Consider the following 114370-nt stretch of genomic DNA (forward strand, 5'->3'; position numbering starts at 1 on the left):
TTCTGAGGGACAGGACAACCTCTGAGGGTTGTCGCTCGCTCTTCATAAGTCCTGGCCCCACCTAGTCCCCTGGCTCTACCTTGAACCTCAAAACCATCTTCCCAGACTGAACTGCCTCAAGCCTATCTCTTACCTTGGAGATCAGAACTCCTGGGGTTCACAGTCTGGCCTCTTCCCCCCTCCATCCCACAGCTGAGCCCTGCTTCTCACTTGAAGTCCTTCCCGCCTGTGGACTGGTAGAACAAGAACAAAGCACAGAGGCCAAAATAAATGAGGTGCCAGAATTTGGTTTATTGGCTCATCCAGTGCGAAAGGTCCATTGGGCACCCTCTTTCCATGGATTTGGGAGCCCCCTGGCTCCTAAGATCTTTTTCTTCTTCATACATTCCTCCTAGCCCTGACTGAAGCCACGGCAGAAGCTGGGGCAAAGTGTGGGGCAAAGGCTGGGCTCTGACGGGGGTCTGCTTACACGGGGCCTAGTCTGCTTGGCGTAAGACGAGGACCCTAGGGCGAAGGAAGATGGGCCCCCAGGTGAGGAGGAAAGGAACCAGCTCAGCAAGGGCCTCTACTGAGGGCTCTGAGGGGTGGAGCCAATCCAAGGGCAGGGCAGGAATGGGAGGAGGCAAAGGGGAGAGGATCAAGGGCAGAGGAGGAGGTGAGAGGCCCCTCAGAGCCCTACTCTCTCATGGGCTGGGGTCCTCTGAGGCTCAGAGAGTAGGAGGGAGGGCTGAGGGTGGGGGGAGGTTACTGCTAGAGGGAATGTCCTTTACTCAAAACCCCCCAGCTCTAGACCCAGAAAGATGCACACACACGTACACTCTCACACGCACACCCCTGGAGCCCCAGCTCTTTTCAGTGGGCGCATGTAGCACACAGTCCTACCCAAGGCCCTCAGCTGCAGCTCTGGCCTGGCCCTCCTGGTCATTTGAGTGCACACTAGGCCCATGTCCTCTATTCACAGCTTCAGGCCCAGAGCCCCTGCCCAGGTTCTCCGAGGCCTTCCCCACTCCCTCCCTCTCTCCCAGGGCCTTCAGGCCTGTCTCTGGTCATTCTGGGCTGTGACTGGCCCCCGACCCCGACCCAGGGAGAGCGGTGGGACCATGTCAGGACTTCAGACGAGGGAATGGCCATGGTCTTCAGCAAGGCACTGGGTGGGCGGGGGCAGGGCTGGAGCGGGGAGAAGAGCGCTCAGGCTCTGAGGAGCCCACACCTCCTCGAGTGGCTCAGTCCTCAGCTCCTGGTCCAGCCTCTACCCTCAGCCCCCACAGCAGGGCCTCCCTCCTCTTTTCCAAGCCCTTCTGGGGGAGGGGCCACTGGGCAGGCACCAGAACCAGCCATCTGAGAGGCCCCAGGGCCTGAGAATGAGGGCTGCTGGCACAGTGTGGAGCTGGGGCTCTGCAGCCTGGGGCGGGGGGTGCGTGCTGGGGCCTCAAGCGGAGTCACCCCCCGCGGAGATCTTCTTCTTGGGCCGGGTCTTCAGCGTCTTGGAAGCCAGTGGCTGTGGGAAGGAGACAGGAAGACAGAAGGCTCAGCCTGGAGTTGCAACCCCTCGCCATTTCCCCAAGCTCTGGCCCAGCTCTCACCTCAGCTTTGGGCACTTTTTTGATGGATTTGGCCCTCTTAGGGGCCTTGTCTCCCGTGTCATCCTCAGAGATCTCTGTCCGGGGATCTGCCTGGTTCGTGCCTGACCTTAAACTCACGGCAGGGTCATCTCCTGGTTCGGGGAGGAAAGGAGAACAGTGGTCTGGCCTTTCTCCCACCTGGCCTCCTTGCCCCTGTGCCCCATGCCCAGCCCTGGGCCTGGTCTGTACCTAAGTCCTCAATGGTGTCCAGGAGGCTGCCAGGGCTGGGTCTGAGGCGGCCGTCGGGCCCCTGCAGGGGCAGCGCATCCTCGTCCCGGATCAGGGTCAGGTCCTGCATGCTGAAGCTTCGGAGCTTCTCTGACAGCACCCCCTGGCCCTAGGGTCACCACCACGCACCGGGAGAACCGGAGGAAGGGGCGGGGTGGAGATAGAGGTCACCGTGGGGCACTGGGCAGCCACTGGGCTCAGTGCTCTCCCCGCAGTGTCCTCACCCCGTCCTATGGCAGCACTGACAGGCTGGGGCCATGCTTTCCCTTTGGACAGATGAGGAAACTGGCCCGTTGAGTGGAAGTTCCTTAGCTGGAGGGTGTTAGAGGCAGGACTGGAACCCTAAGCTGCACAAGACCCCAAACCTTCACACACCTGAGGACCTGGTGGATGCAAAGGGGCTTGGCCAGGGGGATGAGATGAGCAAAGTGGGGCCCTGGGAGCTGGGTCTGCCCCCATCTCACCTTGGCAGCAGCCGTGACCGCGGCATTAGCGGCCAGGTTCAGACCCCTCTTGCCCACCCTCATCATGGTCTCATAGCTCTTGTCTCGGGCCTGTGTGATGTACTCGTCGATCTCCTGAGGGGTCGGAGGGGAAGCAGGAAGAGGTGAGGGGTGGGCCCTGCTGGCCAGGCCCTGCCCTGCCCTTGTTCACACCTGGACAAAGGCACTGCTTGCCCCAGGAGGCCAGGGCCCTGCCAGATCACCCATAGGGAGAGCCACGAATGCACGTGGTTACAGGCACTGGGCTGCCTTGACCTGGGGCAGATGGGAAGGGAGCTTCCCTCGTCCCAACAGACCTTCTCCTTGTTGGACAGTGTTGGGTGCACGAACTTGCGGTAGAGCACGCTGGAGCCTTTGGTATAAGGGGACAGCAGCCATATCACAAAGGCAATCTTGAGCTCAAAGTAGAATGGAAACCTGTTGGGTGGAGAGAGGCAAGCGGCGGAGCCTGGGGCAGGGAGTCAGGAGGTGCGCCGACTCTCTGCATGACCCTGGCTGGCCCCCCACCCCTTAGTGCACTGAGGTCCCCATGTGGCTCAGGAGACTGGTCAAGGCGAGGCTCAACTGAGACCCCAAGTGGGAAGGTGAGAGGTGATCCCGCAGGAATTCCCCGCAGCAGTGGCTCTCCTCACCCTCTTCTGACAGAAGACTACCCACTCCTCTGTCCTGGGGTCAACACCACGGCGAGATCCCTGAACTTCCAGGTGCACTCTTGGGTCCTCACCCCATTCTCTTCCTGCCCTTCCTCCCATGAAGAAGCCGGGCTTCTCCAGCTGTGCTCTGGATCCACCCCTTGATGCCATGGCATGGCCCCTGCTTTTAAGGATCGTTCTCCATGCCCCAAGGCTCTTTCCCAGGCCACACACTCCTTCAGGTCTCCTCCATCCTCATCAAAGCTCCCTCCTTTGCTTGTGTCAAGAGGCACCTACACTCACTGTTCTCAAGTTTTAACCCATTACTCTTTCCTAATTTGACCCCATTCAACTTCCTCTTCTAAAACTGTTTTTCTCAAAGGCCATAGGCCCTTGAAATCTACAAATGCAAGGATGTTTTGTCCTCTGCCTCTGTAAAACTCTTTTCTTTGGACTTCCAGTGTACCGTGCTACATTAGTCCTCTCTTCCAAGAGGCATTTGCTCATTCAGTAAACATTTTTGAGCTCCTGCTGTGAATATACAGATGATTAGGGCATCCCGTGTCCTCAAAGGACATATACATGGTCTAGTAGTGCCTAGAAAAAGCCTTTGAAATACAAGCATCCAACGTTTATAAGAATGAGTCATACGCCTATTTTACAAATAGGGAAACTGAGGCCTAGGAAACTGTGACCTGCCAAGGTCACGGCAAGTTTGGCAGAAGCAGGTTTCCTGAATTCTATTGTGGTGATTTGGCTACCACCAGAAAGAAATGTGAGGGTTATATCTGTTCTTATTCTGCTGATCAAGCCAGGCCTGGATGGGGATTGGGGGGAGGGGACACCCAGGACCCCATGGAACTGTTGGGGGATCCCACCCTGGGTCTCAGTCTTCTGTTTGACTGGCTGTGTAGAAAAAGTCAGAGGCCCTGGTCCCTGAGGATGCAGGGAGGGGACACTAGATCTCACCAGGAGAGCACAATATCTGTGAGTGTCTCGGCAGTGGTGAAGAAGGCAAAGACGATCCAGTACATCATCCATTTCACCTGAAGGTACAGAGGGTGGTGTTGGCTGGGGCCTTGGGGGAACACCCAGGACCCCACCTTTGCCTGCCAATCATGCTGGAGGTGCTGTGGGGGACGCTCAGGACCTCAACTTTGCCTGCGTATCACACCAGGCCTGGAGGAGAGGAACACACTGGAACCTCCCCTGAACCAGGTCTCATTAGTGCTGACAGCATTAGTACAAAGTCATCCCCACCTGTCATGTGACCCAGTGTCCTCCCTGATCTCTGCCACGTGGGTTGGGTGGGAGATAAAGGGTCATACACTCACATATTCCTTCACGTTTTTTGTCTTCACGGCCTTGTAGGAAGAATAGGCTGGGTACAGGGTGCCAAAGATGAGCCTAGGGAGGCAGGCATGGTTACTGGGCCCCTCGGCCAAGAGCAGTAGCCTCTCCCTCCCAGCTCTGCATCAGTCCCTGGGTAGGTAAGGGGAGAATGGACAGAACTCCAGAGTGCCACATCAGCTGGACTGATGAACTCAGGTCAGGGGTTTAGGTCAAAGCAGGCAAGCCTGAGGTGATACACAAGCATGGAAGCCCCAGCCAGCTAGGGTGATGCCTCATAACACCCCCCCTGCCCCTTTTTGTTTTGGCTGTGCAGCACAGCGTGTGGGATCTTAGTTCCCCAACCAGAGATCAAACCTGGGCCCCTGGCAGTGAGGGTACCGAGCCCTAACCACTGGACGCCAGGGAATTCCTCTGTAACCCTTTATTCAGTTTTTCTCCAGCCCCCGAGGCACAGAAAGACCCAGAGGCCAGAGGGTCTGCTGTGGCCTCTTCAGCCCTGATCCTTGTTTTTGCATAAGCATATCAGGGGTGGGGGTCTGGTCACTGCCACAGGGTTGTCTTCCTTCTTGACACCACTCCCATTCATACCCATCTGCCCTTACCCTCTACCTCCCTGTTGCAGAGCCAAGCTGGGTAGGGCCACCTAACAGGGCACTCTACCTGTCAGTCAGAGGTACCACTGTAGCCCTTGGGGCCTGGGGAGCAGAGGGCACAGGGGCAGGAGGCCCTGAGAGAGGTTTATTCCCCCATGTAAACACTTTTGGGAACAGGCTCAGGGTAGCGTGCTGGGCTGGAGGTCCTGGCTAGAGTGGAGTCCAGTGTTGATCCCATCAGAGATCACATACAGGACACAGGTGAGGAAAGGAGAGGACCGATGCCGCTCAGCGAGCTCATTCACACGAGAGAAGCAGACACTGGGAAGGTCACAGGGAGGTCTGAGGCCCCTGGATTCCCTCTGGGGTGGGATGCGGGAGAGGCAGGAGGGAGACTCTGGTGGGTCTAGAGGAAGCCAGAACACAAGCACTCAGCAGGGAGGGGATTCTGGGGTGTCAGTCCCCCAAGGTAGAGGCTTAGGGGCAGGGACCTGAGCTGGGGCAGGGAGGGGTTGGCTGAGGCCCATGTGGAGCCCCTGCCAGGCCCAGCCCCTTGACAATGTGTGGTACTGCCTGTTCCCCCATGGACTTGCCTCACTGAGGCAGGACACTTCTGAGAAATAGGCTTTGGAGATGGGGTGGGGGGCGGAATCCTCAAGGACAAAGTCCCCAGTTGTGGGAGAGGGTGACCTCCTGCAGCCTGGGGGAGGTGGGAGGGACGTAGCTGGCAGCCTGAAATGAAGGCCACCTAACACCCTCCCCTCCGCGGCTTTCACAATTCCAGGCTGGCCACACACATCCTCTCCCAGTTACCTCCCACACTTTGTCCTCCAAGCATCTCTGCTTCCCATATCCCGTCCTCCCTGGGGGGGTCTTCAGAGCATGTGCCCTCACCCCCCAGTCTCCTGACAGTCAGTGGAAGAGGCAGGAGAAACCCGGCCCTTTGGGGAGGCCAAGGCTGCCACGGCCCTAAGCTATGGAATGAGGAGGCCCTGCCTTGCTCCCCGGGCTCTTCCATTAGCCCTCTCCCCAAGGGAGATGAGGGCCCAGGTTTGAGGAGCTCCTCCAGTCAGATCTGCGACGTGGGGGAGGGGACAAGCCGCCTCCCCTGATAAATCAAGCCGTGCTGCCCAGCCCCTGGGGTGAGGGAGGGCGAAGAAACAGGGAAATTAAAAATAAAAGGGGTGGGAAGCCAGGTCTGCCATGCTCCTCTAACAGTTCCCCCTCCTCCAGGTCCCACACCTCCACGTCTCTGGGGACCCCAAATAGGGACGATGTGCCTTTAGGTGACTCTGCTGTATGAAGCCACGGAGTGGTCCATCCCGGGCTTCAATACCCCTCACCTCCCATCCCTAGCCCCCATCCCCCTCCCAACCGGCCGCGCCCCGCCGCCGCCGCCGCCGCACTCACACCACCAGGCGAGAGATGATCCAGGACACCATGGCGGGGCCGGGCGGGGCGCAGGGCGGGAACCCGGCCGGGGCCGAGGATGCAGCTGCTGGAGGCCGAGCAGCGGCGGCAGCAGGAGCCGCACTAGCAGCAGCACCCGCAGCAGCAGCCGCCGCGGGGGCCGCGGAGCGCCGAGCCGCCGCCGTTAAAGGGGAGGTCCTTGCCGCAGCGGCGTGCCGTGGGCGGTGGCGGCTCTTAAAGGGGAGGCCGCGGCGGCGGCGCGCCCCCTGCACCTGCTGTCGCCGGGCATGCGCCTTTGACCTGCCTTCTTCTAATCGCTTGTTCACCTTTCTTGGGTTCCAAGCCCTGGGCTGAGGTCCTCAGAGGCCTTCATGGTTCCATCCTGACATCCTAGCCCTCCTCCTGCCCTGCCCACAACAGTCTGAAAGAACATCCCACGAGGAATAATAGCTATGACTTATTGAGTGCTTACTGTGTGCCAGGCCCGTGCTAAGAGCTTCACATGCATTATTTCAGTGACCATCCTGTAAGGTAGAGGTTATAGTTATTCTCATTTTGAAGATAAGAAAATGGGAAGCTTTAGGGAGGTTCAATAACTTGCCAAGGGTCACAGAACCACAAAGTCATGCTGCTAAGATAGGAGCTCAGGAAGTCTACTAAATGGGCTACTTCTCCCAACTGCTGACTATCAAACCCTCCTCCCCCATCACAGGCCGTCAAGACACCCACCCAGCAAGTCCTGAAGTCAAAGGTACAGGGGCATCTGCCCACCCCACCATCACCAATCACTCCAGTTGGAAAAGGACCTAACCCCGTTCCCAATCTGATCTGCTTTTTCAGTTTTGTAAGGGAACTGAGCCCTGTGCTCTCAAGGTGGATACCCTGGGGCAGGGGAGTGCCTCTTGGTAAACAGAGGCTGGTAGAGAGGCCTGGGGTCCAGGTAGGAGATGAATCCAGGGGCTCCAATTCCATCCCCATCAGCAAGCACTGGCGGCAGTGGATGCCCTAATTCTGAAGACATTTATATCCAGAATGTAGGCTAGCCTGCCTCCTGATTTTCACCAAAGCAACAAAGCTCCAGCAACCTCTGCAACCCCCCTTCCCCCACTGCTTTCCTTTCCTGTGCCATTTCAAAGCTTCTGCATTCTTTATGTCGAGGTGTAATCCTCTGATGACCATAGCATCAACCCATGCCCATCCAGGCTGAAAGGACATGCTCAGAACTCTGTATTTCATTTATGGTCCTATTCAAGCTCAGTATCCTTGAACCACACAATGGTCTATTTCTACCCGGATAATTGTATTTCCAGGCTGAAACACTTCGGAAGACGTTTTTCCAACAGGATCCAGAGAAGCAGCTTCTGATGATCCCTCTTGCTATTCTTTACAACTTCCTCTTCAAAAGGCCTTTTCTAATTGGAACGTAGTCTGTCCTCACCCTTCAAGCCACTTTAATTTCATACATGGACAGCCAGGCCTCTTGTTTTGATGAACTTTTGTCACTGATTGCCAAAAACCTTGCTCTGGCCACTTCCCATGTCCTTTTCCCCCCAGACTGTTCAGGAAGGTAGGAACCCAGCTTTCCCATAGAGCATAAACTATGGAAAGCCCATCTTTGCTCCTACCCTCTAACTCATGTAGCACCTTCCCTTCATCCCCAAGCCCTCAAACCACAATGACCTGGCACTTCCCTCTCCCAATTGGACACATTCGGGAAGGAAAGAGTAATAATCGGATGCAACAATGTAATGATGATATGAAAATTAACCATCCTCCACCTCCAACCCCATCCTCAACCTGGCCCTGCTTTTTAGAATGGCTGGCACAGGAAGAATTTAGTCCACTACAAACAGATTTGTTAGATTTTTAATAAGAACATGGAAATCCCAATCAGCCCTTCAACAAAATTAAAATACAGAAAGTGAAATTAAAAGTATTCTACAGTAAATGACTTTTATTAAAAAAAAAAAAAATGTAACTGTGAACATATAAACAAGCCTGCAGGGCACTACAGTACAGCCAGGAAGATAGATACATTTTCCAATGTACCTATGGGCCAATGAATTCCATCATTTTCAAATAAATTCTTAATAAAACTCCACTGAGTTGGAAAGTTTTGCTGAAAATATTTCCGGACAAAAAAACCCCCAAAACAAAAAGCCTCATGTAGGAAAGCAAACTTTCCTTCGCATTTGGAACTGTAAGAGGAGTCCCAAGGGAACGCTGGTAATAGATGGAAATGGGTCCTGGAGTCACCAGTGTGTGTATGCGTGGAACACACCAACAGCACAGACATGACAAAGTTCTTTCTCAAGATGGCTGTTCCCTCAAGATAGGACTGAGATGGGATGGGGAGAAACTAAAAGAATCCTACAAAGCCAATTCTTTAAAATTCTGCTTTGGCTGATTTTTGTGCTATAATGGGCCGTTGATTTCTAAAAATCTTATTTCTTCAAAGAGTTTTATCGAAAGGAAGACTAAACATAATGTGCCTTTCCTCATAATCCAGGAAAACAACTGTGGTATTTCAAAAGTTCTAAAAATATCTACTTTCATGAAATAGTAACTATTTCACTACAAACCTATTTTTCACTAAATACACACATTTCCTAATCCTGGAGCCCCTTGGGAAAAGCAGTGGATTCCCCCTGGGTCCTTCAAGACTCCACTGTTTACAGGAGAGATGGTGGGGAAAGGCTTCACCCGGCTCCCGGGATGGGGTGTGTCAGAGGTCATGTGCAGAGACACCATCAGGCTTCCACCAGGCGTGTTTAAGCAATTAGCCCCCACTTGTACCAGTTACGTGATTCCCCCTACCTCCAAACACATTCCCACTTAACTAGGCACAAGAGAAAAAGAAAAGAAAGGTGTGCCCACATTCCTGGTTTCCACGAATCTCAAATCATGAGAATGTGCAGGAAAGCCCAGCGATATTCAGGCAATTCAGAGTCCCAAAAGGCCACAGAATGGGGATGTGGCACCCTTGGCTTGGAGTCTGAAACTGTGTGTGTGAACAGTGCGACTTTCCTGTGTCAACCTTCAGTGTTGAGGCAGCAAAGAGTGGCTGGAGAGTTTGTAATACTGACCACACTGGCTCCAAGTGAAGGACCTCTGCTCCAGCAGAGAACCCTGCTGTTCCCTGTATGTGTTGTGAGTGAAAGACCTGCTTCACAGGCGAGTTTGGAATTTCTCCACGCCTAAGACCTTGCCAGCTTGGATTCATGAGCCTTGAGGGTGCCAACAGCATCTTTCACTGCGTGATAAATGATGTTCTTCACCTGGAGAGAGCAATCAGCACAATCAGTTTATGGCAGCCAGACTGTGTTCTGCAAATGAAAATGTTATGTCCTACACTGACTAAAAGCCTTCTGATTAGTGATGAAAGCCCTCAACCAGGACTGCATGCTTCCTAAATCAATCCCAAAAGATGATTTACAAGTCAGACAAGATATATAGTCTATATTCAAAAAAGAATGATTTCATCATTTGAAAGGCTATGTAATCACCATCCTCTATATGCTGGGAACTACTGTTAAGCTCTTTATGTGGACTTTCATTTAATCCTTACCATAATACTATGAGGCAGATTCTATTATTATCCCCATTTTACAGATGAGAACTGAGGTTCCATGGTTAAGAATCTTACCTGAGGTCCTGTAGCTAATAAGAATGCACTAAAACAATAGTGGGCAGGTAGGATTTATTGGGTATTTTTCCCTTTTGTGCTTATACATATTTTCTAATTTGTCAAAAAGGAACACACATGTGAAGTAAAAGTTATTAAAATAAAGTGAACAGGATAAAGACGGTTTTAAACCAACACTGTGATTATTTCTGAGGAGGTAGAATGGGAAAGAGTACATGGAGGCTTCAATAATGTAGTTGTTGAATATGTATATATTGTGTATGTGGTACGTATATGATGCTGTATTTCTTAAGCTGAGTTATGGGCACAAAAGCCCCCTTTGCTGTTCTCTATTACATTTTTTGTATTAACTCAATAAATATTTACTGAGTACCTACTATGTGCTAGGGAAAAGCAGTGAATAAAACAGTAAAATCCCTGCCTTCATGGAGTTTAAACAGCTTATGTCCTAGTAGGGATAGAAACAAACATAAAATACATAGTATGTTAGATGGTGAAAAATACTACAGAAGAAAATAAAGCAGTGACAGAGGATTGGGAGGTGACATGTAACAAGTAGAGACCTAATGGAGGTGGGGTCTGAAATATGTATGCCTGAATACTTGCATTATATAGCTATAATATCAATGTTATCTATTTATCAATGTGATGGTACTTTGTATAAGAACTTTATGGTTGAAATATTCCATAATTTTGAAAAAGGAACAGCAAAACAGATCAAGTTCAGGGTTAAAGGTGATTAAATCTACCAGCAACCAAGAAAAATCTACAACCTCATGGGACACTGACCAAAGAAAATACACCTGAGTCACAGGCACGATGGAGGAAAACAGGTCATATGTGAGAGGCTGGAAGAACGCCTATTCAGATGCTGAAGTTCTGCCTGGGAAATCTTGCTTCCTTACATTCTTTTTCTTTTTTAATGTTATTAAAGCATCCAAGTATATTAACAATGAAATTCTGCCCTTCAAGTTCCAATCCATTTCTGAGCAGAGGAAAACCTAATCTGATTGTCCAGCTTAGATCTACAAGTGGGAAACAACTCTTAGGGACATGGATTACAGTCCCTAGCAGGGCTCTAAGGAATTGAGTTTGCACAGAAATTTGCTGTGAGAAGAAGCTTTGGGGAAAGAGGTTTGGAACACATTGCCACAGTGCTTTTCCCACCTGACCGAGGAAGTCAGTCTAGTCAGTTACTAACACGGATACACTGTATCTTCCAGGGGCAGAGAAATAGAAGATTGTAACACTGGAAGTGACTAGGTTAAAAGATTCATATTCTCTAAAAGCAAACCTGAAGAGGACTGATTAAATACTTCCTGGAGGGAGGACTCCATACCCCAGACATGGGTCCCTTAATCATCTCTCTGCAGTTATACTGCCCAGGTAATATCCTCAGAAAGCAGAATGTGCCTCCTGTGTATGTAGCCTAGTAGGAGATGAGAAGACAGCGTTGGGGTGGAGGAGGAGTTCTTTACCTGCAGTTTATCCTCATGGTTTGTATGAGTGTTAGAGAGATGCCTGAATTCCTGAGTCAGGCGGAAACAGTGCTTTACATGCTCTGGAGATACAAAGTCTTCTGCTACTTTTATGCAACTGTATAGATTGTGCACCTGGGAGAGGAAAAGTACAGAGGCAAACATCAGGCACTAGAGAGTCAGCAACAGGTGGAAACTGTCCATCATATCGTTTAAAAAAACACTTTAGAAATACTTATGATATTCCATTTTCATAAAGACAACAAATGCAGAAAGACTGTAAGTATACATTTATAGATGAAAACGTTAGTATTTGCACAGAAAAGGATCTGGAAAAATACACACCAAACTGTTAACAGTAGGCTACTTTCTGGAGAAGGCAGGACAAGGGGACTGAAAAGGGATACGGCATAGGTAGCTGAACAGAGACTCACCTTTTCTTTAATAGTCTCCCTTATTTAAAAATCTTTAAATAAGCATTTAAAATTACATGGAAGGGGGACTTCCCTGGTGGCGCAGTGGTTAAGAATCCATCTGCCAAGGCAGAGGACAGGGATTCGAGCCCTGGTCTGGGAGCATCTCACACGCGGCAGAACAACTGGGCCCGTGAGCCATAACTTCTGAGCCCGCAGGCCACAACTACTGAAGCCCGCGTGCCTAGAGCCAGTGCTCCGCAACAAGAGAAGCGCCGCAATGAGAAGCTTGTGCACCGCAACGAAGAGTAGCCCTTGCTCACCACAACTAGAGAAAGCCCGTGCGCAGCAACAAAAACGCAACGCAGCCAATAAATAAATTAATTAAAAAAAAATAAAATATAAAAAATAAAATTACATGGAAGAAAATTAAAAATCAAAAAATAAGTTGCACTTGAAGAGCAATCAGTCTAACCCAGCCGTTTATATCTATTGCCAGATTAGCAAGAAACACAGATATAAGGAAACTATGGGAATTGTGGAGCCAGCCCTACCCCCCCATGTTGGAACATACCTGGTGTGGGGCTCCAGCAGGTATGAAGACGGCATCTCCCAGGAACTGAACAATGGCCCAGCCTTGCACACCATATTCCTCATAGAGTCGCTTACGTAGGGTCTGGTCCAAGTACCAACTTTGGTCATGAATTGGATCATGATCAGGGGGATTCTCTTGGCCTTGCTCTTCTCCAACCTGATCATGAAACCATGATCAAAACCCAAAGATGGAAAAATCAATAAATACATAAAGATTATTAACAGGATAAATCCAACTTGCTGCAGTAACATGACTGGTGGGCCAAAGTTTCTACTTTATTCAATATCCTCTAAGTGTGGATTCAGCCCTATGGGGCATTTTGACAGAGGGCACAGGTCTTTAATGCCAAGGGACTCCGCGTGAGAAACCCTAGGCAGGCTGTCTCAGCATCCCCAGACCCTTTGTCTGTGAGCTGGGAGCCCACCCAGGGACACACCTTTCGGAGCAGCTCCCGGATCTTCTCCGCATCCTTGGCTGCATAGATGTGCCACAAAGCACCAGGTTTCTCCTTTCCATCATGAATCCTTTGCTTTGTCACCTCATCAGCATCTCCCTCATCAATTGTCTTGAGCACCTCTGAAAAGAGCAAAGTGGCACTTTTCAACGTAACCAGCCATTTCAGTACCTCTGAGTGAAGCAAAATGTCCAATTCAAACAAGTTTAGTCTCTACTATTCTCTATCTCTCTGGAGTGATATAAGGTAGAATCAAAGAATCAAAACTCACATTGGTCTAAGCTTCCTACACATGGGAAGAGCGACCCTAATCTTCCATACTTAACAGAGACTCAGCATTTTTTGGAGATATAGTGTCCCTTTAAAACATATTTCCTGCTCAAACTGTGTAGCCATATTTTATGTTCAAATTGCAGGTTATTTCCTGCTGTAAGTAGGTGGACTGTATACTTTCTCAAGACCTCTTCAAACTCTAGGATTCTGTGGATTTAAGGCCATGAAGAGTAAAGCTTCTCTGGCAAATTAAGAGGCTTGGCTTCTAATCCTTGTCTGTTATGATGCTTTAAATGACAGCCTAATGGAAAGATGTGCAGATGTGTAGCATCAAAAGCAAATGTGTGGCAGGAAATATACCAAAGTAATGATATTGATTATCCCTGAACTTTGAGATTTTGAGTTTTCTTCTTTAAAATTTTGTTTTCTAAAACTTCCGTAATTAACACACATTAATTCTACACTGAGATAGCGGAGAGTGCAATGCAGCAAAATATCACTTTTATGCTTCATCTCTGTGCAAATGACCTGGCTTTATCACCTATTACCCCACAGCTGAACTGCGTGATGGACCAAGTAGGCCAGTTTGAACTTTCTTCTTTTTTTTTGTTTTTGTTTTTGTTTTGTGTGGTATGTGGGTCTCTCACTGTTGTGGCCTCTCCTCTTGCGGAGCTCAGGCTCCGGACGCACAGGCTCAGCGGCCATGGCTCACGGGCCCAGCCGCTCTGCAGCATGTGGGATCTTCCCGGACCGGGGCACGAACCCGTGTCCCCTTCATCGGCAGGCGGCCTCTCAACCACTGCGCCACCAGGGAAGCCCTGTCCTTTCTTCTTTACTCCTCTTTGTGATGCTACATACTCAGTATTAAAGGGCAGCATTCCCAGAGAGGGAATAACTCTGGTCAAAGATACACAAGTACCACTCTTCTCTGCTGCAATCACCCCTTTGTCTGGGCACCTACTATGCATCATGCCTGGCAGAGATTTAAGAAAAACCCACTGGCCCTGACTGAGGAGAAAGACACACCATTTTACTCCTGAGGCTAAACCTCACCCTGCTGAAGCACTGGGTTCTAGAAATCATACCTTCATCATGAGCACCCTCCCCGATGGGGATCCCAACATACACCATCACATTAACTGCATCGGACACATCTAAGTGAAGATTTGTTGTGCCAACTCTTCTGTCTTCTGCTGTTATCAAGCCTGAAGGTAAAAGGAAGATATGCAAGGTGAAAGGGCAATATTATGTTGTTTTTTTTTCTTTTTTGGCTGCCCCGCAAGGCTTGTAGGATCTTAGCTCCCCGACCAGAGATTGAACCTGCGCCCTCGGCAGTGAAAGTGTGGAGTCCTAACCACTGGACAGCCAGGGAATTCCTGAAAGGGCAATATTCTGAAGAATCCATATAGACCCTACAAGTGAAAACATACTCGAAGATATTCTTAAATGTGTAACATTGGGAGAATGACGTATATCTATTTATCAATAAATAATTCTCCTCGTCTCTTTTCTAGTGTTTTAAAACTGATTTCAAGCTCAGTTGACACTATCATTAGCTTTGGCCATTGATCCAATTCCACCCTCCTAAACGATCTCTCCCCTTCAGAAGCAAAACAGATATGGGCATTATGGACACTCAAATGAAGCTTGGCTTTCACAGTGATTTAGGACATTATTGTGACTTCACAAAGAGCTGGTTGGGTAGCATGGTACTCAGACGTCTTCACTCTTATCTTGTCAAGTCTCTTAAAAGCTAAGGATCTTTGGTTGTGCCGTGCGGCATGCGGGATCTTAGTTCCCTGACCAGGGATAGAATCCTCACCCCCTGCAGTGGAAACACAGTGTCTTAACCACTGGACCACCAGGGAAGTCTCTTGGATGGAACCTTTGAGAGGAAACTTTCTAACTACTGTGTGTGTGTATATATATATATACACACATACATACATATACAGTACTGGGCCCAAAGGGCTATTATGCAAATCAGTGGCAAAAGCAAACATATTCTAAACCATCCTGGATACTGTCAACTTCTTCAGCTCCTGTCACTTTGCCCTCTACACATGATCTTGATTACAAATCTCCCTCTATAGGTGAAATGGCAACAGTAGTATCCAGAAAGGTCAATTATGGCCTCTCCCTCATACCGTAGGCATTGTACATCTTGGGGCCCAAATCGGGCCTTACAAAGTAGCTGGGTAGCCTAGAGGCTAGATTGAGTCTGCCATCTCGTTTGGTATATTCTGGCAGAGGAAGGTTCTCCATCAGATCTTCAAACCTATAAAAAAAAAAAAGCATGAAAGATGACTTAGCTTGTTATAGGGGAAAAAGGAAAAGAGGTGGAGTTCACTTTTCTGTGATTACTTTGTGACAGCTTTAGCAAAGCACAAGTCTCTCAAGACGGCTCACTGTAGTTCACTAACCTTGTTGGCATCATGTCCCGAAAATCTTCCCCAGGAGGCCAGTCCTTGAGTTTGAGCACCATTGGCTGCCCATCTTCTGACCTTAATCGCTCTGGAAGACAGAAAGCACTCCTACAAATATCTGCTGGGTTGGCTGCTGCCTGATTCTCCAGTGACTAAAAGGTTTAGAAGACTAAACTCTTATTTTCAGACTTGTAAACCCCCATAATGGATAAGGTGGGCTTTGTTTTCCTTAGCCACTGCTTTAGTACATGATAAATTTTTCCATCTCAAAGTGAAAGTGCTCCACACATCCCATGTGATCATGTGCTTAAGTCCAGGTATGCTCTGGGAGCCATGTGATTGCCATGAGAGCTACCTGGTTGGCACCAGGATAGAATGTTCCTCCTGTTAAGAGGATGTAATTTGTTATTTCAGCGGTAGGGCTGGGCATATAGATGCTTACTTTGCAGTCTGCTTTTACTGAACCAGATATCAAAGCTACTTACTGCATATGATCTCGAAGCCATCCCAGAAATCCCGAACTTTCACATCGGAAATTATAGCACAGTTCCTGCAGTTCACCAAGTCCACATCCTGGTCTCCAAATTCCTGGCTAAAGGCTTCTGGCTTCCAGAGTTCAGACTTGAGTTTTTTATGTACCCCTGATACCAGCACTGGCTGTGGAAACAAAAGTATCTCAATCAGAGTCACTTAGGAAATACTTAGCTCAGGGCTAAGGGACAGAATAGGAGGGTTTCCTGGGGACAACCTCTTCTCCACAATGATTTATTATTCCCTCCCAGTTTCACAATCTGTGGATTTCAACAATGTCAGCTACAGAAAATGAAAACACTTCTACTCTGTTATTACACTTGATTCTCACTGCGGGGGGTGGGGTGGGGGGCACATTCCACAAAAATCACTTCTGCTGCCCTGGTATCTACCACTATTTTGAGGTGAGAGGATGAAAAGCTGACAAATGCAAATTCTGAGAATACGTCCTCACATCTCGAATGAAAAACTCTCCAGACAATTCTACAACCTCCCCCCCCTTCCTCACACCTGCTAATGTATAAAAATCAGAAAGTGTTATCACACTATCACACAGACTTGTATGGTCTTGAAACATTTACCTAGAAGAGTACCACCCACTTCCACCCATTTTCGCCTCACCCCATATCACACTTACGGATTTTCCTCTAAAGGTGTCATTAATGCCAGATCACAACCTCACAGGAATTTCAACTGCCCTTTTAAGAACACAGAGCTACACAGCTGAGAAATAAAAAGATCCACAATGTATTTTTAGGAATCTTCTGACTTTTAAAAATCCAAGAAAACTCGAAGTAGCAAGGCTGTCTATAACAAACTTAGTATATGTCTAAATCTCCTTAGCAAAGTGTCTCCCAGAGAGAATTGAAACTATCCTGGTAGCTATAGTGGGCAGGCAGACAGCCGACCCTGGGATCTGCTTATTCTTGCTTACCTGGCCTTGCTTCCAACACTCCCGGAAGATCTTCCAATTGTTTTTGTTGCTGGGGTCATGGAGACACAGAAGTCTTCCATCACAGAGCCAGGAGTGAGAGGTATGGGGGTCCAGCACATTTAACCCCATCACCATCTCCTTCACTTCCTTTTGGGTGTCAGTCAAGTTACAGGCCCGCTTTGCAGCATCTGAGGTTTTCTTATTTTCTACCACTGAGGCAATGATGTGGTCAAGGAAGTTGGGGAGGCTGGCCTTGTTCTTCACTCCCTGCCAGACACAAACCCATCAGGTTAGTATGACTGAGGCACCATCAGTAGAGTATTCAAAAACAGTCTCACAGTTATATTCACACGGAGTTCTGATCTACCTGATTAAATTTCATAAAAGTTAATTGTAAAGTCTTTTGTAGTTGGAGGGGGGAGCCTATTAAGTCACTATCTTACATTTCCCTAGCCTTCATATTTTGCTTTATATTTATGAAAAAAAAGTACAGAAAGGTCCCCTCTACTGCAGGAGATTTGAGACTTAAGAAATATCTTTGGCATTCAGCCCCGTTTTAAGCATATGCACGTAGACTGCAGGGATCACAAAATGCTGTAACTGAGTGAGAAAGATCATTTATTTTGAGGGTTACACATTTTTTTTGGCCAGCATGCCCAAGGGATATACTTCAATTAAGTAACTGAGGTGACTTATCAAGGCAGTGATTTTTTTTACCAGGGAGTGTACCCCAATAAACAGTTGTACCAGAGTACCCAAGATAACTGTATATTCTGAAAGCAGTCTCCTACTCCCCAATCCGTCCCCTACCAAGAATCTCTCATTTGTTTCAGCTGGTGGGAAAGCTCAGGCCCAGAGATGAAAGTGACATACCTAAGGTCATAGAAGTGAAGGAAGGGGAGGGCTTTTGTAAACTTGATAACACAATGTCTGAAGTATCACTAATCATGATCTCTACAGAGTACATGTAATCATATAACATCCTGGGAAAATTTAAAAAGAAAAAGGAGAACTGGGAGTTGGAGCAGTACAAATAAGACAGAGCTCAAAGTAATTTTTTTGGTCATTTATCCAAAAGAGAAACAAATAACCCACATTGTACAAGGCTCAACCACCCACAGTTCATCAAATTTCAGTCATTAGTCATAAAATAGAATGAGAAACATATTTGTGTACTTGTTTGAAATGCTCTCTGGAATATATAAACTGAAAATACAAAAGCAATGTATAAAAACATTTGTGTAAAAAGGGGGGGAACTATATACATATTTTAATATCACTGAAAGGGCAATCATGAAACAATGGTCACCTACAGAAAGGGAGGCAACAGTGGGAAGGAGACTTTTCACTGTATTTTTAAAATTTAAATTTTGTACGTTTTGAATTAATTAGTTCAGTAAATGCTTACTAAATACTTATGTATCAAACATTGTGGCACTAGGGATATAGTAGTGAATAAAACAGACAAAAATGGGGAATTCCCTGGCAGTCTAGTGGTTAGGACTCTGCTTCCACTGCTGGGGACCTGGGTTCAATCCCTGGTTGGGGAACTAAGATCCTGAAAGCTGTGCAGCACAAAAAACCCAAAAAACCCAAAAAACAAAAAACAGACAAAAATGCCTTTAAGTGGAGGTAAGGCAGAAAATAAATAAAACACAGCAAGTCAGACGGTAGTAAGTGTTATGGAAAAAGTGCAGGGCTTCCCTGGTGGCTCACCGGTTAAGAATCTGCCTGCCAATGCAGGGGACACGGATTCGAGCGCTGGTCCGGGAAGATCCCACATGCCACGGAGCAACTAAGCCCGTGTGCCATACTACTGAGCCTGCGCTCTAGAGCCCGTGAGCCGCAACTACTGAGCTCAGGTGCCACAACTACTGAAGCCCGTGCACCTAGAGCCCGTGCTCCGCAACGAGAAGCCACTGCAATGAGAAGCCTACGCACCGCAAGGAAGAGTAGCCCCCACTTGCCACAACTAGAGAAAGCCCGCGTGCAGCAACGAAGACCCAATGCAGCCAAAAATAAATAAATAAATAAAATTTTTAAAAAAAGTGCAGGGGAAACAGACATGAGTGGAGGATGGGAGTAAAATGGACTTTTAAAAAGGGTGATCTAAGAAGAAGGCTTACTGAAGAGGTGACATTTCAGGAGGGAGGAGAGGAAGTTGATTAAGAAGCAGGCCATGTTGTGACATGGGAAAGAGAGTTCTCGGTGGAGAAAAGGACAAGTGCAAAGGCTCTGAAGAAAGAGCATGCCTGGCCATGTTCAAGAAACAGCAAGAAGGTGGGTGTGGCCAGAGCAGAGTGAACAAGAGGGAGAGTGGTAGTTGAAGTCAGGGAAGTGAGGGGAAGATAGGGCTGGAACGTTATAGTCCACTGAAAGGACTCTGCTTTTATTATGAAATTGGAAGCCCTTGAAAGACTTTAGGCAGAGGTGATATAATGTGACATATCTTAAAAGGACCACTCTAGCTGCTCTGTGTAGAAAGGGAAGAAATACAGAGGACCTCTAAGGAGTTTACTACAAAAATTCAGGCAAGAGAGGATGTTGACTCAGACTAGAGAGGAAGCAGCGGAGCTGATGAGAAATGGGTGCACTCTGAATACATTCTGATGATCAAACTGAAAGGTTATGCTAACAGATTAGATACGAAATGTGAGAGGGGAGTCCCAAAAGACTCCAAGATTTTTCGCCGAGCAATTGGAAGCCACTGACCAAGAGAAGCAAAAAATAAAGGAGATGCAGGCTCACAGGCAGAAGAACAGGAGTGTGGTTTTAGAGGTGTTAGGTTTGAGGCGTCTATTAGATACCCAAGAGAGTACAATATGAATGTACTGCCTACGTTTAAAAAAAATTTAATGTCTGTTATTGTCAAGAAAATAAAGTGATTTCTGCTGATGATTGAAAAACTTCAGTCTCAGTTTCTACTGACTTCCTAACATGGCACAAAAGGTTTACTACTTAAAAGGATCTCAAACATTCCCAAAATTTAATATAAAGAAAGATCTTGTCAGCTGGACTGATAATGTGGAGGACACAAGTCAGTCATATACCCTCTAACCCAGTTATCAGATCTCTGATGGTTCTTTCATGGAAAAGCAGCAAAGGCTAGAGTTGTAGAGAGGACACTTACTGCTGAGGATGTAGAGAAGACCGGGGGGAAGGGTATGCCTGTGTCCAAGGGGGTTTGAGGAAGCTTTCCGGGCCCGGAGTGGAGGAGGTCTCGAAGGCTAGAGCCTTCAGTTTTGTTGTTGGAGGCAGTGGGACCCAGTAACAGACTGTTAAAAAGCTTTGGAGTCAACGGAGAGACCTTTGCAGTGGAGTTGAATGAGTCCAGCCCAAAGGGTGAATGAGACTCTTTATTGAGCACCGACCTCAGGGACCCTGCTTCTGTAAGAACATAACCAGGAATAGCATTAGGCACAAGGAATACCCAGCAGGCAACTGACTCCTAAAAATCAGCCAAGTGGGAAAGATGAAAGACTTTCCCCTCCCCTGCCCCCCAAACTACGTACGGTTTGTCTGGGCCAAGCCTGACGAGCTATGACTATGGCAGGTCTCATGGCCAAGGAGAAGCTCTCCTACTTCTTCCTTTCTTTTCCAGATCTGGATTTCAAATTTCCTTTTGTTCCCATCCATCTTTCGTCTCCCTCACTTTCTAAGACAGTGTTGCTTCAAGTGGGTCTCCAGAATACTTGTATTAGAATCACCTGGAGTGCTTGTTAAAAATGGAGATTCTCGGTCTTACTCCAAGAGATTTTCACTTAATAGTTCTGGTGGGGCACAGGAATCTGCATTTTTAACGATTCCCCAGGTGATTTTGTGCCCACTGAAAACCAAGTGTAGCCCTCCTGGCTAGTAATACTGGCTATCAGGGCCATTTGGGAAGCTTGTTAAAAATCTTATATTGATTCTGACTAAAGAGGTTTGGGGTAGAACCCAGGCATGTGCCTTTTTTAGAAAGCTCCACTTCTAGAAAGAAGTGGAAAGAGATTCCCTCATTTTACATGATCAGCCAGAGAAAGCAAGTGGCATGTTTCAAAAATGTGGATGGTAATGTGTGAGTTTGAAGAATCCCAGAATAACTCAAGTGTTCCACCCACAGGCAGGGCAGAGGCTTGTGTTAATCTCACCTTTTGTTTCTTCCTTAGCCTTCTGAGTTGCTAAATCCGCCAACCAGTGCAGGGCAGAGGAAGGTGGGCCTGTGTCAGGGCAAGGGGGCCTGATGGCTTTTAGCTCACTATTGCTATTTGACGCCGAACTGTCTGCTTTCAGAGGCTCGTCAGATCTGATGTCAGTACTGTCGACTTTGGCAACATGGTCAGTCTCTGGTTGTGTTACCGATGCAGTTCCTCCTCCACCTGAGAAGGTGGTTTCATTTCCAGAAGAGGCACTAGGGTTTATGCTAGGAAGCTATAGCACAGAACGCCAACATGGTTAAAGTGTTGTCCTTGTGTAGAAAAAACACAATGCAAATAGTAATGACAGCTGACACTAAACAGGTCTGGGAAAGCAACTGTCCCATAAACTGCTATTTCACTCATTCATTAATTTAACATATATTTGTTGAGTCCTACAATGTGACAGAAACTATGCTAGGTTCTGTGGAAAGAGCAGTGAACAAGACTTGAAAATAAAACAGTGTTTTTGTTTGGCATGCCTGAGGCTCAAATTCTGCACTGGCAAATTGGTGATTAGAACTTGACCGCATAGAGCTGTTCTGAGGATTAAATGAGATAGTACTGATATATGCAAAGAGCTCAGAATAGTGTCTGGCACACATACATGCTCAATAAAATGGTTATTATTCTATTATTGAATTTTCCAGATGATTTGCTCTAATATGTCAACTCTACTGAAAAGATATTTTGAGATCTCTCAGCATTAATCCCTGTACCTCTTATTGATCATGTGTAGCATTCCTGGAAAGCCCTCCGAATGTAAGAGGTGTGTGTGTGGTTTTTTTATTTTTTTAAAATAGCCTCTTATTCAAAATAGTCACCATCACACCAGAATGACCTCCACCTCTGACAAAGCAATGAGAAAATCACTGCCTCTCTGTGAAGGCTTAGGACTGCTTTCAGGGTAGAATGATCCCAGATCAGCAGGCTAATATTCATATTTCTTTCCTCAGTACCTAACATGACAAGGCAGGGACCATGCACACAAATAGGACTGTATTCCTAATTACCTTTTCTGTACTCTTCACCTACACAAGGAACCTGAGGTACAAATCTTGACAAGATGCAAAGAATCTCTTTGTGCTATTTATCAAACAAGCCTGAATTGGTTTTAAAGACACATGAAGAGAAACTCATACCAGTCAGGGGGAATTTAAATCCCTTGAGTAACTTCTGGGGCTCTCTCTAGACAGGCCTCCCCATCCCCTAATTCCCCAGGAATCTGACAGTAGCCTGGGACAACAGAGGTGAAAATGAGGCACTTCCTGGTACAAAGAACTTGAGTTTCTCTCAGTTGTACCTATACACACCACTTTACCTGTGACATCCCATTAGTGACAGCAGGTCTCAACACAGATTTGTTCTGCCGGCTAATACAAGGGCAGTTTGCTTTAATTCCCCACTTGCCCCGGGCAGCATGTACCATGTCTCCAATATTGTAAAGAGCTGGAAAAAAAATAACAATTAACCTTAGAATAATTGTATGTGCCAGGTATTGTGCTAAAGACCTTATTTACATTATCTCTCTCAAGCTTTACCACAAGTCAATGAGGTAGCAGCTTGTACCCTCAATTTTTTTTTTTAATTTTATTTATTTTTTATTTTTGGGTGCGTTGGGTCTTCGTTGCTGTGCGTGGGCTTTCTCTGGTTGCAGTGAGTGGGGGCTACTCTTCGTTGCGGTGTGCGGGCTTCTCATTGCAGTGGCTTCTCTTGTGGAGCATGGGCTCTAGGTGCGTGGGCTTCAGTAGTTGTGGCACGCGGGCTCAGTAGTTGTGGCTCGCGGGCTCTAGAGCGCAGGCTCAGTAGTTGTGGCGCATGGGCTTAGTTGCTCCGCGGCATGTGGGATCTTCCCGGACCAGGGCTTGAACCCTTGTCCCCTGCATTGGCAGGCGGATTCTTAACCACTGCGCCACCAGGGAAGCCCAGTACCCTCAATTTTTGATGATGAAACTGAGACTCAGAGAAGTTAGGTTATTTGCTTAAGTACATAAAGTTGGTAAATGAAAGTACCGAGACTTTAACCCATGTCTATCTAGCACTAAAGTTCTGTGCACGCTTAACCACTAAGCTACACTCCCTCCCTCCTCTAGTAAACGTTAACAAGGTGTCCTTTAGCAGAAACTCTAGGGGTAGATTCCCTGTTGTTCAAGCGTATGTAAACATTTTGAATTGTATACTTGAGATTTACTGTAAGTTATACCTAAAAAAAAAAATAGACCAATGTAAACTTTACACAAACATTTAACCAATGCTTAGATCAGCAGGGAGCAGGCATCTGACCACTGCACTCAGGGAGCTCTTCTGCTCAGATGCACTGGGTTATAAAGATCCAGGGGATGGCTCCCCAAAGTGGAGAAGAATATAGGCAGAGGATTCACCAACTTCAGTGTGTGCATGTTAATGGAACTGTGGAAGCTGGAAACACTTTATCTGGAGGAATCAATGAAGTAAGCTGCCACAAGACCATTCATTTCTACTGTTAAGCTGCCTTCTTCATGGATTCAAGAGCTTTGATTAGCTTCAGCTGGATTTTTATAAACCTAGAACCAAAGGTCTTTCTGGAAGCCAGGGGACTGGCTTTTTCTTTCTTTCTTTTTTTTTTTTGCTGGGCCACACGGCTTGTGAGATCTTAGTTCCCCGACCAGGGACTAAACCCGGGCCCTCGGCAGTGAGAGCACAGCGTCTTAACCACTGGACCACCAGGGACTTCCCAGACTGACTTTTGCTATCCTGGTCCTGCCGACCATAGCAACGTAAAATGACATCTGAAAAGCAACCAACCCCTCCACCCACAAAGGTGAGGCAAAGTGGGTGCAGTGGCTGCATACAATCTAACATTTCTGAAGATTCAAATTCTCAGGGAAATCTAGTGAGGCTTAAAAAGAGTCAAGCTGAGATAAACCATTTTACCAAATATTATGGTGTGTAAATTACAGCTCAATTAAAAACATCTTTTTTCCCCCACCAAATCTAAAGAAGGAATTCCTTTACCTGTGCCAGGGATGATCTGTGTGGGCATGAGATTCTCTGGTTCATGGGACTGCCCCTTTGCACACTTCAACCAGGAGAAAACCTCTTCATCACCTATCTCTTCTGTCTCTGAAACAGAAACGAAATGACTTTACTTATTTTATGAGGGTCACAAGATGTACCTCTCTCAGTAAGTCAGAGTTTCAGACTTTACAGGCCAATTTTTTCATGGGTCAAAGAACATAACAGCTAACTTTAAAAAATACTGCTACACTGAGTTATAATTTACATAAAATTAATTCAACAATTTAAAGTGTACACTTCAATGAATTTAGACAAATGTATATAGTTGTAGAAACAGTACTACATTCAGGATTTAGAACTTTTCTATCCCTTCATAAAGTTCCCTTCAGCACTTTACAGTCAATACCGTTTCCTCAACCCCTGGCCACCAACAACCAACTTTCTAACACTAAAATTTTGCTTCTTCTAGAATTTCATATCACTGGAAACATATGGTATGTCATTTGTCATTTGTGTTGGGCTTCTTTCATTTAGCAGTGATTTTCAGATTCATCCATATTGTTGCATTTATCAGTAATTCATATCTTTTTATGTCTGAGTGCTGTTCCATAGTATGGATGTACCTTATTGTGTTTACCCACTTATCAGCTGGTAAATAGTTGGATTGTTTCCCATTATTGGCTATTATGAATAAAGTGCTACAAACATTCAAGTACAAGCCTTTGTGTGGACATATTTTCATTTCTCTTGGAAATACCTAGAAGTGGAATGCTAGTTTATGTCTAAATTTATAAAGAAACGGCTATACTGTTTTCCAAAGTGATGGTACCAAATTGCATTACTATCAGCCATGTTTAATAAGTTTTAGTTGCTCCATATCCTTGACAGCACTTTTGTACTCTCAGTTTTAAAAATTTTAGCCATCCTAGTGGGGTTGGTGGTTTCTCATTATGGTTTTAATTTGTATTTCCCTAGTAAGTAATGATAGCTTTTTCCCATGTGTTTATTTTCCATTGATCTATCTTCTTTGATGAAGTACCTGTTCAAATATTTTGCCCATTTAAAAACTGGGTTTTGGTGGGGACTTCCCTGGTGGCACAGTGGTTAAGAATCCGCCTGCCAACGCAGGGGACACGAGTTTGAGCCCTGGTCCGGGAAGATCCCACATGCTGCAGAGCAACTAAGCCCATGCACCACAACTACTGAGCCCGCGTGCCACAGCTACTGAAGCCCACATACCTAGAGCCTGTGCTCCGCAACAAGAGAAGCCACCGCAATGAGAAGCCCGTGCACCGCAACGAAGAGTAGCCCCCGCTCTCCGCAGCTAGAGAAAGCCTGAGAGCAGCAACAAAGACCCAACTCAGCCAAAAATAAATAAATTTAAAAATTAAAAAAAAAAACAACTGGGTTTTTTGTCTTCTTGTTATTGAATTTTAAGAGGTCTTTATTATGGATGCAAGTTCTTTAGCAAATATGTGATCAGCAAATCTTTTCTCCCACTATGTGGCTTGCCTTTTCATTTACTTAATGTCTTTCGAAGAGCAGTTTTCAAATTTGATATTAATTTTTCTTTTGTTTTTTTGTGTCTTATCTAAGAAATATTTATCTAACCCAAGGACACAAAGGTCTTCTATTTTTTTCCTAGAGGTTTTAGAGTTTTAACTTTTATGTTTAGGTCTATGATTTATTAGAGTTAATTTTTTGTATATAATGTGAATAAAAATAGTTCATTTGATTATTTGAATATGTATATACAGTTATTTAAGTACCATTTGTGAAAGGACTATCTTTTCCCATTCAATTAGCTTGGCACCTTTGCAGCTAATCAGTTGAATGTATATGAGTGGGTTTACTTCTAGACTCTGTTCTGTTGTGCTAACCATAGTGTCTTGATTACTGTAGCTTTATACAAAGTCTTAAAATGAAACAGTATAAATCCTCCAACTTCATTCTTCTTTTTCAAAATTTTGGTTATTCTAGGTAATTTGTATTTCATATAAATTTTAGAAACAACTTGTCAATTTCTACAAAAAGGCCTATTGGGATTTTCATTGGAATTGCACTTAATTATAGATCAATTTGGAAGAACTGACATCTTAATATTCAATCTTCTATCCGTGAATACAGTACATCTCTCCATTTATTTTTTATTTTTTTGTGGTACGCGGGCCCCTCTCCCGTTGCGGAGCACACGCTCCGTTCGCGCCGGCTCAGCGGCCATGGCTCACGGGCCCAGTCGCTCCGCGGCATGTGGGATCCTCCCGGAACGGGGCACGAACCCACGTCCCCTGCATCGGCAGGCGGACTCTCAACCACTGCGCCACCAGGGAAGCCCCGGTGTGGTTTTCTTAACGTATTTTCTGTTTGAGGATTATTGTTGGATTTGTGGTGTTATAGCTTTTTCATCAAATTTGGAAAATTTTTGGCTTTATTTGTTCAAATATTTTTTCTGTCTCTGCCCTCCTGCCCTCTTTCTGGAACTCCATTTATAAGTTTTGGAGACTGCCCAATATATCCTGTAGTTCAACAAGCCACTCTTCAACTTATAAATTTCTTTCTTCTCTCTGTGCTTAGTTTTTATAGTTTCTATTGCTGTCTTCAAGCTCACTGTTTCTTCTGCAGTATCTAATCTGCCACCTAGTGTATATTTGGGGGGGAGATATTTTTCATCTCAAGAAGTTTCATTTGGGTCTTTTACAGGTCTTCTGTTTTTCTCATTGTGTTTTCCTTTATGTCCAAGCATATTTAGAAGTTTTATAATAGCTGTTTTAGGTCCTTGTACAATAATTTCATCACTACTGTCATTTCTGGATTTGTTCTACAGATCGTTTTTTTTTTCTTTTTTCCAGATTATTGGTCATATTATTCTGCTTTTCTGTATACCTGACCATTCTTCACTGAATGCAGAGCTTTGTGAGTATTATGTTCAGAGTACTGGATTTTGTTGTAATCCTTTAAAGAATGTTTGGTTTTTTAGTGTGGCATATAACTAAGTAACTTGTAGATGAATTTGATCCTTCCAAGGCTTGCTTTACACTTCATTATGGCAGCTCCAGAGCAGCCTGTATTCTGGGACAACATTAGTCTTACTACTAAGGGTGTGACTCTTTTGAACTCTATCCAGTGTCTCTCCACTCTGGCTGGTGGGAATACAAACTGTCAGTTCTGTATACTACTCAGTTGATTGCCTTGAAAAAGTTTCACCTTATGCATGTGCAGATCACTATAAGACAAAAAAAATTTAGACGATTTCTCCACAGATCTCTGGTGTTCTCTCTGTGTAGTTGTAACCTCTTTAGTACACTACCTTACTCTTTGCAGATTCTGATCTCTGTCTCAACTCATGAGATTGCCAAACTCTATTTTAGTTGCCTTTCCCTGTGGTACAGGATGGAAACTGCCTCCAAGCAGTAAACTGGGGCAACTGTAAGATTCACCTTGTTTCCTCCCTTTTCTTAGGGAACACAGACTCAAACTGCCTGCTCTCTAATATCTGAAATTGTGGTTTCATATATTTTGTCTGGTTTCCTTGTTGTTTATGGCAGGAGGGCAATTTGTGCAGAAGTTTATCTTTCATGGGCGAAAATGGAAGATCTTAGCTCCATTAATATGTAGAACCTAGTGGATGTCAGGCCCTGTGTTAACCACTTTACATACATCATCTCATTTAATCCTCAAAACAATGCTGTGGGGGACATACTCATATTATCTTTGTTTTATAGACAAGGAAACTGAGGTTCTGAGGGTTTAAGTAGCTAACCCAAGATACCATAGTTAGTATAATAATGTGTGCAAGTAGGATTCAGATCCCAGTAGCCTAAGCTCTAAAACCACCGTTACAATGGTTACACTGTATCTTAGAAGAGGGAAGAATGAGGAAGTGGTGGGCAATAAGGTAAAGCAAAAACAAAGTGAAGCAAAGGATTTGAATAGACATTTTTCCAAAGAAGATAAACATAGGGCCAATAAGCATATGAAAAGATGCTCAACATCAGTAGTTATCTGGGAAATGCAAGTCAAAACCACACTGTGAGGGACTTCCCTGGTGGTGCAGTGGTTAAGAATCTGCCTGCCAATGCAGGGGACATGGGTTCGAGCCCTGGTCCAGGAAGATCCCACATGCCATGGAGCAACTAAGCCTGTGCGCTGCAACTACTGAGCCTGTGCTCCAGAGCCCGCAAGCCATAACTACTGAAGCCCACACTCCACAACTACTGAAGCCTGCGCGCCTAGAGCCCATGATCCGCAACAAGAGAAGCGACCACAATGAGAAGCCCGCGCACCACAACAAAGAGTAGCCCCCACTCGCCGCAACTAGAGAAAGCCCGTGTGTAGCAATGAAGACCCAATGCGCCATAAATAAATAAATAAATTTATTAAACACACACACACACACACACACACACACACACACACACACACACACAATGATATACTACTTCATAGCCACTATGATGGCTACAATTAAAGACATTTAATAACAAGTGTTGACAAGGATGTGGAAAAACTGAAATCCTCGTACATTGCTGGTGGAATTATAAAATGGTGCAGCTACTTTGGAATACAGTTTGGCAGTTTCTGAAAGGGTTAAAAATAGAACTGCCATATGCCCCATCAGTTCCACTGCTAGGTATATCCTCAAAAAAAATGAAAACATATGTTCACACAAAAACTTGTACACAAATGTTCCTAGTGGCATTATTCATAACAGCCCAAAGTAGAAACAACCTATATGTCCATCGACTGATGAATGGATGAAGAAAATGTAGTATATCACACAATGGAATATTACCTGGCAATACAAAGGAATGAATTAGGTGCTATAACATGGATGAAACTTTGAAACAGTATGCTAAGTGAAAGAGGCCAGTCACAGAAGGCCAAATATTGTATGATTCCATTTATATGACATGTATAGAATAGGCAAATCTATATAGACAGTATGTAGATTAGTGGTTACCAAGGCCTAAGGAGGGGGAGGAATGGGGAGTGACAGCTAATGGGTGTGAAGTTTCTTTTTGGAGCAGTGAAAATGAAATTACTATATAACCTTGAGAATACACTATACTATGGTGATGACTATATAACCTTGAGAAGATACTAAAAACCTTTGAACTGTACACTTTAAAAGGGTGAATTTTACAGCATATGAATTATATCTCAAAAAAAGATGTTATTAAAAAAAAAAACCAGGGAAGACGAAGATTTACTCTTGGCTTGTTTTAACCTTCCCAGTCAGGCTGGAGTGTTGGCAATTTTAAGACCTCACAATGTGACAAAACATAAATGAAGCTAAACAGCTAAAGAGGAGGCGCAAACCCATTTCTGCTTCAATTTCCAAGTCCACACCTCCACTGACAGTTTACCTTTAGAACTACACAGGACAACATTTGCTCACCACTGCGTGGTCGGCTTTTCCTGAGCCTGTAACAGTCAAGGCAGACCCCAAATCCGCATTTGCGACAAACCCAGTGGATGTTGAAGAGAGTTGTTTCACATACATCACACATCTCCCGTACACCACGCACTGCTCGCTTCCATGCCACTTTCTCTGGTGGAAAAAGAGGAATACTGTTGGCACTGACCATCCTGAGCAACAGCAAAAGATACCAGACCCACTGATTCCTACTCAAGTGTTTTGTCTAGCAATTAAACTCAAAGGTTCATGAAGTCTGTATTTCTATAATTGTAAGAGAAACAAAATACATGGAATTTCTAATATTTCTGAACAAGTGTCAATGAGAATGAATGCCACGTGTTGTCATTTAAGATACTATAAAATTTTCAATTTGGGGAATTTTGAAACAAGAGGATTCTTTTCTTAAAGTGTAGGGCATAATTTCATAGTATAATATTCCTTGGTCTAGAAATAGGGTACAGTATCTCATAGACATGGAAATATCATAAATGTCTGAAAAATGTGGGTTCTAGGTATGAAACACAACAACCAGTAGCACTTCATCTATTCACAAACCATCAAGTATCACTTACTAACACAAATTAGTTCAAAGCAAACTGAAAATATTCGGCGTGAATCAAACCCAAACAGGGATCAAAATGCAAATTATGACAACTGTGCTACAACAATGAAAGACAAACAGGGAAGGAATTTTTAGTTTTTTAACTGCCAAAGACTAAAAGAATGAGGACTGTTGGATACAGGTGTGGCTTCAGCTATTTAGTTTACTACAAAGAGAAGTTTTATCGGCCTTAATTCATCCATAGAAAATGCCACCTGCCACTCCTTCCACACCTCCCTTTAAGCAAAAGAAAATGAGTTTCCAACTAGAACTGACTGGAAGACAAGCAAGAGGGTGCCTTACGGTGTGGCTCCACCATCATCATGGCCTCCTTCTCAGACATCACAAGCTGGCAGAACTGGTCTCCAACGTTGGCAAGAATGTATTTTGAGGTTTCGAGGTCTATTCCTTCTGCTAGGGAGGAAGAGGGAATCCACAGGTTCATGGCATCAGGGTCACTTTGCTGGGGACTCAGAAACCCCTCCACTCGGAGTACCCCCTTTCGAGTGAAGATCAACCTGAGACAGGAAGGTACACAGTCAAATACATAGTAAATAGCAGCAACCATGCAAACCAACACACACTTAAAATCCTAGGACCTAAAAGAAATCAAATGACACATAACAGGAATCAGACTGAGTTCAGAAATTTCACTATATTAGACCAACACAGTATGCACTAATAGGAAGGCTTGTTCACACCTAGTAGGTCTGGGTTCTTTAAAAAGCTGTCCCCAGAAATGTCCACCAGTTTCTCCAACCACCTGTTCCACACCAGCACCCACAGCACTGAATCTGACCAGAGAAAAATACAGAGCTATGCTCACTGTCACACTTAAAATTCATGTCTACTCACGTGAACCCTTAATATTGCCTGGCAGCCACAATACAGTTTCCTAGCGTGCTCCCTCTCCTAGATGCCTATTTAATATCTTCTCCTTCTTTTTAAACCTCCGGTATTACTTTCCCCACAAGGACCTTGCTAAGTATTTCACTGAAAAAATTCCGCAAGGAGCCAGAAGAGAATTCCCACAAGCTCCCACCACCACGCTACCACACGTTCTTGTCACTGGCCCCATGTACTCCATTTCATCTTCTGCTACTATGGATGAACTAGGTACCAGTGAAGACCAACCTCTCCACCTATGTTCTACATCCTATCCTCTTGCATAGGCATCCCTCCACTAATTCTCTCTTCCACATCATCTATTTTCCTCTCTACTGAATCACTCTTGTCAGTATTTGAACATGCTATCTCAAAAATCCCCTTGATCCCACACCCACCTCCTCCATTTATGTTTGTAAGAGCAGTTTCCTTTTTTTTTTTTTTTTTTTTTTTTTGCGGTACGCGGGCCTCTCACTGTTGTGGCCTCTCCCGTTGCGGAGCACAGGCTCCGGACGCGCAGGCTCAGCGGCCATGGCTCACAGGCCCAGCCGCTCCACGGCATGTGGGATCTTCCCGGACCAGGGCACGAACCTGTGTCCCCTGCATCGGCAGGCGGACTCTCAACCACAGCGCCACCAGGGAAGCCCAGGAGCAGTTTCTTAAAAGAGTTGTCTAGGGCTAGGGCGGGAGAGGCCACAACAGTGAGAGGCCTGCGTACCGCAAAAAAAAAAAAAAAAAAAAAGAGTTGTCTATACTGACAGTCACCAGCTCCTTTTCCTTTTATTTTCTCTTAATCCACGTCATTCAGGCTTTCTCCTACCAATCTACCAAAATTGGTTTTGTTTTTTTTTGCCATGCCACGCGGCATGTGGGATCTTAGTTCCCTGATCAGGGATCGAACCGGCGCCCCATGCAGTGGAAGTGTGGAGTCTTAACCACTGGACCACCAGGGAAGCCCCAAAACTGTTTTTTTTTTGTGTGTGTGGTACGCGGGCCTCTCACTGTTGTGGCCTCTCCCATTGCAGAGCACAGGATCCGGACGCGCAGGCTCAGCAGCCATGGCTCACAGGCCCAGCCACTCCGCGGCATGTGGGATCTTCCCGGACCGGGGCACGAACCCGTGTCCCCTGCATCGGCAGGCGGACTCTCAACCACTGCGCCACCAGGGAAGTCCCCAAAACTGTTTTTGACAAGGTCATTCCCCCTTGTTAAATCCAATGGTCATTTTCAGTCCTTAACTGACCCCACCCAATCACCAACATTTGCCGGAGTTCATAATTCCTTCCCGGAAATACTTTCTTCAGTTGTCTGCCAGGATACCTCACTGGCTGTTCTTTCTCAGCCTCCTTTACTAGTTCCTCTTCATCTTTCCCATCTCTAAATGCTGGAGAGCTTCAGAACTCAGTCCTTGGACTACTTCTCTTCTCTGCCTAGACTTTGACTCCTTAAGTGATCTCAGTTAGACTCACAGCTTTAAATACCCAGTAACATCCACGTTTTTATCTCCAGCTTGGACTTCTTCCCTCAACTCTGGAGTTGTATAACCAGCTGCTCTTTCTTTCTTCTTTTTTTTTCTTTTTGGGCGCACCATGCAGCTGTGGGATCTTAATTCCTTGACCAGGGATTGAATCCGGGCCCTTGGTAATGAGAAGGCAGAGTCCTAACCATGGGACCACCAGGGAATTCCCCAGCTGCCCTTTCAACATCTCTACTTGGAAATCTAATAGGAATCTCTAATTTAACATATCTAAATTAAAACTCCTGCACTTCCTTGGTGGTGCAGTGGTTAAGAATCCTCCTGCCAATACAGGGGACATCGGTTCGATCCCTGGTCCAGGCAGACCCCACATACTGCGGAACAACTAAGCCCGTGAGACACAACTACTGAGCCCACACACCACAACTACTGAAGCCACGTGCTGCAACTACTGAAGCCCATGCACTTAGAGCCCGTGCTCCACAACAAGAGAAGCCACCACAATGAGAAGCCCGCACACCGCAACAAAGACCCAACACAACCCAAAATAAAAAAATAAAAATAAATCAACTAATTAAAACTCCCCATTTTCCTCCTCAAACCCACTTTTCCCTAAGAAATCACCTTACCAGTAAATGGCAATTCCATTCTTCCAGTTTTCAGGCCAGAAGCCATAAAATCATCTTTGACTCTTCTTTCATATCCACATGCAATCCATCAGAAAATCATGTGGCTCTACCTTCAAAATATATCCTTAATTTAACCACTTCTCATCACCTCTATTAATACCTCCCTACACTAAGCCACCATCATTTCTCACCTGGGTAATTCCAATATTCTCCTAATTTCTCCCTGCTTTTGCCTCAATATAATCTACTCTCAAGAAGGTAGTCACAGTGATCCTTTAAAACATTCATCAGTGTTACTCATCAGCTCAAAATCTCCAACAACTGCTTCTTCAGCATAAAAGCCAGGGCCCTTAAGAGTAGCCCTTTACAATCTGGACCTATCATTAACTCTTTGACTTCACTCTTTTCCCCCCCTTGCTTACTCTCTTTTACCCACCCTAGCTCCATGAACACATTAGAAATATTCCAGTCTCAAGACAGTTGCTGTTGCTGTGCCCTCTATCCCGAATACTCGTCTCCCAGAAAAATGCGTGGCTCACTCCCCTCACCTCCTTCAGGTCTTTACTCAAAACTCACTTTCTCAAGTTATCCTTTTTTTTTTTTGGCCTTGCCACATGGCATGTGGGATCTTAGTTCCCCAACCAGGGATCGAACCTGTGCTCCCTGCAGTGGAAGCGAGGAGTCCTAACCACTGGACCACCAGGGAATTCCCCCATCAAGCCATCCTATTTAACTGTAGCTTCCTCCAATAAAGATATAAAAGTAGGGCTTCCCTGGTGGCGCAGTGGTTGAGAGTTCGCCTGCCGATGCAGGGGACACGAGTTTGTGCCCCGGTCCGGGAGGATCCCACATGCCGCGGAGCGGCTGGGCCCATGAGCCATGGCCGCTGAGCCTGCGTGTCCGGAGCCTGTGGTCCGCAACGGGAGAGGGCCACAAGAGTGAGAGGCCCGCGTACCGCAAAAAAAAAAAGATATAAAAATAAATAAATAAACTGTAGACTCTCTAGCCTCCCCACACTTCAATCCTCTTTCCCTCCTTTTTCTTCCTCACAGTTATTACAGACTGACATACTATATATTTAACCTTTTTTTTTTCTTATTTACTCTCTGTGTCCCCAACAAGCCTCCTGAGGGCAGGAATTTGATGGTTTTATGTACTGTTTAATCCTCAATGCCCACAACAATGGCTGGCACACATTAAGTGCTCAATAAATATTTGCTGAATAAGTGAATCCATGCCACATGGATAAACCACCTGGATTTCTTTATTTAAAAAACTAAGGACACTTGAATGATTGCTTAGAAGAAATTCCTCTTCTAAGTTTATCAAGCAGAAGAAAAGTGACTAAATAGCTGTTGTTTGGTAAAAGCAAGGGATATTCCTAGGATTTCAACAGTTATCTCTATTTCACATTATCTCCTAATCTTACTTCCCCTTCTCCGTAGCGGACTCAAGTTACTCTAGCACTAAAGAGGAATAAGTGGTCAGGCAGATCTATGACACAAAATGGCATCCTTCTGCTCACACCACTGGTTTCAAATGCAACCCAAGTTAGGAATAACTCAACACAGCTCAGGGGGCAGCAGGTAAGATTGTTCAATTTCAGTTCTCTAAGGACAAAGTCACGTATCATTTCACAATCCAAACAACTAAGTGGCCACTAATGGGATGGCAGAACCTTACTTAGCACAGACTCTAAGAGCAATGCAATTTAGGAAAACAGTAAAAAGATGGTGAGATATGTTTACCGATTCAGAGAAAGAGTGGAAGTTAAGTGTCACTAACGAAACTGGGAAAGAGATGAAGAGAGGAGTCTGGGTACCTCCGGAAGTGAAAGAAGCGGCAAGCCACAGTGGAATCATCTTGCTCTTGTTCCTTAAACTTCCGATACCGCTCCAGGCGGCACTCACGACACTTGTGCAGATGAGGGGCTACATTGATGCACGACCCATCCTGCAGGAAGGGCTCTCCGGACTGCTTCAGCTTCTTCACTTTGCTCACATCTTTCAGCACTGACTGGCCAACTGTGGCAAGGGAGGGGGAGAAATGGTTGGTCATGAAAGGTTTAAATGAGACTCAATAACATAATCCTCCTGGGAACAGTCACTTGTCCTGACCTGAGTCACTCCTCTTTGCACTGAATGGGCATGAGCCCATCAGGTCTATCCTTGACAGAAAAGGAGCACAGGGAACAAAGGCTTCAACTAGGAGTTAAAGACCATGGAGAATTTGTGGGAAGTACCCCATGACAACAAAACAACTCTGAGCATGGGTGAGGAAAACTCAAGACAGCAGAAGCCTCTTACCACTAGCCCCTCAGGATATGACTGTTCTACTAATCAAGAACTCTTGGGGTTCCCATGGGATACCAAATCCTAACAAGAATGGCGACTTTTACCATCAGACTTTCTCTTAGACACTTGCCCTTATACAATTTTGGACCATAACCTCACTCCATAGGAGTTAATGGCTTTTGGAAGAGGTGTTAAAACCATATATATGTGACAGAGAGGAGCAAACTGAGGAGTGGTTCACTTTGCTTCATCAACTCTACTAAAGGCTGTGATGTAGGGCTTCCCTGGTGGCGCAGTGGTCGAGAGTCCACCTGCTGATGCAGGGGACACGGGTTCGTGCCCCGGTCCGGGAAGATCCCACATGCTGCGGAGCGGCTGGGCCCGTGAGCCATGGGCCACTGAGCCTGCGTGTCCGGAGCCTGTGGTCCACAACGCGAGAGGGCCACAAGAGTGAGAGGCCCGCGTACCACAAAAAAAAAAAAAAAAAAAAAAAGGCTGCGATGTGAGAATGAAGACTAGTACTGAGTAACTTGCCTAAGTAAATAAAAGAGGAAGGGCCAAAGGCAAGAGAAATACACAAGAAAAGAGTTCCTGACCAAAAATAACAGACTATCAAGACTTTTTGGGATTATCATTACACAGGACACATACCCCTCTTACAGTACTGGTATAGATCAATCCTGCCCTGAACCAGAAGGTCTGATGAGGGGCCCCTACTGTGCCCTTTTGACTATGTAATTCTATGAGATTATAGAACTTTCCATCAAAGAGAGGGCCTCTGCTGCCCAAGAGCACAACAAGCATTTAAAGCTAGTGCCAGAGCCAAGCCCACGTATAAGCCCAGCAGGATCACCTTTCAAGGGGGCAGTCCGAGGCCGGCCTTTGGGGGCCTGCTTCCCTTTGCCTTTTCCCAGCAGCAGCTCAGCACTGCGCTCCCCATTGGGGCCCAGCTTCCCCATCAGGTGCTCCGGAATCCCCTTTAGGCCGGTCTTGGCTTGCAGCTGCTCCTCAGAGTCGCTCAAATCTGACAGGTCGCTATTGGTACTGGAGTCCGAGTCTTGTCTGCAAGCCAAGCTTCGCTCATCCAGTGAGAACCTTTTCACAGCTTCAAAAGGAGCTTTGTTCTCCTGTGAAAAATCTGCTGGGGAGGACAGAAAGCTGCCTGAGTGTCTGCCAAAGACGTTACTAAAGGTTTTAAGGAGAGGATTGTCCTGCTGCCCAGGCCCCACAGTTGGTCTCTCCTCTGTGGGGCTAGAGGATAGAGTAGGCATCTCAATGGGCTGGGTGAGGCTGCTGGTGGGTGAACTGGACCGGCCATTCCCCATGGCAGAGAGGCTTGGCCCCCCAGTGGTAAGAGCTGAGCCCAGAACACCAGACACCAGTTTGGAGGAGTCAGTTGTGATGAAAAGGGTTTTCTTCTTTGCTAAAGATGCTGAATCTGTAGAGGAGTGAGACTCGGGCCAGCTGGGTGCTGCCTTGGAGGTGACAGTGGTAGCAGAGGAAGAGCTACCTGATGCCTGAGATGCAAAGCTGCTGAAAGGGCTATGTTCAACTTTCTCCACAAATGCCAAGAAAGGGTTAGGAGGCTCTTCTCGGGACAGTTTAGGGGGCTGTAAAAATAGATTTTCATGACTGTCTGGGGTGCGGGCATTTAGGAGGCTCCGTGGGAAGGCTGGCGTGAGGGTGGGCATGGACTCTGCAGGCACTTTCCGATCCACAGAGCTTCCAGCCTTAGAGCCTGATTTACTGTCTGCTCCAAGAGCGGATCTTCCTTTACATAGGCTCTCAAGGCTTTGTTTGAATGAGTCTCGACTGGAGGAATCATCAGCCAAACTCTCTGAAACAGTAGTGAAGTAGTTACTGGTGGGTAAAGTTTGGGACATGCATTGAAAAAACAAGTTTTTGGAGAGATCAGAGTCTTTCTGAGACTCTGGTGCAGAGCTACAGCCAAAAGAGAAGCCCAAAGGTTTGTTCTCTGTAGCTAGAACCCCATTGGACTGGCTCCTTCCACTTCCAAAAGTCAAAGCTTGTGATGAACTCGGGAGAGATGCTCCAAATCCAGAAGAGGCCAGAACAGAATTTCTTGAATTCTGAAAAGAGAGAAGATAGCCTGAGTTAGTGATGCTGGCTTCTCTTGACAATCTTAAGATATCTTCTTGGACCTAGGCCAACATTTCCTGTGGGTCAATCAACTTTTCTCTCCTACAATTCCAGGAAAACTGTTCTTATACCTATATTTCACCAGGGAAGAAAACTGCCACAGACAGCACAGGGGGATCTTTAGCAAGGTAAGCTAGAGATGGCAGGATGAATGATATCCTGCCATTCCCTTGGTTGTTAGCCAACTGGTTGTCAGAGCACTTGGAGGCTGTGTAGGCTTCTAAGTATCTATTTAGAAATGAAGACTCCACCAGGAACTGAAGAAAAGGGCTCCCCAATGGACATCAGCTTTTACTCTGAAATATAGTGAAATATTACTAGTGACCCTGTAATATTCATCTATCTCAAAGACCTTAGGGGCTATGGTTAAAGTTTCAGTTTATTTAAGCCATTGCAAATTGCCCATCTTACAAAAGCGACTTCAGCCCTATGACAAGCCCACTGTACACTAAGGAAAAGTATTTTCTTTATTAGTCTGAAACTCACCAAGATGGACCCTTTTGGAATTTGGCCATTTATTTTTATTTATGGGTCCAAGTCAACCTAAAAGTTGAAGTATCTGTTTCAATTAAAGTTAGACCTAAAGGTGCTAAATTAAAGAAGGCACACCAGTTACTGAACCCTTCTGTTATCATTAGGATCTAACAAGTCTCCAAAGTGGAAAACTGTAGACACTGATACACCCACCAAATAAAAGCATTCAGCATAACAAATTGGAGAATGAAAAAACACTTTCTTTTTTTTGATACATTAAAAATGCTAACTTCTGCATTTGAATAAAGAAGGATGTATACATAAAGAAGGGTTAGAATCACTTTCATATGGTATATTACACACCCATATATGTGCGTAATACAGAGAAATATCCACAGGTAGGTATGAGCACTTATGTAATACTTGGAAATAAAAATTATTCCATGACTGCTTAATGGATATGGAGTTTCTTTTTGGGGAGAAGAAAATTTCTTTAACTAGATAGTGGTGATGGTTGCATAACAGTGTGAATGTATAATGCCACAGTACTGTATACTTCAAATGGTGTGAGTGGTAAATTTTATGTTATGTGTTACTTTACCATAATTTAAAAAAATTTATGCCAGATAAATGAAAGGGTGTTGTTAAAAAAAGGCGGGGGGCTTCCCTGGTGGCGCAGTGGTTAAGAATCCGCCTGCAAATGCAGGGGACACGGGTTCGAGTCCTGGTCCAGGAAGATCCCACATGCCGCAGAGCAACTAAGCCTGTGTGCCACAACTACTGAGCCTGCGCGCCACAACTACTGAGCCTGCATGCCTAGAGCCCGTGATCCGCAACAAGAGAAGCCACCGCCACGAGAAGCCCATGCACCGCAACAAAGAGTAGCCCCTGCTCGCCACAACTAAAGAAAGCCAGAGAGTAGCAACGAAGACCCAACGCAGCCAAAAATAAAATAAAATAAATAAATTTATAAAAAAGGTGGGGCGAGTTTCAATATATTTAAGGTTTCCTTTAAATACGCAAAAGGAGTCTACATTAGGACTTTCTTTGGGGTGGCAAAGAGGCATGAGAACCAGGCAGACCACCTGTGGCTTGCCTCCAGCTGACATCTGCTACAGAGACTGCTTCAGTGCATTTAACAGTCAAAAACTTAGTTCATTCTTCTTTTCCTTCCCACTAACCGGCAACCAGACTTAAACTCCTCCAAATAAAGAGAATAGACAGACACAGCACTGATGCTATGCTGTTGTTTCACTGCCAGAATTTGGCCAGGAGCCTTGACACCTGCATGACTGCAAGGAATAAGCATAAGGATCTCAGGTTTCACTACTAAAGTTACTCTTTAAAAATAAATACACACATGAATGAAAAATAATTTGGATGGTCTTTCATTTTCTTCAAATGATTAAATTTCAAATCCTCTTCTTATAAGAAAGTGATGACAAACTGATTTTAACACACGTTTTAGGGAAAGAAGTTTCCTGGAGGGCTGTGTCCCTATTTCATGATGGAAATACCCATTTCTGTACTTTTAAATCATATTCCAAGAGAATACCTAGGCTAACACATTAGCAAAGTTACAGATACAGTCACAGAAATTTCTCAAACCTGTTTGGAAAATGCCCTTTGATCCACATTTCATTTATTCAGCTTTGCCACTCCAAGAACAACAGCATTCAGTGGATCTCTTCTTGCAGAGTGTAGTATTTGGTCTATTTTGTAATCCTCATTTACATCTACTCTGCCTTTGACATGGATTTGATTTTAATCAACTAGCTAGTTGGGGATCTGGTAATGCTGGAATGCTGGCAAACTAACGGAGAACAAAACATGAAGAGTGCGAAATTTGCATTTACAGGCCTTCTCTTCTGCCTGGGCACTTCACCTCCCTCCCCAACCCTGCACACTAGAGATTAACAAACTGCATTTGCTAGGGAGGGGAAGAAGTCAGATGAAATGTATATGCCATGTTTTATATGGCACTGTTATACACTGTTATAAAATGATTCCATTTTAGGATGTGAGCTCCGTCAAGCAGGATTTCAATTCTTTGTTTATAATATACAGTACTTAGCACACAGTAGTTTCCCATACATAATTTTAAAAAAAATTAGTATTTTATTTGTATTTCATATTCCAGCTTGAATTAACAGCCAGTTTGAAAAAAATATGACTAGCATCATAAATCATACTTTGGTGACCAAAATAAGAACCAAAAGACTATAACTGATTTTGACACTCTTTCAAATTTGACTGGGGAGCCAACTTGATGTTAACTTGTATTTAACAAAAGTTCCTTTTCAGCAACAATACATGCATGTAAGATAAAGAACATAGTAAACTAGATACTACTGTGATTAATTCCATCAAAATTTCCAGGTAAGGCTTACAAGATTAATTTAGGGGAAAAAACACCCAACCTTCCATGGTCATATCAAATCAAAGAAAGCAGCCCAGCCTCAAAGGAAAATATATGAAATGATGAAATAATTCCATCAAAATTTCCAGGTAAGACTTAAAAGATTAACTTAGGGGGAAGAAAAAACCAACCTTCCATGGTCATATGAAATCAAAGAAAGCAGCCCAGTCTCAAAGGAAAATATATAAAATGATGAACTGAAAACAGGGGTTTGGGTAATAGTAGCTTTCACATAGCCTTAATTACAGTGTTCACTGTTGCCAACACTATAATTCATTAACCTTGCCTCTCATAGGCCTGGTTGAGGCTCAACCACTACATGAACTAAATAGATAACTGAATTAAAAAGATTCCCCATTAGATCTATTTTAACAACTCATTAAATTGGGCTGTATAATCAGTTTTTGATCAGCCCAATTGTTCAGGTGACTTTTAAGAGCTGATAAAGTTTTAAAGATATATGCATTTGCCCAACGAGCAGTAAAGGACTATCCACAGAATACAATTTAAGCACATCTCAGAAATACTCCTTCCCTGTGGCATTTGAGATGCTTTTTTAATGTGTTAAGAACAAAGTAGGGTGAAAGAGTGAACCCAAATCTTGCAAATCTGCCCCTGAAACAACTCACCTCTCCTGGGGCCTGCGACCAGCTGCCTTTCTGTTTTTCCGGCCCAGTCCCTGCTGCAAGGCCAGTGTCTGAGATCCTCACCGTGGTTGGGGTGGAGCTGGCGGTAGTGACCACAGCTGCTGAAGCCACCATACCCTGGCCAACTTGTTCCAGTGTTTTTCCTGCCTCTTTATTTTCGGCTCCACCCACCTCTGGGGCCAAAGGTGTCTGACCTGTGGCTGTAGAATATGGAGTGAAAGGTACAGGTGTGTCCCCACCTATGGGCTCATCCTGCACCACCAGAGTCCTGCCGTTTTCTTTGGTGTAAGTGGCAAAGCGAATGTTGCGGTTAATCTGGGGGACAAATGTAGTCGGTGGCTGCTTGGCTCTCTGATCCAGCCCTGGCTCTCCACTGGCATTCCCTCCTTTCCAGGGCCCTCGGCTTGCCTCACCTCCATCGCTCCCATTACTGTCTACTTCACCCCTGTCTCCTTTTAATTTCTTTGATGCAGGGTCACACCCAGAGTCCGAAGCACTTTTCCTCCTCCGGCCATCTTTCCCCTCTATGCTCTCTCTCTTCTTCTTTCCTTTGGAAGATTTTACTGCTTTTAACGTACCCCCCTACAAAACAAAATTCAAAAAAGATTTATTACAAGGGACTTTCCATCCTGTGAAAACCATAAACCATTAGCTCTTTCCCATCTCTAGAAGCAGACAATCAAAGCAGGTACAGATTGCCAAATTCCAATGCCAGCTCTAAGACATCCCCTTTTGTTAAAAAGCTCCAATCTTCCTGTGATTCAATTTATGCACACATATTCAAGATAATGGTTACTAAGAAGTTAACTCACTTGGCAAACCTTCCCTTAAATAAAATCCACTACTTCCTCAACTGGACTTTTTTTAGGATTTTAAAAATTTGTGGAATTTCTTTTACAAAATAGACTGCTAGGCTGGGAACTTATTTGCCTCTTGATGAAAAACAAAATCTGCTTTACTTTTATATTTATCTCCTTGTTTGACAGAAACTGGCATTTCAACTATTGAAAAATAAAATCTCTTCTATCCAGAAGTCATTAAAAACTGGTGACAACTTAACAATAGGAAAACCATGAGTCTGTGACCAGAGCAAAAGTGAGCCCAACAGAAACAAGTCTGAATTGCTCTTATGGACACTATAAAGACACAAACAATCTCCAGAGCTTATTTCAAAGCATTAGACAGGGAAAAGCTAAAAAGGCAGGCTACCATAACCAAACAACCAAATCTCTTAGCTCTTCCAGTAATTTTAGCCTATCACATGAAATCTTATTTGTGCCTTATTTGAGAGGTCAGACAACTTTAAAAGACACAGAATTAAAAGGGGGCAATTCCTATCTCTGAATAAAAACTCTTTCCCTGAGAAGGACAAGAGGACAGGGGCTTGGGACAGAGCTAACATTCTCTCAAGCAACTTATATCTGGAACAGTCTTAGATTGGTATCCCATCATGAAGCAAGTTTTCATTTTAGCTTCATTTAGCTAACTTTCAGACAGTTTTATTCAGATAACACGTTGGGGTGGCAATAAGCTAGAGACATAGTTATTTGGCCATTATTATTTACCAACTTGATTACTCTAGTCTTACTGCCTTTAAATACTTATAGATTCTTTGTGCAGATCTATCTTTGTTGTAATCATTATTATAGCTGTTATAACTGAAATTTTTTCAAATTTTACATTTCTTCTTGCCAGTTCTAGTTTTTTTTTTCTTCTTTTTTTTTGCTGCCTTCATTTCTGTCTTTTCTCCCTTAATTTCCTTCTACAAACCTTAAACAAAGCTCAAGATTTATTTGTTTCTCCCATGCCTTTGGTAATATTAATCTAAGTTTCTAAATCTTTCGTTCAAGAACTGTTTCTGTTTGTTAAGAATTGCTTTCAAAAAAAAAAAAAGAATTGCTTTCATGTGATCCTTTTAAAACCTTTTTACCCTTTCTTCAACCTCCATCATCACCCAGTTTTCAGTGCTGTGAAGTACGGAAGTACAATCAGTGAAATCTCTCCTTTCTTTCTTGCTCACTCTTTTAAGGAGATGAGGTAACCATGGATCTCTAAGAAGGGTTACTGCAAAACTTGGCAGAACTGTCAATAATTGTACTTTGCTAGCTAAGAAGATAGTCACATCATGGCAAAGCTGAGAAGGGAAGAATCAACATCTGTTGCTGAAAACCACAGATCTCACCTTTAACTCATTTGGCCAACTTACAGAGCCTGGCTCAGAGCAATCTCCCTGATCAACAATTTACATGTATGCCCTACTTACAGTGAGCTACTCACATGTGAGTAGAAAGACTAGGACACTGAGACCAGTACTCTCTAGCTATACCTGGGCAGCTAAACAGTACCTGACATATAATAGGTGCTTAAAGAATGAATGAAATAAAGAAGGAAATAAAAGAGGGACCCAATATGGCATCAAAATAACAAGTGTTTTTCAGCCACATAAACACAGTCAAGAGACTTATCCTATTTGTAATAATATAATATGTAGTAAAGAACTATTAAATGTAACCCTGATTCTTCTTTTCCTACCCTAATCTTGTTTTATCAAGCCAAAAATGACTGGATAAAGAAGATGAGGAAGAACTGTATACTCAGCAGGAGTAGCCAAGAGAGCAATACTACGCAGGTGCTAAAAGACTATAAGGAATATATGGACAGAAGGCTGTCCAAGTCAATGTCCTACTGAAGGAAACTCATACAGGATTCCTTGATTGGTTCAGGCACTGATATATAATGTATCTTTTTATGGGTTATGTTAATTCTCAATGAACTAAGAGTTGGCCTGATTCACAGTAATTATGGAGTAATCCACTGTGTGCTGAGCACTGAACTACACACCAGTTTGATTTGACTCTTCTTGGGATATGGAATTTCAGATTTCCTTGGAGCTCACTACCACCTAATGGAAAGAAAAAGAGGATGTAGCTTCTCCTCCATTTCTTATTACTGGGTAGGTCATGAATATTTCTACTGCTTATTACAGCTTTGTCTACTGTATCTTTCAAATATATCTGTCCTGAAAAAATGTAAGAAAAAAATAGGCCATGGATTTTAAAACAGCTAGGCAACATAGCCATGATGAAAAGGGTTTGCTCAGACTAGGTCTCTTTCTTGAGATTATCCTCCCTCAACTGGACAAGACCGTGGAGAGAGCAAGAAATGTACAGTGGTCAGAGATGAAACCCAAAGGGTATCCGTGGATAACACACACATAAGGAAGTCTATGTAACAAGATAACGCAAGCTCATGAGTCTGCTCAGAGACTCAGTTCATTACTGTACCTCGCTCTGAGGCGCTGAATTATCCATCAGCATCACATGGATCAGTCTGGGATCTACGGACTTGATCTCACCACTCTACAGTAGGAGCGGGATAGAAGAAAATATGAAAAAAGGAAGAAAAAGATTTAATGCCTTGTCCACCAAAGACATAATTATGTATTTTTCTAATCTATGTAATTATCTCTATTTGTTTCTACTCCCCTGCTAGAATGAAAGCTCCATGAACAGGGATCTCTACTATGTCATTCACTGCCAGAATAACAACATCTGAAACAAGGTCTAGAATATGGTAATCACTCAAATATTTGTTAAACGAATGAATAAAAAAATTTCATTCAATGCCCAAGTGCCCCTTTTAGGGATATGAATTTCAAATTCTGCAACTCTAAAACCTTCCTATTCTGAAATTAAAAAAACAAAAAACCTTCAGAACCAGTAATCATTAAAAGCACCACTCTACTATTAAAAAACAAAAGGTTTTGGGAGGGGCCAATTTGACAGACATCGTCAGATTTAATGTGCATATTCTTTGACCTAGCAATTACACACTTAGGAATTTGTTCCAATAAATAATGTGAAACAGTATACAATGATATATGCCCAAGGATATTCACTGCAGCATTATTCGTATTAGTGAAAATAATACAAATTATTTAAACGTCCATCAATTTTAAATTAAATTAGTTATGATACATCCATTCAGTGAATAGTATGCATCTATTTTAAAAGGACAAAGTATTGATAGATTTCTATATATATTTACACACAAAGATGCTGACAATCTAAAATTAAGTAAAAAAGGTAAATCAAAGAACTATATGTATCATATGATCCCATTTGTTAAAAAAGTATGATTTATATAGCTATCTCCTAAATGGACAATATATAAATATCATACACACACACACACACACACACAAGATATTTGGAAGCATATGGAATATACACCAAACTGTTAATGGTGATTACCACTGTGGGGAGTAACATTTGCCTAGGGGAAGGGATGGCTTTCAATATCTATTTTATATATATGTGTATCATTTGAAATTTGTAAATGAGGATTGAATAATTTAATAAATAAAATTCAATAAAGAAATAACTAAAATCATTTATGTTTACATTACATGTGACTGCTGAGGGCAAGTCTGAAACCAATTCAAAGATATCATAAATACATACGTGTTTGCCTCAAAATACTCTGCTATTGTTTTTGTTTTTGGCTGCACTGTACAGCACGTGGGATCTCAGTTCCCCAACCGGGGATCAAACCTGCACCCCCTGCAGTGGAAGCAGTCTTAACCACTGCACCATCAGGGAAGTCCCCAAATATTCTTGTTGTTTTGAGAGACAATTCTCCAGGTAGCTCTAGATGCTATGTTTTTTTCTATTTATTGCTTTAGAAACAATTCATTTTTCAGTATCTAAGGGGGAGTGGCATAAGTATTATAGAAGCAAATGCTAACTGATTAGATTTTTAAATACTAAGCCTTCTGAATATGATAAAATAATGATAATACCACTTCACATTTGTATACCCTTTCATAGAATTCAAAGCACTTTCAAATACATTATCTTAGTTCCCAAAAAATATGCTGTGAGGTCAGGGGGTGGTTACCTAATTAACTCTAATTTACAAATGAGAACACTGAGGTTAAGAAAGTTGAACAGTCTTTCTCAAGGTGATAGAATCAATAAGTGATAAAACCAGGGGGGACTTCCCTGGTGGCACAGTGGTTAAGAATCCGCCTGCCAATGCAGGGGACACACGTTCAATCCCTGGTCCGGGAAGATCCCACGTGCCACAGAGCCAGTAAGCCCGTGTGCCACAGCTACTGAGTCTGCGCTCTAGATCCCGCGATCCACAACTACTGAGCCTGAGTGCCACGACTACTGAAGCCTGCACGCCTACAGCCCGTGCCCCGCAACGAGAGAAGCCACGGCAACGAGCAGCTCACATACTGCAACGAAGAGTAGCCCCCGCTCACTGCAACTAGAGAAAGCCCATGCGCAGCAACGAAGACCCAACGCAGCCAAAAATAAATTAAAAAAAAAAAAACAGTGACAAAGCCAGAGATGGAACCCAAGTCTTCTTACATGTAATGAAGTGCTCCCTTTTCCTACACCACCCTGGGTAAGGGGATGGATGGACCTCAGACAAAATAACACAGAGCCTCACCTCAGTTACAGACACCTCCATAAGACGGGTGATGGAGTCTTGATGGCTTACAACACCACAGAGCCAACTTTCTTCTCCCTCTGGCTGGTATACTTTGACCCTGTGACCTTGAACGCTGTAGGGACCTAAAGGAGAGATTAGTCAGTATTGAGTATTTTTGGCTAAGCTGTATTTCATGATTGTTTCTAAAAACAGAAAGAAAATTATATAGTGTAAATACTTGGCACTTTTAATCTTCTTGTATGGAGTTGAATAAATGAGCAATTTCAGATTTACCATACACAGCAATTTAAAAACAAAACATAGTTTTTCCCAGAGACTTTTGTAAATTGTTTATTTGGAGATTTCTTAGAATGTCCCAGGCCTCCGATTCTACCTTATCTCAATCTTCCAATTCTAGAAAGTAATACAGGGAAGAGAAAAGAAACTTACAAATCAAAAACTATAGGTAATGTGAAAATCTACTCAGATCTATCTGACATATACATTAAAAAAGTGGGAGGCCAGTAAGTTGAATGTACTATTTTGTTATGTTACCATAGGAATGATATATAACCATTTACACTTTGCTATCTGACTTTCATTACAGTAGGTGGAGAGTTCAATTTATGAGGTCTCCAGCCTCTGCACTAATAATAGTCTGAACAAATATAGCACCTGTCTTCCTAGGAACACAGAGTTTCAAAGATATTACTTTAGCAGCAGGTAATGTTACCCTGCAATTTCAACTGGCCCTCCAAGAAGGACAGTTTCTCTCACCTACATATCTTATACATTTGAGACTAGATAGCTAAATCACTGCTTATTTTAAATTATTATCTTTCAGAGCTACAATTAAGCTTAAATTTTCTATACATACTCATAAACATCTCTACCTCTCATTCTGTCCACTTGATTTTTTTCTCTCTGCTATTTTTCCTCACATTCTTTCCTCTTCCATACCTTTCCTTGATTATTAAACATCATTTTACCCTGATACTTTCCTTTCCCAAAGAGGCAAGTTTTCTTACCTTTACCTATTTAGATTTAGTTTGACAAAAGAGAACCAAGGATCCTATTTCATTGAAAAGCATGATTATCACGAGGGTCAGAAAGGACGTAGAGTAGATGTACAACACGAAGGGAAGGATAAATGAGGCAACAGTCTACCTTTTGCGTAGAATCTTGGGCAAAATCTGTATGTGAACTGAAAAAGCTAATAAAAGCTAGTAATTCTTTTTTGTTTTCATTCTTAAAAATTTACATGCTGTTAATGTGAATGAGTCTGTGGACACCTTTCTTTATGAACATACCTTACACTCTAAGTTGTTATTTGTTGTTGTTAACAGTCTTTAGAGCATACCTTATAGACAGTAATGCTCAACAAGGGCAGAGACTTTCCAGTTCATGGTTATATCCTCAGTACCTTAACACTGTGTCTAGTATGAGGTTAGTACTTAATAAATATTTAAGAAATGAAAAAAAGAAAGACAAAATTGCATATTACGAAATGTAATACAAAAGGAAATAGTGGTCTGAGTGAGATCTTGTTTTTCCAATCTATTCTAGAGATCTAGCTAACTGGAGTTACTCTTGACACCACCCACAAAAAGAAGACAAGCACAAATGTTGAGAGTTGCATGGTGTCCCCCCCATTCTATCACTTTCAACACTGACCATACACCTGATTCAGAATTCAGGGACAGAGGACCACCTGTTCTTACCTCGGCTAAATATCTCTTGCAGCTTTTGGTCACTGATCAAAGCATTAACTGTTTCTCTCAGAGCAGCATGTTCCAAAAGAATCTGGTTTTGGCTATCTGTTCCCATCTGATAAAGATAAAAGAAGAAAAAACGGAATATTGAAGTAAGTACCAATAATATCTAACCAGAAGAGAAAAATTATACCCCTGAGGAGCTCTACATCAGCATTTGCCAGAGAATGTTCCATAGAAACCTAGTCTCACAAGATGCTCTACAAAAGTTAAGGATGCTAGGGGAATTCCCTAGTGGTCCAGTGGTTAGGACTCCAAGCTCTCACTGCTAAGGGCCCAGGTTTGATCCCCAGGTAGGGAACAAAAGTCCCACAAGCCAAGTGGTGTGGGCCCCCCCAAAAAAGTTAAGGATGCTAGGATCATTTAGGTTTAGGAAATATTATACCCCCATTGAACAAGGTGGGGGGGGGTTAGGGACACCAACTGCTTCCCCACCCCATGCAGTCAAAAATCTGCATATAACTTTTTTTAAAAAAAATATTTTCCCGACGTTTATTGGTTCTACCAGTTTGTGGTTTGCCTTTGTGTTTTCTTTTCTTTTTTAATAAATTTATTTATTTATTTATTTTTGGCTGCATTGGGTCTTTGTTGCTGCACGCGGGATTTCTCTAGTTGTGGCGAGCGGGGCTACTCTTCGTTGCTGTGTGCGGGCTTCTCATTGCAGTGGCTTCTCTTGTTGCAGAGCACCGGCTCAAGGCGCGCGGGCTTCAGTAGTTGTGGCTCGTAGGCTCTAGAGCGCAGGCTCAGTACTTGTGGCACATGAGCTTAGATGCTCTGCGGCATGTGGGATCTTCCCGGATCAGGGATTGAACCCGCGTCCCCTGCACTGGCAGGTGGATTCTTAACCACTGCGCCACCAGGGAAGTCCTGTATTTATTGATACCCTAAGTTTATGATGTCTGTTTACAAGATGAATCATCTGTCAGTACACTACATCAAGACTGCCTCATATAATACAAAACACTAGATGTTATAAGTATTAGTAACACTAGATATCAAAAATGAAAAGATAATGTGAAAAAAATTCGTATTAATTTATAGGTACTGTATTTACTGAAAAAAATCCACATATAAGTGGACCCGTGTAGTTCAAATCCGTGTTGTTCAAGGGTCAACTGCATACTATATCTTTCTACATACGACAGTATATTAAAGGCTCTGAGAAGACATGTAGGAAAAAAACATGTTTAGGTCAGCGTTTCTAAACTTATTTGACCACAAAACATTTTATTCCATGTAAATCTTTTTGTTTATTTTGATACTTATCCGACATTCACTGAGTGCCTATTCATATAAGCACTAGGATTACGAGATGAATAAAGCAAGATTGATGAGAGGGTGTGAGGCCTAATGAGGGAGGAAGACATATCAACAACAAAAAAATCATTAATATTACACAGAACACAGTTCAGGAAATACTGCTCTTGGCTGCCTCAATAAGACAGCAAAACTCTTGGAAGTCTCCTAATTTTTTTTTTTTTTTTTTTGCGGTATGCGGGCCTCTCACTGTTGTGGCCTCTCCCACTGTGGAGCACAGGCTCCGGACATGCAGGCTCAGTGGCCATGGCTCACAGGCCTAGCCTCTCCGCGGCATGTGGAATCCTCCCGGACCGGGGCACGACCCGTGTCCCCTGCATTGGCAGGCGGACTCTCAACCACCGCGCCACCAGGGAAGCCCGGAAGTCTCCTAATTTTTAACCTTCAGACAGTAACCCTTACAAGTGAGAAATAAATATTGTCCTCCATAAATTCTGAAACGCTAACTCAGACACTAGTTTGTTTAAACTACTAACTTATCCCTTTTTTTGTAACTAAAAATATACCTAAGCTCTTCAATATTTAATGTTGCTTGGAACCAGCCCAAATTCCCAGCTTCCCTGCCACAGACGTAAGTATAGGACCTCTTAGACTCAAGTTATAGAAGCAGCCACCTCTGGGAAGCCATCTCTTCTGAGGAAACCCTTAGAGTTGTGGTCTTAAGTGGTTTCAGGGTTGGGTGGGGGTGTGTAGAGGAGGAAAGAAGCCTCAGCTACCAAATATACTTTTCAAGAGAGCAAAGAAACTTTAAAAGGTACATGGAATTACTGGGAGGAAGAACTTGATTCAATGTTAAAAGAAAAGGGGACAATATAATTAATTGACTTATACTGCCACCTGTGCAGACTGATGATAGCCAGACCAATACATTTGACCTCTGAGATAATCATGGGGTGTTCTGTGGGCCCCTCAACCCAGCCTTTCCAAGATTAAACTGATGTTTTATCCTCCCTAAAATGTTGCTTTTTCTATTATTCCATCTCTTTGAAAGCATATACCATCAACTGTGGCATCCATGGAATTGTTTTACTCCATTGTTCTCATCTGGGCTGATTTTGCCCCCTCTGGAACAACTGGCAGTGTTGGGAAACATTTCTGCCTATCACAACTCAGTGCTGGCATCTAGTAGGTAGAGGCCAGGGATGCTGTTAGACATCAAACAATACACAGGATAGCCCCCTATGAAAAAGAATACTGACCAAAAATGTCAATATCGTTGAGGCTGAGAAACCTTGGTTGAGACTGTTGAGAAATAATATTAAAATTTTAATCTAAGATTCCCACCATTCTCTGTAATTTTATAACGATATTAAAAATATTATCTGAAATAAAAAAGGAGGGTAAGCACCCTATTTATAATCAACAGAGAAATTAGCAAGGAGAGAAATAAGTTTAGGACTAGACCAAGTGTTAAGTACCTGGAACAAATGCAACCCATTAGCATCTGACAGGAAACGAAGCTCTCGATCCAGAAGGTATTCAACTGGAACCACAGAACCCAAACCGAGTTTATCTACTAGGGGAGTGAAAGTCTGTGAAGTACAATGACAAGAAATTGATTAGAACTTGGAAAAGGAAATAAATAACAATTCAACTGAATATCTAACTGCAGAGAAAATATCCATTATTAATGTATCTTTCACCCCAGTAAATATAGATAAGCTAAAGCATAAGTCCTCAGAGACATTCCCAACCTAGCATCTGCCCTTCAAATAATCATATGAAGCCAACCAGAGCATAAAGTCAGTTCAATACTCTTATTTACAGCTAAAAAGGACAAGAAGAACGGGAAATTCCTCATTCTCTCTAGCGATCTGACTAATCTTGTCAGGCTCCAAGAGGGCTAAATTACAGTAAGTTTCCAGAATGAAGAGTCACACCATTATCATCTCTGGAACTTCTGAAACCTTAATGAGATTTCTAAAATGATCAGTGGTATAAATATGCATGGGCAAATTCACATTACTGTTTCGTAAATAAACTGCCTACTAAAGTCACCCAGGGACCCAGATCCATTTGAGCTTCTTCTAAAAGTTCAACTAGAAAGTGGTCTTAAAAACAAATGAAAAAAGACAGTTCAGTAAGTGATGATATGTATAATCAATAGGTTAAGAAGTTTTGTTTTGAATATTATTTAATTTGGTTAATAATAGGAGAATTAGATTTTTTTAAAAAATCTATTTATGCCTACACTTTGCTAAAAGAACAGATAGAAACAAATGGATACTCTCAGAATTAAATTTTACAGCACTATTTTGTCTGACTTCAGAAAACAAAACTTAATAATTAAAAAAACAACAACAAAAAACTTTAGGGAATTCCCTGGTGGTCCAGTGGTTAAGACTCCATACTTTCACTGCTGTGGGCCTAGGTTCAATCCCTGGTCGGGGAACTAAGATCCCACAAGCCATGCTACATAACCAACAAAAGCAAAAATAAACAAGTGGGACTACCTCAAACTTAAAAGTTTCTACAAGGCAAAAAAATGATCAACAAAATGAAAATGCAACATAAGGAATGGGAGAAAATATGTGCAAATCATATATTTGATAAAAGGTTAATATTCAAAATATATCAAAAAAAACCTCAAAAAAAAAAAAAAAAAAAAACCTCATACAACTCAAGAGCCAAAAACCCCCACAAATATCCCCAGCTGACAGCCAGCAAGGAGACTGGAACTGAATTCTGCCATAAACATGGGAGGTTAGAAGAGGACTACCTACTATAGATGAGAACATAGCATTGCAAACACCAATTTTTGCCTTGCAAGATTCTGAGCTAAGAAGTAGGACACAAAGTGTCTGTACTTCTAACTTACCCAATTAATAAATGGGTATTAATTTAAAATGCTAAAAACAAAACAACCCCCCCCCCACAAATAATCTGATTTAAAAATGGGCAAATCACCTGAATAGACATTTTTCCAAAGATAGATGAATGGCCAACAGGTACATGAAAAGGGGCTCAACTGCACTAATCATCAGGGAAATGCAAATCAAAACCACAATGAGTAATCACCTCACACCTCTTAGAATGGCTATTATCAAAGACAAAGATGACATGTGCTGGCAAGGATGTAGAGAGGGGGAACTCCTGTGCACCATCAGTGGGAATGTAAATTGGTGCAGCTACTATGGAAAACAGTATGGAGGTTCCCCCCCAAATTAAAAATAGAACTACCATATGATTCAACAACCCTGCTTCTGGGTATTTATCCAAAGGAAATGAAATCATATCTTGAAGAGATATCTGCAACCCCATGTTCACTGCAGCAGTATTTACAATAGCGATGACATGGAAACAACCTAAGTGTCCAGTGATGGATGAATGGATAAAGAAAATGTGGTGTACACACACACACACACACACACACACACACACACACACGAATATTATACACAATGAAATATTACTGAGCCACAAAAAAGGAGGAAATCCTGCTATTTACAACAACAGCTGAATCTCCAGGGCATTATGCTAAGTGAAATAAGTCAGAGAAAGACAAATATGGTCTGATTTCAATTACATGTGGAATCCAAAACAACTGAAATCAGACATAGAGAATATACTGGTGGTTGCCAGGGGTGGGGGAAGTGGGGGAAATGGATGAAGGTAGTCAAAGGATATAAACTGCAATAATAAGATGAGTAAGCTGTGGGGAGCTAACCTATAGCATGGTGACTATAGTTAATAATGCTGTACTGTATACTTGGAAGTTGCTAAGAGAGCAAATCTTAAAAGTTCTTACCACATATGTGTTGTGAGAAGCAAATTAGATAATATGTAGGAAAGTACTCTATAAAACAGTGAGATTATTATACCTTATTGAGATTATTAAAGTGTTCTGCAAAGTTAAAAAAAAAAAGTTCTTACCACATACACAAAAACCTATGTGAGACAATGGATGTGTTAATTAACTTTATTGTGACAATCATTTCACTATATATAAAAAAATCATCACATTGTACACAAACTTACAAAATGTTATATATGTCAATTCTATCTCAAAAAAGCTGGAAAAAAATAAAATAGTTTCTATGGAAAAAAAAGACTTTAAGGATTACAAACATTGTTTCATTACATAACTATGAGAAAAGAAAAGGTAAAAAATTATTTAGAAACAAAGTATCAAATATTATCTAATACAAAAAGTATGGGAAGACACAGGAGAAAAGATCTCTCCCAGTTTTTGCTCTGGTAACTTCAGAATCAAAGTGTGTTAAGGACAAAGCCCTGGGAGTTTTGGGAATTCTAAAGAGTTCAGCTATTGGGTAAATACCATATAGAATAGGAATAAAGCCCAAATATGTTCCTAGCTAATAAAAGTCACTCACCAGGGCTGGCCATTGTGCAATTGAGACTCGAGTGCCCTGGACAAGGACTGGGTCCTTCCGGGGTGCCCATACTAGAGACCCTTCCAGCAAAAGTACAATAACTTCTTCAGCATGAACTTTAACCCAGGAGTGTTGCTTCCAGCTACAGCCATCAAATTCTACAAAGATCTGGAAAAAGAGATAAAAAGCCATCTTGAGGTCACATTTGGAAAAATCCCACACTATAATATAAAAACAAACACAAACCCCCTGTTTTGAAAAACTGACTAGGTAAAATTCTACTACCTTGTTTTTAAGTTCTTTTAATGGATTTCAGTAAAAACCAATCTTACTTCAGAGCCAGGAAGTTGGTCTCATCCTCACTCGGAAAAGAGCGTACAGATTTAAGGGGGCGTGAGTTATCTACAGTTAGTAATTTCTAGCTGTGATCCTACTGAGATTTACAACTCTTAGTTTCCAATTCACATCTAAGCACACTAGCTGGGGGCTTACTATGTATAAGGCACTATGCTAGGTTCAGGAATACAGAGGGGAATCTAGCACACTTCCTGGTTTCAAGGAGCTCACAGTCTAACAGGTAGGAAGAGAAATTTTTTATACTTCTACTGAAAATGACTGTGAACTTTTTTTTTTTTTTTTTTTTTTGCGGTACGTGGGCCTCTCACTGTTGCGGCCTCTCCCGTTGCAGAGCACAGGCTCCTGACGCACAGGTTCAGTGGCCACACAGCTCACGGGCCCAGCTGCTCCGCGGCATGTGGGATCTTCCTGGACCGGGGCATGAACCCGTGTCCCCTGCATCGGCAGGCAGACTCTCAACCACTGCGCCACCAGAGAAGCCCGACTGTGAACTTTTAAAATTAATTTTTAATAGGTTATATATACACGGTACACAATGCAAAAGGATAAACAATTTAAAAAAAAAAAACAACTCCCAGTCCCAAGTGTGGATTTTTAAAGTACCACTGACTGCCAGGAGTGATCTCTTATCTGCTAGCAGAGGCACACCGTTGTCACAATGCTTTGCTTCCTCCCAGAAAAGATACTCCACCTTTTCAGATATACTTAAGTAGAATCTTTAAAGAGTTTTTGAAAGCAATTCATATTAAATGAAACTACATTTTTCTAATAAATAGTATGCTTAGGTTTAACTTTTCCATATAAATTCTGACATTGGAGCATGTTCTACACAGCAATAAAAGCAATACATAGGCATATAGGTATCAATATTTAGAACAGATATATCTAGTGCCTAAAATATAGCTGGTTACAAAATAAAGGCTGGAGTATTTATATCCCACTTCATTTTCAAAGAATTTTAGTTGGCTTTTGGGAAACATATACAATAAGATGCTAAAATATCAATTAAAAAACCAGGGCTAAGCAAACTACAACTACAATTGTTGTAACAATTGTTAAAGTGTAAAAAGAGGGAAAACTTAAGCGGGCAATAGGGATCTATACAGCTGTATGACTGAGTGACATATGATGAATGATTGATTGATTGATTGACTGACTTGGCTCTGAGCTTCCTAAAGGCCAATCTGAAAATGGAGAGGTCAGTGGCATATTCATCACTGGCAAAAAGTAGAACACAAACCAGTTTCTCAGAGAAGCAACACTTTTCCAACTACTTGGCTCTACAAGAAATTTCTCACATGACACTCCCTAAGGCAGCAATGAGTGATGTAGGACAACATCAGAATCCCCACAGCAGTCATTCCCAACTAGGAATCACAGAGTTACCAGGAATATCTTAAGTACTAAGGGTACAAAGCATTTCCTGTAGACTAAATACTAGAGGTCTGGTACATGTGTCACCATCATTTTTCAAATATATGTAGATCATATAATGAATAAAGTTCAAATCCATTAGAATTGTTACTGAAGTCACAACAACTTTTGTCAGTATATTAGTTCCCATCCAGTCAAGCTAAAAATTAGAGTTACAACTATATGAAAATTTACGATACTTATACTTGAAAAGTGTGGAACCACTCAGTAGCCTAGCATTAGGCTTAATCTCTTCACAGGTAATAAATACTTGTGAATTGAAGTGCACTGCTGGAAAAGCTATTCCAGAAATTAAATTCATTATACAAAGCTCCAGTTTTATTATTTATATTATAACAATATTTTATTATTTATAATATACCAAGTAACCTTCATTTCTACTTAAAAAAAAAAATGATGGGAAAATAAGGCTCAGAAAGGGGAAGCATGATTTTACTGCAATACCTTTAACATGTGAACGGGAAAGAACATTAAACTGCAATACATTTAACGTATGAATGGGCTCACTCATATATTCACATATGTTCTAGGGGAATCAAACACAACTTTAAGTAACTTACTGATAACTGGAAAAAGATGTATTCAAACTTACATTTAAGTGCAGACTCAGGCACCAGGAAAGGTAGTAATGGACAGAGCTTGGGGATTATGTTCCGGGAGGCTTGGATTTCAGTCTTAGCCCCACCCTCTACTAATCACAAAACTTGAGCAAATCACTCTCCCCTCCTCAAGTCTTGGTTTCCTCCCTTGTGATAAGACACACCTGTCTTACTTACCCTCAGAGTGGTTGTGAAGATTAAATAAAGTAATAGATTCAAAAGCACTTTGGTCAACTGCAAAGCACTACTTGGGCAATAACATGCCATAAGATAAACAGAAATAAAATAAAGTATAGGGGGTGTTCAGAGGCAGGAGAGATCACTTCAGGTGTGCAAAGGGACTGATATGGGCTGAGGTTAAGGGAAAAAAAAAGTCCCAGTCAAGTTCTAGGATGGCCAGGAGCTATAACACACTGGGGAAGGAGTGGGAAATGAGACTAAAAAGACTAAGAGTCAATGTGGAAGACCCCGAATACTGGGATAAAATTTGGGTTCATCCAGCTGCCAATGGGAGATGTGTGTATGTGTGTGTGTGGGTGTGTATATGTGCAATTGCCATTAAAAGGTTTCTGACTGAGGTCAAAATTGAACAAAACAGTTGGTTTTAGGACAACTCAGCTACTCAGTGGATGTAGATGGTTTAGAGTTGGGGGTGGGGTGGGGAACAGGGGGTGTTCTTACATGACCTAGAGTGGGAGCAGTGAGACTAGGAAGGAAGTTACTAGTGCTTGTGAGAATCGATGAGTCCTATCATCAAGCATGATGATTGGCTGGATATAAGGGTAAGGAAAAATTGAAAAATGACTTGGATTTTGAACCCGAGACTAGGAGAACAGTGGTCCCATTACTGTTCAGTGGTGCCATAACTGATGTCTGGAGGAGGCAATAGCTGAAAGACAGACAAGACCTTGCAAGCCATGAAAAGGAGCAGAGACTGTTGAAGCCCCAGGCGGAGTCTGACCCTGAGTGACACAGTACTCTACTGGGCATTACTTAGAAAACCGGAGGTTGAGGCTTCATGGTGCCTGACAGCTAGGTGCCATGCTATAGTTCTAATCCGCCAACCACTTTAAAAATCAACATACGAGGGCTTCCCTGGTGGCACAGTGGTTGGGAGTCCGCCTGCCGATGCGGGGGGCGCGGGTTCATGCCCCGATCCGGAAGGGTCCCGCATGCCGCGGAGCGGCAGGGCCCGTGAGCCACGGCCGCCGGGCCTGTGCTCCGCGGTGGGAGAGGCCACAGCGGTGAGAGGCCCGCGTAACGCAAAAAAAAAAAAAAAAAAAATCAACATACGAGTCACAAAATTCTAAGTCATACCAACACACAAATATAAGAACACACTAAAAAATCACTGTACGAAAGCTGTAACGATTTTAATTCTTTGTAGATAAGAACTTGAACATTTAAAAAGTTAATATTCAGGAATCCTATCATCACACATCTGAAAACACCATGGAAAAGCTGAAATATTTGAAAGTCATATTTCACCTAATTTAAGGGCAATTATTTCCTAACCTGCCTGGGCAAAGGAATAAAGTGTTGAACTTGACAACCACAGTGCTATATGTTCTAGGATCAAGCAACAGCTCTAGGCTAATAATACAAATATGTTTTGAGAGCAATACGGAATATGGATATATGTAAACATGTTCTACCAGCATTAAGGCTTGTTTCTGGCCCTAGCACTGTGCTTCACCTCCTAGCTAGAGATGGAGGGAGTTAGAACATATAAGGTGAAGAATCATTTCAGGTCAAAGCACACAGAACATGAACTCTTAAAATGGTAGTGGCCAGGTCACAGGACAGAAAGAAGGGATATAAACTAACAAAAATCAATGGTGGTGGTTGGACTGAGTTAGAGATGGCCAAGGCAGGTTGATAATCTGGACAGAACAGAACTAAAACTTTGAGTTGATTTTTTTTTAAGTCTTTTAAAAATTTCTACTATTAGAGTAAAAGCAGCAAATACTACTATACATTGTACAGCTAGAACCCAAGGACTAGATGTGTAAAATATTTCCTTAGTTAAGAAGAGTTAGCGGTAAAACTCCTGCTTTCATTTCAAAATCTCTTTTATGGTCTATATGTGATGTACATTCATTTGAGTGACATTAAAATGAAATAAAATTTTAAAAAAATCAAATAAGTTAACCTAAGTTTGAAAAAAATCAAATGATAGTAATCTGAGTAATATAGACCTCCATGTTTATCACATAATCATGTAATAATCAGTTTGGATTCTGGTTCTCCCTAAGGCCATTCTTACTACAATTAATAAAATTATTCATTTATTCACTCACTCAACAAAAATAGAACGCCTCAAAAATATATGTGTGTGTGCACGTGTACGGCACTTGCCAGGGCTAAGGGTATCAAGGTGAATAAGGAAGCACTCAGCAGGAGGGAATAAAACCCTAGATGAGCCAACAGAGAGGTATAGAAATTATTAAAGAGTTACGTAATAAGGGCAATAATAAAGACTGAACACGCTAGAGAAGGCGTCTGCCATGGTAAACTAGAAAGGTTTCACAGAAGAGGTAGTAGTATACAAGCTGCATCTCAAAGGACAAACTATATTCTTCTGGCAGAGAAGGGAGAGAAAGACTTTCCAGCAGGTGCAAAGGCAGAGAAACTAAGAGCAGACTGAGTGTTCTAGAGAAGGATTAGGATAGGAGAGGTAATAGTATTTTAGCCTTACCAGTAAATGTTCCTTCTTTTTTGTTTTTAAACATATTATTTATATAATAACTTTTTTTTTTAAAGGAAAGAATTAACTTTGGGATCAGTTGGAAGGGAACTCATAGAGGCAAGAAACTGCAGGCAGGGAGACCAATTATAAAGTGATAAAAACCCAGGTAAAAGATGTAAAAGGCCTAAACCAATAAGACTGTGTAAATGAAAAACATATTTGAGAAATTAGAGATAAAAATAACAGGATATGGTGATGATTGTGAGAGGGTAAGGAAAATGGAAGACTAACTTCCAAGGTTCCCAAATTTTCTTTTCCAGTTTTTCTAACTACATTCTAAACAAAATATGAACTCTGTTACAAATGATATTACAAAACTGGTACATCTTGACAGCCACAGTGGGGAATGATGCATGTCTAGAACACTGCTGTTTTCAAGCAAAAAATAATTTTCCCTCTATGGTTCCTTTGATCAAGAGAGAGATTTCTAACAATTAATCCCATTTTTTTCCCCTACTTTCTAACAACCTCAATAAATTAAATGTTAAGTACTTGAGTACCACAGGAATAACCTGAATAAAAACTCAAGCATATAGATATATATGCTCTTAGGGGTAGAGGTATCACAAAGATCTGGATTTGCATCCCAACATCCCTTATCTGTGTAACTGGGAGCAGGTTACTTTAGCCTCTTTGAGCCTTACTTCCTTTGCCTATTAATACGGACAGTAAGTACCTCAAAGAATTATGGCAGGATTAAACGAAATAAAGTAAAATGCCTAGCAGATCTTGGGCTCCTGATAAACATGCATTCCGTAAGCAAACTCATACTACTGGTCAAAATATAAACTGGTATGACTTAAAAGAAAAAAAAATTGTCATATATCAAGAATCTTAAATATGTGTATACTCTGTGTTTCCATAATACCACTCCTGGCAATAATCCTAGGAAATCACCCTAAAAACAGAAAAGGCTTTATTCACAAAAAACGGTCATCAATGAATTATTAATAAAGCTTAAAATCTGAAGCAATTTCAATATCCAATGAAAGAAGAACAATTAAATAAATTATCCAGGTTAAATAAATTATAAGATTTTCTTAGAGAGAATTGTTTCCCTTTCAGGTACGAAAGCACCTGAAGCACATGTTATCTGTGGAAAATACAGAAAAGCACAAAGAAAATTAAAATCACCTATAATACCAAAGTTTTTGGTAATATAGGAAAATAATTGCCACATTAAGTGAAAAGCAAAACTCAGAACTGAAAATACAGTACGAATTCAACTTTTAGCAATTCTAAAAAAAGATTAGAATATGTATCAAAACATAGCAGTTTTTAATGGGTTATGACACTATAGGGGCTATTTTTTTTACTTATATTTTTATTAAAATAATTTCTACATTTTGTATACTAGGCGTGTATTACTTGAGAATCAGAAAAACAAAACATCTAATGCTTCTAATCCAGCAACTCAGATTTAAATCACAAAAACCAATGGACAATGTACTTTGGATGGGGGTCCCAAATATAAATCCAAACATGTAAAGAAAAAAATTGGTAGTCGATATCAGTAAAAATATACAAAAGAAAAAACCTTAAAGATCAAGTATAAATACCTTATAACTGGGGGCCACAGAGTAGAAAATCCATAATAAATCAGAAGTGAAAATTAACCTAATACTGACTTCTAAATATGCTATTTCTTAAGATAAGGTGGTCAGAGAAGGATTGTAAAATAATAGTAAAAAATGCATGTGTTCCCTGTTCTTGATGAACTTAGAATCTAGTAGGGGAGATAAGCTATATACCTTGTTATGTATCTATATAAAAAAAAAACTGTGATAAATATTCCAAAAGAGGTATCCACAAAGTGATAAAGGAGCAAAGCAAAAAACACTCTGGAGATTTAGAAAGGCTTTATAAAGGTGAAAGAACCTAGAATGGACAGGCTTTCTTTTCTCTTTATAGGATTTCAATGGATGACAAAATCAAAAGCAAAGTGTAAAGGCGGAATAAAACAATGGAAGCCAGAAAGTACTAGGAAAGCAGAGGATCACCAAATCAGGACTGCTCACTGTAAATATTCTTTTGGCTACACCCTACTTTCCTTGTCTGATTCTGTGCATGACAAGGATCTGTCTTATCTGTAATTTGGTCTCTTGAGGAGACCAGGAGGGGGTTCTGTGCAGATCTCTGGATAGGTTTATCTCCTACTGTAGGTTAATAACCTTACATGTGGATTTACAAATCAGTCTCCAGTTTGGTTAGTGGGAATCAGTCCCCTAGAGCCTGATTACCCGTGAAGTCACATAAAAAACCCCCAGAACTCCTGCCTTTGTAAAACTGAGAGAGTTAGCAGTATGAGTCACTACTAAACAATCAGGCAGGTTTTACCCAACTACAGAACAAGGGTAAAAGATACTTTGGCAGTAGGGATAGTGGGGTGGGGAGGGCTTAAAAACCACCAACCTGTCAAAGGCAGTGGAAAACTGAGAAGCAGCAACAGGTGTTGTGTCCCCCAGGCCTTGTGGAAGCAAAGCCTACAGGAACCCATTCCAGCTGTTGCTGAGAAAATCACTAACAGAAAACACCATGTTACTTACAGGAGCAACTAAGCCCGTGGGCCACAACTACTGAGCCTGCGCTCTAGAGCCCACGAGTCACAACTACTGAGCCCTTGTGCTGCAACTACTGAAGCCCTCGCGCCTAGAGCCTGTGCTCCCCAACAAGAGATGCCACCGCAACGAGAAGCCCATGCACCACAAGGAAGAGTAGCCCCCGCTCGCTGCAGCTAGAGAAAGCCCGCGCGCAGCAACGAAGACCCAACACAGCCATAAATGAATGAATGAATGAATGAATGAGTGAATAAATGAACTAGGCAAGTGATTACTAAAGGAGGGAATGAGCCCTTGGCAGGTGGGGAGTTAGTGAAACAACTCTAAGAAACAAATGCATAAATTAACAAGAAAAATCTGATTGTGTAGTAAAGGGAGAGGCTGCTGGACAAAATGACCAGTGTACAGTGTGATCACTGGTGGACATATGGTATAGTCTTGAAACAAAGAGAATGTAAAGACAATAAGATAGAGGTATTAAAAATTACATGCACACATAAAATAAGACAAACCTTAGAAAACAACTATATGAAGCACTTGAGTGCCTAAAAACCTCAACAGTGGCTCAATGTTTCAAAAATAGACCTCCTGCTGTAAGAGGAGAGTGCAGGTGAAAAGCGTGAGTAGAGGACCTCACACTTAAACGTTATATATTCTTTTGTACAATCTCATTTTTATTTAAAGTTCTCTAAACCACACACTGATCCACAAAACATATTCTATTGACTTTAATAAACAGTATATGATACTATAATATTATTCAGATTTTTATTTAATTTTGGAATTATATGCAAGAAAAGGACACTTAAGGATAATCATTAAAAGCCATAATCTCCTATTTCAATTAGGGCTTAAATTCTGTGTTTGAACACAGGTTGAGAATAAATTATATTGGATTGTACACTGGAAACCTGACTATAATTATTACATTATATAGAAACAAAGTAGAGAGGTATTTTAAAGTCCACCTAATCTGAAACAAAGAAGAAACATTGGAGGAGGAGGTTAAAAAAAAAAAGGCGGGTAGGCTTCCACTCCTCTTAGAAGACTCCCAGATGGAAGAAACATGGTACTAGCCTGGATACTGCCACAATTATTACATTATCTCAAATCAAAGAAAAGGAGTATTTTAGAGACCACCTTTCCCCCAGATAAAGATAAAAGATTAAGGGATTAAAAAAATTACGGCAGATATGCTTTTACTCCTGTTGCAAGTTCTGGACAGCTGAGATAGGTAAGATACACATTCAAAACAAATCAGTGCTACTAAAAGCATCATTTAATTCTATCATACAGAAAGAAAAGGATGGTTTATTTAATAAAGTTGGTGCTGCCCCAATTGGTTACTACTCAGTAGGAAAAGTTAGATTGTCCATCACACATGCCACTTACAAAAATATTCCAGATGGACCAGAGATCTAAAGGTAAAAATAAATGAAACACTAGAAAGAAAAGCTGAAAAATATTTATATAGGCTCAAGGTGGCAGGGGGAGGTCCTCTTCCCAAGCAATTAAATCCTTCTTAGAAGCCATTAAGAAAGGTCTAAGAGATCTGATGATACAAACATTTTATTTTTCTGTGCAGCAAAGCAACCCATAAACAGTTAAAAGACAAATGAGAGAAAATACACACTTGACAGGTAAAGGGGTTAATGTGCTAAGTATGCACAGAACTTGTACAGAATAAGAAAACTTCCATTTTTTCAAATACGCAAAAGATTGGCATAAATAACTCATAAAAAATGTAAGAGGCCAATAAACATAGAAAAAGATCAGTAGTCATGAAATGCTAGATACTATTTTTCGCCCATCAGATTGCCAAAAACAACAAAGGCCAATGACACCAGTGATGGCAAGGATGAAGGGAAACAAGCATTGCCTGAATGCTGGTGGGAGTATGAAAAGCTAAAATCTCATAGGAAAATAACCTGGCATTACCTAACAAAATAAAAATATATACATGTACTCCTTAACCCAACAATCCTGGATAGCTAAACTACAGAAATAAAACCATGATTACACAAAGATATATGTACAAGTATATAAACTGCAGCATTGTTTGTTAAGTGCCCCAAATTTTAAAATACCTTGAATGCCCATCATAAAGGATACATCCATTCTATGGAATATAATGTAGTTATCTAAAAGGATGAGTAAGAGCTACAGGTACTGATGCCCATGGTCTAATGTTAAATGGAAAAAAGAAAAAAAGCAGGCTACAGATATTGTGCAGTATGATACCATTTGCTAAAAAAAAAAAAAAAAGCAACCTTTTGTAGAGATATAAATGTTTTCATACTTTTTTGTACCAGTATTGAGAAAGGCGCACAAAGCTTCTTTGATAAGTGGAAGCTGGTAAAGGATGGAGACTGTTGGCTTTCCCGTGTTTATGCTTGGCTGTTTGACATTCTGCAAAACGCAAGTTTTGCTTTTATAACAAAAAAAGAAAAATCCACTATTTTTGGTTTGTGTGTTTATTTACCATACGTATATATGTGACGGTCCCAAGGTCTCTGCCACTTACATAGACCAATAATGAACCAGAAACACAAGGAGGACACAGAGTTAGAAAAGAAGTTAGAGGTAAAGGCACAAAAATCCATTAAACTAATTTTGAAACTAGACTTTTTTTTTTTTTTTATCGCATAACAGGCCTATTTTGAAATACAAATAAAGCTACTATTCCATGAGGGGGAAAAAAAGCTGTTTATCCACTTAATCTAAAAATCTCAGTTATTTGTCAGCATAGCTTTGGTGAGGAAGATGCCCACCTAACAAACCGTTTTCAACAAAACTCTTGATCAACAAGATCCTGACTTATGGCTTTGGAACTGTTTTCCAAAAAAAAGCGTTCATTAATGGATCAGGACTACATTTTGGAAGATTTCTGGATCTAAAAGTATCTAGAAAGAGGATATTAATGGAGCCTAAAATTGCAAAGTGTTTTCAATCACTTCAAAAACTCATTCATTCAACCCTCAATTACTCATCCTTAACAGGGGGCGCCCTGCCATGCATTACTCAAAACTAAGCATGCCTGAAAACATCTTAAACATAACTGAATGAAAATCTGCCCAATCACAGGCCAGCTGCTTGCAAACTCCACCCTTGAGTACAGGAAGAACACTTTTGATTGGAAGACAGTTGTGTTTACTACGGGTGTGTGGTGCAAATTGGAAAGGCCCACATGCCTAGGGTCCAAAGGAAATCTCTTTAATGAAAAAGGAAAACAAACGGCCAGTTTTGATCCTATGTTAATTATTGTCATTAACAGAACCTCATCATCACAACAGCAATTCTTGAGCAATTTTGCAAGATGGTAAAAAATTTTAAAGGCTCTGAGTTTTGTTGTGGCTGTTTTCTCACCTATGTCCCTTGATTATACACACAAGACAAGCGTAAGAGTATTCTTAAAACCAAAACTGCCTTTGTTTTTATATGCATAAAGCTCTATGCAAGACCTCAACACAGTTGTAATATACACTTTGCTTTAATTTCCAAGAATCACTGCAACTTTTTACTTGGTTTGAGAAACCAATTCCAAGGGCAGTGGTAGAACTACTCAGTATTTAGCTTACTAGGTGTCCAGCATCTCAGTGAGCTTCAAAAACCTCTGCCCTTAGGGAGCCCAGCAAACAACAAAGTGAATGGGTAGCCATTTCAGGTGCAGAGCTCATTAGCAATTCATCTGATGGAGGAAACAACTAGAACATAAAACTTTGACTGAAACTCTAGGACAGACTAAGCCTTTGGTCAAAATATGCATATAATGGTGGATCTTACTTAAGTTTTGCATTTAAGGGGGTAGAGTAAATTACTGGATCTGAGAGGGACACCTCTCTCCCGTCCAAGCCTATAAAAAGCAATCTTCTAAAGAAAGCGCAAAGGAATTTAAATCCAAATCCCCTTTCTTAATAATCATCCTCACCCCACTATGTTCCTGTTATCTCTACAAATTCGCCCCACTGAAGCCTCATAAATGTCCAAGCAGCCTTTTTCTCATAGAGCATGGAGAAAGATCAAAGTGAACGAACTCAAGTAGCAGAAGCCTAAGCCAGCCACAAGCAAAACAACCCATAAAAGCTTGCGTATCAGGAAGAAAATTTAAAAAGCCTAACACCACTGATCAATAGGTAGAAAAACGAGCATCAGAAACCTGAAATATTAATATCAAATCTTATGAGTTCCTGTTTACAGCGAATAAAATATCTGCAGAAACAAGTTCATCAAGAAAATTTTCCTTCTGCCTGAACATCTATCACAATCCAAAACAATCCCCCTATTTTTCACAGCCTTATCTCAACAGAGAAGCTAGGGCCGTTATCAGAATGAGGAACTAAAGAGGTTTGCCAAAGCTCAAAGGCAGTATTTTGCCGCCACATTAACAAAAATAACACAACATGATCCCAAATGCTAGTTAAGTTCTATTACTGAACAACTTTAATCACAACATACACCAAGACAAGTATTCAAAATCGGCCAAGCCCCAACACAAAGTTTCAAAACAAAACCTCTCCCAAGGTTTGGGGGAGTAGCCCAGCTACGAGCAAAAAAGTACCACCCAACAGCCCCATTCGGCTGCCAAGACAGATCTCAAACTTATCAAAAACAGCTACAACAGCGCTCCTGTCACCCAGAAGCGCAGAGAGAGGAGCCTGAAGAGAATCCTGAGAGCTGGCCTTTCTGGAGACCGCCAGGCCGAGCCCGGCTCAGACAAGGAGGAAGTAACTGCCAGCTAAAACAGCCCCGAGCAGCTCCAACTGCAGCCTCTCCGTCTCCTACAAGTGCCCACATTCCCGCCCCACTCGGGGCTCCGGGAAGAAGGGAACAGGGCGCAGGTCTCCCGGGAGAGGCTGGGGACTACAGGTCCGCGTCTTCAAGGAGGCAACGGCAGCACCGGCCGAACTCTGAGGGGGCCCGGGAGCCCAGGGTGTGAGAGCCTGCTCCGAAGGCGTGTTTGGCGGGTGGGGGGGAAACGCTGAGAAAGGGGTCGCTCAGGAGGCGGGGCCTGCCGGGCGGAGGCAGTAGCTCCTAGTGCCCCGGCCGCCCCCCGGGGTAAACCGGGGCGCGAACCCCGACGCGGAAGCCATGCTGGCCAGAGCTCGGGGTGCTGAGATGCCGGCGGGGGGCGCTGAGGAGATCTGGGGGCGCGGAACTGGGTCACCCCCACCCCACCGCCCCCTCACAAAGGCCCCCGGGGAGGCCGCCCGCAGGCCGTGCAACCCCGGCCTCGAGTGCCCGCCTCGGCCGCCACTCACCGCTAAGTCCTGGGGCACCGCCCCGCTCATGGCCCGCACCGTGCCGGCCCGCCAGGCCCGAGTGCGCAGCGCAGGCCCCGGATCTCCACCCGCCGCCGCCGCCGCCGCGGGGACCGAGGCCGAGGACGAGGCCGCGGTGTCCGCGAACAGAAGCAGCAGCCGCTTGCCCACCGGGGAGGCCGCCGCGTCCGCCATCGCCAGGGCCGGCCAGACCCGCGCTCCCGCCCGCCGCCTCCCACCACCTCCGCCGCCGAGCTCCCGATCCGCCCGCAAGGCCTCCCTCCGCACCACCCGCGGCCGCGGCTCCCCCCCCCCAAACAGCCACCACCAACCACCGGCGCCGCGCAGCGCCCCCCGTGGCCGGGAGCGGAGCTGCAACCCGGGCCCCGCACAGCGCCCCCCGCGCTCCGGAGCGGGACGGCAGCTCCGGGCCCCTCGCAGCGCTCCTCCCCAACCTCCCCGGGGCCTGCAGTGCCGCCTGCGGCAGGGAGGGGAATTGCAGTTTCGGCCGGGGTGGGGAAGTGGGCGGGTCCTTCAGTCCCCCGTGGCACCATCCTGGTGCCATATTTCCTTCACGGGGCCCCTTTATCTGAGAAGGCTTTGGCTTACCCTCCTCGGACACCAAAGACTTTTACTGGACTGGGGGCCTGAGGGGCAAATTACCTAGAGAGTTGATATTTTGAGCTAAAAAGTTAGTGCCCCAATACCCCATTGATTTCCGAACTTGAAAATAGGCACTACCCCTCCTGTCATTATCTTTTAGGAAACTTTCTTCCCATTGGTCCATGGGACACAATTATCTTTCTTCTCACTGGTCCATAACATGGTACCATCCCATTCTATGTTACCAATACTTCATAGGTTCCTTTCCAATTGACCAATGTGTCACACACCCATTGTATGTAATAATGCCACCCTTTACATTGGCTGAAGGCCAGCATGCTTCCAACATCTCAGTATTTTGACATAACCCCATGGAGCTTCTTCCCCTTCCAAATCAGCCAACGTTATGAAGTCCAGGTGTTTCTCAATTCAACTTTCAGGGGAATTGGAAAGAGACCAGAAGTATATACATCTTACCATGGAAGTAGTGGGGCTGGGGACAAAGAAAACCTCACCACTCCTATCTGAATTCACAGGCGTGGAAGATTGATACTCCTGTTAGAAAAGGGTCTGTAGAGAAGGGGAGATACAGAGATTTTTTTGCCTAGATTTTTATTCACACTGGGCAATGAGAAACCTAAGTCATTAACGTTGGTCATGTTAGAGACTAGCACAAGTTCCATGGCCTTATGGATGCAGAGTATATGTGGAAACAGATATAAACCAGAAAAAGGTCCAGTATTAATGCATGATTACTACCGTAAAAGTGCCCATTTTTTTTCACTGCTCTGACCTACAGACAGTTAAGAGCAGTAGAGTTTTTTCAAGACTTATGTGCCTACCCAGAAATCTGTCCATAGCCTTCTTTACCCTTGACCTACTTGTCTTCTAGCAAAAGTTGGGGGCAATAGGGAGGTACCAATTATTGACTTCAGTCAAAGTACAACATCCAGGGAATTCACTCTAGAACTAACCCTGTGGAGCACCAAGGAAACTTTTCCTTGGATTTTTTTCTCTCTATTCATTATAACTTCCATTTCCCATAGCTAACCTGAGGCCTGACTCAATGTTCTTCTGCACCAAGAGACACCTCTTAAAGCACACAGCCCAAAAATTGTAGTTGGTAGGAGAGAAACAGGGGTGAATCCATACATGACCTAGCTGCCTTGCAGCTTTTCCATTAAAATTCACTGCTGGGATTTTCTCCCATATGGAGCTCTAATTACTGTCCCACTGTCCAAAGCTGGCTTCTCACAGCACTGACACAGAAATGTGCCTAAGCCCAGGGATGGGAAGGCAAAGGTAAAAAAATTAATTCAACAAATATGGCAGATAGTTTTCATATGCCAGTAACTTCAAAGTGTTGGGACACAACACTGAATAAAAACAAAACCTTTGCCCTCATGAAGTTTATATTCTTTCCTATACTTCAGGAATGGAAAATAAAATCACATTTGCCTTCACAGAAAATAAACAGTAGAAAAACCCAACAAAAAAACTGAACAGAAAGGAAAAAAAGCAGAGGGAAGTAATTTTAGATGTTCAGGCTTTACCCCTGCTCAAACAGTAGGTGAAACAAAACAGCAGTTCTGAAGAAAGAACGAATCTATAATTCTGAGATTCTTTAACCACATGCTATTGTCCTAACCCCTCAAAGCCCTTCTTCCTTTGTTTCCAGGGCAGGTGACAACTCCCACTCTTTTTAGAGTGTTTTTTTCATCCCCTCAAAGTTCCTGCTCCAGGTAATCAAGCCAATCCCGTCCTCTTGCACACTTCACTGGTATTCATTGATGAGTGCCACCAATTTGAAGCAGGAAACTGGGTTGGAGGCTAAGCAACTTGACTCTTCTTGCTGCCTGGCAAGTCAGCACCACAACTGGTAAAAGAAAGGCTATGCCTTAGGGACAAGAGGCTCCTGCCTGGCTCTCTAAGCAACTATATTTCACCCACACACATTGGAAGAATGCTAACGTAGGGAGAAGAAAGGATGGAATAGAAATGTCTAAAGAGAGAGAGAGAGCGAGCCATACAGCTTCTTTCAGCAAATGAACATTCCACATTGAAGCATTAGGGAAAATACCACCTTCTAGAGCAAAAGAGAAGCTCTGCTGCTAGGATAATTTTCCAAAATCAGTATTTTCAGGATGGAGAAATTGCCTAGGTCTTTGGAATCTGAATTCTGATGACTTTATCTCCATCTCTCCAGGACAGAACATGTGAAAACTCTGAAAAGACATTCCTGGTCAAGGCTCCTATCATGCCTTCTCCCCACTTCCCAAAGCCTACAAACCAATCTAGACAAGTTTCTAACTGTACCATCAAGCATTTCTCAGGGAGCAAGAATGTATTAATACTTGACTTCACCCTGCTGGAAGTGAGTGGCAGGAGGGAAGAGGAGATGGGTATAAGTACCAGGGAAACAAGAGATCAAATCAGACTGCCAGAAATAACCAAGGCCTTAACAGAAGCTGGGCATAGGATATAACTACTGTGGTGCAAAGGGCCCAGCGACCAAATACTGCCCTCAAGGGGCAAAGGCCCAGCCATGTCATAGAAGAAGGGGCTGGAATAGTTAGGCGGCCTTCTCCCCGCTTCCTCCTTGCCTTTCTTTGTGAAGAGAGGAAGAAGACACTGTAGTACACAAGGTTGCTTGGGAAAATGGATTATTCTAATAAAACTTTATTTTTTCAAACACAGCCACAGAGGCAGGACCTCATGTTTAACATACACAGACTTATGGATTTTTTTAAAATATAAAACAAAGTTTACGAAAAAATTTTTTTCCACTTTTTGTATTTGTAATCCCATTAGCACAGGGACTTTGGCAGCAGGTGGGAGTGAAGGGCAGCTGGAGCTGCCACTGGGCAGTCACCGGGCACAGGAGGAGAGCACCAGCCTGGGAGTGGCTTCACTCACACACGCAGGAATACTCACCTACTGGTCAGCCACACCACACACACAACACAGATGCAGATGTCTACCCAGGGTCAACCACAGCCCGGCAGAGGTGTGCTCCACTCTGGGTAAGCCCAATATGTGAAAATCCAAAGAGTCAAAACAGCTAAAGTAGAGGGAGGTTGCTTGCTTTACAAAAGAAGCAATCACAGGCTGCTTTTAAATGGTCAGCAGTCCAAATGCATTGGAAAACAGCATTTGGTTTACACAGAACTGTTGGAACAGATCTACTGTGTAAAGCAAAATAAACCACTTCTCGAAAAGGCTTGTCCCAGGGCCACAGGTACTTAGATTGGGAAGCAAGATGATAGCTCCAGCTAGTTTAACTTTCCAGATCTTAAAGTAATGGAATTCATATATGGCATCTACAGATCTTCTCCCCTAAGGATGGTGCCCTAGAGCTTTGGGGAACCCAGGGTGGAGGCAGAATTATTGCCCTCACTTCTTAAGCTTTGGGTCTGCAGAGACCCCACTGGCATTACCAGTGGCCTATTGTAAGCTGGCACAGCCCCTGTGTAGCAGAGAGCCCAGGGATGAGGATGCCCCAGGAGGAAAAGAAGCTGGCACCAGGGAAATTATGGCCTAAAGAGGGAAAAGAGCCAGGGGAGGGATGAAACCAAGGATGGGCAACTCCTGGGCTCATGGTTTCCTTAGATTCTCCAGAAAGCCTCTCTCTCAAGCCCCTACAGACCTAGTAGCTCACTGGTAACATTTGGTAACTAGCAGGAGAAGTGAAGGAGCCCTGGAAGGGTAGAACCTCTGAGGGCTGGAGGCTGAAAAAGAAACAGCCACCTCCTCTGGAGTGGAGGCGAGGAGGCTAGGGCCTCACTGATGCTCCTATCCAACATGTGGCAGACCCAGAAAATGACAGGTTCAATTCCACGAGGAAGAAAACACACAGACTTTGGTCTTCTTCCCTAACATGAGCAACTGGTTCCTTCAAAACCCTGGAAAAATGCCATTCTCCCAATAAACAGGAAGGGCAGGTCCAATTTGGTACCGCAGGGTCTAAGCAAAGCTGGACAAAGCCTCACAAGCTATTGTGGCAGCAGCTTCAGTAGGCATCTCCACTGGAGCCAGCCTTACAGGGCTTCTGCAGTCCTTAAACCCACCACCATGGCCACTGAGACCCATTGCCCAGGCTCAAGTTGTGGCTGTGAAACAAAAAAAGAAATTCAATCCAACAACAAACTCCCAGCTGCTTCTCAAAGTCTTTGCTTTACACATCCTCAGCCAGTCCTTCGGTGAGCCTCAACCTCCCTGAGGTCTCTAAGGACCAATTAGAGACAAACATTTCCTAGCAGGAGTGGAAGACAAGCAAACTAGTATATGCTGACATCCCCTTCCTCTTTCTCAAGCAGGTCAGAAAAGAGGCTGGGCCTGGATCTTTTAACAATAGGTTTCTCTAAAGTTAGTGCTGGGGTGCCTGCTGGGGACTGAACACTACTTGCTGCAGGTCAGCCTCAATATAGGGCCTTCCTTCCTTGTTCTTGACCCTCGAAGGGCAGAGGGTAAGGGGGAAAAGGTCCCATCAGTAGGGAGGGAAAAAAAGAGATGGAGCCCTTCAGCCCTGCCTCAGTTGCCCACATATGCCTGCATCTACTTAGAGAGTGAGACAGGCAGGTTGTACACAGCCTAGGCAATCTGGCGAGAAAAAAGGCCAGCTCAGAATCAGTGTGGAGAGCCCTCTCCAGCCAATACTAGATCTATCTACGGGAGGTGTGGGCCTGAGGGAAAGACCATTAGCTGAGGTCATAGCACTTAAAAGACCCTGCTGTACCCCAAAACAGAATCCTCTGCAGAGCCATTGGTGCTAATGGATTACAAGCCTGGTTCCAGAGCTCCTTAGAACCTTGACTCCTTGAACAAGCCTGCTATCCCGTAAAAACCCAAGATCCATGGTGCTCTGCCGTTACGGAGCAACTGCCTTCCTTCCCTAAGGCTACCCAAACACACCTTTCCTCGAGCACTCTCATGCACGCACACACTCTCACACAATTTCTCAGAGGAGGCTGAATGAACCCCCCACCCTGGCCAAATTCTAAGACACAAGTGCCCTTTGAAGCAAAGGGGCTAGTGAAATTCCCCGAGCTGGGGTCAGGAGACCCCTTCCTTCCCTGCCCATTGCTTTCTCGGTGGCAGGGATACTCACACTCAGGGCCGCCATGGTAAGGGCCTGCTCTGGGGCTGTCCCTCCCGCCACCAACTCCGTTTATCTTGTCCCAGCCAGTCTCTCGGCATGGTCGAGCTTCCTGGAGTGAGAAGATTTCCGGCTGCCCTGAGTCGGAGCCCTCCACTCACCCCCATTCCCAGGCTGGGCCCCCGGCCTTGGGACCTCGACACTTGTTAGTAGCCATAAGAGAGTCAGTCTGTGTGGCCCCAGGAAGTAGCCTCTCAGTTTTAGTTCTCCTCAATGAGATTCAAGTCCAGGTCCCCAAAGTCCTGCTGGCACAATGTCCGCTTGCTCAGTGCCTGCCGGCCCCACCGCACGGACCCCTCCTCCTCCTCTTCACTTTCACTCAGCACCTGGGAGGAATCCCCAATGGGGCTGCAGGAAGCAGAGAGGTGTGAGGGGCTACAGGCCATGAACCACGGTGGAGAGATACTGCTGCCTTCCCGGGCTGTTTCTTGGAGACAGAGACCTCCTGAGTATGGTTTCTGTCAAACAAACAAACAAAATTAAGGCAAAGAAAGATGCTAATTTCCCAGAGAACCCTGGCCCAAGTTGGATTTCAAAGTACCCCTCTCTTAGTTATCCTTGAAAGCAGGAGTCCTTTCTGTTAGGGTGAGGTCGTGAACTCCCTGATAAAATTTTGAAAATTCAGTGTATGTGCACATTTCTTTGAGGAAAGTGCCCATAGTTTCGATCAGATTCAAGATTAGAAGCATGTTTATAAACTTCATATGGACAGGAATACTGTCTGCTTGTCTCACTCCTGTATTGCCAGTGCCTAGTCAGAGCCTGGTACATAGTAGGCATCCAACACTGCTTGCTGACTGGTTGAATGAATGACTCTATGAATAAGTCCTCAGAAAGTTTTATGACCCAGTGGTCTGGAAGGAAGAATATGAAAAAAGTGGGCAACTGCCTACAACAACTGCACTCACACTGGGAAGTCAAAAAACCATTTGTTGAGCAGATGAATGATGCAGAGCCTGTTTTGCTTAAGCCCTTACAGACCCACATGAAGCAGTAAAGGGCAAGTGACAAAACCAGCCTTGCATGAGGAGGGGTGGGGCACTGATGATGGGGCTTTTGTGGCTCATGCATTCTCAGAGAGGACGGAAAGTGTCTCTAGCAGGACAATCTGGGATCTCTGTTGGAAGGTTTAACATGGGTCTCACCCCAAGTTTCTCTGGAACCCTCAGGACTGAGAAATTTCACAGGACATGGGACTTTCAATGATAAAACCAGAATAATCCTGGGCAAATCGGGATGGTAGATCACTCTCAGCAAAAGCTCAGACAGAAAGGAGCTCCAAGGGAGGCCCTGCCAGGAGGGCCCGGAGCTAGAGGACAACTCACAGGTGCAAATGGAACAGTCCCCCTACTCCCATCCAAGCTTCCCTAGTCCTACTGGTCCCACCTGATTCATCTTGTCAAAGTCCAAGGAAGGCCGCAGCCGCCGAGGGTCCTCCTCGTGGCGCCGCTTGACTCCAGCTTTGCGGGCATCAAGATCACAAGGCTGTGAGCGGCTTCGGGGAAGATTGCGCAGGCCTCGAGGTCTCCAGGGCAGCTCTGGGGAGGATGCGGGGGAGCTCCGGGCAGAGGGCAAGAAGCGGCTTGCCTGTGGGCCCAGGCTGGGTGACAGGGAGAAGCGACGCTGGGGTGGGCAAGGTGACAGGGACTCAGCATCACTCTCCCAGGAGCCACTTTGGGGGGAGGTGGCAGAGGGACGAGAAGAATCTTGGGCCAGGGCCAGGCTGAAGAAAGGGGGGCTGTAGGGTCTGTGGGGTGGGGCACATTGAGAAGAGGCACTGGGAGCTTGGAGGAACCTGAGGCTGGAGACCCGCTTTGGGGGGCTCTGGTGAGGCACCTGCGGCCCACCCCCTCCACCACTGCCCCGGTGCTTGATGGGAGTCCACAGCTTGGAGGGGGCGGGCCGCCACACCGGCTGCCAGCGAGACAGGTCCACGGGCACTGAGAGTGAGCGGCAGTGCCTCTTAGATGGAGGGGCAGGGGGCACAGGAAGCTTTTCTGGGTCTGGAGGCTCAGGGCTTAGGACTTGGGAGAGGGGCTGCTCCTGTGGGGAATTTCCTGGGCTAGGTGGTCTGAGGTGCAGGCTCAAGCCTGAGGGGTGGTAGCTGAGATTGAGGCTGTCCTGGAACTCAGCACAGGAACAGTGGGGCAGGCCCCTCCAGGAAGCACCTTCTGGAAGGCATTCATAATAAAAATAATATTAATGATAGCTAATATATTTTTAAGAGCTTACTATGTGCCATACAATGTGATGAGCACTTTATGTGAGGTTTCCCCAAAACTTCATGAGTTAGGTACTATTATTACTACCCCCATTTCACAGATGAGAGAAGTCCAGTAACTTGCCAAAAGTCATGCAGGAATCAAATGACCAAAAGCAGGGTTCAAAACCAGATTTGTCTGATGCTAAAGCTGCCTTTTAACCAGCATACTATATTGCCTCCAGTATGAGGAACCACCTGAAACTTAAAATATAGTCTCATATACTGCCTGCTGCTCCCCGTCAAAGGTGGAATGAGTCAAGAGAAGCGAACGTGTGAGAGCCATGCTCATCCCTCACTCTACTCCACCGAGCTCTACTTTGCTCCCGCATCCCCCAGCCCGGAGTTGTGAAAAGCAGGCCTATGCTCTCCGTCCTTAGCCTTTCCCTTTCCTATGTGTCAAAGCACCAAGACAGGAGGTAGGTGACCAAGCAGGTAAGAGATCATTTGTATTTCTAGGGAGGGCAAGTAGGGTGGGGAAGGCCTTTGCCAATGGAACCCATGCTTCGGAAAAACCCTAAGACTGCTCGTGTTCCTTTGTGTCTCGCCACCCACAAGGAACATACTTATAGGGAAAGATCTTCTAGCCATATTATGATTAGTTTAAAAAAAAAAAAGTGCCAAATATACAGAATGCAACCTTTTGTGTTAAAAGCATGGGAATAAAAACATTTACATTTATATTTGCTTCTATCTGTATAAAGAAACTCTGGTTGGATAGACAAGAAACTAATAACAGTAGTTACTTTTACGGAGGTGATGGGAGCTGGGTGCAGAGGAGAGAGGAGAGGAAGGGGGACTTTTTTCAGTATAATGTTTTTGCTGTTTAAAAATTTTGGAAATGGGAATGTACTGCCTACACAAAAAATTAGATTATAAAAGTTCCTACAGGGGCTACCCTGGTGGTGCAGTGGTTGAGAGTCTGCCTGCTGACGCAGGGGACACGGGTTCGTGCCCCGGTCCGGGAGGATCCCACATGCCGTGGAGTGGCTAGGCCCGTGAGCCATGGCCGCTGAGCCTGCGCGTCCGGAGCCTGTGCTCCGCAACGGGAGAGGCCACAACAGTAAGAGGCCCGCGTACCGCAAAAAAAAAAAAAAAAAAAGTTCCTACAAGACTAGAATAAGACCAAACTAAACAAGTAACTTCCATGCTGGTGCAGTAAAATGGAGACAAGCGCCAATCTCAGAAGGTGACCCTGGCAAGAAAATTGTGGATGCAGGCTAGCTAGTCCTGGTTACTGAAAACCAATGAAAGAAATGCGTGGATAGAGGCATGGGCATACACACAAATATACACATCATGTCTTACCAGACACAAGCTGGAAAGGATTCCCACAGTTGGAGATGTCTACATGATCAGGCAAAGGCTAAGAGACAGAAAATATCCATCATGATTCAGGATCAGAACAGAGTTCCAGGAAGCCCTCTTCAGCTCACCCCTGCAATTCATGGGCTACAGGGATGTTAGGAACTCCTAAGTGTTCTCTTCTTCTTGTCCTCCCAAAGTTAGTGAGTAAAATAATCCACGTCTTCCAGTATCTCAAACCCTTTTCCACCCAAATTTTGGTGTCCCTTTTATAACAGTGAAGAAAATCCCTGCCCCTTCCTTTTGGGCTGGGTTTTGAGCCTTTAGTGGGCTCTTGCAATACAAGTACCATGATTCACACAGCACAGGACAAGGGTGAAGTAGTAACAACAAACAGCCTCCGAAAAAAGGGGGAGGGGGTCGTAGAGAAGCAGGAAGACTGGTCTTTTACCAGACTGATGCTGAAGCGTGTGCATTTCAGCTCATCCAGAGTCTGCTTCTGTAGCTGCTCAGTGATCAGGGTTATCATGATTCTCCCCGGAATCTGACTTGCACACTTTGGAGCAAATGATGGATGTCTTCCCTGTTGTTCTTCCAGACCTCACTCGTGAGCCGTCTTCTGCCACTGCAGCACCATTCTAGCACCATTGGGACTTCCCTCTCCAGTCATGCCTGCTGAGTCTGCCAATTACAGAGGGACCAGCCCCAAGTGATATTAGAGATGTATCTAGTCCAGAGATGGAAAATGTATGGCACACATACCACAGCATCCCTATGTCAGGCCTCTGGCAGACATCATTAATTGATCACAGCTTTTTCCTGCTAAGCCTAAACATAGCCTCAGAAATATTCTCAACCTGACACTCCGGATAACCAGTAAAATGAAATGGAGTTGGCAAGCAAGTTGAAACCTATTTGCCACTCCTAACCTGGTTCATGCTCTGCTCTGCCTACCCAGAATACTAGCACCACTTAGAAAATAGCTCAAATGAGAGAGATGCCCAAATTGTTATTTCCATCCTGATTAGTCCAATATTTTCTTTATCTTCCAGTCATAAGCAAAGAGAGGTAACCTTTTCCTAAACTACAGAAAGAGTAATAGGGAACAGAACGGTACAGTGGTTGTAGGAATGACTTTCTGCTTCAAACCAATCAGAATAAACAAGGTATTATGTTCTCCTTTAGCCTGAACAGCTGATATTATATTATTGTTCTCCAACAGATACTGTACATATTCTCTTATAAGAGGATAAGGAAATGCTACCGAGGTAATTCCATTTACATTTCAACTCTGTAGAGTTTAAAAACAACAACTCTGACTTCATTTGACTAAGTTTTTAGCCTGATTTGACTCAAAGACCATGAATACAATTAATCAAGACTCCTTCTCATGGTCAATTATAGTAGAAGCAAACTATTTCTATCAGAGGACAGGCTTCAAGCCCACAAAATTGCCTGAGGGGCCTCGCTCAAGGGAGGAGGGGAAGTTAACCTAACATTTCCATACTGTTCTGCCTATTCCCAGAATGACCAGCAGGCAAACAGCACACCAGACAGTGGAAGTAGCATTTGCTAGCAGAGAGAACTATCAAGAAATCAAATCTAGATCCGATTTGGTGTGATGCTCTTGGCAAATCATCAAACTTTTCTTTGCCTCAGTTTACCCATAGGAAAAATGGGCAGAATAATCTTAATATGTCACTGGGGGCTTCCCTGGTGGTGCAGTGGTTAAGAATCTACCTGCAGGGGACACGGGTTCGAGCCCTGTTCCGGGAAGATCCCACATGCCGCGGAGCAACTAAGCCCGTGCACCACAACTACTGAGCCTGCGCTCTAGAGCCTGCGAGCCACAACTACTGAAGCCCGCGCACCTACAGCCAGAGATCCGCAACAAGAGAAGCCACCGCAATGAGAAGCCTGCGCACGGCAACGAAGAGTAGCCCCCACTCGCTGCAACTAGAGAAAAGCCCGCGCGCAGCAACAAAGACCCAACGCAGCCAAAAATAAATAATAATTTATTAAAAAATATATGTCACTGGGACAATATAACACAAATATCAAAATGTAAAAAGTATACCACCTGCCCTGTACAAATCAGGAGTTCACAAAGACTGCCATTTCTCACCCCTCCTATTTGTTGCTCTACAAAGCCTCAGAATGCCACAAGTGATAATATTAGGATGAAGAAGGCAATTGCGTTCATCTATTTGGCTGGATGTCAACCTCCCTCACCTGCATACCAAGAGAAGCCCAAAAGGCTTGACCTTGAGGGCAGATAACTTTCTACCTTGGCAAAAAAAAAAAAGAGGGAATCCTCTCTACCCAATTCCCACCTCAGAGGGAGGCAGACCACAAGGAAAAGCAAAGAAATACACCTCGGCGTACTTGGAGTTCAGGGAAAAACGTTGTGGAAGTCAATCATCACTATAGTTAAATAACATTTTCATGCATAATCATCATTACCACCTTGAACAAAGTTCCAGCTTCCTGAGTGCTCCCTTCAGCTGCTTCCCCTGTTCTTGTAGAAGCTAAAGCTTATATCACTTCTGCTCTTGGTTTCTTAACTCTGCCCTCAAAGATCAACCAGAGAGGGAACCTAACTGTAGGCTTTTACCCTCAGAGACCCCAGGCCTCAGGCTGACCAGCCATGAGGAGCAGGGAGTGAAGCAAACTCTTTCAAGCTTTTCATGAGGCATCTGGCCAAACAGCAAACTTCCAGCCCTCTCTGGGATCAAGTGAAGAGAGTGATTTTGTGTTTTTCTGCATTTTAATTGTTGGGATGTGGCCACACACGGCGGTAATTGGAACAATGCAGCTACCACCACGCAACTGATACTCTCAGTCTGAGTTTCCTAAAACAGGCCAGGCTGAGAGGGGGAACAGAACGGAAGCCATAAGGAATCAAACCAGGACACAAAAGAAGGCAAACCAGCTCCGCGAGGGGCCTCCTCTTTCTCAAGCAGGCAGAGGAAAAAGTATAAGAAGCCCTCTCTTGCCGCCTTCCTTCCCCTTCCATTTTGTGTATCTGAGGGGCAGAGACAGCCCTGAACGTTCACTAAGCAAGTTAAAACTTCTCAGCTTAACAACTGGCACGGGGGCTCAGCCCTACACAGAGCAGCAGGCTGCTAGGCCCTCCCCCAAACCCCACCAGGCCCAACTCTCAATCCAGGCTTTCTCTCCACCATCAGCACCACCCCCCCGGCAAATAAAGGCTGGACCCCCACCCCACTGGGTGGCAGTAACCCCTGACATTACGGTTTCAGGGATGCTGAGGTTGTGCTGAAACCTCGATAACCTAGGATCAAGTCAGGCCAAGGGAGAGGAGAGTCACAAACCCCTGGGGACCTTCCCCCCAGGTCCCAGTCCCACAGCTCTGGGGGAGACTGAAGGAAAACATGAGGGAGGCATGAAGGTACATGAACAGGTATGTGGGGACCTGACTGCTCTTCCTCCATATGGCACTGAGGGGATAGGGCTGACAAGTGGGGATCACCCCTCCCCCCACCCCACTGAAGAAGCAAAAGGCTAGCCCCCCCCTCCAATCTTCAACCTCTCCCTTGGTTGCCCTGCCTGTCCCCGCGGGGTGGGGCATGGGGCGTCCGCTGGCCCCTGGGGGGCGGGGGGCGCCGGGGCACGCTTGCGGGGGGCTGTCGCTCGTCTCTTCCCAATCAGCTTCCATCATCTGGCCGCGGGAAGCGAACTCAGGACGCAGGGTATGGAGAGGGTCTGGGACTTAGCGCTCCGCCACCCCCTCCCCCACCAGGTCCCGTGCTCTCCCAGCGGAGGCGGCCAGCGAGGCCGTGCCTCGAGGGTGGACGGGCTGGGGGAGGGGAAAGAGGGAAGGAGGGAGGGACGGTCTTGGTGCCCGCCCCGAGGCCCCAGCGCCACCTGCCCTCCGCCACCTACCGCGGCTCCTCCTGCTCCCAGGGCCGCGGCCGGAGCAGCTCTGAGCGCTCGGTTCGCCCCACGGTGCCCTTAAAAGGCGCCGGCCCGAACCAACGGGCCCCTGAGGAGAGTGGAGAGATCGCTCCGGTTCGCAGAACGCCCCTGAACCGTCCGCGGAGGCTCGAGACCCGCGTCGTTTCTCTCGCAAAGTCTTTCTTGGAGAGCACAGTCAGGAAGACGCCCGGTTCTTTAATTTAGCGATGAGGGTGGTTTCCTCCCTAGCGAGTCACCCCCTGCAAAATATTGCAGAAGGTGGACTGGCCCAGTTGGAGGCAAATCTCAAAACCCCCGGGGGAGGCCGTGTCGGTCGAAGGTAAACAAAGACATCGCCCCTGCCCTCTGTTACTACATCGGCCCCTGTACAGCCCCCAACTCGGTTCCGGCGCGTAACGGAATTAGCCAGGATTCCTCTCACCTGCTCTCCTACCCTCTAAGGCCGCCACTCTGAAGGAATCCCCCTTCCCCCAGCAGAGGACCCGTCCGCGGCGTGAAGGTTTCTGGGAAGTGTAGTCCAAGCGCCGATTAGGGCCTGCTCTGAGTCCCAGGAGCCCCTCTTCCAGCTGCCGGATGGGCTCGAACGTTATAAACCCAGGATTTACAACGGTTGCGGGGCCGTTCCCACTTGGTTCTGTAATTAGCCGTCACCCAAAACACTGTAAATCTGACGAGGGCCCAGGGCGGTTCACTCCTTCTCCTCCCTCTACGCCCCCCCCACCCCAGCAGGATGAGGTAATGGGATTGTGATTATGACATCATAGGCGGTTCAGTTGCTTGCGTGGGGGAGGGGGGAGTTCGGTGGTTACAGCTGGACCACTTTCCTTAAGACAAAAAGGGAGGGAGGAAACAAGCAGCTGGGGAAAAGATGTTGATGGCGCTATACTTCCTCTTCAGGAAGAGGAAACCACCTTTTATTAAATTTCCACCACTACCACCACCTCCCACCTCAGCCAAAGTTTAAGTCCTTTTTGAAGAGACTGAATGTAGCCGTTAGCACGTGAAGAGGTTGTGGAACAGCTAGGTGGTTTCTGGCTCTTATGTAAATTTGAGTCTCAGCCAGCAAAGAAGGTTTAGAGAGAGGGTAAAATATGGGAAGAGAAGAGGTTTTAAACAATGCCTTCGTGTTATGATCTCTTTGTAGGACAGAGTTTTAGATCTTTTTTAATCGATTGTTAAGTAGAAGTAGTGCAAGTAATCTTCACTATTACATTCAGCAACGAGTCCCGTGAAAGATATGTTTTCCCTAAATATTTTGTGTCCCACTCAAGTCTGGGACAGATAAGTAATTGTGATCGGCTAGAAGGTAGAGCCAGTGGTGGGGATCTTCCTCACAGAACCAGGGAAGGGAGGAGACAGGAGCCACCAAACCTGCAAACTGGAAAAGAAGAGTAGAGGGAAAGTGAGGTAGTATCAAGAAAATGGGGGGGGGGGGATGGGAGATACACTGCACATTTGTTTGCCCTGCACATTTACCCTTGGCAAAAGAAGGGACAGGGGCCGTGAAGTGTAGGAGACATGGTTTCCAATAATTGCTGCTATGGAGCACTTACGTGCCAGGCACCGTGCTGCATACTTTAAATATGTATTCTCATTTTTGTTTACAATCATCAAATGAGACAAAATCTCCTTATTTGTTGGATTAAACAGCAGGAGAGGTTAAGTGACTGCCCGTGTGGTGGACAAAAGCAGTATTAAAAAGCAATCTGACTCATAACATTGTTAACCAACTATACTCCAATATAAAATAAAAAGTTAAAAAAAAGCAGTCTGAGGTTCTAAAGCCCTTGGTCTTCACCACTTGGTGATCACCCTTTTTATTTAATAACAAAATACCATGCTTACTAAAGTTAAGTGATTGAAAATAAGAAGTTAAGTTAGCATTGGCGCATTTGGAAAACACTGAAAGAAACTGAGACACTTAAAACAACTAAACCCTGCAACTCAGGTTTCATGTCTCCTTTCAAAGGAAGATGACACCCATTTCATCACGTATAAAACAGCGCCCCCAGTGCAGCCCAACCTGTCCCCCATTACTAACTATAACTAGATTTCTTTATGCCACTTTTGGTTCAAGGTTTTTTACTCACGTCCTGCAATGTTTTCTTTCTGTCCCATTTCCCTTCTTTTGTTCTTGGGCTACTACCTTGAACCCCATCATAACTGTGACCTCTTGGGCCAGATCCCATCTCTGACCCTGCTCCAGTGGGTTTTAGCAGAGGATACTACCTGGGCTCCCTTCTGTTCTCCATCCAGATTCTCTGAGGGTTCCAGGGTCTTGAGCCAGTCATCCAAAGGGGTAGAATCCATTGGCTCTAAGAGATTGTCCATTCCCCACCTAAGAAGGCAGCAGAGTCAGAGGAACGTGCAGCTCATTCAGACTCTCCCTTTTCAGCCAGTGAAAGCTAAACCTCTGCAAAGTGGGGAGAGGTAGGGCTTAGTCCACCACTCAGGGAAGGAACAAGGAATAGTAGTGCACACACCCCTCAGCCTGCAGAGGCTGGCTGGGGGGGTCCCAGGAATGTAGGGCTCTTCTCCACTGCCTGATCTGGGCATCCCAGGAGCGACGGCTGTACCTCCTGTTCTTGTTTGGTGTTTGAGGGTGAAGTCCTGGCTGTCGCTGTGCCCTGGCAACAACATATATGTCAGACTGAGGTCAAGGTGAAGGGGCACAGCTCACTGCTTATCATGATGAATTAGGAGACTCATTAGGGATTCTCTGATAATGAGGTAAGATCAATGCCCACAATCCAAAGAAAATCTTTAAATTAGATTAAACATCAAAATTCCCAATTCCCTAATATTCTTTCTTCTGGGAAGGGTAAATTAGATATTCCAACTCCCTCAGAAGTCAAGAGAGATATAAAAGAAAATATTTGACGTCTCTTTAAAGTACATTCTACCTTTTCATACATTAGTTTGTATGTATGCATGTAAGCTTACATGTAATTAGGCAAGTATGTTGTAATAAGCCAAGTCAGATGGAGGCATGAGGTGAAAATGGATGGAAGAAAAAAAATTTTCATTAGCAAACATGGATAGAGCTTTAAAAAGTCTTATGGCCCACGTATAACTTGTTCCATTTGAAAAAAAAACACTTGGAAACTTATCTGGGGGGCTAGACTGCTGGATAATTTATTTTAGTAATGCTACAACTCTGTGGGAGCATTCAGATTCTAGTATCTTTCCATCATCTGATAGTGAACAAAAGCCACGTGGTTGACACTCTTGTTGTAACTACCCACAACTGCACTCACTTGGGGACCTGCTGCAGAAAGCACTGGTAACCAGGTGTGCGCTTGCCATAATCTATCTGCTTTTGCCGCCGCTGTAGGACAATTGCATCTGTCTCTACCTCCCACCTGTGAGGAAATAGACAGTCGTCCCATGAAGTGTGATGATGGTCATCAAAGCGGAAACCAACTCTTCCCACATTCCGTTAATCCCCAGCCTGATTGTCAAACTCACCTGGCATGGCAGGGCTCTGTACTGACTCCCACACTCACCATCTCTATCCTAGAGGATAAAGGCTCTTCACGCACCTCCTTTCTGGGGAAGCAGATTCTACAGATGAAAAGGGTATTAGGATAAAACCCAGCTACTCTCAGCCACTACCACTACCAAGATCCTGACACCAGATAAAGGTTGTATTTCTCACTTACTGTCTCTCAAAGATTAAGGCTGCATTTCTAATTCGTTTCTTAAAGTGTGGTCTGCAAGCCATCTGTCTGGGTAGCACCTGGGGGCCTTGATAATTCCTGAGCCCTACTCTAGACCTACTGAATTATCACTTTGGGAACATGTATTTTAAAGAGCTTCCAAGGTTGTTTTAAACATTTTTATGGAAAATTTCAAATATACAAAGAGAACAGCGTAATCTCCTGCAACTCAAAGTATGGTCCCAGTACCAGCTGCATTAGCATCAGCTGGGAGCTTGTTAGACGTTCAGAATCTTGAATTCTTACCCAGATCTACTGAATCAGAATATGTATTTTAACAAGATCCGCAGGTGATTAGTATGCGGATAAAACTTTGAGAGCACTGATATCATGTACCCCCTAGCTACCCATCACCCAATACTCACGGCCAATCTTGTTTCACCTATACTCACCACCACTCCCACAGGATTATTTAAAAGCAAATCCCCAACATTAAGAATAAATTCTTAGTATCACCTAGTCAATGTTCAAATTTCCATAAACAACCAAAGTTTGGTATCCTCTGGACTGTGATAAGGATTACGCCAAGAGATGATTCAACTCTCCTACTTTCCTTGAAAAGGAATTCCCTTTACCGCATATAACCTAGCGTCTCAGATGCTGCGCGCTTAAAAGGGACACCGACCCAGGAAAGCTCTTGGAAGGGGCCAGTGCTACTCATCATAAATACACGCACCTGTCTCGCCGCAACATCTGCCACACGGGCGGCAAATGTTCCATCTACAGGGGAAGGCTAGCAAAACTAAGAGGGAAAGGTCCACGTAACGATACGAGAAAGAAGCAAGGGAAAAAACCAAAAACAAAAAACGTTTAAAGCACCCTCCCACCTAAATTAATTTCTCCAGGTATTACCCTAGGGAGTGGTCGTCGCTAGCAATTTAAATGTCCCGGGGTTGGAGGGGCTGAAGGAAAGGAGAGCTCAGAAAGGGTGTGGTGATAGGCCAGAGGGAGAGCCAATGAGGCGCCAAACTCCCTGTGGGGCGGGGTTTAACTCGGGCCTTGCCGAAAGCTGGTGGGCCAGTCGGCAGCCCACTGGGCTGCGGGGCGGGGCAAATCTCGCTCCTTCCGGAACAGTTCACGCCCCCGGGTGCTGTACGAGGCAAACGATTGGCCGAGGTGTGGGGGGGCGGGGTTGTCTAGGCGGGTGAGCGGAGATTGGCTGGCGCAGCTTAGAGGCGAGCGGGATAGGTTATTGGGCGGGCGGAAGGTTTGAATGGTCAAGGCCTATGGCTGTTGATCTTGCTCTGAGGCTGTAACTTCGACAGTCCGGTGAGAGAAGCGGAGAAGGCAAACTCCAGCCTATCTGGTCGAGAGGCATAGCTGTCGTCTGGTTAAATCGCCTCTTTTCCCCAGATTTCCTTGAATTCTGCTAGAGTCTTCGCTTGTGTGTGATTCCCTGCCTACTTCTCTTCCTCCTGAAGGCAAGTCTCAGACTCAAACCTGAGGTAAGCCCAGAGCTGTGTCCTCCTTGGAATCACGGGCCTCGCAAACAGAGGTTAGGGGGACAAAACAGGCATTATCGCGAGTTAGGAGACCCGAGTTCCTTCCTGTCAGGAGTCACGAGCTATGTGGCTCCTAACAAGTCCAGGTCCTCTTTTCATTCCATCTTTAAGGTCCTGAGGTTGCCTTTCGGTCAGTTCAGGTTCCGCTGGAAAGGCCAAGCCGCTTCGGCAAGTGCTATTTAATCTTCAAGCCAAGATGTGGTTCACCGTTTAGGAATGCCCCCTCCTTAATATTGATCCGCTTGGTCGCTGCTGGAAAGGGTGGAGGAGGTTCTGACAGCTAGACCATCTGTGATGTACCTGTGTAGATGACGTTCTCCCTCTCTTAGCTACGTTTTATTTTTTCTTAGTGAGAACTCGGAGACCATGTCTGCAGAATTCTTTTCATCTACAAGAGAGGAGGGAAGCCTTGACTCAGGACCTAGTTTTAGGTCCAATCAGAGGAAGATATTAAACCTGCTCCTGGAGAGAGATACTTCCTTTTCCATCAGTTCAGATATCCCTAGAACCCCAGTGGAGAAGAAACTTTTTGGTGATTCTGCAAACCTAAGCATTTTGTCTGGGTAAATCCACTTTTTCTTTTCACACCTTATCTCCTTTGCTCTTCTAAACAGTTTTTGGGTTTTTAAAAATTATCCTGGCTCAGAGATCAGGGTTTAAGTCTTAGCTCTGCCCTTGACTAGCCATGTGACCGTTTTGAGTCTCAGGCTTCTTTGCTGTGACATAATATCTTACTAGGATCTTGTGAGAATCAAATGATGTGATGTCTGGGAAAAGTCTTTGAAAACTTTATCGCATTATATGAGTTTCCACTTATTAGTACTACTGTTAACGTTACTGTTACTGTACTTCAAATTCTGGTCATGCTATGCCCTCATGCGTCAGCTAATCAACAAAGTTGGAGAATCACAGATCAGAGAAGTACTGGAGACTCCAGGGAGAAATCAAATCTGTGTTGTTATGTTGCTCAGGGCAAAAGATGTGTGGTCAAGACCCACCTCAGCCAATTTTTAAAAATTCCCTTGTCTCAATATGTTGGTGAGGAGAAAATGAGGTGCAGATTATTAGAGTAGAGAAAAGGTGGGAGATTTTTCTCAGCCTAATCTGAAATACTTCCAAAAAACAATTAGCTTTATTTGGACACTGCTCAGATTATGTGATAGTCATTGAGGGGTGTTTCAAATGAAGAGGATAATGTGATCTTTGCCTTTTAAGGATATTACAACCTAATGGGAATCTTGATGTATTATTATGTCTCAACAGAGAAACCCCAAAACGTTGCCTTAATCTTTCGAATCTTAGCAGCGGGGAGATGTCTGCCACTCAGTTTACCACTTCTTCAGACCTTGATGAAACTGGTAGGGAAAAGGGAGGTAAAAGCCTCAAGGGAAGGAATAACTGTTAGGGGTGAGGACAGAGTAGTAGGATAGAGATGGAAGGTGGTAAAAGTAAATAGAGAACTTTGAAGATGGAATTCTTTGAGTACCTAGAGGATTTTTGAGGAGAATGATTCAGCCAATGGGAAGAGAATTGACCCCAATAGGAGTCACTTTTCATTGAGAAAGTTAGACAAGAAGGAATATTTTGTTGACTGATTGTGGGAATGAAAGTGGTAGTTAAAGATGAAAAGTTTATGCCCTAGTCTAATCTCAGCAGAGGCAAAGAAACCAACATAAAGAAATACTTTGTCAACTAATTCTTATGTGTTTTTATAGGGTGTGTACCCCAAAGGAATGTGTTTTACTAATCAACCATTTTAGTATTTGTTCTGATTTCACATTTCCTGAGTGATAAGCTTTCCTTTCTACTCATGGAAGAAATCTCTGTAGTTTAGCATAATGCACTGCTAATCAGAATTTTTTCTTTCCGTGACACATGTAAATTCTTAAGTTTCCATGAACTTGTACCTTATACCATGGTACCTTGTACCATGAAACTGGTACCTATCAAGAGCCTTTGTGTTCACAAGGCCAGCTTTTGAAATTAATATGACTCACTGGTAATGAAGAAAATGAGAAGGAAAGACAAAATGCATGGACAGGAATAACTCTTCACATCTGATTGCAGGTCACTTGGATTCTACAGGACCTGAGGAAATACAGTTAGCTGGGATGTAAGTTCTTTTGCGAAATGAACCCCATGCTAAAGCCTTTTCAACACTGGCCTGGGGATTTTATCCTATGCAGACTCTGTAGAGTAGAGAATGTTTCACTTTAGATGTAAGTGGGCTTGGGGGCCTAGATTCTTCCCTTGAAATGTTTTTAAGTTTCCAAGATCTAAATTGTGTTGTGGGGCTTCCCTGGTGGCGCAGTGGTTGAGAATCTGCCTGCCGATGCAGGGGACACGGGTTCGAGTCCTGGTCTGGGAAGTTCCCACATGCCGCGGAGCAACTAGCCCCGTGAGCCACAATTACTGAGCCTGCGCGTCTGGAGCGTGCGCTCCGCAAGAGAGGCCGCGATAGTGAGAGGCCCGCGCACTGCGATGAAGAGTGGCCCCCGCTTGCCACAACTAGAGAAAGCCCTCGCACAGAAACGAGGAGCCAACACAGCCATAAATAAATAAATAAACAAATAAATAAATAAATAAAATTTGAAAAAAAAAAGAAAAAAGGCAAAATTCCTTAAAAAAAAAAAGCTCATTTTAAATTGTGTTGTGAAAATGAAGGCTATTCATTTTAACCATCACATACAATCAGTATTGTCTTTAGAATGGAGGAGAATGGTATACTGCACTTAGATGGAGTATATATATCTTAGTGGTTGAAAGTGTAGAGTGCAGGCTCTGGAATCAGAGTGTCTGGATTCCAGTGGCTTACTACTGCTTCACCAGCTGACTCTGACAAGTTTCTTAATTTCAAGGGACCTCAGTTTCTTTATTTGTAATAAAGAAATAATAATAATGGAGATAATAATAGCACTTTACATAAATGGCTGCTGTGAGGATTAAATGAAAATGTGTACCTAATGCATACCATACATTTTATAATGTTTATTATTATTACTGTTGAAGATTCTTTGTTGGAGATCTTTTTAAAAAAATTAATCTATTAATTAATTAACTTTTGGCTGCACTGGGTCTTCGTTGCTGTGCGCGGGCTTTCTCTAGTTGCGGCGAGCGGGGGCTACTCTTCGTTGTGGTGCATGAGCTTCTCATTGCGGTGGCTTCTCTTGTTGTGGAGCACGGGCTCTAGGCACATGGACTTCAGTAGCTGTGGCATGCAGGCTCAGTAGTTGTGGCTCGTGGGCTCTAGAGTGCAGGTTCAGTAGTTGTGGCGCACAGGCTTTGTTGTTCCGCAGCATGTGGGATCTTCCCGGACCAGGGATGGAACCCGTGTCCCCTGAATTGGCAGGTGGATTCTTAACCACTGAACCACCAGGGAAGTCCCGTGTTGGAGATCTTAAAATGTTCAATCAGAGTACTCAGGACTGAAAAGTAATTTTAATTCAACTTCTTAAATTTATCATAAATTTTCCATTTGACTGTTTTAATCTTTTTATAGTATTATTCTTCGATGTTCAGATGAATTAGGTGCCACTTTCATGCACTAGGGAAGGCTTTCCATGAGTATTTTTAATCAATACATGTGAAAATTTTACTTTATATTGCCTGTATTTTCTTTGAATTGTTTATATGTCCTAACCCAGGTAAACTAGATAAAATCTGGAAAGGGAGGATAGAAATTCATAAAAAAATAAATATTATCTCTCAATAGTCAATGCTGAAAAATTAGTAAATTGTAAATTGTGTCTGCATAAGATGTAGGACAAACTCATCATCTTTGATGCATATCTATGTATATGGTTATGCCAGTGAAATGAGGTCCTTATCCCCAGGATGTCACTCAATGTCTTGATATTTACCACAGAGAACACCCTACATATTGTTATTGGAAAAGACATATCAACTAGGTACAGGTCTCCTAGAATGGAAGAAAGGAAAAGTGGGATGTCCCAAGCCACTGAAGAATAACCAAATCCTATTTGGGGTTTAAATGACTGGCAGTTTTTTTTATCTACAGGAATTATCACCAACACCTTGTAAAATGCAGCCCAGTGAGTAACTCATCTTTCTTGGGTCTGAGTTTGTCAGGTGGGAAACAGAGGGCTTCCAGCTTACCTGTGGCTTGAGGATGCTGGATGTTCTCAGAAAACAATCTCTTGTAGGCACAGCTGCTTTGTAGCACTCCGAATGCTTTGGACCATGGCCACAGGAAGAAAGATGCAATATGTAGCTCATCCACAAATAAAGAGAATGTGAGTGTTTTAATGGAAACCTAGATCCATTAGCAGTTTTCTTCCTTTGAGTGGAACAACTAACTCATCAGTATCATTATGAGACCTAGAGCTGTTTGTGCCTCAGTATGCTAGACAAGCAAATTGCATCACTATGGAAAAAAAATTCTTTATGGTTTGTTTTGTTTTTACCCTTTAAGGTTTGATCCTAGCTCCAAGTCTTCCACAGCAGTTCATCATTATTACTCATGTTCAGTTGATTGCAGTGTAAGGAATTTAGGACTTTTTTTCTTTTTTAAACAGATAGGGATAACTTACATAACTTGTTCACATATTCTTTGCATGGCTTCATATACAAGTCTAGGTTTCTTAATTTCTTCTTATTTCCCCCTTAGCCCAGCTTCTTAGCCCCTATTCTGAGGAAGTCATTGTCCTTTTTCCTCTGAGTCTCAGACCATCCTTCAGTTCCAAGTTGAAACTGGCCTCTCCACAGCTACCTAATCGCTAAGATAATTCTCTAACTAATCCCTTCAACTAATCCCATTTTCTAGCCATCTTTTTTCTTTTCCCTGCCTCCCATCCTTTCCATCAGGTCAGTATCTATAAAAGATAGCTGCTGTTCTTCTTTGCTCACATTGCCTAAGTTATGCCCATGTTTTTGGCTGTTCTAATCAGCTTTTTCTTGAATTATAGTCCTTCTAATATCCCTTTATAATCACTTTTTAAAAATCTCATCATTCCTTCCCCTGTCAGGCTCCCTTTTTCCTCCCTTCATTTGGCTTGTGATCATAAAATTAGTACGCTCCAGAGCAGATCTACACACCATAACAAATCCAAACCATAATTTGTATTTTCAGGGTACGTGGTCAACCTTGGTTACATATACTGTGTTTTGTAAGGATTATTCATGGCTTCATCAGATGAAATGTTTTTGGCAGGGTCTGCTGACACTTCTCTTCCTCCAGCCAATGTAGTTTTTATTATGCAGGAAAACAGCACTTCAAAGCCCTTGGAGTGGTGGGTACCCAGGAACCTGAGGTCTCCTCTTTTTCTGCTGGTGAGTCACTGGACATCTTCCTCAAGAGTCAACTGAGGTATTGTGGGGTAGAGGATGACAGATCTGGATTTATGTCCCTTTGAATTTTTCAAAGCTGACTTGGGTGAGAAAAGAGGTTGGAGAAGTAACCTTTGAGCAGGGAACGGGAGGAGATATCTTCTGATCTTTTTATTCATTTAAATTTAAGGAGAAGAAAAAATTCTTAGGCCTTTTAAAAAATTTCCCCTTTATTCTTTAAGTGTTTCCGCCCCCCCTTCCCTGGTTTTAAAAGTACTATGTGCCCATTGTGAAAATGGTATAAAAATAAACTACAATGAGATATCATCTCACACCGGTCAGAATGGCCATCATCAAAATATCTACAAACAATAAATGCTGGAGAGGGTGTGGAGAAAAGGGAACACTCTTTCACAGATAGTGGGAATGTAAATTGATACAGCCACTATGGAGAACAGTATGGAAGTTCCTTAGAAAACTACAAATAGAACTACCATACAACCCAGCAATCCCACTGCTGGGCATATACCCTGAGAAAACCATAATTCAAAAAGAGTCATGTACCACAATGTTCATTGCAGCTCTATTTACAATAGCCAGGACATGGAAGCAACCTAAGTGTCCATCAACAGATGAATGGATAAAGAAGATGTGGCACATATATACAATGGAATATTACTCAGCCATAAAAAGAAACGAAATTGAGTTATTTGTAGTGACGTGGATGGACCTAGAGTCTGTCATACAGAGTGAAGTAAGTCAGAAGGAGAAAAACCAATACTGTACGCTAACACATATATATGGAATCTAAGAAAAAAAAAACGTCATGAAGTACCTAGGGGTAAGATGGGAATAAGGACACAGACCTACTAGAGAATGGACTTGAGGATACGGGGAGGAGGAAGGGTAAGCTGGGACAAAGTGAGAGAGTGACATGGACATATATACACTACCAAATGTAAAATAGATAGCTAGTGGGAAGCAGCGGCATAGCACAGGGAGATCAGCTCGGTGCTTTATGACCACCTAGAGGGGTGGGATAGGGAGGATGGGAGGGAGGGAGACGCAAGAGAGAAGAGATATGGGAACATATGTATATGTATAACTGATTCACTTTGTTATAAAGCAGAAACTAACACACCATTGTAAAGCAATTATACTCCAATAAAGATGTTAAAAATAAATAAATAAATAAAGGAAAATATAAAAAAGAAAATAGCTACCTCATAGAGAAAAACCACTATTAACATTTTACCTCATTTCTTTCAATCTTTTAACCATGTGTACAGTTTTACAAAGTTGAGGTCATATCATATGTATAACTTCATATCCTGTTATTTTAAGTTAATATTACAACTCTTAGTAAACATTACTTTTTAAGGGATGCTTTTATTCTAACACCTACGTACAATACTTCCCGATTGTTGGACACTTAGGAGTATCCACATTTTGCTTTTACAAATAATGCTATCATGTAAGTTCTTGAGCACAAATTTTTGCCTATGTTAAAAAAATTTTTATTTAGGATTAGCACCAAGACAACATAATTACTGGATTAAAGGGTTTAAATATTTTTTAAGATTTTTGATACATATTGCCAAATTCCTTTCCAAAAAAAGTTCTAAGAATTTATGTTTTCAGGAGCAATCCATGGCTCATTTGGATAATTTGTTATCACTTTAAAAAAATTGCTAATTAGATGGGTAAAATGTTTTATTTTATGTTAAAAATAATTAGTAATGATTTCATGTGACTATTAGCCATGTATATTTTCTCCAGTGAATGATTGTGTCCTTTGTCCATTTTGCTACTGGAGTCTTAAGTTACCCAGGCACTCACTTGTTGTGATTTTTTCTTCTTTTTTAAATTGAAGTACAGTTGATTTACAAGGTTGTGTTAGTTTCAGGTGTACAGCATCACTTGTTTTTAATAGACTATGGACTTAAGATACTCCAGAGATTTGGATTCTAATCTCAACACTTTGGGAAAGCCATTTTAACATATCCCATGCTAAGTAGATGAAGCTGATCATGTTTCAGATTTTTGATTCCTTGGAATAGGGGAAGACGTGGAGCATGGTAAATTACTACATAATCTTCTGTATATGTGTGTGTGATTTTTTTTAATGTAGTAAAATATATATAACATTTACCATCTAAACCATATTTTTGTGTACAACCCAGTGGCATTAAGTACATTCACAATGTTGTACAACTATCAGCACTATCCATTTCAGAATTTTTTCATCCTTCAAAACAGAAGCTGTCTACCCATTAAATAATAACTACGCTTTTCTCCCTCTGGTAACCTCTAGTCTCTTTTCTGTCTCTGTGAATTTGACTACTCTAGGTACTTCATGTAAGTAGAATCATATAATATTTGTCCTTTTGTTTCTGGCTTGTCTCACTTAGCATAATGTCTTCAAGGTTCATCCGTATTGTAGCATGCATCAGAATTTCATTCCTTTTTATGGCTGGATAATATTCTATCATATGAATACACTGCATTTTGTTTATCCATTAATCTGTTGATGGAATTTGAGTTGTTTACACCTTTTGGCTATTGTGAATAATGCTGCTGTGAACATTCGCATAAAAATATCTTCAAACCCCTGCTTTCATTCTTTGGGGTATATACCAAGAAATGGAATTACTGGTCATATACGGTAATTCTATGTTTGATTTTTTTGGGGAACCACCATACCGTTATCCATAGTGACTGCACCATTTGACATTTCCCAGCAATGTACAAGGGTTCCAATTTCTCCATATCCTTGCCAACACTTGTTATTTTCTGGGGTTTTTTGTTTGTTTGTTTGTTTAATAGTAGCTATCCTAATGGGTACAAAGTAGTATCTCATTGTGGTTTTGATTTGCATTTCCCTAATGACTAGTTATGTTGTGTATCTTTTCATGTGCTGATTGGTCATTTGTATATCTGTGGAGAAATGTCTATTCAAGTCCTGTTTCCTTCTGTTGTTATTGTTGCTATTGTTGTTATTGTTGTTATTGTTGTTGAGTTGTGGGAGTTCTTTATATATTCTGAATTTAATCCCTTATCAGATATGTGATTTGCAAATATTTTATCCTATGGGTTGCCTTTTCACTTTTTTGATAGTATTCTTCGATGCACAAAAGTTTTTAATTTGATGAAATCCAGTTTATCTATTTTTTCTTTTGTTGCTTGTGGTTTTGTGTAATATCCAAGAAATCATTGCCAAATCCAAGGTTGTAAAGCTTTCCTCCTATTTTCTTCTAAGAGTTTTATAGTTTTAGCTCTTACATTTAGGTCTTTGATTCATTTTGAGTTAATATCTGTATATGGTGTAAGGTAAGGGTCCTGGATAGTTTTTAATATTGTCAATATAATTCATAGGACAATGGAAACTTGGTGGAAAGTGAAATGAAACATCTGGACAGTCCTATTACTACAGTTTCAAAATTAGATAAAAATCCAGAGCTAGGAGAAAACCAGACAGAGGAGATTTCAGATGAATTGATGGAGTTTTCTCTGGAAGATCAAGAAGAGGCCAAGGTAAAGTACTCTCTGATGGTGTTTTTGCATTTTTCAAATTCCTTCATTCTTTTTAATTAATTAAGTTTTTGGCTGCGTTGGGTCTTAGTTGCAGCACGCGGAATCTTTCATTGTGGCGGGTGGGTTTCTTTCTAGTTATGGCACGCGGGCTTCTCTCTAGTTGTGGTGCACAGGTTCCAGACCATGTGGGCTCTGTAGTTGCGGTGCATGGGCTTAATTGCCCTGCGGCATGTGGGATCTTAGTTCTCCAACCAGGGATCAAACCTGCGTCCCCTGCATTGGAAGGTGGATTCTTAACAACTGGACCACCAGGGAAGTCCTAAATTCTTTCATTCTTGAATAAATAATATTGTGTATCTAATATGTTGCAGCCACTGTACTATGTGGTAGGTCTGCAGAGATCAAGAAGACATGGTCTCTATACTCTAAGGGCTACCTGACTGATAGGGTATCAGGTCATCATGGGACTCTTATTACTGCTGGGTGAGAAGGTTCGTTAGCAGTTTGAGTAGATCACCATCAATGTAATCTTGTGTAAGTGATGCCTCCAGAATAATAGTAATAGATGGGATATACTTAGCATGATTTTTTAAGTATTTTACAATATATATTTTTGTCTTTTATCCTCCCCATATCATTGAGAGGAATATCTGAAGCCTGTAGCTTATTGGCGATGTACTGAAATATCAAAGATAGTTTCTGAGGCAGTTAGATTTTCTGAATCAACTCCACTTCTTTGAAACAAATATGTGTAGGGGTGTTTTTTGTTTTGGCTTGCCTTGTGGCATGGGGGATCTTCCCCAACCAGGGATTGAACCTGCACCCCCTGCATTGGAAACATGGAGTCTTAACCACTGGACTGCCAGGGAAGTCCAGGGGGTGTGTTTTTTAAACTTATTCATTTTACAAGGTAATATGATATAGCTGAGTTAGAACCCTTGGATTCTGGTCCTCATTCTCTTATGTAGTGTTATGACCATGAACAAGACACTTAACCACTCTAAGGCTCAGTTTCTCAAATATAAAATGGAGAGCATAATGATAATAAACACTTCCACAAGAGAATCATTGTTAATATGATAAAGTATTAAAAGCAGTTTGTAATAATATACCTACTTTATTATTTTTAATAAAAACTATTATAAGCTGTTAACAATATTCAATAAGTATTTATTAGGAAGCTGGTATGCACCAGGTGCTGTGCTAGAACTAAGAACAGAGTCATGATTAAGATGGACAAGATTCCTAATTTTCATGTAGTTCCTATTTGTATTTTTTCTAGTCAAGAAGATAGATAATGCAAGTAAGTCAATAAACAAGATAATGATTGTCAAAAGTGCTGTGAATGGCAGAGTGATAGGAAAAAGGGACCTAGGAGTTTGGGATGGTACTACTTTTAACTTCAATCTGAGTAACTGGAGAAATGGTGACACTGTAATGAATTTGAAAAGAAACGTGAATTCAAAGGGAATAAGATGTGTTCAGTTTTGGACATTTCAGTTAGAGACAGTAACAGGAAGCTTAAATGGAAATACTGAATGAGGAATTGGAACCATCAGGGCTGGAAATGTACGTTTCAGAACCATCTGCATAGAGGAGAAAATGAAGGCTAGTGACTCCAAGTTTAAAAGCAGAGAGAAAGTTTGTGAAGAAGGAGTAATAGCCACTAAAGAGTCTAATAATGAGGTAGATACATAACAGGAATAACATCATTCAAGGATCAGAAAGGAGAGATCTAGGGCACAGAGGTGTCAGTTTTATTTTCATCACCCCACACAGAAATTCTTTGTAGAGTTGTATAGTTTTAACTCTTAAATTTGGGTCTTGTTCCATTTTGAATTAAGTTTTGCTTATGGTGTAAGGTAAGGGTCCAATTTCATTCTCTTGCATGTGAGTATCCAGTTTTTCCGGCCCTATTTGTTGAAAAGCCTGTCTTTTCCTCATTGAAAGGTCTTGGCACCATTGTCAAAAATCATTTGACTGTGTATGTGAGGGTTTATTTCTGGACTCCCTATTCTATTCCGTTGGTCTAGGTGTATCTTTACAGAACCATAGTTCCAATTACTGTAGCTTTGTAATAAGTCATTTTATATATTTTCGTATTTCACAAAGTATATTTGAATATATTCTCCTTGAAAGAAAATTAGGGTTAATTAGCCTTGGGTATTATGTTTTTCTGACCACCATTCCCAATCCTGATTGAAGGATGACTTTGAGATTATTTGGGGTTAGAGGGAAAAGTCAAGAGCATGGGAGTCAATAGAGCATATTGGTCTAAAAAGTATGGACTCTAGAGCCAGACTGCCTGGGTTCATAGCTTGACTCTGCCACTTTTACCTGTATGGGTGAGTCATATGATCTTGCTATGCCTCAGTTTCTTTTAAATTAATTAATTAATTTGTTTGTTTGTTTGTGGCTGCGTTGGGTCTTCGTGCCTGTACGCAAGCTTTCTCTAGTTGTGGCGAGCAGGGACTACTCTTTGTTGCATGCTCGGGCTTCTCATTGGGTGGCTTCTCTTGCTGCAGAGCATGGACTCTAGGTGTTCTTCCTATGTTTTCCTCTAAGAGTTTTATAGTGTCCAGTCTTACATTTAGGTCTCTAATCCATTTTGAGTTTATTTTTGTGTATGGTGTTAGGGAGTGTTCTAATTTCATTCTTTTACATGTAGCTGTCCAGTTTTCCCAGCACCACTTATTGAAGAGACTGTCTTTTCTCCACTGTATATTCTTTCCTCCTTTATCAAAGATAAGGTGACCATATGTGTGTGGGTTTATCTCTGGGCTTTCTGTCCTGTTCCATTGATCTATATTTCTGTTTTTGTGCCAGTATCATACTGTCTTGGTTACTTTGTAGTGTAGTCTGAAGTCAGGGAGCCTGATTCCTCCAGCTCTGTTTTTCTTTCTCAAGATTGTTTTAGTTATTTGGGGTCTTTTGTGTTTCCATACAAATTGTGAAATTTTTTGTTCTAGTTCTGTGAAAAATGCCACTGGTAGTTTGATAGGGATTGCATTGAATCTGTAGCTTGCTTTGGGTAGTATAGTCATTTTCACAATATTGATTCTTCCAATCCAAGAACATGGTATATCTCTCCATCTATTTGTATCATCTTTAATTTCTCTCATCAGTGTCTTATAATTTTCTGCATACAGGTCTTTTGTCTCCTTAGGTAGATTTATTCCTAGATATTTTATTCTTTTTGTTGCAATGGTAAATGGGAGTGTTTTCTTAATTTCACTTTCAGATTTTTCATCATTAGTGTATAGGAATGCCAGAGATTTCTGTGCATTAATTTTGTATCCTGCTACTTTACCAAGTTCATTGATTAGCTCTAGTAGTTTTCTGGTAGCATCTTTAGGATTCTCTATGTATAGTATCATGTCCTCTGCAAACAGTGACAGCTTTACTTCTTCTTTTCCAATTTGGATTCTTTTTATTTCTTTTTCTTCTCTGATTGCTGTGGCTAAAACTTCCAGAACTATGTTGAGTAATAGTGGTGAGAGTGGGCAACCTTGTCTTCTTCCTGATCTTAGTGGAAATGCTTTCAGTTTTTCACCATTGAGGATGATGTTGGTTGTGTGTTTGTCATATAAGGCCTTTATTATGTTGAGGAAATTTCCCTCAATGTCTACTTTCTGGAGGGTTTTTATCATAAATGGGTGCTGAATTTTGTCGAAAGCTTTCTCTGCATCTGTTGAGATGATCATATGTTTTTTCTCCTTCAATTTGGCAGCAGGATTCTTAACCACTGGGCCACCAGGGAAGTCCCTGAGCTTTTCTTTGTGAGAAGTTTTGTTTTGTCATCGTTGTTTTTAATTATTGTATTTTATTTTTTGGCTGCGCCGCATGGCATGCGAGACCTTAGTTCCCTGACCAGGGATTGAACCCATGCCACCTGCACTGGAGACGTGGAGTCTTAACTACTGGACCTCCAGGGAAGTCCCTGTGAGAAATTTTAAAATTACTAATTTAATCTCTTTATTTTTTGCAGGTCTAGTCAGATTTTCTGTTTTTTTTTTCTTGACAATAGTTTTTGCCTTTTTAGGAATTTTCCTGTTTAATCTAAGTTTTCTCATTCATTAGAATATAATTGTTCATAGTATACCATTATGATTTTTAAAAATTAATTAATTAATTAATTAATTTTGGCTGAGCCAGGTCTTAGTTGAGGCATGTGGGATCTTTCAGTTGTGGCATGCGGGCTCTTAGTTGCGGCATGCATGTAGGATCTAGTTCCCCAACCAAGGATCAAACCTGGGTGCCCTGCATTGGGAGCACAGAGTCCTACCTACTGGATCACCAGGGAAGTCCCCATTATGATGTTTTTAAAACTCTATATGATTGGTTGTAATGTCCTCTCTTTCATTTGTGATTTTAGTAATTTGAGTCTTTTCTCTTTTTTTCCTGGTCAGTCTAGCTAAAGGTTTATCAATTTTGTTGATTTTTTCAAAGAAACAACTTTTGGTTCTGTTGTTTTTCTCTATTGTTTTTCTATTTTCTACTTCACTGAGTTTTGCTCTAATCTGTCTTATTTCCTTCCTTCTGCTTGCTTTGGATTTAGTTTCTTCTTTAGTGGAGGTTAGGTCATTGACTTGAATTCTTCCTTCTTTTTTATTATAGATATTTACAGCTATAAATTTCATCTAAGCACTGGTTTAGTTGCATTTTTACCTAAGTTTTTGTATGTTATATCTTCATTCTCATTCATCTCAAAGTATTTTCTGATTTCCCTTGTGATCTTTTTTGACCCACTGGTTATTTAGGAGTGTGTTAATTTCTACATTTTTGTGAGTTTTCCAGATTTTTTTCTATTATAAATTTCTAACTATTCCATTGTGATCAGAGAACATACTTTGTATCACTTCAATCCTTTAAAATTTATTGAGGCTTGTTTTATGTCCCAGTATATAGTCTATCCTGGAGAATGTTCCATGTGTATTTGAGAAGAATGTATATTCTACTGTTTGCTGGGTACAGTATTCTATAGATGTCTGTTAGATCTATTTGGTTTATAGTATTGCTTCAGTTTTTGAGCTTTCTAAAAATGGAACCGTACTAAATGCGGCCATCACTTGCCTTGCTATTCTCACCACGGCATTTGTTGTTCCTTCAGCCTGAAACACTCTTCCCCTGGGCAAACATGATTTTCTCCCTCATTTCGGTCTCTTATCTCCACATATGTCACCTTAACAGAAAGGCCTTTCCCGACAAACTTCTAACCCCAATATTTTTCCTGTCTTTTATCCTTCTTTATTTTTTACTTACAGCACTTTTCACTACATGAAAGTACAGAGTATATTTATTTGTTTATCTCTTCCACTCTCTGATTCACTGCTGTGTCACCTGGTATGTACTTAAAAATTGTCAAACAGGTATGTGAATGTGGAAGTCTGGAAGTAAGAGCAGAAGTCTTGAGAGAAAAATTTGAGAGTCATCAGCATAGAGGGAAAGTTTAAATTCATGGGTAGAAAAAAGTCACCTGTGGCAAGAGTGAGGAGATTGAAAAAGGGCCCGGTCCTAGCCCTGAATCCAACATCTGTTAGAGGTTTTGTAGGTGAGGAAGCTTGACAAAGAAGACTGAGAAGGAGCAACAGAGAGGTAGAAGCATCACAGTTCTTTTAGTAAACAGTTGTCTATACTAGGACTAAACTAAGAAACTAGGCTGTGCCATTGAAGCTAAATAAGGGATTAGCCAAGTCAGTGGAAGGCACTGTGAAATTCAGGATGATACATGGCTAAAGAAGTGACCATCTGATGTGACAACAAGAAGATTGTTGATAACCTTGACAAGAGCAGTAGAGCGGTACAGACAGAAGCCAAGACTATGTGTGCTGAAGAGCATATAAGCCATGAGGAAATGATGATGCCTCCTCAGTTTACAAAGTAATAATTATCTAATTTAACATTTTAATAAAATCTGCAAGTAGAATTGAACTTTTCTCCTTTCTGGCCTTTGCAATGCTTTAAAACTCCCAGATTTGGAAAGTGTTCATCGATTCCTTAAACAATGAAAGTCATTAGTTGGTAGATCTAAGACAGCTGGTCCTGGGATCGCCCCTCACTAGCTTCTGGTAACTGGGAAACTTCTAACTGGCTAGACAAATCTAAAGTATCATCATCATCATTCCTCTATGACCTACCACTTATACTCCTTGCAATAAGTTGCCATTTGTTTTTATATAAATGTATTGGAAAGTATCTGTCAAAACAGTAGTGGCTGTTTCTGTTTGTTAAAGTAGTTTTTTGCTATCATTTATTTCTGGCTTCTTGTCCTTGGACAATATGAAACCCAAGGAGATGTTTATCACCTTCGTTATCACCATCATAATAGCTACCAAAAACCTAAAGCTTCAGTGCAACAGAATAGATATTCGGGAAACAGACTCATGCATATATGGTCAATTGATAATAAACCAAGACTCAAAAGCAATTAAATGGAGAAAGCATAGTCTTTTCAACAAGTTGTGCTGGAGCAATTGAAAATCCATCTGAAAAACAGAAACTTCAATCTATACTTCACACCATATATAGAAATTAGCACAAAATGGATCATGGGCCTAAATATAAAACCTAAAACTGTAAAACAACTGAAGGAAAAAAACAGGAGGAAAATGTTTGTGACCTTGTGTTAGGCAAAGATTTCTTAGATGTAATACTAATACATGGATACATTTCACTTAGTAGATAATTAATTCAAACTCTTTAAAATGAGCCCTTAGCTTAATAATTACAGTGTGTTCTAGAGAGGCTCTTTTGGTTAAAAGAAACAAAGATTGCACTAAGGCCAGCAAATGTGAAATTCTGATCTGGCTTCCTCCTGCATTCTTCTCAGGGCAAAACTGAAGTTATATGAAGGGAAGTCTGTCATGGAGGCTGGGTAGCCTACTCCTCAGTTCTTCACCACATTTCCTCTACCACCATACCTTTGGTTCATCCATCCATTCATTGGCATCATGGCCTTTGACTATATCTCTTGGCTTCTTCCTTTTAATAAAGATTTGGCTTCTGCTGCTGCCTAATTATTTTGATATTTTCCAAGTTAGACTATCAGAGAGGGAACCTGATTGGCCCAGGTTATGTTTACATATTCTTGACCACTAAATAGGAGTGTTCAGTCAGCAATATGGTCCAGTCACCAGTGGCTTGGAGTAGGGTTGTGGAGACATAGGGAGATGACTGGCAGGGGTCCAAAGGAAAAGGTAGGTATAGAATGTTGGTATATCAAATGTGAACTGTACCTTCAACTGGTACCATGAACAATGGAGTTTTTCTTAGGACCATGGGTGTGACAAACACTGTAGTGTAGATATAGTTATTGTAAAGTAAAATACTGATGTTCATGTTTTCTTCTCCTAGAAACCATTTATTATCAATATGTGTTCTAATTTTGGCTCTCTTATCTCTTATTTAGGAGGTCTAGCACCCTCCTAAATCAATCCATGGCAATTAGTGAGGTGAGTGTATAAAGAAGGAAACAGAGGATAAGAATCTTGAATTAGTTGAAACTTGCCATCAGAGGTCTTTTAATATATCCCCCTGCCTCTGGGTATATAACACACATATCATGCCTTTCAAAGAGACAATTAGTCCATCCTCCTGTATTAAGTCTATTCCTGGGCCAGCAACTCCCAAACTAGTTCTTCATGGTATTTAATCTACTTTTTTCCTGATGGGCTTCATAGTATCAATCCTGTAATGGTCATCCTGATATTAGATTCTAGTGTTTTCTTTTTCCTTGCATGCTGCTTATTTTGCTATATCTCTTCCCCATTCATCCCCTTTAAGAAGGCTGAATGACATTTTTTCTCTCTCACTCCACAGATTGAAAATATTAAAAAAAAAAAATTTTTTTCCCAGAAAGTTCCAAAAAGTAAGCTTGAATTTGCCCACACAGGAAACTATTTACATAACATTTACATTGTATTAGGTATTATAGGTATTAGGTATAGGTATAGGTATTAGCTGTATTATAATCTAGAGATGATTTAAAATATACAGGAAGGACTTCCCTGGCAGTTCAGTGGTTAAGACTCCACACTTCCACTGCAGGGGGCATGGGTTCGATCCCTGGTCAGGGAACTAAGATCCCACATGCCGTGCAGCATGGCCAAAAAATAAATAAATAAAATACAGTATACAGGAGGATGTTCATAGATTATATACAGATACTACATGGTTTTAAGTAAGGGACTTGAGCGCCCCTAGATTTTGGTATCTGTAGTAGTCCTGGAACCAGTCTCTCACAGATACCAAGGGACAACTACATACTCTTGCTTCTTAGTACTTTTTCACCCAGGCTAACTTTTTTGGCTTGTCATCTTCAGTTTTGTCGGGGTTCTTAAATCTTGATTGTCAGGATCTTAGACTTCCTTGGTGGCACAGTGGTTAAGAATCCGCCTGCAGGGCTTCCCTGGTGGCGCAGTGGTTGAGTCCGCCTGCCAATGCACGGGACACGGGTTTGTGCCCCGGTCCGGGAAGATCCCACATGCCGTGGAGCGGCTCGGCCTGTGAGTCATGGCCGCTGAGCCTGCGCGTCCAGAGCCTGTGCTCTGCAACGGGAGAGGCCACAACAGTGAGAGGCCTGCATATCGCAAAAAAAAAAAAAAAAAAAAAAAAGAATCCGCCTGCCAATGGAAGGGACATGGGTTCGATCCCTGGTCCGGGAAGATCCCACATGCTGCAGAGCAACTAAGCCCGTGTGCCACAGTTACTGATCCTGTGCTCTAAAGCACACGAGCTACAACTACTGAGCCCTCGTGCCACAACTACTGAAGCCCGTGCGCCCCAACTACTGAGTTTGCATGCCACAGTTACATGCCACTGAAGCCTGCGTACTGAGCCCATGTGCTGCAACTACTGAAGCCCGTGTGCCTAGAGCCTGTGCTCTGCAGCAAGAGAAGCCCCTGCAATGAGAAGCCTGCGCACTGCAACGAAGAGTAGCACACACCGCAATTAGAGAAAGCCCGCGTGCAGCAAGAAGACCCAACACAGCTGGAAAAGAAAAATTGTTTTTTGATTGTCAGGGTCTTAGGATCCCATAGAGAAACTATCATATGACTGGAGGAACTAAGCTTGCATTTGCTTTCTTCTACAAGAATTGTTATATATAAGATGGTCAGGTCGAGAATTTGGCTGGATTTAAAACATCTAGGAGAGATGGAACATCATGCAGTCTGAGGAGAAAGATGTTAATGAGGAGGGGAAGACAGGTTGCTTACCTGGGGCATTGTTTCTCAAACTTGAGTGTTCCTAGGAATCACCTGGGCATCTTGTTAGAGTGCAGATTTTAACTTAGCAGGTCTGGGCTGAAGCCTAACATCTGGGATTCTGCATTTCTAACAAGCTCCCAGGAGATGTTCACAATGCTGGCCTGCAGACACACTTTAAGGAGGAAGAACCTTGGGGTTTCATATTTCCAAACAGGCATCTGTGAACAGGAGCTGCCTGTATCGCTCCTCTTCGTTGCCAGACAGTTTGAACAGTCCAGGACTGAAGCAGATGGTAAAATTCAAGGACAACACAATACCAGATAAAGTAAAAAAGAAATATTGTTCTAGCCACAAAGAGCTCAGGAAGGTAAGAAACTTTTTAAGAAGACAGCCTCTTTAATCTTCTATCTCGTTTTCTCCACTTTTCTGGCATGGGGATTGCTTTAGTACATCTTTTGGTCTTCTTCATTACTTTTACTTTTATCTCTTCTTTCCATCTTCCTGTTTTCTTTTCTACATCTGCATCCATATATAAAATATTTAATAATAAATATGTTATATTATAGTATAATTTTGGAAATGATGTCATTGTATTGTCTTCCCAACCCTCTTTTTTAAGATCTGAGAAAGTACAAGGGAACTTTGATTGGTAAGGACATTTATTGTTGTTTTATATGCATTCTGAGAGAAATAGCATCCTAGAGCACACTTGTTTGGTGGGAAGCAAATTCTGAAAAACTTAGCCCTCATTCCCTATCCCTCCTTTAAAAAAAATCTCAATACATTTGGCTATTTTATAAAATCAGTGTATGACGTTACAGAAAAATGGAAAATGCAGGTAAGCAAAAAGAAGCCGTTGCGAAATGCCCATAATCCCACAGACCAGAGATAATTACTGTTAATACTAGATGTATAGACTTTCAGACATTTTTTAATGCAAATGTTTTTTCTTTTATTAAAGTGGCATTATAAAGTACATGTTTTCTAACCTATTTAATGATATCATGTCATATTTTCATGTCACTGAAATTTACAATATACTTTTTATTCCTTAATAGTAATCTGTAGTGTGTGGATATGATTTGTTTAATCAAGATCCTGTTATTGATCATTTATTAGAAATTTTTCTCTGTTGTAAACATCCTTACAGCCAAATCTTTGTACATATCTTTATTTTCTTAGTAAAACAAGTGGAATTATTAGATCAAAGAGTATGCATATTTTTAATGTCTCCCTCTACTCCTTCCATCCCATGGTTTTTAAACCTTTAATATGAGGACTGGGGGTGGGGGGAATCTTGTCTTCAGGGTTTAGGTATAAAGAAAATGGTCTCCCTCTGTGACATTAATATGACTCAGATGCTGGAGGAAGATTCTAACCAGGGGCCTCTGATTGGTGATTTCTCCAAGGTGAGTTTGGTTACACCAATCCTATATTTCATCCTGTATTTTGGATCTGAATCTTCTCTGCTTGCAGAGGACACTAGGTTTAATTAATTATGCATCTTCACCAAGTACTCACTGATAACCTGAAATTGCTGTAGTGGTAGATCTAGGCCCTAAACCTTTCATGAGAAAGGATTCCTTATTCATTCTGGGAATATCCAGAGCAGTGGGGAAGATAAGAAGAGGCTTTCTTTTTTTTTTTTAGCTGTACTGTGCAGCATTCAGGATCTTAGTTTCCCAACCAGGTGTCGAACCTGTCCCCCCTGCAGTGGAAGCGCGGAGTCTTAACCACTGGACTGCCAGGGAAGTCCCAAGTATGAGGCTTTCTACTTTTTTTTTTTTAATATATTTGAAAATTATGTAAATCATACTTGGTCACTACAGAAAAGATGGAAAATGAAATCTACCCCAAATCTTGTCATAGTATTGTTGCTTTTATTTAATATTTTCTTGGTGTATATTCCTGCAGACTTTTTTCTATGTATTTTCACAAACACACATTCATGTACACAAATACATTTTTTGTTTTTCTATGTTTGTTTTGTGATCTGCTGAGGTTTTTATTCCCTCTCATTTGATGTATCAGGAACATCTTTTCATGTCAGTAAACAGTTCTGCTTCATCATTTCATCACTTTTAATAGCAGCACAGTACTTCTTTCTTTCTTTTTTGGCTGCCCATAATTTCTTGATAAATCCTTTCATGTAGGATATTTACTTCTACAATTTTTCCTTATGCACTATACCAAGGTGGACATATTTGTAGCTAAATCTAAAACTTTGTACCTATCCGTAATTATTTCCTTAGGATCAGTTCTTAGAAATGAAATTGCTGCATATGCATGTTATAGAGAGCATTGATTTCTGAAGGCATCTGAGGTTTTAAATGTCATTTGGAAAGGACAATATATGGGTCATGATCTCAAATTTGGGTATAGAGAACTTGCTATTATTTCAGCTCTTGGGTATTTCTAGGTATGTGCACTGCCGACCGTGTCAGGGAGACACCAAGATCTGAAGTACGTCAACCCAGAAACAGTAAGCAGATTTCTGGAGATGGTAACTGGTTACATAAGCTACCATCTGCTCTGTTCTGTCCCTAAAATCCCCACTTCCATTTGTATTTATTTCTGTGTTCACTCATATAGGCTCTTTATTCAACTGAAGCTGTGTTAAAGGACTCTCTTTTATATGCACCTTTGTTTTTAATTAAACAAATGATATATAATTGTTATGAAAGAAAGGAAGGAAGGAGGACGGGGAAAGGAAAAAAGTAAAAATCACCCAGTTAGGCTGAACTTACATCCTGGTTTACATGTTGCAATCCCGTTTATGCCTATTAGTGTAGGGTAATTATTAATAGTGTTCTCTTTCACTCTCAAAAGTGTCCCAGTTTGTGCAGTAATTATTTGGTCACTCTACCCATAACCTCACCACCAGAAATAAGCACTAATAATACTTTCCTTATGGCCTTACACATTTTATTCTGGCATAAGTTTTATAAACATAGGATCATAATAAACATGTAATTTTGCAATTAGCTTAGTAAGACATTGTAAACATCTTTCTATAGCAATAAAAAGATATCTATATTATCCTTTTAATGGCTATGTAATATTCTGTTATACTGATAATGTCTAATTTATTTAACTAAACCCCTTTTATTGAGTATTTAAGCTATTCATAGTATTTTGATAATATGAAACAATGGTGAGATGAATATTATTGTGCCCTATCTTTATGTACTTTTCTGTTTACTTAAGATGTTAGAAAAGAAATTGTTGAAAGTGTAATTGCATTTATTTTTATAAGTATTTACAAAGTCCCCTCCAGAAAGGTTGAACCAATTGACATAACTACACGAGCTTAAGTTTCCTCTTCTGGATATCACCCCTTTCCTTCCATATCCCTTTTGGGAAACTTGCTTTCTAATTTTACAGCGGAGGGTGGGGAATCATTTCTCATTTCTTCTTGTAAAATCAGGAGCTCTAGCTGCTACCTGTGCCCTTACAGAAGTCCTTGGGTATCTTCTCAGAGGCTGACTGCAGCCATGCCTGCCTCCAAATAAGTAGCCTGAGTGTGGTTTTCCCTGATGTCCTGGTAATACCAGCTATTTTGGTTCTCCAAAAAGGCCATTTCCTATTTTATCCTCTTATGTGGGGTGGGGCTGCATCACTGCCATATTTCAACCGTAGGGGGACTTTGGAGGCTGGGCGTACAGTGGAATGCTGTGCAAATCAGGAACTGTGTGACTGGCTCTTCTCTCCCTCAGAAGAAGCAGGATATTCAATCATAGTTTCTGTGCAGGTGGCTGCCTTGCTTTTGGGGAAGTTCCAGGGGCTGATAGAGATATTTTATATCATCGATTGCCGCTATCCATATGAGTACCTGGGAGGACACATCCAGGTAAGGTTACATTGAGGACTTAGTAGGGAAGGGGCTGGGGATAGCTCTTTATTGAGAAGCCTGGACAAAGGGTCCTGTGAACTCTAGAACCAGGGCAGATATTATATATTTGGAGCACATCAAGGCTCAGTCCTCATTCCTGTTCTAATTCTGTGTACTTTGAACAATTTACTTTCCCTTTCCCTCTTAGACCAATCTCCCGTTTTTCTATAGGAGCCAAGAGCTCCTACCTGGAAGTAAAAACATTCATCCAAGGACTGAGAAGCACTTTGCAAACACTTAATGCTTACAGACATTCCTCACAATGATTCCTACACTTCAGGCAGCTCCATTCTATAAACATTTATTGAGCACCTACTACATACCAAGCTCCATGCCAGGCCCTGGGGGTAGATACAGGTAGATTGCCTCTCTGAAAGTACTTATAGTCTAGCCTTCCTGAACCAAATATTTCAAGATGGTATTCCAGTTATTTCTAAGTGTTGGCCCTGTTCACAGATCCTTAAGGAAATACTTAATAAAATTCTTTTACAGGGAGCTTTAAACTTGTACAGTCAAGAAGAACTGTATAACTTCTTTCTGAAGAAACCCATTGTCCCTTTGGATACTCAGAAAAGAATAATCATTGTGTTCCACTGTGAATTCTCCTCAGAGAGGGGTCCCCGCATGTGAGTGTCTACACAGGGTAGGGTGGGTGATGGAAATGGATCTTGAGTAGGGACTTACAGCCAGAGAACCTTCCCAGATCAGTTCAGACAGAGACTGAATCAATGAATACTTTTCACTGAAGTTTGAAGAATGTTAGGGAGGTGGAGGAAAGGAGTTTCTACAATTCAAAGGTTGGAAGCAGTGAAGGAAAAAGAATTGGGAATTAGGTACCAATGGAGCAGAGGAGAAAGAATGGTGCTACTTGGACCTTGTTTTGCAAAAATAGATCTGGAGTTCCTTTTGAGGGTTAGCAAAAGTCCTCCCCTTCCCCAGTGTATAGCCCATGGAATCCTGAACTTGCTTCTTTCCACCCCACCCATCCCTGGATTTTCTCTAAAGGTACCGCTCTCTGAGACAAGAGGACAGGGCTGTGAACCAGTATCCTGCACTGTACTACCCAGAGCTGTATATCCTCAAAGGGGGCTACAGAGACTTCTTTCCAGAATATATGGTAAAGGATGGGGCACATGGGACAACGGGGGAGCCCAAACTCGGGGAAGCCTACTTTAGCATGCAGCTCCCAGGTCCTGCAAAGCCCTCTGAGAAGAAACTGCTGCTTCTTCTTAGCCACTACTTGCAGCATCTCTGTTATACCTAGTAGGCAGACTGCATCATCAAGGGGATCCCTCACTCTGTCCCCTGCCTTTCAGGAGCTGTGCGAACCACAGAGCTACTGCCCTATGCATCACCAGGACCATAAGACTGAGCTGCTGAGGTGTCGAAACCAGAGCAAAGCATGGGAAGGGGAGCGGCAGCTGCAGGAACAGATTGCCTTGCTGGTGAAGGATGTGAGCCCATGATATCAGATCACCCACTGGCTGCTTAGGACTCACCAAAAGACACTGTAGAAACCCTAAGCAGAAAGAGGCCATCTTCTATGCAGCTAAACCCAAGATGTTAAAAGATGTCAGCAAACCAACAGGCTGCCAAACTACTGAAATCCCAGGCCTGGGGACTGGTTAGGTGTCAGTAGAGCTCCTGGCTGGTGGGAAGTCCTGGAGCTGGCTCTATAAGGCTGGAGCCTTGGGTTGCATAGAGATTTGTGTTGCTTCAGGGAGCTGTTGGATTCCTCTTCCTAACTGCTTGAGTCTCCTCAGAGGTCAGCCACATCTTTTTCCCCGTGGGCTTCTGTCTATGCGAGAGAGAGTTGCCCATCTTCTTTCTCGATATTTTCCTTCTTTGTTTCCCTCTCTCACCTTTTTTTAAAATGGGAAAATAAACATTGAAGAATGAGAAATGCGATTGTGAGCCCAGTCTGTTCCTAGAAGATGTGTATAAGGAAGTAATCACCACATTAAACTCCTTCGGACAAAGATGTAGCCATCTCTATTCATAGCTAAGGCCTAGGTGCTTTTCTCCAGACCATGGTTCTCAAAGTTTGGGCCCTGGTCCATCAGCATCATCTGAACTTGCTTGAAATGCAAATTTTCACAGCCCACTCCAGACCTACTAAATCAGAACATCTGAGGTTAGGGCCCAGAAATCTGGGTTTTAAAAATCTCCTTTTCAGGTGATTCTGATACATGAAAGGCTTGAGAACCACAGCTCTGGAATTAAGGAAAACCTTTTAAATTTCATTCTTCAGCAATGTTCCAGGCTTTCCTTTCCTAGACCATTCCATAGTATGAGTTGCCTAAAAGTGTGCCCCAGACTCAACACTCAATGGTATCAAGGCTCAGAAAACCAAAATAATTGCCATTCTCTAAGGCCAAGGGATAGGTCTGAGTTGGGCTCAAAAGGTTCCTTATCTACAGCCTCAATGGAGTTTTGACTTTTCCCATTTTCCAAAATTTTTTTCTCCACTCCACTTCATGTCTCACAGAGACAAGTTTAGGATTTAGGATGGTTGGAAGTAGAGATCCGTGCTATATGAAGATAGGAATAAAAGAAAAGTACCAAGCAAGATCAGTTAGACTTCAGAAAGATATTTTAAATTGCATTCTTCAGTATTATCCCAGGCTTTCCTTTCTTAGAGCTCTTTAAGGTGAGTAGGCTTTTGTCTGTGTAGTAAGGTACAGCCCTACTTGGCCTGGGTGGCCGTGGAATTAATTGAACATTGTCTTCTCTGGCATTAACCTAGTAGTAGTGATAGCTCAGGACTAGAAAAGGACAAAGGGCTCTGAAGCCTAGACTGACATAGAATGGAGACAAAAATGATATCTTCCCAGGTTCTGGAGCAGGGAGACTTTTTAAAAGTGAGTGGGAGGGAAGGAGGGCATTAGCCATAGGGCAGCCCAACAGTGTGCCAGAGTGACTGGATTGATTTTTGCAAGGTTTGCAAGTGCTGTTCTCCCGGAATGCTGCATGCTTGCCTCACAGCAGAGGGCACTGCTGTATTCACTAAGCCAGCCACTGCAGCCTGCAGCCTCCACTCCTAGCTGGAGCGTGTCTGTCCAGAGGGAGGCTCCCTCTCTGACCTGCCTAAGCCCTTGAGCTCAGAGCTCAGAAGGGCCGGGGGTAAAAAGGAAAGAAAAGCTTCTGCTACATTAGGTGGAAATAGCTGAGGGAAAGATGCTGCTTCCCTGTCCCACTCCACACACTTCCCCCCACCAAGCAGGAACTTCTAGTTGCATGAGCAGGAAACTGCTGGAAGCACCTCCACTTCCAAGTGTGATGAGGGGTCCCTGACTCACTGCCTAATCTAGTGGGTCATTTCCTGATAATTCTCCCCAAAAAGGTGGAAGCAAGTCACTACCTGGGAAGAGACTGGTGTACAAGTGTTCACATTTCAGTAATCTTAAATGGAAATTCTGAGTTGCAACACATAAAACTAGGGCTTAATCAGCTATCTACTTTGTGGAAAATTATATTTGCCTAAAAGGCAACATTTTCCCATATAGTTTCTTGTAATATCTTCCCATTGTATAGGTACCGCATCACTTAATTCATGTTATTTTCAGGAACAATAATAATAGTAGCTAACAACTTTTCAGTTGTTTACTGCATGCAAGACTTCATGAACTCATTTTATATATAAACTCATTTTCACAACAATCCTGTGAGGCAAGTATTCACTATTATGCATGTTTTACCAATAAAGAAATTGAGGAACAGAGGGATTAAGTAACTTTTTTTTTAAAAATTTATTTAATTAATTTATTTTTGGCTGCATTGGGTCTTTGTTGCTGCACGCGGGCTCTCTCTAGTTGCAGCGAGCGGGGGGCTACTCTTCGTTGCGGTGTGCAGGCTTCTCATTGCGGTGGCTTCTCTTGTTGTGGAGCATGGGCTCTGGGCATGCAGGCTTCAGTAGTTGTGGCATGCGGGCTCTAGAGCATAGGCTCAGTAGTTTGGTGCACGGGCTTAGTTGCTCCGCGGCATGTGGGATCTTCCTGGACCAGGGCTCAAACCCGTGTCCTCTGCATTGGCAGGCGGATTCTTAACCACTGAGCCACCAGGGAAGCCCAAGTAACTTGTTTAAAATCCCACAGTTAATTAATGGCAGAATTGGGATTTGAACCCAGGCCGAGATGGCTCCAGAGTCTGTACCGTTAATAGATTTTGCTGTTACCAAATCCTCATCAATGAACAATCTGTCTTTCTAAGTTGGCACTGTATCAGGTGTTACACGTGTAAGAGCCTCAGTTGTCGGTTCTTGAGAAGTCAGGGCCATAGGGTTGCTAGGGTTTGAGAAATGAGGCTAAGGGCAGACACTAAGACCCCAGCCCAGGAACCTCCACACGAGGCTATATAGGGGGTTAGCTCTGCTCTGGTGTCCTTGCACTGACTGGTATTCGTTCATCATGAAGTCAAGTAATAAAGAATGGAAACCTTTTGGTCTGAATACTGCTTCCTGCTTGATTCTCAGCCCCAGGACCTGGCTGACCTCTGCTACAGAGAGGGAAGCATTTCCCTTTCCTTACCAGGCATATAAAGTGGGAGGTGTGGACGATTTTCTTTCCCCACTCAGTTCAAGCAAATGTTAGGGAAACACCAGTTCCTCTCTAGGGATGTCAATTCTAAGTACCACAGGCATTCAATAATATGACACAGTTCCTGCCCTCAAGAAACTGACAAAGTAGAAAATGATTCTTTTTGTTCCCATCCCTACAAGCACTCTGGCCCACTAGTATATTCAGCAAAAGGAAGAAGAACTAGCCTTAGCTCCAAAGCAGTAGGTCTGGTGGTAGGGGGTGGCTGAGTTCATAGAACAATGAACTCCTGCCTGCCTCCTGGGGTGATATCATTCCGTGTTCACTATGTGTCAGGCACTAAGCTAAACCCTTTACTCAGCGTATACTTGTTTAATCCTCACAATGGTTATATGAAGTGAATGCTGCTATTAATTTTACAGATGAAGAAACTGAAGCACAGAAAAATTAAGTGACATGCCCGAGATTACCCAGCATGTGTTGGAAATGGCATCTGAAACCAGGTAGTCTGTAAAGCTTGTTCTCTTAACTGTTTTTCACTAAACTGCTAACACCCTGGATTAGCTAAGGATAGCAACAGGAATGAAAGCTCAATGGTGAGAGAGGGCTTGATAGAAGGCAGAAAACCAAGATTACAAATGAAAGTGGAGTTAGGTACAGAGTCTTTGGACCTTTGAGCCCCAGTCAGTGGTTTGTAAGGCCTCCCAGGGCAGTTTGTGTCTCAATCATTTCTGCACCTGGCACAAAGCTGAACCCATAATCAATCTCAAAAGACATTATTGAATTGAATGATGGCTGAGTAACATCTTTGTAGAAAGTATTGGCTCATTTGTCATTACCCACAAGGTTCCCAATGACAATGCTGCTTATCTAGCAGGTGTTGGCAAGTCACAGAGGACATGGTTGGTGGGGAGACAGTGTGCTGGAGGATCTGTCAATATTAGTCTTGGAGTCATATGTATTTGCAGAGGCTTCCACAACGCTCCACTAGTCTTGGTTACCAATCCTCATTAAAGGCCCAGTGATGTCAAGCTCTCCACCGCAGTGCCCAGACAGGAATATGCTCCAAGTATCTCATTTACTCTCAAAAAGAGGCTGGCCTTTTACAGGTGGAATTGGATATTGCTTTCAGCCCATTGGCTTGACCTTGTTCCTGCCTTCCTGGTCCATTTCGTGGGGAGAGCACTGAGTGGACCCACTGAGTAGGCACCCTGAGCAAATGCCTTTTCCAAAGTTACCCTCCTACCCCAAACTTGATTTGCCTTGGTTGCTGAAGGAGTAAGCAGAAGTGACACCCCTTGAACACCCCACATCTTTGTTGATTCATAGCACCCTTTCCTAGCATCCCAACCACCTGAAATTGTTACCTTTTGCCTTGTAAATCCCATTTTGAAACTATTGCCAGAGTGAAGTGGAAAGTGGGGGCTGTCAGCTCCCCAGCCACAGGTTTCCTAATCTTACTGGAGGGAAGGACTTGGGAAAGGTACACAGAGGTAGAGTGGAACTGGGGGGAAACACGCCCTGTACAAAAGCTGAGTAGCCAGATGTTCACTTTCACAGCTCTCCTGTAAGACTGGCAGGGCAGATATAGATTAAAATGAAGCACAAACTCCATTTAAAGTGCATTACAGCTCAGGAATCAGCTCCCCCTGGGCAGGAGAAGGGAGAAAAGGGCACAAGAGGCCACATCAGTCTCCTTCCTTATCTAGGACCACATGTCTCTCTCCTAGCTTTGTGAAGGGTGATTTACACCCTGGCTGGAATGACTGTCTTTCTGGGCTGATTACATCGGCAAATGCCCCCCAGAGGCCACAGCAGGATGGCCATATTCAGAAGCAGCAGCCAATAAATCTCAGAGGTCTATATTGCATTTCTCAGTACCCTCCCTCCTGGCCCTCTGCCAGGTGGGCTGTGGAAGTAGGAGAGGGCTTGGCTGGAAGGTTAGGGGAGGAAACCCTCCAATTCCTTTCATTACCGTCTTCTCTAAGTACTGTTTAGTTCTCATTCTTCCAAGTCATTCTGCCTCTGTCTTTATCCTGGGAGCAGGTGGGAATCAGCTCAATAAATTAGTCTAATAAATACCCTTATCTTTATATGTAGAAGTCCTGGGTTCTCCTAAGTATTTAATCTTGGTAGAGTAGCTTGGTCTCTTAACCATCATCTGAAAATGATGAGGCTCCTAAATGGTCTCTCTAGCCACCTTTCTCAGTGATCTTTTGTCCAGGGAGATCTCCACAATTTAGTCTGAGGGAAGTTTGATCCTTCCATCCTCCCTCATGACACTGAAGGGGCTGAATTTTGGAGGCGTCTAGTCTAGCAAAGGTCCTGGGATCTGGCCTCAGGTTT

At 43.1% G+C, this 114370-nt stretch overlaps 5 protein-coding genes across 12 annotated transcripts; 1 reads left to right on the plus strand and 4 right to left on the minus strand.

Annotated features, from left to right (window-relative positions):
* Positions 1-280: 280 nt before the first annotated feature.
* On the minus strand, positions 281-6525 carry REEP2 (receptor accessory protein 2). Of its 5 annotated transcripts, none has more exons than XM_060006907.1 (8): positions 6342-6525; positions 4320-4392; positions 3955-4031; positions 2650-2770; positions 2315-2428; positions 1812-1953; positions 1584-1714; positions 281-1498 (listed from the first exon to the last, which is right to left on the minus strand). In XM_060006907.1, exons 1-8 carry the CDS (start codon positions 6371-6373, stop codon positions 1430-1432), a joined length of 759 nt encoding a protein of 252 aa, XP_059862890.1. In that variant the 5' UTR covers positions 6374-6525; the 3' UTR covers positions 281-1429. The 5 variants fall into 5 exon arrangements, with proteins under 5 accessions (XP_059862890.1, XP_059862889.1, XP_059862891.1 ...); XM_060006906.1 differs by having other exon boundaries at positions 1812-1959; positions 6342-6524; XM_060006908.1 differs by having other exon boundaries at positions 1812-1959; positions 4320-4467; positions 6342-6518.
* Positions 6526-8193: 1668 nt separating this feature from the next.
* KDM3B (lysine demethylase 3B) lies at positions 8194-67383 on the minus strand. The gene is made up of 24 exons (XM_060008767.1): positions 67089-67383; positions 54134-54301; positions 51218-51331; positions 48432-48537; positions 46729-46853; positions 44553-44627; positions 41251-41850; positions 36422-37658; positions 35097-35298; positions 30587-30801; positions 29662-29814; positions 24261-24368; positions 22588-22715; positions 21222-21501; positions 20222-20478; positions 17092-17358; positions 16112-16283; positions 15624-15714; positions 15348-15478; positions 14286-14405; positions 12910-13049; positions 12453-12629; positions 11466-11600; positions 8194-9619 (listed from the first exon to the last, which is right to left on the minus strand). Exons 1-24 carry the CDS (start codon positions 67281-67283, stop codon positions 9539-9541), a joined length of 5277 nt encoding a protein of 1758 aa, XP_059864750.1. The 5' UTR covers positions 67284-67383; the 3' UTR covers positions 8194-9538.
* A 2954-nt stretch (positions 67384-70337) lies between these two features.
* FAM53C (family with sequence similarity 53 member C) lies at positions 70338-80361 on the minus strand. Of its 2 annotated transcripts, XM_060008769.1 has the most exons (5): positions 80318-80361; positions 76863-77092; positions 76415-76472; positions 74233-75017; positions 70338-73304 (listed from the first exon to the last, which is right to left on the minus strand). In XM_060008769.1, the coding sequence occupies exons 2-5, from the start codon at positions 76938-76940 to the stop codon at positions 73047-73049; spliced, it is 1179 nt and encodes a 392-aa protein (XP_059864752.1). In that variant the 5' UTR covers positions 76941-77092; positions 80318-80361; the 3' UTR covers positions 70338-73046. The 2 variants fall into 2 exon arrangements, with proteins under 2 accessions (XP_059864752.1, XP_059864751.1); XM_060008768.1 differs by lacking the exon at positions 80318-80361 and having other exon boundaries at positions 76863-77190.
* LOC132422401 (uncharacterized) lies at positions 80314-84789 on the minus strand. Its single transcript, XM_060007159.1, has 8 exons — positions 84746-84789; positions 83819-83914; positions 83608-83712; positions 82834-82977; positions 82580-82688; positions 81617-81728; positions 80772-80984; positions 80314-80417 (listed from the first exon to the last, which is right to left on the minus strand). Exons 1-8 carry the CDS (start codon positions 84787-84789, stop codon positions 80314-80316), a joined length of 927 nt encoding a protein of 308 aa, XP_059863142.1.
* A 1139-nt stretch (positions 84790-85928) lies between these two features.
* On the plus strand, positions 85929-109360 carry CDC25C (cell division cycle 25C). Of its 3 annotated transcripts, XM_060006911.2 has the most exons (14): positions 85938-86134; positions 86835-86929; positions 87639-87684; positions 89590-89623; positions 89735-89824; positions 90792-90860; positions 94233-94391; positions 103812-103964; positions 104905-105006; positions 106017-106079; positions 107349-107447; positions 107982-108115; positions 108495-108606; positions 108806-109360. In XM_060006911.2, exons 1-14 carry the CDS (start codon positions 85938-85940, stop codon positions 108953-108955), a joined length of 1503 nt encoding a protein of 500 aa, XP_059862894.1. In that variant the 3' UTR covers positions 108956-109360. The 3 variants fall into 3 exon arrangements, with proteins under 3 accessions (XP_059862895.1, XP_059862896.1, XP_059862894.1); XM_060006912.1 differs by lacking the exon at positions 90792-90860 and having other exon boundaries at positions 85929-86134; XM_060006913.1 differs by lacking the exons at positions 90792-90860; positions 106017-106079 and having other exon boundaries at positions 85929-86134.
* The last annotated feature ends 5010 nt before the right edge of the window (positions 109361-114370 follow it).

The sequence above is a fragment of the Delphinus delphis genome, chromosome 3, assembly GCF_949987515.2.
Source record: "Delphinus delphis chromosome 3, mDelDel1.2, whole genome shotgun sequence".
Lineage (NCBI taxonomy): Eukaryota > Metazoa > Chordata > Mammalia > Artiodactyla > Delphinidae > Delphinus > Delphinus delphis.

Excerpts from the sequence above, each read along its gene's own strand:
- FAM53C (XM_060008769.1), bottom strand. The coding sequence starts at position 76,940 with ATGATAACCCTGATCACTGAGCAGCTACAGAAGCAGACTCTGGATGAG. Across the intron at positions 75,018-76,414 it reads TCCTTTCCAGCTTGTGTCTG|AAGGTGCTTCCTGGAGGGGC; the intron begins GTAAGACATGAT and ends AATGCCTTCCAG. Across the intron at positions 73,305-74,232 it reads ACTTTGACAAGATGAATCAG|AAACCATACTCAGGAGGTCT; the intron begins GTGGGACCAGTA and ends TTTGTTTGACAG.
- LOC132422401 (XM_060007159.1), bottom strand. The coding sequence starts at position 84,789 with ATGGAACATTTGCCGCCCGTGTGGCAGATGTTGCGGCGAGACAG. Across the intron at positions 82,689-82,833 it reads CAGCCTCTGCAGGCTGAGGG|GTGGGGAATGGACAATCTCT; the intron begins GTGTGTGCACTA and ends CTGCCTTCTTAG. Across the intron at positions 80,985-81,616 it reads CTTATCTGTCCCAGACTTGA|AACCAAGTGGGAACGGCCCC; the intron begins GTGGGACACAAA and ends GGCTAATTACAG.
- CDC25C (XM_060006911.2), top strand. The coding sequence starts at position 85,938 with ATGTCTGCAGAATTCTTTTCATCTACAAGAGAGGAGGGAAGCCTTGAC. Across the intron at positions 87,685-89,589 it reads GAAATACAGTTAGCTGGGAT|GAATTATCACCAACACCTTG; the intron begins GTAAGTTCTTTT and ends TTTTATCTACAG. Across the intron at positions 108,116-108,494 it reads TCAGAGAGGGGTCCCCGCAT|GTACCGCTCTCTGAGACAAG; the intron begins GTGAGTGTCTAC and ends TTTTCTCTAAAG.
- REEP2 (XM_060006906.1), bottom strand. The coding sequence starts at position 6,373 with ATGGTGTCCTGGATCATCTCTCGCCTGGTGGT. Across the intron at positions 4,393-6,341 it reads ATCATCTCTCGCCTGGTGGT|GCTCATCTTTGGCACCCTGT; the intron begins GTGAGTGCGGCG and ends CTGCCTCCCTAG. Across the intron at positions 4,032-4,319 it reads CAAAAAACGTGAAGGAATAT|GTGAAATGGATGATGTACTG; the intron begins GTGAGTGTATGA and ends CTGTACCTTCAG.
- KDM3B (XM_060008767.1), bottom strand. The coding sequence starts at position 67,283 with ATGGCGGACGCGGCGGCCTCCCCGGTGGGCAAGCGGCTGCTGCTTCTG. Across the intron at positions 46,854-48,431 it reads GCAAGAGATATTTAGCCGAG|GTCCCTACAGCGTTCAAGGT; the intron begins GTAAGAACAGGT and ends TCTCTCCTTTAG. Across the intron at positions 29,815-30,586 it reads GATGATGGTGGAGCCACACC|AGAAAGTGGCATGGAAGCGA; the intron begins GTAAGGCACCCT and ends TTTTTCCACCAG.